The sequence below is a fragment of the Zeus faber genome (genome assembly GCF_960531495.2).
Source record: "Zeus faber genome assembly, chromosome: 15".
NCBI lineage: Eukaryota > Metazoa > Chordata > Actinopteri > Zeiformes > Zeidae > Zeus > Zeus faber.
Window position 1 is genome coordinate 8,996,188 of NC_137194.1, and position 119,469 is coordinate 9,115,656.

Sequence of the window (119,469 nt, forward strand, 5' to 3'; positions counted from 1 at the left end):
TTTATTTTGGGGGGGGTCCTCAACTAAACCCCGTATTTCTGGAAACGGGGTCTTCACGGCGCCGAGGCAGTGGGGCATGAATCATTCCGCGGCGTCAACTCGCCGGTCGGTCTGGGAGGCGCGTGTGCAACCTGTGGCGGAGCGGCGCTCCGGGGGTGGGAGGCTGACCGGATCCGAATCTGAATCCCGATCCCAACCGGATACGGATTTTTTGGATCAGATTGGGTCCCGCTGTCCTCTCCGCTAAACCACACGCCCCCCCTCTTGTCCCCCGCCCTGTTTGCTTTTTGTTTTTCTTCAGGTTCTCCGGGAGTCAACACTGCGGACACGTGCACTGTGCTTATCAGTACCGAGAGCATTACCACTGCATGGACCCCGAGTGCAACTACCAGGTGAGCTGTTTCCCCTCCCTCCCTCCCTCCCCCCGCGCACAACAATCTGTATCCCCGAGGCCTGAGTCCAGATTCCTTTTACGCCCTGCTCCGTGTCACAGTGAAAAACGAGATGGCTCGCGCGACTCGTACTACGTTCGGGGTTTTTTTTTTTTTTTTGTTTTTTTGTTTTTTTTTTCCCCCCGCAGCCTTAACAACCGAGGTTCATTGCCTCTGAACGTACGTCAGCCCAGGGGCTAGACCCGGCGCTCGTGTGCTACAGAGGCGCTGCTCCCTGCACGCCCGGGTTAGGCTCAGGATGTGTGCGTACATCATTCTCATCGATTGTCATCGAAACCCTCAAGCGAACGGCTCTACAGGCAAAACCCGTTCGGGGCTTTTTTCAGAGCAGGATCAGTGGGACGCGGCCCGTCGTTCGCAAAAATGTATTTAATGCGTCATCGGGCCGATACCCGCCAGGTCACACCCAGCAAAAGGTTTGCGAGGATGAAAATTCGACCGTGTGTCTCTTCGAGTTTGCCAAACAGGTTATGACTGTTGGCCCCGATTCAGTTCCGGCGCGGGTTATTTATTTATCTGTTTATTTGTTTATCTCGTGTAAGATGATTCCGGGAGCCGCTCCGTCTCTCTGACAACCGGCCTTTTATTAGAGGGGGGTTAATTTTAAATATGGTTGAAATATGGCTCCTTTCTGTACGTGCTTTTTTTTTTTTTTTTTTTTTTTTTTTTTTCTGGGGACATCTGCCACTGCTTGGGGCCTGCTTTTAATCCCCTTTCAGGTTATTAATCTTGTCCTGGTCCCAGGAGTTGTCATGTATGGCACAGGGAGGGGAAGAAACAGAAAGCAGATCATAATACGGGCCTTGTGTTTGCAATAGCATATGGTCTAAAAGAGTTAGACAAACACAGGCAGATTTGTCAAAGCCGTCGGAATATGCCCACGACCGGAGCTGTGTATAATATCAAGACAATTTTTTTAAATAAAATAAAGACATTTCCATTCTTTGTTTTCCTCCCGATTCTCTGAATTAAGGCGTCTTCGGCTCTAATCTTCCCTGTCTGCCACTGATCAGCAGAGATTACCACTCAATAAATATTGTCTGTGTGACGGAGAGTGTTACAGATCTCAGCTCTAATTTTCTCCCCCCATCCCCCCGAATCTCACTTTACAGCTTGATGAGAGGCGTTCTTGGAGGAATACAGAGGAAAATCGTTCCGTGTCATTACTTAGAACGTTAGTTCAGGTTATCACGGCAATTTCCACGCTCCAGCCCTGCGCTTCTCACTTCGCTCTGCGTTGCGTGAAAACCCACAGATATGCTTTTGAATCGCGGCTCTCCCTGGATGCCGGTAGCTTAAAGGAAGAAAAAAAAAAAAAAAAGATAGACTCGACGAGCGGCTCTTTCCAAGCGATAACTCATGAAACGTTACATGACACACACTAGTGGAATATTACCCCACCGCCCGCCTCCGGGCAATTGGCTGAGTACGGGCATTCTCCTTTCATGGGCTTGTACGCGAGAGAGTGTGTGCATCTTGCCACACTGGTGGGAATCCTAAAATAAATGTCGCAAGTGGCTCCCAACCTTCATCGCCACTCAACTGAAAATGAGATCTTTTTTCCCCAGTCAGCTCTCTCCGAGGCCTATTTTGGACGCGGCGGTGGATCGGATGTACCGCGACCGGGGCTCAACTTTTTTCGGCGCCTACTGCCGGCCACCAGCCGCTGTAGGGTTAGGGGACATCAACGCGGGACAATGACGGATCGTCCGGGGAGTTGCGGGGGTTAGCGCGTCCGTCGGTTCTTTTCTCAAACAGAAGTTCGCCCTCCCGCGAGTTTGGCCCTTGGACAAAAAAAAGAAGAAAAAAAAGAAATGACAAAAGTGGCATGTGAGGCCGAGGAGTGAGCGTTCGAGGAGGGGAAGCGGCGCAGCAAAATCCTTTATTTTTTTTTATTTTTTGCTTCCCGTTCTTGTGCGCTGGAAATTCACACGACACAAGGCAATTACCCTACTTCGCATAAGCAATTAGTTGTGTTTAAGAATGGATCTTTCTGATATATTTTTTCACTCGGCGAGGGTAAATATGTAGCGGGGAGCGGTGGAACTGTCTCATTGATTTGCTCGTCTCCTCTTTCAGTTTCCGTAACATCAGCTTAAGCCCAATTACAGCAGATTTGGTTGCCGTCGGTCTCCGCGGATCGACTTCTGTTTTTCCTTCCTGGGTCCTGTGTGCGGGAGCTTTTTTATTTTTTTCCACTCTTATAGGAGGGGGGTATCATAGCATATTCACTCATTATTACAGGCAAAGCCGGCCCCAAAAGCAAGCGTTAACGCTTTAATTAAAAATGGAATCATATCTCGGCGGGGGAATTGCAAGGGAAAACGTTTTTTTTTTTGTTGGGTTTTTTTTTTGGTTGGCTTGTTTGTTTATTTGTTTGTTTCTGTTGTCGCACGTCTGAAAAACCATCTGCATGGAACATCGTTTTTTTTCCAAAGCCAGAAACATCCCAAATTTGCACTTGCATGTCAAGTGATCCATCTTAATTAAAAAAGAAAGCAAGGAAGGAAGGACGGTTGGAATGATGGTGGTGGTAGCGGGGTGTGTACTGTATTCACTGTCTGGAAGCTTCTCCGGCGCTCAAGTCCCACTTCTCAGATAAGCCCCTGGCACGGCGTTCGGATAGGTCACAGCTTACTCCAGATATGCAAAGTAAATCGATAACCTCCAAAAAAAACGTCATCTTTAAAGACCAGTCGGGCCTCTCCATTGCAGCTCCACCCGCTACCTGCCAACTGGCTCCGTTTGCTGCAGCTGCTGCTTCCAGGGCCACGAGGCGACACACACACGCACGCACGCACACACACACACGCACACACACGGTCACACACAGTACCGACCTGTTGCCGTGCGTTTCATTGTCCCTTGCAGAGATTCACCAGCAAGCAGGATGTGATCAGGCACTACAACATGCACAAGAAGAGGGACAACTCGCTGCAGCACGGCTTCATGCGCTTCAGCCCCCTGGACGACTGCAGTGTCTACTACCACGGCTGCCACCTCAACGGGAAGAGCACCCACTACCACTGCATGCAGGTGGATTGACGAGCATCACACGCACACGCACGCGCACGCGCGCGCACACGCACACGCACACGCACACGCACACGCACACGCACACACGCACACACACACACACACACACACACACACACACACACACACACACACACACACACACGCATCACGTGTTACGCAGGTCTCAGAAATCAGGCTTTTGCTGAGTGACTTCAGTGTGGATTCCAGGCCCCAGAACACCAACTGGGATGCTCCGTAAAGTCTGCTGTAATCTCCAATCGTTCGCGTTGTCAGCCCCATCGATTTTTTTTTTTTTTTTTTCACATATTTTTGGTCAGGGGTTAGGTTGTGTTCCTGCACACCACCAATATCCGACAGAGTTATGGTTTGCGCAGATGACACCATTTAGGGGCAATAGAAGAGGGCAGGGAGTGGAACGGCGAAAGGCTGTCGCAGTACGGCGTGCGGAACATGCCCGAGGCCGCGCTGGCAACAACAAGACACGGACGGGCACTTAGATGGTTGAAAGTCACACAGTTTAACTACATCTATAAAAGGAAATTACGGTTCTACTACTTTTTCTATTAACCCCAAATTGCGTTTAAGAGAGCAGTTTGGCACATGGCGTTCGAAAGTAAATAAAAGAAAATGTAAGTGGAGGCGCACATGTGCAGCCGCTCTCGCCGTACCGCCACTTATTCCCTCTCTCGCTCCTTAATTGGCATGGATAAAATTCGGTTAGGTGTTTATATGAACTACACATTTTTCATCTTTTAGTACCAAGCGGCCAGTTGAAGATTATTTCCCCCTTCGGATTTGTTTAATTTTTGCGTCTGCTTATTTTCAAGGTGTCATTGTGCCGAGAGCTTTCTTACCCGCGGGCAGTAGCCCAGTGCAGGATGGCCCCAGAGATATTCTTCTTTAAACCCCTCTCAAGGCCTAATTGTTATTAAGACGTTTCAGACCTTGTTTTAACAGACCGTGAGAACCCGCAGATGTCGGCATCGGCACTTTTGATTTAAAGGGAAAAGAAACACAGAGGGGCATTTTCTTCATTGTTTGACTCAATATGGAGAAGTTGCCCCGTTTGTGCGGCTGAAAAGTGCCAGGGATGATATACAATTGCTGCTTTTAATTCAAACATTAGCTGGTTTTTCCTTCTGCTACCCTCCGAAGGCCCCCCCTGACGACCAGAACATTTTAAACTAAAGAACAGGACAATCATTGTCCCGTGGTTACTCACTGCCCCCTTTCTCTCTCTCTCTGCTTCCCCAAAGCCTTTAACTCGTTTTGAAGAAAGGGCAGGGTTACAGTGACTTGCGTGTCAACACCTGACTACACCTACACCTCTTATATAAGTCGGTTCCAACCACAGAGCGTAACCTTCATTGAAGAGCTTCCTCTCTTCACTTGTCTCAGTCACGTTTCCAAGGTTTGACTCATCAAACTTGAGGCTCGTAGCTTTGATGTTCCCAGAGCTGAAGCTCATAACCATGACCCAAAGGTTGAAAAACAGCGACCTCCATTTCTAGGCCGCCAACGGTAGTTTAACCACACTGAGAGCATTTCTCAGCACCACCTGACAGTTATCACAACCCTTGAAAGAGCTTGATTTTTTTTTTTCTTTTCTTTTCATAAAATGGCGTCTCTACACCAGACACCCAAACTAAAACTATCATGTCTGCTCTAGGGCCAGACATTTCATTTTCCAGTTACAAGGCACATCTCTGCTCTGCAGGTGGGCTGCAACAAGGTGTACACCAGCACATCTGACGTAATGACCCATGAAAACTTCCACAAGAAGAACGCCCAGCTGATCAATGACGGCTTCCAGAGGTTCCGGGCCACCGAGGATTGTGGGACAGTGGAGTGTCAGTTCTATGGGCAAAAGACCACCCACTTCCACTGCAGGTATGGAGGCACAATATGCAAATAGCGGTTTGAACACCATCATTACATTACCGGACGTCTCTGTGATACCGTAGAAACCCTTACCAATCGTCTAACCAATATATTTTGTTTTCCATGCCTTCCTTAGGCGCCCAGGCTGCACATTCACCTTCAAGAACAAGTGTGACATTGAGAAGCACAAGAGCTACCACATCAAGGACGATGCCTACGCCAAGGACGGCTTCAAGAAGTTCTACAAGTACGAGGAGTGCAAGTACGAGGGTTGCGTGTACAGCAAGGCCACCAACCACTTCCACTGCATCCGCTCGGGCTGCGGCTTCACCTTCACCTCCACCAGCCAGATGACGTCTCACAAGCGCAAGCACGAGCGCCGACACATCCGCTCCTCCGGGGTCATCGGGCTCTCCTCCGCCTTCATGCTGCCGAAGGAAGAGCAGGAAGAGTCGAGTAACGACGACCTGATGGACTTCTCGGCCATCAGCAGCAAGAACTCCAGCCTCAGCGCTTCACCCACCACCCAGCAGTCCACCACCTTGCCCCACCTGCTGGCCCCGCCCACCACGGCCATCTCCTCCTCCCCGTCCGGCCACACCCTGAAGCCCACGCCCTCGCCGCCCAACATGGGCCAGCGCATATCCAGCCTCCTGTCCCAGGCCCTGCCCAGCAACATGCCCGTGGCCCTGGCTCTAACCAACAGCGCCTTGGCCGCTTCCAACCCTTTCTTCCCCCTGATGCCGCGGCTGCCTCTGCAGCTCCCGCACTCGGCCGCCAGCCTGATCTCGGCCGTGTCTTCCGCCGCCCACTCCATGCCCACCGACACGGTGACCCAGGGCTGCTCCACAGCGGGCGCGGACGGAGCCATGGCGTCCACACCCACCTCCTTCGCCACCTCCCCCATCATGGAGAAGATCTCCGCTAGCAAAGGGCTGATATCGCCCATGATGGCCAGACTGGCGGCCGCTGCTCTCAAGCCCTCCCACAACTCAGACAGAGGTTGGTTCTTCCACATCACAAGGGTTATGAACTGCCCCGTTGAACCTAAAGGGATACTCCAGGTTGGGGGAAATTGGGTTTTTGTCCGTTCTGGACCAGGTCAATCACGCTAGCTGTGTGAGCACAGTGCAAGGCTGCAGAGGGGATCAGCCTAGCTCCAGTGAAATGAAGCTTCAAAAAAACAAAAAAAAACCTGGAGTATCTCTTTAAATGCAGTTGCTAAATTAACAAGTTGTCACCGCGGATGAGAGAAGCTGTTTTTTTGATGGAACGTTTTTATGGATCCAAGATTTTCAAAGTAATAATGGACGAGTTCATGTAAATCACATCCACATGTTAGAAGCCGCATCCTCCTTTTATATGCACTTACGGGCCATGTGCATGAGTGTGAGTGTGTGTGTGCGTGCGTGCGTGCGTGTGTGTGTGTGTGTTTGCTCGCTCTAGTGAAGCCCGAGCCCACAGAGTGCACCCGGAGGTCAGCGCTATCACTGTCCCACAGTGCAGAGCGAGCGAGGGAGAGAGAGAGAGCAAAACTGCCGCTTTCGGGCTTTGAGGGACATTCTGGAGGCAGGGTCCGCTGCTCTGGACTTGTTATTGTGGTGATCGTTTGTCAGATACCCATAATCCATTCGGAGATAAATGCGCTGACAGGGGAGAGTGGAGCCTGTAAAAGTCTCTTACTGTCCTCGGTGCGGGGGGCTCGGGGGGGTGGGTTTGAGCAGTACATGTTTCCTCATCATTGGTCTCTTATCTGAGCCTGCGCTCGTTCCGAGCAAATGGAGGGGGAATGAAATTAAGTTCAGAAATTGCGAGAACGAAAAATGTTGTTTTGTTTTCTGTTTTTTTTTTTTCTTTGCTCTCTCTCTCTCCTCCCTTCTGCTCTATGCAAACTGATATGAAAAACAGAAATCGCTCAGGCAGAAATGACTCAACGCACCAGAGCTGAGAAAGAGTCTCCTGTTTCAGTGAAACACACGGAGAGACAATCACAGCACACAGGCTCACACACACACACACACGCACACACACACCTGCCGGCGCACACACATACATTGGGATCTTCTCGAAATCCGCTCGTCAGCCGCAAACAGAGAATCCGCAGTTTCTGTCGAGCGACACACTTCACAAAAATATTACAGATAATTGGCTTGTCTGTGTTTATCACATTGCTCCGAGCAAACCATCCGAAAAATGAAACTGGAGTTCAGGTAATAAATTGATAATGCGCCGATGGGCGCTCTCCCCTCTCGCTCGGTAGCGGCAGGACGCTCGGCGCTAAGCCCAAGCAGGTGGGGTGCGGATTGTAAATTGGGCAAAGCGGGGGAGCATCTCCGGATGCCGGGGCTGGGGAGGATTACAGCGCCTGGTGGTGTTCCTGCAGAAGGACAGGCCCGGGGAGACAGACGGGGCAGCTGCTCCAGGGAGCGGCGCTGAGCCCGGGCTGTCAAGCTGAGCTCCACCTCTGGGCCTCCAGCAGGTACCCCAACCACTGGTAGGGCCCTGGTGGAGGTGGGGCCTCCGCAGATGGTGCCGCCGCCGCCGCCACCGCCTTCTCCTCACTCCTCCTCCTCCACCTCTCCCCACCGGCAGGGAGAGAGGGGTGGGGGGGCCGCATCCCTTCCCTCTGACGGGGAGCGCTTCTCTGGATTTTTTTTTTCTTCTTCCGTATTTGCTTTAAAGAAATGACGTCGGGGGCTAAAAGGGGGAGAGAGCACGTGGTTTCGTGCTTCTCTGTCGAAACGGTGTAAGGAGATCGTCAGGTGTTCTTTTTTGTTCTGAAGGGGGGCTGTGAAACTTTCACCCTGTTAGGATTAACTCATATTTTTTATTTATTCCTCTGGCTCTTTCTGCATTCAGTATTTTTTACAGCATTTCTTTTATTAGTTTTCCACCCTAATTCAACCCCCCACAAGTGGGGTTTTTTTCGCCCCCAGAGAGTGGAGCATCTGAAAGGTTTTACTAATTAGACACAGTACAAATGATCTTTACAAGCTCTATATCTTATCCAGAGTAATAACATGGTGCGACATTGTTCCTGGATAATTTCCAGAAAGACTCTGCTTTGAGTCAAACCCATTTGTTCTCCCTCTTAAGGAAGTGGGTAGAATAAATGATTGCGCCGTGCAGCGGCTCAACAGATGTCGGCAGCACATGTGTCTCCGAGCAGCGATTCCGATTCTCGGCCTTTTTTTTTTTCTTCCGTATCCTGGAGCCTCCTTCCAGGCCGTGGAGCCTCTCGGCCCGGACCTCCAGACCTGTCTATGCTAGTCGGCCGGTACGGCGGTGATACCGGGGGTATGAGGTCGTCTCGAAGATGCTTTTGTCCCGAGCCACGTTTTGTCGGTAGGAGCCAAACCAAATGTACGTCCCAGCCTCGGCCTTTTAAACCTTCTACACAAATACGTCACATCAGAGCTTTTTAGGAGTAAGAGGGGACGACGTTCCTCGTGAAACACAGGATTAACTATTAATCAGTTTGCCGGGGACCCCCAGGAACCTCTTGAAGGACCCCCGGGGGTCCGCATTGAGAACCTCAGGGGTAACGGCAGCCTGCCCCCGTCGTGCCTCCGTGGCGACCGCGCGTGGGGCCGTCCGGCGAGGGGCCGCTCTTGGCGCGACGAGCGACGTGATAGCCGATGACAAGGCGGGCATGTGTCTGGCCGCTTTATTTGGTGACAAAAGCCCAGTAAGCACCCGGTGACCTCCAGAAAGGCACGAAACTGCGTGACTTCCCCTTGCCTTAACCCCCCACTCCCCCCCCCACTCCTCCGCCATTGTCAGACTAAACCGACACTGACACTGACGCGTCGCCATCTTCCTTCGCTTTCAGCTGACAACGCCCAAGACCGCCTTTTCCGCTCCTGTTGGGCCTGATATGTCTCTGGGTCATCTTGTTTCAGCCACATCCCCCCTACGTAGGCTGGTCTGGGTCTGAACCTCCTCGGCGAGGGGGGGGGGGGGGGGGGGGGGGCTCGCCGGGCTCGCCAGGGCCAAGGGCGCACACTTGGTTGCCCGTGACCTTGTCTGTCACAATCCCTCAGCACCACCACCACCATCACCCCCGTTTCCCAAAAACAACAAATCCCGGCCACTGAACCAAACCAATCGCGGCCCGCTGATGCACTCGCGTATGAGAGGTTTGCGCCGGCAGTCCTCCACCCCTACCCACCCCCACCGCCCTTCCTGCCTCCACCTTTTTTTTTTTTATTTTTTTGTTTTATTAATAAAACACCACTTACTGTCTCCCAAAACCCCCAGCTTTCTCTCTACAGCCTCAGGGCAAATTAATATTTCAATCACTTGGGGATTGAGGTTTGGGGTCCTGGAGGGGGGCGGGGGGGTGGATTCACCTTCCTTCCAGCATTTACTTTACCCCCTCTCTCCCCCCTCCCCCCATTTATTTATTTAATTTAACCCGCTGAATACCTATTTGGTGTGGAATGCGATCAAGAGGTCACACTATTTGAACCGATCTGATTGGCTGTCAGCTCCAATCTGACCGACGTAAAAAAAAAAACCCAAACGCCGCTCTCTCCTCGTGGGCACGCTCAGTGGCACGAGCTGCCGTCCGTTGTCAGGCCAACGAGGAGCCGGGGAAGAAGGGGCCGGGGCGGAGGTGGGGGGGGCGGGGGACTGCCACTTTCCCTCAGCATTAGCATCTCACTTAATGACCAGTTACGAGGCGGCCCGGCAAATGAGTTGTGACAAGTGCTGCAGAAAAATGAGTTTTTTTCCCTCATATCTCCCACCGCTCAATCCCCATTTAAAAGGCCTGACGGCCTGACATAATTCCGCAATAATTATCACTCCAAGTATTTTATTTTTTTGGGGGGGGGGGGGGGACAGAAGTCAGATTGGATCTTGTCACGGGGTAATAACGCTGACCAACAATAACTTTGTTTTCTCCCCGTCGCCTGGGCTGGGTCCTCAGGGAGCGAGCAGCAGGCGTCCTCGGCGAGCCGGTTCAGTCTGGTTCAAGTGAAGCAGGAGCCGGCGGACGCCATGTCCGGGGCCTCGCAGGACTCCATGCAGGAGCACAGCCTGGACCTGAGCAAGAAGGACCACAGGTGCGCCGCCTAACTCAACCCAAATAGGACATTTTAGGATGCCTCGTATGGGGGATGACGGAGATATGAGATATTCATGCTGGAGAAATATTTGAGATTGTAATCGTCAAGGATGTGGAGGTTATGAGCATCGATGAGAACAACTTGAACCATCGATGAGGTTCGGAGAATGGCATTACTTTACTGAATTAGCGAATTGCGATTCCGACATTTAGTGAACCGAAAAATCGAAAAATCAATTATCCAACAAGGCAAACCCATGAAAACCCGTGGATGGAGCACACATTTTTGGGACGAATCCCGCTTTTTTCCGCGCCTGCGTTCCTGCGGCCATTCATTCCTCCGTCTTTGACATGCGCAGTGCGTACAACTGATATCTGAATTCGCCCGGTAATTAACACTTATTCTTTGGCGAGAAGGGGGTTTTGCACAAACCTTCAGCCGGGATCTGCACCCCCGACTCGTGGCGCTCGGATTTGCGGAGCAGGCGGCGTTTCTCCCCCTCATTATACATGCACACCTTGCGTGATAAATAGTAATATTTACTGTTCTCATGCAAATCTTGACTAAACATTGTTCATTTTCCTTGTTCCAGTAATGAATCAAACGGACACGCTGTACCGGGGAATACATCTCTTTTATCCTCGCTTATGAATAAGGTAAGATCCATCCATCAAACGCTTTTCATCCCAAGACAAATTAGCGGGCCGCGGAGGGGCCTGTTTGTTTTTTAATGTTTCACCGCTAATAAGATGAGTTTGTATCATTTAAATTTTCCAGCCATTTTTCATATGGTGTAATTTTCACCGCACCTCTCACAAATTAATATAATGAAGCAGGAGCTGGTTGCCTTGCCAGATATATAGAGTTGTTTGTTTTTTGATGAGCTCTTTCTAACTCGACATCCATCCCCCCCACCCGATCTCACTCTCCCTGTAAATATATATATATATATATATATATATATATAAATAAATATTTATTAATGGAGTTTGTAAATTATTTGATTAAAAAGTCAGAGGGGAGAAAAAGGGAAGCCATCAACGTCATCTTTTTTTTTTTTTGTTGACTAAGTCTTAACGTCAGTGGAGCTACATCTAAACGCCCGTGTGTTTTTGTGGAGATTAAAGTGGACATTGTGTTAATCATAGATCTTCTCTGGCTGATACAGATGTAGCGGGTGGTTTCCATTACCTTGATGATTTAATGACAGATCAGTCTGCGTGGGGTTTTATACTTTTTTTTTTTTTTTTTCCCTCTGGCTCGCCAGAGGGAGGAGGAGAGGAGGAGAGTCGCGCTCCCCCTCCCTCCCTCGCTCCTCGTCTGGGAGAAGTGTACGTTCATGAGTCACAGTCCACAAAGCAGCCGCTGAACCCTGACAGGAGGAGGGCTTGATGACCCATTGTCCTACAGCTCTGCCCGTCGTGTCAGCCTTTTGGGGTTGCGTTCCAAGCCACCACGTCACATCATAAAGGAGCGTGCCGCCGCTCCCGCAGGATGCTTTGGCACACATTTTTTGGCCTCCGCTCAAGCGAAATCACGGCTGTTTGTAAACCTGGCGAGAGAGCTATTTCGCTTCGGCCTTGCCAAATCCGTACCCGCCGGTGTGTGTGTGTGTGTGTGTGTGTGTATCGGTGTCTCGGCGCGGGCTTGTGTGCTCACAAATGTCTGGGTGCATGCACATGGTGCTTCATGGGCTGTGTATTGTGCAGATGTCGCAGGTGAATCCCGCCCTCTTTAACGCCATGAATCTGAAGACGGAGCCGGAGGGCGGCCAGGGCCCCGACACCTCGGAGGCAGCGCAGTATCTGAGCAGAGTCATGAAGAGGCCTCAGCCGGAGAAACCCGCTGAGATCTGGAGGACGTATCTTCGCAGGTACTAAACAGCGACGCGGCTCGAGTTAGTCGGGGCTCTTTAGCCGTTTGAAAAGGAAAATTGCCTCTGAGAAAATGCTGCCTAAATATTGTGAAAGGGATACACACTATGCTGAGGTGGAGGAGGATCTGGCATGTTGCTACAACAACCGTTTGCTGACACACAGGTTTATTTTTAGCAATCGTCCTCGCAAGATTTATCTGTGTATTCGAGCGGATCAGGCATCGCTTTCACCGTGTTTTACGACTCTCCGTTCAGGTTCGACACGGACGACTTCTGCGAGGCTCAGTGCGACTTCCTGCAGAAGGTGCACTTCCACTGCCTGGTGGAGGACTGTGGGGCGCTCTTCAGCACCGTGGACGGGGCCGTTAAACACGCCAAGTAAGCATCTGACTACTGCAAAATGGCCCTTATTTACCGCGTAAAAACTGGTACAACTCTATATCACACAGATGTAGGGTTCTATATTAAAGTTGGAAATCCATAAGATCATGTGCGTCGGCTGGATTGGACCACAAGTCCCAGAATTCCATTTAAAATGGCGACGTTCATCCATATCCACAAATAGCTACGTTTTTCAAATTCACCGGGGAGGCCTTTCAGTTCTTGCCTGTTTGCCAAAAGTATAAATTATGGAACGCTTTAAAAAATGTATACCACTAATTGCCACTTTAATCCAACACATAACTGAATATTTTCATTGTTTCTTTGTCGTCAGTTTCCACCTCAGAGCCACCCTGAAGGTGAAGTCAGAGCCCTCTTTCAACCAGGCCAAGGAATCGAGCGAAGGCGCCCCCCTGCAGCCGGCCGCGCCCGTCTCCATGGCCAACAACCCGTCCATGGACGTGGCCAACCTCACCTCCACCGGCGGCTACGGCTCCCCGCCCCCCTCCTTGCTGGCCTGGAAGCAGCTGACCGGCAGCATCGCTCAGATGCCGGCCTCCATGCCCAACCTGCCCGCTAACTCCGCTCTGGCCACCACCTCCCTGGAGAACGCCAAGCCGCAGGTCAAACCCGGCTTCCTGCAGTTCCAGGAGAAGTACGAGCGCCTTCCCACTCCTCCTAATTAAGACCCCGGCATGTTTTACTTTGTTTCCACCATAACCAAACTATGTGTCTCCTCCAGCGATCCCTGTTTGGCAACCGACTGTAAATACTCCAACAAGTTCCACTTCCATTGTCTGTTTGGGAACTGCAAGTACGTCTGCAAGACCTCCGGCAAGGCCGAGTCCCACTGCTTGGACCACATCAACCCCAACAACAACCTGGTCAACGTCCGAGACCAGTTTGCCTACTACTCCCTCCAGTGTCTGTGCCCCAACCAGGTGGGTGCCGTGGACGTTTTAAAGCCTCAGGAGTGGAATTACCCACTGTCACACCCCAGAGTTTTCTAAGCATGAAGTATGCTATCTATTAGAGCGGTATTTGAGGTTATTTGACTCAAGGCTTTTACAATCACTCCTCGCTGTCCTCCATCTCGGCTGAAAAAGACAGTCGACTCGCAGCTGTAATGCCTGTTTATATGTCAATGATGTCATTTTGACTGCCGCGTTCTCCCCTCAGAAAAGGCCAATTTAGCTGATATTACCCAATAAATCATTGTCAACCGCACAGTAAACAAGGCTGTCTGGAATAGGGCAAAAATCAGGGGAATGCTTTGCAAATGAAACCTAAATGGCAGCCCCCGCCTGCTCTCGCGGGGCTGTATTTGGAGAACCATTTAAATGAATTCATTAATGTGTCGAAAATCACCGCTCTCACAAAAGGGCCCCCCCGCCCGCTCCCCCCCCTCGCTGTCTGCAGCCGCCCCCTCCTTCCCAGCCTCCACCTCCTGAACTGAGCAGATCTTATTTGGCCTGTTCCTCCGGGACCAGGGTTTCACAAACAGATGGCGATGTGCAGACATGCTGGGAAAGAGAGCTGGGGGGTAGTTTGGTAGAACTAAGCAGAATATTAGATACCGTGTTGTTATTATTATTATTATTATTATTATTATTATTATTATTATTATTGATAATAATATTAATCCCCGGGGGGGAATTCAGGTCTGACAGCAGAAAAATTGTCAAGAAAGTGATACAAAAAAATATTATTATTATTATTATTATTATTATTATTATTATGCAGGAACCCTCACAGAAATAAAGCAGCCTCAGGGATGTGGGTATTCTTAGACCTGAAAACCCATTTTAATCAACTCATTTGGAATTCCCCCCCCGGGGATCAATACATTATTTTCTTATCTTATCTTATCTTATCTTCTCAGCACTGTGAGTTCAGGATGAGGGGCCACTACCACTGTCTGCGTCCCGGCTGCTTCTTCGTCACCAACATCACCACCAAGCTGCCCTGGCACGTCAAGAAGCACGAGAAGGCGGAGCGTCGTGCCGCCAACGGCTTCAAGTACTTCACCAAGAGGGAGGAGTGCGGCCGTCTGGGTGAGTGCTCCTCGCGCTGCGCCTCCTCCTCCTCCTCCTCCTCCTCCTCCTGCACCTCCCTCTGATCGCCGCAGATTGTCTGCCGTGGTGAGGAGACGTGCTCCAGAGCCCCTCGCCAGCGGAGCGCCTCCCGTGGCACGAAGCGCGCGTGGCTCGCACCTTTTGTTTTGATATTTTGCATATGGCGCCGTGGCTCCTCGCGCCCCGCCGCCACTCCCGGCTGCACTATATGAACAATAATGTAAAAAGGGGGCAATCATAACCGCGTTGTTGTCTTCCTCCTTTTGCCCCCGTCAGAAATTAGCAATTAGGTTTGTGTTTGTTAATTATCCGGCTTGTCTGGTTGAGCCTGTTTATGTTGTGAAGCTGCGCCTCACAGCCACCATCACAGAAATGAATTAAGTGATCTTTTTTTTTTTTTTTTTTTTTCCCAGGCAGTTACACAGAACCCGCACACAAAGCAAACAAAAACAGGCCCTAAACAGCTGTTTTTTGTCCCCAGCCTGATCTGCCAGCTGTATTGTTTAGGCCGTGGAAAAAAAAAAGCAGAAAGGATTACCACCGCCGGCTCTCCAGTCATAAAGAATTGATGGGTCGCCAGTATCCATGGCAGCAACATCAAACTGAGCGTGGCGGCTGATGTTACCTGGTTTCCGCCTCACAAAGGGCCCTGCGTGTGCCAGGGGTTACTGTTATTTGCTCAACTTCGCGTGTTTAAAACATTGTGTACAAAAGGTATTTGATGACACGGACGTGTTGTGCCCTTCGCTGGGTGCCATGGTTACTGACATGCTTGCACCTGCCCAGCATGCTACGCTTTCAATTATTCCTGCCTGTTTTTATATAATGGTATTTGATTAACCGGCAAAAAAACATTCATTTAATTTGAAATCATAAAGCAATTAGAGCTACAGCGGCCTAAACATGAGAAAAGAGCGAAAGATTATAAAAACAGACAGCTATACCATAGAGAGGAGTGGGGGGGATATGACAATGTGGAGATTTTGAAAAATGAATTTAATATGGTAATAATTATATATTTGCTTTGGTTTGCAGGGGTGTGTGCATTATTGGACCCATGGAAAATGAGAATTTATTTATGTAAATTCCTAATTGAATAAAGCATGTCAGTGTAATAAAAGAGCTCCACAGGTTTGTCCGCAGCAGCCCAGACTGGCTCAGTGTGACACTGGAGGGATCTAATATTCTCCGCACCGCGCACGTACGCTCCCAAACGCCAGGAAACCCGATCCGTCCTTTGTCCCGGCCGTGTCCACATGTCACCGGCCAACCGCAGCTTTCTTTCACCTCCGCACACATAATAACACTGTTTCCACCGGGAAGGGGGAGAGATCAATCCGACGTGCGACGGCGAAATGAGCGGTTCCATTCCTTTGTGACAACAGGATTCAACGCAGGGCTGGGGCACAGGGACAAATATGTTGATATTAAATATCAACATAATTTTGGACAAATACCTCGATATTGATATGTTATTCTGGGGATGAAGATATTTCATATGCTTTCATAAAAAGTATTTGCAAAGCAAGACATTTTTATTTTATTTTGAATATTTAAAAACATTATACAGGTTGATGCATTCATAATAACAGTCTATGGGTTCTTTAACGACAACTTATGCTAAATGTGTGAATTGCAAAGTGAACTATCACAGCAATGACAAGGTTCTAAGTGGCTTTAAACAACAATTGCTGTTGTGCTAGTTTTTTGTTTGACAATGTATGTCTATAGATTCTGGATATTTTTCTTATTAAACATGGGGCAGTCATGGGGCTCCTCCTCCGATTATCTGATTAAAGGAACCTCAGCGGTGACGTGGATGGAAAGTTCAGGACTCGAACCTGTGACAGCAGCGTCTGACCCGGTCACACCACGCCGGGTTCTCACTGCTCGGTGATGATCTTCACTGGCACTACTGAAGATAACCTCACAAACGTGTCCACCTTGCAGGCTGACGCTCTGCTCATCTTGATCATACTACTCAATAACCTTTCCACTCCAATCAGGAACTCAACAACAACAACAACAACAACAACTTTGGTTGGATGTTTGGAAATCTGGATTCAAAACCATGATTCAGTGCTCACAATGCACCAGCTTACTGTACCACACCGAGCCGAACCCCAGGCTGTTCTCAGGAAACTTCTGTGTAATCAAGTTTGAGTTTCTCCCCCAAAACACTATGGAGAGCTACATGTAGATGCAGGAGCGCCAATAAATATTTTGCCAAAAGAGGTTCCAGCGGGTTCCCAGCAAAATGATTCAGAGTTAAAATGATTATTCTGGACCCCAGAGAATCTGATCAAATGGGGTCTGTGGCATATGGATGTACATACTGTATGTATGTACGTATGTATGTAAGTATGTATTTATATACTGTATGTATCAATGTATGTATCAGGCAAAAAAAGAAGACAGCCCTATCGTTAATGAATCGTTAAACTCTGTAGACATGCATTATCAAACAAAAAAAATTGAATTGTTGTCCAAAGCCATATGTTTTTGTTCAATAATAATAATAATAATAATAATAATAATCATTTTAATCTTTGAGCACCTGCCCCTTCTAAGATCTGCACACGCAGCAGTACTTCAACATGGGTTTTTTTTATTTCGTATTTTAACCCTCCATTCCGCTCTGTTCCAGGCTGCAAGTACAACCAACTGAACAGCCACTTCCACTGCATCAGGGAGGGCTGCCAGTTCTCCTTTCTCCTCAAGCACCAGATGACCTCGCACGCCCGCAAGCACATGAGGAGGATGCTGGGAAAGAACTTCGACCGGGTTCCGTCCCAGGTACCAACACGCGGCTCACATCCTGTCGCTTTAAAAGAGGCCGGTGACCTCAAACTGGCTGAAAAGTTTTCGTGAAACCCAGAAAACAGGTTTTGACTTTAGTACACAAAGACCAGTTCCTTGCACGCCCTATTACTGGTTATTTAAAGTGTTAACTGTTAGAGTGCCATCCCCAAAGTACACTTCCTCCCTCTCTTTATGTCACCTTGTCTTTCCTTTAAAAGAAAAAATATATATATATATCTATATATATATATAGATATTTATATTCTGTAGACAGACAGACAGTTGAGAGGTAGATAAACATACAGACCAATAGATAGACAGATAAGTGGTAGACAGATAAATAGATGAGAGGTAGACAGACAGATGCAGTTATGTTTCGATTGTGGATGAACTTGCTTGAGGAAACCTTTGTGTCCTCATGCCATAACTGCGACAGAATGTACAGAATGTAGATGTGTGAATGGTCTGCAGCGTTATTTGCATGTTAATTCTTGAGGAATGTTGGTCTTTTAGAGCTTAAATATCTTGGTCTTCTCCCAGCTGCCCACACTTTAATGGCATGTGGAACAGGCATGCTTGCATTTTTTTCTCTCCAGACGACATTTACCTGTACTGTATACTATATATATATATAAATATGTATGCACACAATATTGTATATATATATATTTATACACAAAATATTATATATATATATATATATATATATATATATATATATATATATATATATATATACATACATAGACACACACACACGCACACATACATATACATACATACATACATATAAATATACATATATACATACTGTAAATATTTACGTACATATATACATATTTATATATATATATACATTTATACATATACATAAATATATAACTTACATGACATCTGCCGTTCTAGGTGATGTCCCTCGACCAGAGGGCCGACGACATGCAGCAGGTCTCGGGACCCAGCATGAACTCCAGCTTCTCCGGGGTGATGGACGAGACCGACGACTACATGGACTACATGGGCGGAGGAGGAAGCCCCCTGGGACTCTCCTCAGAGTCCTCCAACCAGGACCGCAGCTGTGCCAGCACCCCCGTGGGCAATGAGGGCTCCCCAGCAGGTGAGTGTGTAACCGGGTCTAGTCCTGATTATGCCATGAAATAGTCCTTGAAATGTGTTCAGGAGGATGGGACTTTAATTCTAAGAATCTATTGTGGAAGCAAAACATGATTTTTTTTTCCCCTGATCATACCTCATAGAGCCATACCATTTCAGAGAGTTTCCGATATTTTTTGATCCGGCGCACAACTGAGTAAAATATTACAATAAATATTATTGTGCATAACACTAATGCTAGATCGCACATCACAGTGCACTCCTCTGTTTGGGGTCCTGAACTGCCTTTTCACATGTCCCGGTCATTCCGTCATTTCATTAATAAACAGAATATTTTTAGTATATTTCCTTTTGTCCGTGTATGGCAGCCTCACTTTAAAAAGAAAAGTCTGTTTGCAGCACGTGAGCATCTTGCTCTTTAAATCAAAGGGCTGAAATCTTTCTGTCTCTAGACTTGAAGACGCACATGCTTCTCTGCTTTTTGATTATTTTTTAGTTTTTTCCAAAACTGAGCCCGCCACCACTCGTATGGTTTCACATTTCTCCATTTGTTGCCGATATGACGCACTACTCTCATTGTTGTTGCTTCGGCTGGTGTTTGGGTTACTTGTCTTAGGCTTAATTTTGTATCATTCTCTTATCTTTTCCCTTTTTACCCCCCATCCCTGTGTGTGTGTGTGTGTGTGTGTGTGTGTGTGTGTGTGTGTGTGTGTGTGTGTGTGTGTGTGTGTGTGTGTGTGTGTGTGTGTGTGTGTGCATTTCTCTGTGTGTATGTGTGTGTGTGTGTGTGTATTATCTGGTGTCTCCAGTCACCACCTCTGCTCCCTCCACCCCCGCTGACACTCCTGCTCCCCAAAACGCTCCTCCTCCTGCTCTGCAGCCTGGCCTCCAGGCCCCATCCCTCCCTCCCGCTCTCCTCCGCCCTCCTCTTCCCTCACTCCCATACCTCCTGTCTCCATCCTGTCTGTCATACTCTCTGCTCAGCACCTCTCTGGGAGCCACTAGGAGTGTTGTCATGCCAACCAACACACCAGCTTTCAGCCCCATCATTGCCACTCCGTCTCCGGTTAAAAATGACGTCCCTATAGTGCAGGATGCTGCAGGTACTTATCTCCCGCACAAAACCAACACTGCAGCTGTCACTTTCAATTGAGTCCGGTGCAGAATTCAAGTGTGTGATTCTGTCTCTCTCTGCACCGACGACTGTGGAAAGACGAGCGAGTGAAAGTGACTCAGCATGCAAAACATGACAAAACACACACAGAAAGGTCAAAGTGAAGTGCATGCCTACTCGGAGGGTAGGCATGCACATCAAAGAAACCCAAATCTTGCCGCTTAAGGGGGAAATGCATCCGTCTTACCTGGCGTCCGATCGCATTTAAGGTTTTTGTGTTGTGTTTAATTAGTGTCTACTTTAAGGAACCGGTCAGTAAAGCACCTGCGGTCAAGAGCCCCGGGCCTTGTTTAGCGTCCATTAGCGGGGCCGCGTCGGCGTCCTCTCGCCTTAATCACGCCTCAAATTTTATCGAGGCTCGCCGCCGCGCAAAACGGGGATCACATCATTAGCGGCGACCCCGGGGCGCCGCGCGAGGTGGGCGCCCTCGTAAAACAACACGGAGATAAGAGGGCCGGTTAAGACCCGCAGCTCCGCCTCTGTTCGGAGGCCGCAGACACCCTGTAAAAGTGTCATGTTCCTTTTAGCGGAAAAGTCAATCACTTACACCCGCCTCCTCACACACACACACACACACACACACACACACACACACACACACACACACACACACACCCACCACCGCTCTGTAATCAACGTAGGATTTAGGAATTAAACAAATAAAACATTCTGGGGCTCTGTGTGCTTACTCAGCTGAAAGCCTCTTCTGGTTGAGTAAGACCACACATCCCAGTTCCAGACACTCGCCGCGTGAACTGCTGGTGTTGAGTGGCTTCTGTGCCGTGATTGATTCGTTTTTTTGGTTGTTTTTTTTTTCATGTTTTCTTCCTCTCTTCAGGCAACACCATCTCCATCCCTACGGCCACCGGCGCCAAGAAGCGCTTCTGGATCATCGAGGACATGTCCCCATTCGGCAAGCGGCGCAAGACGGCCTCGTCGCGTAAGATGCTGGACGAGGGCATGATGCTGGAGGGCTTCCGCCGCTACGACCTGTACGAGAACTGCAAGGACCTGAGCTGCCAGTTCTCGCTGAAGGTCACCCACTACCACTGCACGCGCGAGAACTGCGGCTACAAGTTCTGCGGCCGCACCCACATGTACAAGCACGCGCAGCACCACGACCGCGTGGACAACCTGGTCCTGGACGACTTCAAGCGCTTCAAGTCCTCACTCAGCTGCAACTTCCCGGACTGCCAGTTCTCAGGCAACAGCACCCACTTCCACTGCCTGCGCTGCGGCTTCCGCTGCACGGACAGCACCAAGGTGACCGCCCACCGCAAGCACCACGGCAAGCAAGACGTGATCAGCGCCGCCGGCTTCTGCCAGTTCAGCTCCAGCGTGGACTGCGAGGTCGCCGACTGCAAGTACAAGCTCAAGTGCTCGCACTTCCACTGCACCTTCCCAGAGTGCAAGCACACCGTGGTGGGCATGTCGCAGATGGACTCTCACAAGCGCAAGCACGAGAAGCAGGAGCGCGGCGAGCTGCCGTCCGTGTCTCCCCACCAGGAGGGGCCGCACCACCTGGGCGTAGGAGGCATGTCGGGGGTCCCGCCCGCTTCCATGGGTCTTCCTTCTCCCGCGGCCGGCAGCCTCCACGGGAACCCTAACAACACCACCACCTCCATGTTCTACCCGCTGGGCGGCATGGCGTCCGACTACGGCAACGCGTACCAGCCCTCCTCCGTCAGCCTGGACTCCTCCCTCAACCTGTGCACCGACACCGGCAGCTCCCTCTTCTTCCTTAAGAACGCGGTTGGCCTCGGCCTGGGCGACTCGGTGGACCTCACTAAGAAGATGCACCGCGACGTGGCCATGGCCACCAGCCCCGCCCCTGCGCCCCGGCTGGGCCTGGTGCCGCTGGCTCCTCGGGACGACCGCACGGGGACGTTTGGCGACGCCGAGGACGACCTCTCTGCCGAGGAGGGGCCCAACGCGGAGGAGGAGGACGACGAGGACGACGACGACGACGACGAGGAGCTCAACACTGACTCGTACGAAGATTCGATGCCCGAGCCCGACGGCGAGAAGGACAATGGCGAGAGTTTTGACGCTTCCGTGAACCACACTGACGCTTCCCGGCTGGAAAAGCAGGAGAACGACCCCTAAAGCTCCAGGACGGAGAGAAATGAAACATGCGAACTATGAACAAACTGAAACGATGTGGCCTCAAGATGAAAACCACCACAGCAACGAAAAAAAAAAAGTACAACGTGGAACCATGACGGCCCAAAAATGATTTAATATGATGTTTACAAGATGACCAACATTATTAATTCAATTATGCATTAAAAAAAAATGAATGGAGACGCAAAGAATTAGGCCCACTTTTAAACACGGGCAGCAATGTATACATTTTACTACTACATCAGTCTTTTTGTGTGCGTGCATGTTTGACTTTAATTTATTTTACTCTTTTTGTTTTCACTTTTTTGTGTGTGGAAAAAAAATATTAACAAAAACAAAAACAAATCTCTCTATATAACTATATATGTAAGTGTGTATGTGTGTGTGTGGACGTTAATATACAAAAGGAAGTCGCAAGTCGCAGTCGACACGAACTGCCACGCCCCAGTTCGCTAAATTTGAAAAGGGAAGTAAATCACTGAGGTGGGAAACAGAATGTGCTGAAATATATTATTATTATTATTATTATTCTGATCCATTGAGAATGAGGGTTTACACTGCATTGGCACAGGCCCGTCTCTCTCCCGTTTTTTTGTTTTTGTTTTTTTTCTTTACGACGTGGAACTTCCTGACCAGTGGCTGAGCTTCTCCCAAAGTCCGGCTTTTCTAACAACCTCCCCCACACCCACCACCACCACCACCACCACCACCTCCCTTTTCCTCCAGCTCCACCCGTGGAGGAATCGGGTGTGTGTATGGATCGTGCACTTTTTACATTAGCTGACGATTACGGCGACGACGATAAGACGCTGAAACATATTTAATTACAGATATTTTTGTTACCGTTTGCATTGCTGCATATTCATATTAATTTCGTTATATGTCGGGGCTTTGGGTCGGAAGCATATCGTTATTTTTTCTTTTTGTTGTTGTTGTTTTTTTTTTAAGGCGGGCGCGGTCGTGCGCCCCTCCCCTTGGGGTCAGAACGAGCAGAGGAAGCGATCACTCAGATGCAGGGCGAGGGAGTGTGTTTAAATTGTACAGACCGAAAAAAAAATGATGTCTCAGCGGCATTTTTGTTTTTCCATTCACTATGGCTGTGGTTGAAGCTCCTGTAACAGTTTTTATTTAATATTTATGTGACCTTCCAATGAAAAAAAAAAAAAAAAAAAGATTTTTTTTTTTTTAGGGTGTTATTGCACTTTTTAGGTTCATTTTTACCTTCTGAAAGAAAAAAATATGACATTTATCTTTTAACAGGGAATTTGCTTTAAGATGTTGTTTTAGTTTTACTTTTTGCTTTGATGCACAAATAGATGTTAGTGTGACGAAGAACTGTCATTCTGTGATTTATTTAAAAGACTGGTTTTCATTTTACTTCTGTGATTGGACGGTTTTTAAAACGCGAACAGGTGGGCTTTGCCGGAGCTGTGGCAGCGCCCTCACGAGAGAAACACTAAAACAAACTGTGATTCAGACAAATCCTTGAAAAGATCGAGGCAACGCTCAGATACTGTAGTCCTAAATTACAAAATGGTCAAATCCACCCTTTGGTATCGAACGACCGAATGTGTAAGACGGAGGAACGGGCGATGCGATGATCTCCTGAACTCGGCATTGGAAAAGAATCATCGTCCTCTAGGGAATAATGTGTATAGATGATATTCCTCCAGATACTGTTTTGAGAAAAAAAAAAAAGAAAAAAAAAGGTTGTACAGTATTTTCCTCTGTAAAAAAAAAAAACAAACAAAAAAAATATATGATCAAAATGCTCTTTGATGAACAGCTTCCTTTAAAAAGAAAACCGTAAAAAAGGAGAAATGAATAATAAAAAGTTAAAAAATTGAAATAGCCTCACCATAGTTTGCTTGTGTGTGACCTTTGTATTTAAATATATAATTTAAATAAAAAAATAAATAAAAAAACGAAAGAAAATCCTGGACGGGTCCCGATCCTGCAGCATGAATTTGGCAGTTCCACAAATTCCTTAAATACTTTTCCAACAAGGTCGAAGCTCATACTAAATTTACGCTGATTTGAATTTATTCACGGATGTTTCCTGATTTATTTAACGACTTGGTTTATTCATATTTTGTTTGTCATTTTGTGTGCGCGTGCTTTTTATCATTAATTAAAATTCTTGGTTTATATTTAGTGTGCTGTGGTAAGCGTGCTGTGGGCATGCCTGGCGTCGTCTCCCCGGACTCGCTTGCAAGGCACTGCAACAATCTGTTTTGTTTCACGATACGTTGTTGGTATAGCGCTCGGCCCGGGAGACGCCGTGCACTTGAACACTGTTTATCCCTGTGTGTGTGTGTGCGCGTGCGTGCGTGTGTGTGTGTGTGTGTGTGTGAGAGAGGGAGCGAGAGAGAGAGAGACAGAGAGAGAGAGTGTATGTGTGTGTGTGTGTGTGTGTGTGTAAAAAAAAAAATAGCAGGATTTGTAAAAAGTTGAAATAAAGAAATTCTAATTATTATAACGACACAGATGTAGTGCTTAGTAGTGCTTTAGGAGGAGGAGGACTGGTGTGGTTCACAGCGGTGGTGTCTCTCTCTCTCCCTCACACTGCTGAAAGAAGGGTGTGTGTGTGTGTGTGTGTGTGTGTGTGTGTGTGTGTGTGTGTGTGTGTGTGTGTGTGTGTATGTGTGTGTGTGTCTGGTTTCTTTCACTCAGAGAGACACACACAGCACTGTAATCACACCGACCTCGTACTATTACAACTGTTCCGGCCAATCTGAGCCGTTCGGGGGGCTTCAATTTCATAATTCACATCCCCCTCCTCCGCCCTCCTCCTCCCCCCTCCTCCGCCCTCCTCCTCCCCCCCGGTCCCCGATTAAGTGTTTTTCTTCCCGAGTTTGATGCAAATCATCAGAGGAACCAACAATATTTATTGTTTTCCGGGGGCTTGGAGCCGCGACCGGGGCCTGCCGCCGCCGCTAACAAGATGGCTCCCGTTTCACATCCAATAGTAACAGAAGACTTTTTCACCCCCCCCCCCCCCCCCGACTTGATTCCTCCTCGCACCGCCTCAGTGTCACCCAGCGGCCACCTCCCCCCGCCCCACCTCCTCCACCCACAGTCTACAGCTGCTCCTGTCCTTCCTCCTCCTGATTCTTCCCTTCCTTGTGATGTTTCTTTAAATAAAATAAATAAATAAATAAATAGGGGGGAAAAAAAAAAAAAAAGACGGGTGAAGGCATCACCATCTGTCAGCCAGCTGGCATCCTGTATATAATCTAGCAGGGGGAAAAAAAAAATAAATAAAAAAAAGAATAAACATGGAAAATTATATTACACAAAAACCAGACGGAAGCGACCTCCAAATCCTGCATAGGCTGCTGCTGAAACGACAGATTGTTTTGCCGTTTTAATTAAGGGAGGAAAATGATGGTAAAGAAGAGTGGAGGGGAAATATAAAGAGAGATGTGGACGCACACGTGAACCTCTGTTGTCTTTTGGATTTTTGTTTGTAAGATATTGCACTTAATGGACTAAAAGCCATCTTTACGTTGGGAAATTAGAACATTTTCTATGAAAACTCGACCGTCAAGCGAAAAATTTGAAAAAAAAAAAAAAAATTCTCCACTTCCTTGCATTAGGGTTAGCTGTTAGAACAACTGTACATATTGCGTCTTTCCACTGGGATACAGTGCTGTTCATCTGTACTGTGCTATATTTATGTTTCCCCTTTGTCCCTGCATGTTAAATGCAAAAAGAAATAACAAATAAAATAAAAAATAAAAAAGGATTTGAGCTTTTTACTTAATGAAATAAAAACATACTTAGTAAAAAAAAAAAAACAAACAACAAAAAAACCTGTTTGGGCGCTGATGTCTTTTGAGGTCCCACGACCCCAACCGTGGCTGTACAAGTGTCGCATGCGAAACTTTCTTCACGCTCCTTACTAAACTGTTGAATGAAACCCCCACCACCACCACCACCACCACCACCACCACCGCCACCGCCACCACCACCACCGCCGCCGCCGCCCCAACACGCAAGCAAGTGTGTGTGCGCACACGCCAGCGCGGGCGTCCCGGGTTGACATGCCAAGAACAGGTTGTGTGTGTGTGCGTGTGTGTGTGCGTGTGGGGGAACAATCGGGCCTGGGAACACACAAACACACACACACACGACAGGTGTGTGCTGCATATGTGGTCGCATGACGCCTATAAGGCAGATTAGGGCCCAAACAGATGAAGCGCTGCTTAATGGCAGCATTTATTGAGTTCACAAAGCGAGGGAGGAAGGGAGGGAGCGGGGAGGGAGGGGTGGGAAGAACGGAGAGAAAGCAGGTGGCCGGTGACGGTGGGCGCGGAGGGATGAAGATGCATGCTGCACGGCCCCCCCCCCCCCCCCGGTCCAGGGAGGGCGGCGGCCGCCCGGGGATTTATGGACGCCGCGCCGGCCGCCCGACACTGACCGCGCCGCCCGGGCCGCCACGGGGGCCGGCGGCGAGACGACACGGAGCGAGCGGACGGAGGGAAGGGGAGGAGGAGGAGGAGGAGGAGGAAGAAGAAAGGGGAGGAAAAAAAGGGAGCGACGGAGGCGGCGACGGCGATAGCATCGCGGGCGGGCGCGTCCGGCCCCTCGGCTCGGGCCGCACGTCGCGGGGATGAAGCATTTCCCTCCTCTTTGCGATAGATCTCCATTTGTCTATTTCTGCATGCGTACGGGGGGGGGGCTTATTTTGGAAAGACCTTGGTCACACGGCGAAAGGAGAAAGGAGAAAAAAGGAAAAGGCGGCTTTGCCATTGGTAGCAGCTGTTGCCACTGAGACACCCCTGAGGAAAGGCGGAATTGGACACACATTCAGCCAATTTAGCATTAACCAGACCTTATTGCAGCGACACGCAGCTCGGCCTCATGCGGCTCCGTCTGCACCCAAACATTGGGTTTCAGTGGAACCTCGGGTAATTAGCGTGAGATTACGGTTCACCATACAGGGCGAGGACGCATTGTGGTCTTGTTTTACCGGGGAGCATTGTTGCACACGCTGTGGTCTTAAAATAAAAAAAGTCGGCCAACAGGGGGTGGCGGGGTGGGGGGGGGTAGATTTCCCGTGCCGCAAGCTCACGGTCGGGACCTCGTGAAGCCCGTTTTTTTCCACTGATATAATCGGTGTCAAAGTGGTGGGCCGTAGGAAAGACTGAGGAACTGGAAGGAGACGGCAGCGTCACAGCCATCAAACACAAAAAGCCGCGACGCTGAGCCTTTGATTGTTTTCCACATAGAAATGTAACCACAGCAAAACATGGAGAGAGAGAGAAAGAGAGAAAAAAAGTTGTTTAAATTCTACCTAGCAACCGTTGCTTGAAAGGATATTGACTTTAACCTTAACCTGATGATTTAATCTATTCATAAATCCAATGTTATTTTCGGGGGTTTCACGGCGCTCAGCCGCTCCGAACGCTCGGTCGTTCTGAATGAGACGGGGTTTTTTTTGTGTTTTTTTTGTTTTGTTTTTTCGGGGCCACACCTGCGCTTTCTGCTTCCAGTCCGGTTGCATTTTTCCATAAACACACTTGACGTTCTCCGGGGGAGGCGTGTAAATCTCTCGAATATTTTTATTCGCGGTGATGTACGGGAAAGATAACAAGGCGTTCTTTGCAAGTAATTGCTGGAAAATTCCTCCAGTTTTTAAGAACAGTCTGGGCGTTTTTTCTTTCGCCGAACCAGTCGGACCGGAAAGGATCCGGGGGTTGAGTTCATAACGAACAAAATTGTGCATGAGGACATTTTGATGTGCAGTTCCTCCGTGTTTCCAAATGATATTCTCTGATATTATCCTACAGAGCATTTTACTCTTCGTGTGGAGGGAGTGCCTTCCATTTTATATATATTTTTTTCCACAGCTCAGGGTTCACAGCATCATGCTGCCAACGCAAAAGGGATGAATCCAGGTCAGATGGTTGAAGGACGCTTCCTGCTCAGCACGCCGCCCACAAAACCTCAGCCTCGTGCGCACGCCGCTTGTCCCTCGCGCCGACTTGAGCTGTTTAATCGTCATTAAATCGGGTGGCAAAGTGCAGGTCGCGCATTGCTGTGAGCCCGCACCGAGCCGGAGGTGAAATTTTATTTGCCGAACATGCCGCCGCCGCCGCCGCCTTCTCCTCCTCACCGACACGCAAACAGAATCCAACAGAAAGACCAGAGTCCAGGCCCTATAAACAGATTCTGAAAAGTGAGACGCCTGTCAACTGAGCTACATAAATGTTTGCAGAGAAATACCAAACATTGTGTTCTATTTGTTTTACTTTGCCTCAAGTTCGCCCGTCGCCGAAGATCCCCCCCCCCCACCCCCCCCACCCACCCCACCCCTCCTCCACCCCCGCTGGAGGCGACTCCGCGTACTGAACCGACCAGAAAGGAGCGCATTAAATGGTCGCCACACCTTGGCGCGGGGCCACGCAGCCATTACACCTCAAGTAGTTTGCTTTAAAAATGAGAGCAGAGGTCTGCGGCGCGCAGCACCCGCGGCCCCATCGCTCACTCGCTCCTTTCCAAAAGCGGAGAGAAAAAGCCCGGAGAAGCCCGGAAGCCGGAGTAATACGCTCGTTTCAGTCGGATTGCCGCGCTGCGGCTCCAACTCCGCGGCGAGCCCGGACCGCTCCTTTCTTGGCAAACGGCGGGGCTCTTAAGTGCTAAGCTGTAAATTTGCTTAATTTGACGCGAGTCCAAGGGGAATGGGATCATTTTGTTCCAGGGAAAAAACCCGGCAGATTGGCTGACAATAAGCGGGAAGGGTCCAACATGGTGTTTCTGCGGCGCGATGATCGCTGGAACATGGGACAGGCTGTAAAAGCTCTGGCAGCCGCCTCCAGCGTGTTACGGGGATACTCTTAAAAAAAAAAAACTTTTTTTTTTTAAAGAACCAGATACTGTACGTGCGATCCCAGGCAACCAAACACACGGTTTTCTCCTGACGTACCGCGACATATTTGGACCGAAAACATCGACTCGGCTTCACGAATACTAATTCGCTTTGACCTATGACAATATCCGTGCGGAGCCGAAACAACCGCCTGTCTAATAAACCGGCTTCAGGACGAGCGTACCTCTGCTTTTATTTGCTATCGCTAAGCTCGGAATTGGGCGGATATTCCCAGTTGTCCCCTGAAAGAACACGAGACAAAACCGTGTTCAAATGTAAATCATAGGATCCCGAGTCCTTGACGGCGCGCCGGCTCCGCAGAGAGGGGGAGAGCGGGCGCGCTCGGCGGGTAAAGTTGAACTCTGAGGAGAAATTTAAAAATACTCATGTTGAAGTCGTAATCGCTCGTTCGGGGGGGAAATTGAGCGGTTTCCTATTCTGCCTGCTGTATTTATACCGTTCGCCCGGATGATGAAAGCGGTAACATTCGGCCGGGTTTTCCTTCTCAATCTCAAATGTCACCCATCCCCGTGGCTGCGATGAGAGGCTTTTAAAAATACCGGTTCCAGCTGTGCCCCCCCTCCATAAAACAGAGCTGCACAACAGGTGGGCATGACGCGAGCGCTTATCTCCCACCTTATGGTTTGTTGATAACAGCCCCTGCGCGCCGCTCGCTCAAAACGCGAGTCATTTAATATGGAATACGTAAGCAATGTGACATTCGTCGCGCGGAAGACGCAAGGTTGGGAAGATTCCGCTGCTGCTAATAATAGCGAATGTCCAACATTCACTTTGGGGCTTCTGTTACTGGAGGAATTCGGAGAGTACCGCGATGCCTCCAAAACAAGACATTGGGCGTCCAGCGAGGGATTTTGGGCTTATTTGTTTTCTACCCTCTCTCCTTCTTGCCAAAGGGCATGAAATTGTGGATTGTATTTCGCCCTGACAATCCATGCCAATTTCGGAGCGCAAGGTCGTCCACTACACGGCCCCCCCCCCCCCCCACCCGCGCTAACGCACAGACTGTCCTTTTACACCCGGCAGGGCGCACGCCGGGCATGTGGTGCTGTTTCATGGCTAGTTTGGGCTTCCAGGAAGTCCAACGGCAACGGCTTTTAAAAGGAAGTGATTCAGCAACTATGAGCGGCTGTGATCTGTAGGCTGGTCTTGACTTAGTCAGGCAGAGGATAAAAGGGTAAGAACTGGCGAAGATACAAATCAAGAGATTTCGGTTTCGGTAGTTCGCCGACGCTACTCTCTCGATTCCCTCGATCAATTTCAAAGTTCCCCCGATCGCCCGGGCTGACGCCCACTGATCCAGAAATAAGGTTTTACGTTTAAAAAAAAACAACAAAAAAAAACCGTCAAGAGTGTTCCTTCCACCCGAGGCCCGTCCCGCGGCGCTGGCGCTGTCAGAGCCGATCTGAGGAAAACCCGTCACGCCGCGACGCCCCCGTCTTCCCCTCGGCCTCTTCCTTTGTCTCTCGTCCGGCCTTCTATCCGCTCCTCCTCCGCTCCTCCTCCACCCCTCCTCCTCCACCCCTCCTCTCCAGCCCGCCTAGCCGCCGGCGCGCTTCAGGTGCTCGGCGGTCAGACCCCGTGATCGCTCCCGTTCGCGGCAGCGCTGGGCGAGCGCCGCACCTGTTGCCCTGCATCGCCTGCAGCCTGGTCCCTCAGCGGGACGGTGTCACGCTCCGTCCCCCCCCCGCCCACCCGCAGCCCGGCCGCCGCCGCCGCCGCGGGAAAAGCGCTTTCCCCCCACCCCCCGTCACTTTTCGTGTTCTCACGCCATCCAGGATCATGATGGTGCATTGCACTGCTGCCTCATGGCAAGAAGGTCCTGGGTTCGATTCCTGCCTGGGGGGCGCAGTTGGCAGCGTGCTCTGGGCGGGTTATCTCCCAATTAGGGGCCTTTCTGGGTGGAGTTTGCATGTTCTCCCCGTGCCCACATGGGGTTTCCTCCACCTAACGTCAAGTAAGGACCCCCGCCAAAGACATGCACACATCATCGTGTGACCAGCGATGGACATTTGGAACCAGGTCCCCGAGCGCGTCGTCAAACGCTGCCCAATGCTGTCCAAAGTGTGTGTGTGTGTGTGTGTGTGTGTGTGTGTGATGAGTCAAGATTCTTCTTCTTCTAACTGTTCATTACCGGGGCCCCGCTAATAAATACCGCCCCCGCCATGAAAGACGCTTTGTGGGTCTCGGTGCTTGAAAGCCGGTTCTCTATCCTGACTGGGGAAAAAAACAAACAAGCCCCCCGCGGGGGCGTGAGAGGCCGCGAAACGTGATAGCGCTTGATCGTCCAGACTTTACAGAACAAGCCACGACAAAGTGCTTTATGACTTCGCGGGGGCCCGTTAGGGCCCCGAGGGCGAGGGCCTCTTTGGGGGGGGGGGGGGGGCCCTGTTTTTTTTTTGTTTTTTTTCTGTTTTGTTTTTTCCCGCCCCACGCGGGGGAAGACGGCGCAGCTGAACCGCTGATCAGTGAGACGGATACCGATACTGGCTTTTGGACGCCGTGAGAGTTTCTCTCGCGCTTTCGGTGCGGAATACTAGAGACGCGAGAGTCGGAGCGCCACGGGGTAAAAGCAGAGCGGCCGAGCCAGTGAGAGCTTTCTGGGCCGCACCGCAGTGGAAGCTACAGCTCATTTCAGCTTTTTTGTCATGTAGAGGTTTTGGCTGTGTACGTCTGGCTATATTGTGTAACTCTCTTCTTATGAGTCAACGCCTAGACTTTGTTGCTGTGCGCCGAACAGGCGGAAAAACAAAAAAAAAAAAAAAAAAGGCGACTTTGATTTGAATACTTTAAACAGATTCGGCTCCATAGTGACCAAAGACCCAAAGCAAATAACGTTATTACCATTCACATAAAAGCTGATTCTATCTATATAAACAGATTTAATGGGAAACCTACTTTAATGTGCATTTATGACTCCCATCTCCGGACCGTTCGAGCAGCACAGCGCCCAAAACGCGGCGATTTGAATGAGGCGTTGGTGCGACCTGGAAAACGGCGATAACATCGGTCCGAGAGGCAGATTTCCCTCGGAGTAAAAAGATATTTCCAGAGGGGGAGACCAAAGAGCGTGTCACACATCAATTCTAACATCAAAGTATTCCCATTCCGCCCACTCGGCGCTGCGCACCACATGCGCCTTATCTGACGGGGAAGAGGAAGGAGAGGCTCCATCTTGCCCCGCTGCGCGGCCCGTGACCTTTTCCCCATGCAAAGCGCTTTGTGCCTCTCATGGTGGACCTCTGCTGCTTCCCGGCTCGGTTTCCACCCTACTCATCAACATTTCGACAATTTGTTTGATGGTTTTTCACATTTTCACATCGATGATATGGCGATTGGGAGGGAATTCGGACGGACAGAAAGTAAGTGATATCTGTTGTTCCTCCGGAAGAGAGGAACAAGGTGGAGCGCACGCTCTACTTCCCTCCCTCTGTGCCTCCACCCTGCTCTACCTCCCTATAACCCTCCCTTAATCGACCCCCCTTTACTCTACTCTCCCTGTACTCTTTGGCAAATGAATGGGGGAATCCACAATGGAAATAGAGGATTGGATGCACTGTATAATCATTATACGATGGACATTTTTGTCCATTTAGAGTATCTAGCACTATAAAAAGAAAGATGGCCCAGGATCAGCCTTGAAAGGAAGAATAGAGAGCTCAAGGACTTTAACCAGTTGAGAATGTGTGTGTGTGTGTGTGTGTCGGGGTAAGCGGGGCCGTGGTAGCCCTCTCGCTGGCTGCCATGGGCTAACAACCCTTGCATTGATCCGAGGAGACACTCAGCTCTCTAACCTGCTGAGTGCTCAGTTCCAGCGAACAATAGAGTTCAGAGCGCGTCGATACACCATCCTATTGAGTGCTTGTTTAGCAGCAAGATTGATGAGGTTAAGGCCAAACCGGGAAGCCAAACAGTGTCAAAACCAAAGTGTTGCCGCGGACAAACAGTCTCTCCATGCAGGTCGCTGGGAGAACTGGTTGCTCTCCACTGGTGTGGCTGAGTAAACGCACCTCACCAATTCTCCCAATCTTTACCTACCAGTGTACTATCAATTTAAATATATAGAAAAGTACATCATACCTAACTTCTCCTCAATGATTCAATCCTACACCCACTATGACTACAGCCCCGCTGATACCCAATCCTTTTAAATACTCTTGATAGCAAAAACTTGATTAGAAACAAAAGAGAGAGCACGGTGGCAGCGTTCCCTGAGAGATGGAGATGAAGATGGTGGATGGCGACAGATGAGGTCTTTCTGGGCAGGAATGCAGCGCAAATCCCACAAGACATTAAATGATGTACAAGTGCATTTATTACAGTAGGCCTCCATAAATCTAAGGTTGGCCTGAACTCCAGGGAGAGGTTAATGGATTACAAAAGGGATGTGGTATCGAACCTCAGAGAAGTTTATACACCTCATCAATATGTGAAGCGCTATTGATCATTCCAACCTTGACAAATTAAATTCATAAACTTGATAATGCATTGGAATATTCAGTCTGGCCGGCCGCTGCCGCAGGAAAAATGGCCGTTTTTCGGTAGCGCACTACCGAGGATCAGAGTTTGTCCATTGATGGGATGATTCTATTGATAACTTAAAATACAAAATGAAATAAAATAAATAAACAAATGACACTGAAAAAGGGATTAAACCCCAGTAAAGCAAGCCAAACCATGTATGTTGTGTAATGTAATGTAACATATGTATTGTTGTAACTGTATGGGATAGAAACTAATCCATTTTCAAATGTCATGTTTCGCTATTTCCACAATGATATGAGTCACTTTAGATGTATTTATATACTGCAGTCTCCTGTCTCCCACCCCTCCATATGCGGTGATATTCAATCTATATCAATATATCAAAAGCATCGTTTGTTCACATGATCAAGACCTGCGAATCCCCAAATGGTCCTGAAGCTTTGTCTACATGCTATACCTCTGTGACATTTATGTCATTATACCAGAATTACAATGAAGCTAACCCTGTGCTAATTCTCCGTCTGTGGAGTGCACCAACGGGAACTAAGTGGTCGCCGGGGTCTGTGACGATTTTCTGTTCATTGTTTTTAAGAAGAAGTGAGAGTCGAGTCGAATCCAAGTCCTTGTGGTAAATCAAATTTATTACAAGTATGTACATTTCTCGCCGACGTCACATTTCCGGTTCACGTACGAAGCTGGGTTCTAATCGGGGTACAGAAAGGACGAGTGCGGGGAAAACCGCATCACAGCAGACGAGAGGCGGGAGTGAAACGGCCTGACTCCAGTTCACCAAAACCCTGACCATCGCATGGAAACCTCACTTCCCGTCAAAAACGGGATCCAAAAGCAGCAAACAAAATCAACTCCATTTACAGTAATGTCCTAAACGTTAATTGTGTAATCGTATTTCAGTGATGTTTAACCTGCGTTATTTACTGTGTTACTGTTGCGTTGTGTCGTGAGATGGAAGATGGAAGCGTCACCGCAAGAGAGCCGATAGCCTCGTTTCCCCAACCAATGCCCTTGCTTCCTGTCTGCTGAACAGTGACTGAGTAATTCAATAGGGAGTGCACTCATTTGTTACTTTCGGGTTCAATCATTGGGTATTTTCTTTTTCTTACGTTCTGCCCCAGCCACAAACACTCTGAGCCAAACCTGCCATTAAAAACAAAAAAAAAAAAAAAAAAAGAATAAAAGAGAAAAAAAGAAAAAGAGAAAAAGATGAGTTGTAAACTTGCACGGCATCCCTCATTTCTTTTCTTACCGCGGTTTAATTACAAAATATCCGGGCCGTTTTGCGCAAAGATTACTCACGGTGGGAAGCCCCACATAATTTGGACCGGAGGGTTTGTCACGGAATATAATATAACGCAACAGGGCTTTCGGTATTAGATTTCCGCTTTTAGCCTCCTTGACATTTCAAGCGGCATGAACTAATACATCTGTTATTTGTTGATTATTTGATTATTAACATACTTCACAAACCAAATCAGCAGCCCTGCTGGAGACGCAGACGCAGCTGAGCAGACAGACCGGGCCTCCCTCGCACAGCCGCTCAACTCGGCTCCAAGAGAAAGAAGGAAAAAAAAAAAAAAAAAAAAAAAAAAAAAAAAAAAAAAAAGGGAGGGTGGGTGGGGGTGGCGGTGGTGGGGGTGGGGGAGGAGGTGGTGTGGGCGAGGGATGCAGAGGAGGTCCCCTCCTTCCAGCGTGTGAGCCCTCCCTGACACCGGAGTGGAACAAAGCCCGTCATCACGTTCTAATCTCGAATTTCAGAGCTTTTTATTTCACCCAAATGCCACTCTGCCGGCCTTGTGAATTATTGACAGGCTGACACCGATGTGAAAGGACACATAAAAGAGGCTGAAAGCTGCGGCCCTGGAGGAGCCCGTCCCCTCCTATTGCGGCTGGGGGGGAGGGGGGGGGGGGGGGGGGGGGGGCGGGCGGCGGAGTTCAGCCCGTACTTTGGGACTGGATTGCAGCAGCGCGACTCCCGACGCCGGAACACGCGCTGCCCGGTGCGGTCAGAACAAGGACACCGGGCGCGTCGGCTGATTAACGTCACGCAAAACCAACCGGTGGCGGCGAGAGCCCTGCGAGCAGGCGGCGAGCTGCACACGGGCCCCGTCAGGTAATTTGGTGTTGACTATTGCTTGTCATCTCTCACCCCGGTTGAAACTTCACGTGGCCTCACCTGCCCGGGCATGCGGCCATTTCGTTTGCATGATGAAAGGTAAATTGAGGTAAGCCGCGTGTCAACGAGGGCGCCGCGCATCCATTATTTTTTTTTTTTGTCCGTTTCGCCTCTTCCACCATCCCTGCTGTGTCCGCATTTTTCCTCAAGATTAAGATGTGATGGGAAGAATCGAGGGATACAGTGATGATTGGTGCCACCCTTCCCACAAAAAAAAAAAAGAGAGAAAAAAAAAAAGGCGACACTTAAACACAGACGGATAAAGGCTGCAGAGGGAAACAAAGCCCTCGGTGGAGACGGGGACGAGGTGTTTGAGCTGCGCCCTAATCCACTTCATTCTCGTTGCTGGCCCCCTCGGGTCTCCGCAGCTTGTCCACCGGCTCGTTGATCTGTCCGTCGCCGCCTCGACGATCCAAGGTCTGCATGTTCAGACGTTCTACCCCACCCTCCTCCTCCTCCTCCTCCTCATCGTCCTCCTCCTGCTGCTCCTCCTCCCCCTGCACCTCCATGCGGACCTGGTCCTTCAGATCCAGGGCTAGCGGGACGCCCAGTCCCACCGCGCCCGTGTCGCCATTGACGGCCAGAGCCCCGTCAGGCCCGCCGAGTGCGTCCTGGGGACTGTGGCGGCCATCTTTGATGGGGGAGGAGTTGACCGACTCATTGCTGACGGGGGAGATGTCACTGCTGCTGTTGGTGTGGTTGACCGAAGACGGGCCGGAGACGGACGTGGTTTTGAGGGGGATCTGCCACGCTGGGATTGTGGGGACAGAGGGGGTGGCAGGAAACTGCCTCCTGCGTTGGACAGAGGAAGAACAAATCTGATGCCAAACCGAAAGGAAACGACCACGCTGGGGGTGTCAAGACAAAGGCTGTGTCCCGAAGGCCTGAGGAGTTACCGCTATAGCTCCGGCTGCAGGTGCTTTCGTTCGGACTGTCCCGCTTGGGCAGTAGACGGGAGCAGCGGCTAAAACCAGTTAGAAGCCAAAGCAGCTTCTGCAGAGGAAACATCGGAGTTTCCTACCAGGAAGTGTGTTACATTTTTTCCCCAGTTATGTCTGAACTCATCCCCAGAACGAAATGAATGAGGAATGACAATGTCATTCTCAGCACCGTAATCCCACATATATAACATTAATCTTAAGCCCCTTTCCCACATGGTTCCCGGTAAATTACTGGGATAACCTTTCTGGCACCGCAATTGATTTTCACTATTCACACAAGCAGCTACATTCACAAACATTTCCGCCTTGCGCCTTTTCACGCATGCCTTTAAATCTCGGCATCGATGGGGAAAAGGACAGTCCGTTGCAGCGTCGATGCGATCGTTTGGACAATCTGTTGGCACTGGACGTACAATCTAAGCCGGTGCCGTTTTTTGTTTTTTCCTGGCTCCTCTACTTCGCGTTCTTGTTCCGGCAATGTTACCGCTTCCATTCACAACACAGCCCTACCGGCATTTTCCCAGAATTGTGACTAGGTCTTGAGGTGGAAAACGTACTTCCCAGAATATCGACCCCTGCTCCTATTCATAAATGGGAACGCTCCCGGAACATTGCCAGGAAAGACTGCATGTGTGAAAGTGGTTGAAGCGGTCTCAGCTCAACGCTGCATGCTTCCTATCACTCATTTCCTCTAGGCAGCAGCAATGACTTCAGGCCTTCGAGACACATCCAGAATTGAGATGGTAAATCTGCCGTGTTTGGAGCAGCACGTGTAACCTCTTAGGAATGAATAAATAATAAATTTGATTGAAAAAAAATAAATAAATAAAAAATAAAAATTTTAAAACCTGAACTTCCTTAAAATAACAGATCATTGAAAGTCAATCAAAGTGTGAAACCACTTTCACAGGGAAATTATCAGCCAGAATTCAGCATATCACAATGGAAAAAAACCCCCAACATGGCTTTTTTTAACAGAGGGATTTAAAAGAAAGCACACTCTTAGCGCTTGCGTAGGCTTTAGTATGCAAACAAAGAATCGAGTGTAATTCTCATTATTACAGAAGAGAAAATAGCCTTTTCACCCAATTATCCAGATGTTTGTCACACCTGGTAAAGATGGTCTGAGATTCTTTATATATATATATATATATATATATATAAATAAATAAAGCATCGGTTGTAGCTTTTAAGATTAAAAAAAAGAAAGCTACATCTTAAATGCAGTAGACAAAAAGATGAAAAAAGAAAAAGAAAAACGTTTAAGCCAACTTGCATCATTTGAAAAGAAGGACAAGTTTGATACCAGATGGTGATTTTGCGTCTTTTAATTTGTGATTAACCTTTTGCAAACAAGGCCATTGTAATAAACAGAGGGAAAGTCAGGAAAACAAAACACGAAAGCTTATTACTGATTTTGATGTATTCGGTAAACAGCAGCATCCCCAACCTGACGGTTGCGAGGTGATTTTCATCTTCGTCAGTTTTCTGATGTAAAGCATTACTTGAAGCTTCATTAGCAGCAGTGATACATAATCATGCATGCTAATGACTGGTAAAATCAAGGTCTGCATTTAAAAACTAGTGACAGCCTGTGCCTGACATCACTGTGAATCTTGGCACTTTATGCATTTTAACCAGCTGGCATTTAACTGCACCAAAGGCAGCTAGGAATGTATGTGGAAAAGAATGTGACATCTCTCCAACTTGTCGTTTTGGAGTTCCTCTCAAAATCAAACATCACAATTGTTTTGATGAAAGAAAACTTTGATATCTGTAATCTGACGATATTTGAGCAATGTGGATATTATGACCAAGCAGGTAGAGTAGAGGCATCGCATCTTGCCAAGAATTTGTTTTTAACGAGACCTTGAAAATGTTTAACCTTGAGCGACTTAACAACTTCCTAAACCTGACTCGGAATTTTGTCAGTCCAATCGGATTCGCCTGTTCCATGCGAATATGCGAGAATTGGGCGAGGGAGGCAGGGCGCCATCCCGAGTGGGGCGATTGGGACTGTTATTGGAATGCACACTGACTGACAAACAAAAAAAAAAAAAAAAAAAAAGCAACTGCTTGACTTGAAGAATCTCAGTCGACTGACTCATGATTCTACTGATCAACTTTCAGGGGGGAGCCCTATTAAAAAAATCAAAAATTGATCTTAAAAAAAAAAAAAAAAAAAAAAAAGAAATAAAATAAAAAAAATCGGAAAAAATGTCTAAAATGCCCCAAATTACTGGATTTTGACTTTAACGGCCCATATCGATGTCAAATTGTGTTTTAGCCTGTTTACTTGTCAGCAAACACATATTACGTCACTGACAATCTTCCTGATTATAGCTAAAATTTTTCGATTTTTTCAATTTTGGTCAATTCATGGTGAGAATCTTACCTCCTGTTCCCGCTGACTATTACGGTAACAAATATTTTTGTCAAAGTTTTACTTAATTTTGCTGTATTTGTAAATTCCATGTTAAGACAATGGCTTCGCAATCCCCTCCAGCTTTTGAAATTATTGGAATTTGGAATACATAAACACATTAATAATTCTCAAATAACTGTTTGGGCTAAGACTTTAAGTGGGTGATGTTTAAAAAGAAATGCACTTTAACGTGAGGTATATTTCTAAATGGTGTCCTTCCTCCTGGCATCGATATCAGGACATGGAGATTTCCTCTTTTGCAGAGTCTCAAATGTTCAGGGATATAATCAGCAGATAAATAGTCATCATCTATTGCAAATGAAGAGGAGGATTACATCCTACAGTATAACCACCAGAATACAGAACCATTCCATGTTGTCATGCAAAGCTGTGGCGAGTGTGTGTGTGTGTGTGTGTGTGTGTGTGTGTGTGTGTGTGTGTGTGTGTTTAGTGTGCTACCTGCTGAGCAGTAGACCCTTCAAAGAGGCGATTTCAGCCTTCAAGTCCCCAACGGTCTGAGTGTCCAGGATGCGGTTGGTCGAGGAAGACGACTGGAAGATGAAATAAAGTGAGAAGGAACATAAGCTGCTGTTATACTGAATGCTCAAAGGCAAACAGAGACACAAACCTGCACATTTACAAACACACACACACACATCAATCTTCAATTCAGATAGCATGTCAGCACAAAGTCATGGTTGTGTTTTCTAACTTATTTCAACTTGTATACTATGTTTACTTGCTGCCATAGGGAAATAAAGAGAACAATATATAAAAAAAGGGGGGAAAAGAATGGGCCGCAGGCTTCAAGGTAAACAAATATAGCATATGCAAATGTGCAAAGCCACACGCTGTTGTGTAGTCAAGTTATCCATCACCATATAACAACTTCCCAGCCGCCTGCCTGCGAGCCTCCTGGGCGACCAGCGCTGACAGAGAGGAAGACAAACAGTCGCACTGCGGCCATATTTACAGTATGCATCGCTCAGAACGGACAGTCGGGGTGAATCATCCCCTTTTTACATAGTTTTCCATACTACCTAGGAAAGATTAGAATAGGTCAGTAGCCTCCTATTGAACAATGGGAGCATTCACAACGGCAGACCAAAGCTTGGCAGTTTGTTTTGCTCTTTTTTGTCTTTTATCAAAGGTGTGGGTTATCAGACAGGGACTGAGGGAGCATAAATTGCTATAGGGATCCGCGGATAATTGTGGCATCCTGTTAAATATTTGAATGGCAAATTGCTCTCAAAAATCTCTCTCTGCGCGGCCTTTTTTCTCCCCAAGGTAGGGAAACGCAGTCATTTGCCGGAGGAAAACACAAACTGAAGTCGTTTTTGAAATAAAGAGGCTGGAACACGGCAACACGGCACGTGAACTGAGGAGAATAAGAAAAAAAAAATAATAATCCACATTATTTGCCATAATCCCTCCGAGCTCCTGAGAACAAAAGACGAGAGTTCCACACAACAATTACTCCTGGCACTTCAAATCAAAAACAAACAAACAAACAAACAAATGATTCACCCAGCATCCTCCTGCAGCGGCTGGTGCTCTAGATCAGGGGTTCTCAACGTTGGGTCTGGGGACTCCCGAGGGTCCTTTGAGAGGTTCCAGGGGTCCCCAGCAAAATGATCAATAGATCATTGACTATTCAATAGATCATTGACCATAGATCACCAATTCATTAGCATTTCATTCATACGACCTTAGCACCATTAGATTACAGACCACTGTTATCTCCTTAACTATAGAATAGACCGGTAAGGAAGTTTGCAGAAAAATCATATCTAACAATAAAAATCTTCTCAGATTGGACTCGCAGAGACAGATTCTATCAAATGGGGCCCGGGGGTCCTAACGCGTATCAAATTGAGGATCCTCGATGTGAAAAAAAGGTTGGAAACCACTTCACTTGGTGTAGATGACTCACTCAGTGTTATTCCTGGAGAGAACCAGACTGAAGCTGGACAGATGGGACGGGAGGGGGGGGATTGGGTATGAGGGGGAAAAGTGGGATAAAAGAAAAACTAAAAACTGTAATTAAGGCGCTCCTGGCTCAACAGAGGCGGCTTGTTAGGAAGCGTGGACCCCCCATCGAGGGGAGAGGGATAACGTGGATTCCTTCGCTTGTAATTAAATCTAAAGAGAAATTAATTGAATCACATCTGAAAGGGATCAGACTCATTTGTAGCGGAGGGAGGGAGGCAGAGGAAAAGTGAGGAGAGAGTGTAAGTGAGGAGAGGCGGGCGGCGGCTTATCGGCGCCTAAACCTGGATGATAAGGAGCCGTGTTTTAGCGGAGGCCAGGTGAAGACACTCTTATTACAGCCTTCACCTCATTAGGACCATCTTAATCCCACACCTCCCCAAGGCATCTGCATAATAAGGCTGGAAACGGCTTCTCTCTCCCTTTACCGCTGGAGGAGGGAAAGAAAAGAAAAAACGACTGGTCTACAGAACGAGTTTAAAGGAAGGTGTACGTTGTACACTGCTCCAGACAAAGTGAACGTTTCATCTGGACATAGTATTTGCGTCATGTTTATGTGCGTGCAATTGACCAATTCAAATTTATAACTTGTTTCCATATTTTGGTGGCTTTTGACCGTCTTTACAAATGAGAAAAATTCAGTGAGTTAATGAAGTCAGATCATTTTAAAATGTAAACAAGCTCTCGACAGTCCTGCTTACTGGGGTGATAGTGCTGCAACTAATATGTCTTGGGTGGTTGCCTGGGTGACGCAGGGGTCAGCCCCTTTCTTCTGCTTAACTAAGTGCTTCCAAAGGAAAAAAAAATAAAAATAAATATATATATATTATATATATATATATATATATATATATACATACACATACATACATACGACAAGCACACACAGAAAGAACATCAGCTTTAGCAGCACCCAAGGATAGGCGAGCGCTAAATGAAGATAAATGCCTGTGGACCATTAGCAACAAGATAAGATCTCTAACAAGGCTTGTTTAAGAGTGTCTGAAGGCAAATTAATTCACAGTTACTCCACCGGCAGACAGTGTGTTTTCGTGTAATGCATGTATATTTATGATAGAATTAGTTTCAACGGGAAATCCCCAGAGGAGCATTTTTGAGTGGAAACACTGGTACAGTGCAATTGATTTTACTCTATTTATGCACTTTCCCACTGGCAGTTCGTCTTGTACAAGCAAAGAGGCGGTTTCTAATCTTCTATGTGCATCCACTAATGAAGAGAACTATCAGTGAGTTGCAACGGCGGGGCAAACACTGTTAACTGGCAGATTTGTAATGATAATGGAAAATAAATAAACTGACTGTTTAACATTGGGGAGGAATCAGCCTTAGGCCACTTCATCCTTGGACCAGGCGTTTAATAGCAGTGGTAAGAGGCAACAGCATGATAATTCTGTTAAAGATATATATGAATATATAAACATTGAAAAATAGGAAGCATTGCCATTGGTCCTGGAGTTTTCCAAGGTGGCAATTTGTAATGCCTGCATGTTTGGTCTGTGTGTGTGTGTGTGTGTGTGTGTGTGTGTGTGTGTGTGCGCATGTGTCGGTCTGTCTAAACGCGCTGCAATAATGAGGTCCCCAGTTTGGGGACAGAAGTCGCACGCTGCAACTCAGCGGTTTCCCAACTATGAAAAATGTTTACATAGTAGCTGAGGAAAGAGCGGCCTCCATGTGTTTCGGGTTAAAGACACATTTCCTCGCTGAGAGGTGTAATTGCCAAACACGGCGACTTTGAGCAGGGCGGTGTGGCAAAACCCAAAAGCCGCTAACGGTGAATAAGTAGTGAGGCGAATCCAACATGTGTTTCTGATCACACGGCAAGGAGCTGAAAACAATTTCCCAATTTCTCCCATGGCCCGAGACAACTAAGGGCCTTATTCAGACTCGCGGTGGAAAATTTAAGATCGACACCATAGCTATAAAGCAGGGTTTATGATTTGTTTAATGGGTGTTTTGAAGTGAAATATACTTTTTATACAGTACCACTGTCCAACAAGGCACTCATGGCAAATGAAGTAGACACGTTTTAATCCAATCTGTGTTTTGGCGATGACAAATGAAAAGAAAAACATCCCTCATTCCGCTGTGGCTCGGAGGTTTCTCATTGTTTAAAGTGGGGGCTGGTCCTTCGGCGCAACGGCGGCCGCACAGAGTTTCTCTTTCAAGTCGGCGCGAGTTAAATTAGAGCGCTGCTCGTGACAATGCCGTAGCGCTGATGTGGGCCCACACACTCCCTCAGCTCCATGTCAGGAAACCGTGTGGGAGAAAAAGAGCTTAAAACGCCACAAAGTGAGCTATGAATTGAACCTTTTTGATGAACCTCATCCAAGGAGGGGGGGGGGGGGATTCACATTTCTCCTCTTTGCTGGTGCCAAAGCAGATGTGTTCGCATATGTTTGTCCGCGATTTCCAGATGCTACAGTGAAACACCCACGTGCTTAACAAGCTGTGGACATAAAACATTATCTAAGATTGTCTCTTTTCCAAAGGCACTTTTTCCGGGGGCCCGTGGATCAGACGGAAATTTACAACCGGCGTCATAAAAGGAGCGCGTCATTTCATTCTTGCACTAAAGTTTGAAGTTTTTGAAGTGTCCCATTTAACAAACACTTACTCAATGCAGCACACCTTACAGTTAAAATCCCCCACAGATTATCAACATCGACCGTAAAAATCAAGGCAAAGAAAAGTGGCGTTATGTTTGAAAGATTACGGTCCTCATACTTTCTCGCAGACAGTTTGATCATGATTAATAATTCCGTCCAATACTAGTTCAATATAAGTCATTGTAGCGCAGGTACTTTTAGTACACAGAGGATGGAGGAGTCTCTAAAATGTAATAGATTTAACTGTAAATCTTACCTTTTACAATGCCCTAATTTCACACTTTCATTTTTTTCCTCGGTGCCTCAACTGAGAGAAGCTTGACTAGTTTAACATCAAATCACATCTCGTCCCTTTTGACTTTCGGACACTGCATGACGGGGGAAAAAAAAAAAACCTCCAGGAAACGGGAGCTCCATTAATCACAAGGCCTCGCGTGTCGGAATTCTTTTGCGTTTTGTGCGGCCGACAGCACCGGCAACAACGTTCGGCAACTTCAGAATCTCCCCAGGGCAGTTTGGTCCTCTCCGGTGACCGCTGGCCTTCTCCACAACCCCAAGTCGTGAGTGGAAGTTTTGATCAAACCTAGATTGTTCCCTTTTTGGTGACCAAGAAATGCCACGTCACCGGGCAGACCGTGACCTGAACGGCGTTGAGGCGGTCGTTACCTCTGATGTTGTCAGCTCCTGGGACAGCTCCTGGATTTTCTGCTGCTGCTGGACCAGGAGCTCCTGGACTGTGGCCATTGTCTGCTGAAGCTGGTTGACTGTGAACACACACACACACACACACACACACACACACACACACACACACACACACACACACACACACACACACACACACACACACACACACACACACACACACACACACACACACACACACACACACTATTTGTATTTTCTTTTTTTTTTCTCGTGTCCTTTTTATTATAAACTGAGCAGGATTGAAAGGAAGGCCTTGTCTCGGATTTGCAATCAAAGCTAATAACGAGTAACTTAAGTCCTCGCTTCTTGGTCATGGAGGGATTGGGCGGGTGGGCTACCTCTGTGCAGTGGATGGAGATATTAATCTCAAGTGTCTGAACTTAAATCAAATAACAGTCTCTAACCTTCCATTATCCGCCCAGACACTGCCTTCTAATGCATCTTAAATCCTCAAACGATCAACAAAGGAAAAAACAAGGCTCTCATTTGGGAGGAGGCTGCCAGACAAAATGTCCCCCCTAATCCCAATAAATATTGCTCTTTTTCCATTGACTTTGAAGATTGAATTAGTTCAAGTGTTGGTGTTGGAAGAGGGTGTATGATTTCAAATAACACCGGGCACAGTTTGTTGCCCCGTGCTTCTAGCCACCCGTGTATTACCAAACAATGCATTAAGTTTCCCCGAGCTGATTATATTACAGAAAACCAATAAACATACATATAAATCATGGCCGTGTAAAGTGTTAAATCAAGCCTAATGGGATTAACATCAACAGATATTGTGGCGGTTCACTGCTGAGGTTGTCAGACCAATGGTTAAAAGCTTGCCTACGCTACTGTCAACTGGACAGGATGTAAAGAGGCCTGCGCCAACATTAGCTCAAGGCAGGACAAAGGGAAGATCCTGCTTCGGGGAGTGCAAAACAGCACAGAGATAGTATTTCATTTTTCAAAAGATGTAAGATCTTGTAGTGACACCTGTGTTTAAGTGGGCGGAACGGTTCCAATATGGGTGTGGTGCTGAAATGTTTGATCCTTTCACGGTTGCAGAATCTTCTGGAATAATGAGCTTGGGCGTGAATTGTTGGTTTGACCGAAATAACAGCGCGGCGGAGACCTGCTCACGAGACCATCGCTCCGTGCCTCCACGCGCACTAACCTTTTTTTTGGGGGGATTTGTAAAAGGTGGCAGTTAAAGTCAAGGAAACTGGCCAAACAGTGTTTAAAAAGGTGTTAGTGGCCAGTTGTGCATGCTACACCAGGAGCTGCCCCACTTAGTCTTTATGGATGCCTCCCCTGCACCGCATCTCAGCGTTTCCAGATGTGTAGGACAATTTGCCAGACAGTATTACTGTACTACCAAAAACTGTTTTAAACCCGTTTGGACGAGACTGTTTGCTGTCCAACTCGTTTTGAGGATTTTGCAACGTCAAGGCACTCGGCAGAAACACAGAACTTCTTCCCCTCAGCTATCACAGATATTATGAAAGCAGGGCAAGAATGAGGTCAATGACTTTGGCCATGCATGAATCAGAGGAAGAGTTTGTAGCAGTGGTTATTGTGTGTGTGTGTGTGTGTGTGCATGCGTGCGTGCGTGCGTGCGTGCGTGCGTGCGTGAGAGAGAGTTCTGTCTGAGACGAGCAGACTTGTGAGGCTCGCAGATGCTGTGAGGAGGTCCCACATTGTGTATTCAGTAAATTATTCAGTAAATACTTCCATATAATGTACACTACATATGTCCAAGCCTGTCTCTGCCTTTAATGGCCAGCTGGTCACCAATATGGCTCCCACTGACAAAGAGTGCCCAAACAGCCGCACAATTCCATTACAGCCTGTGCCGTGCTGAAGTGCTTCCAAGATCCATTCATTAATTGTCTCTGTGAAGTTGTAGGGAAATCATAATGGGAGTCAAGGCCCCGAGTCTGGTGCTGGGGCTGCTGAGAGAGACTAATGCAGTCCCCATTCAAAGGGATTCATCACTCCATTGCGTCCGGCACTAGAGAAATACATGAACTTTAACAAAAGGGGGTTCAAGCAATTGGCAGCAGCCAGGCAGTTGGTCGCTATTACTCAGTGAGTGGAGGGGGGGGGGGGTAGAGAGATAGAGAGAGAGCGAAAGAGAGAGAGAGAGACACAGAGACACAGAGGGACAGACAGTGAGAGAAAGAGAGAGAGAAAGGGAGAGAGGGAGAGAAAAGAAGAGGAGAAACTCCATTGGTGTAATTGCAACCCCTCTTCCTCACTGTTAACTACAACAGTCATTAACTACAATAGCAGCTTGGCTACTGTAGTCACAGCAAAGTAGTTCTCAACGCTGGCTAAAGCAGGGACCCTGGCTTTCCGATTCGATTCCGACCGATTCGGTTCACGACAGGACCGGGGAGGGGGGCTCCAAGTGTGCGATCTTCAGAACCAGAGCGGGAGTGAAAATTGGTAGCAGGATAGCCGGCAGAAATGTGTTTGCATGGCCAGGCCAAAATGACCATGAAAGAGCTTAGATTTGTTAATCAGATTTGGTGCAGAGCAGGCTGCACGCAACCACTGCACCGGCCTCGCCCTTACTCCACAACACAATAGCACGGCTGCGATAGGATCGAGTGATAGCGACGACATTTTCATCTTTGCCGACAACGATGCAATCCAGAGGAACCGGCCGGTCTGCTGCTTCGTGTACAGCTCAAAGTTGTGACTCGCTTTAATGGGGCACTGTATGGAAAATAACCATGGCCATAACAATGGGTGCTTTGTATGGTTTAAGTTGGGTATATATTTGTCCTTGTTCCACCTTCACCTCCGCCCAACCAACACAGTTTGATTACCGTTAAGAATAATAATTATTGTGATTGACAATTAGTATTGAAAAAGAAGAGTTTTACTGTACTCCGTATCAGAGAACGGATACCCGAGCTGAACTTCGCTTCTGACTAACGAGACCAAACTTCCCCCGGCGTCTCCCTTCTCCCCACCTCCCACCATGTTTAATTACATTGACGAAGAGCAAGGAATGCATCTCTCTCCTTCCTCCCCTCCCTCCTCCCTCTATTGCATCCCCCTCTCTCCCCCCTCCCTTCGCTCCGTCTGACAGCCAGGTTGAGATTCCTCACCTGTCCGACATGGGAGCCGCACCTGTCAGTGCACACTTAATCACAGCGGGCCCAATGCTGAGCCCAGACGCCTCGCGCACAGGCGCGCGCACACACACACACACACACACACACACACACACACACACACACACACACACACACACACACACACACACACACACACACACACACACACACACACACACACACACACACACCACTGGAAAATTAAAATGAACTTTCTCGCCACCGATGGGGAGGTGAGTGGATGGTGGTAGTGGTGGCAGCGTTGGTTGCGAGTGGGGTTTGAGGTTGGCACACGCAGAGAGGGATGGATGAGGGTGGGGTGGGGGGGTGGGGGTGATGGGGGGAGGGGGGTGATTGGGGGGGGGGGGGGGTTGTCATTTCCCAACCCCTCATTAATATTCTGAGGTTAAGAGCTTTTCAGCGAAACGTAATTAATTGAGCCCGAGCCTGACAGTAAACAAGCAATTTCAAATTAAAGCGAAATGACAGCGGCGTCATTTGTTAAAAAACGTGCCGGGGCCCCCCTCGATTTTGGCGACAGATAAATGAAGGAAAATGTTAAGGAGGGAGAAAGTGATGAAGATATTAATCTTCACCTGTCTGTGTCAGCGTGCCACTCATCGCCGCGATGTTGCTCTCCATCCTCTGCAGATGCTTCTTGTCCTCGTGCCGACTCATGATGAGGGGAAGGATGTATTTCTGCAATTAAAAGAGGGACACGTCATTACGGTTCGGGGCGACAGAAAAAGGACAGAGCGAAGAGGATGAGGAGGAGGAGGAGGAAGGACGGAGTGCCGGCTTGGTTGCGGAGGGTCAAAGGCATTGTCTTATTGGACCGGGGCCCTCCATTGTCTAAACTGTCTGATAATGTGCACGCATTGTTATAGCTTCTGAGCAGCGAGAATGGATGTGTGCACACTGCGTAACAGCGTGAGAAAAAGAACAAACGCAAATGAGAAGCAGCAAAATGGGCCCATCGTTAACAGAATGACAAACATGATTTCGATCACAATGAAAACGACCCCCTTCCAAAAGCTGAATTAATGTCATTATCCAACGGCCTTTTGCAATTGAATGAACCCAACTCCATCAAGCAGTGCGTACGTATCACAGCCAAACGAGGACGCTTGTTATCTGGTGTGTTTTCCAGATGTGCCGTCTGAGAGCGTTTGAGTGAATCCTGTCCATGTGTTCGTGTGGCGCTGAGCTCAGCAAACGACCACGAGCAAACTCCACTCAAATCACAAACAGATGCATTTTAGGGCAAAAAAAAAAAAAAAAAAAAAAAAAAAAGTCATCAGTGTCAACATTTACAACAGCTAGTTTGGACCTCGCTGCCGCCCCGGACCAGCCCGTGATTTTCCTCCAACGCAGGTGGCGTCTGGCGCACACCTGAGTGCAAGTAATAAACACTTTTTAGAGAAAAAGATTAAATGAGTGTCAACACGTAGTAATTAATAAGCGGGCTGCTGGGAGCGCAGTGTTTACAAGGCGCTCCATAGCATAAATAAAGTATGGGCAGAAGCCTGGGCATATGGTGCGACTGCCGCTGCGCTCTAGTGACATGACAGCAGCCTGCGCTGTCCCGCCGAGGGATCCCACCTCCCAGGAAACCAGCGGCTGGCTCGTCCTGCTGCTGCAAGAGCCAGCGGACTGGAGCCATGGAGACTGTGGCTGTGTGAGGTAGACGGAGCGATGGATTGAGGGAGGAAGAGGAAGAAGGAAAGTTGACAAGACCTCTTGAAGAAAAATTGAGTTTTAGCCGGTTTACTAGTCAGCACGCATTTTACATTACACCCCTGACCATTTCCTGATGATTGCAGTTCACATTTTAGTATTTTTAACATTGTCTCTATTTGAAAAGTTACATAACTTTACTGTACTTTGTGTTTGTTAATCCCAATAAATACATTTAGATTGACCGCAAAATTGAATTAGGATTTTGTTTTAGAATAGGGGTAGGGGAAAATAGGCATATACACACACACACACACACACACAGGGTTCCAAATTATTATGCAAATTGGACTTCAGTGTCATAAACATTAAATCTTTTGTTTTTCAATTAAACTCATGGATGGTATTGTGTCTCAGGGCTCTTTGGATCACTGAAATCAATCTCAGACACCTGTGATAATTAGTTTGCCAGGTGAGCCCAATTAAAGGAAAACTACTTAAGAAGGACGTTCCACATTATTAAGCAGCCACAGGTTTCAAGCAATATGGGAAAGAAAAAGGTTCTCTGCTGCCGAAAAGCCTCAAATAGTGCAATGCCTTGGACAAGGTATGAAAACATTCGATATTTCACAAAAACTTAAGCGTGATCATCGTACTGTGAAGAGATTTGTGGCTGATTCAGAGCACAGACGGGTTCGTGCAGATAAAGGCATAATGAGAAAGGTTTCTGCCAGACGAATTCATGGGATTAAGAGAGCAGCTGCTAAAATGCCATTACAAAGCAGCAAACAGGTATTTGAAACTGCTGGTGCCTCTGGAGTCCCGCGAACCTCAAGGTGTAGGATCCTCCAGAGGCTTGCAGTTGTGCATAAACCTACTTTTGGGCCACCCCTAAGCAATGCTCACAAGCAGAAACGGTTGCAGTGGGCACAGAAATACATGAAGACACATTTTCAAACAGTCTTGTTTACTGATGAGTGCTGTGCAACCCTGGATGGTGCAGATGGATGGAGTAGTGGATGGTTGGTGGATGGCCACCATGTCCCTACAAGGCTGCGACGTCAGCAAGGAGGGGGCGGAGTCATGTTTTGGGCCGGAATCATGGGGAGAGAGCTGGTAGGCCCCTTTAGGGTCCCTGGAGGTGTGAAAATGACCTCGGCAAAGTATATAGAGTTTCTGACTGACCACTTTCTTCCATGGTACAAAAAGAAGAACCCTGCCTTCCGTTAGCAAAATCATCTTCATGCATGACAATGCACCATCTCATGCTGCAAAGAATACCTCTGTGTCATTGGCTGCTATGGGCATAAAAGGAGAGAAACTCATGGTGTGGCCCCCATCCTCCCCTGACCTCAACCCTACTGAGAACCTTTGGAGCATCCTCAAGCAAAAGATCTATGAGGGTGGGAGGCAGTTGGCATCAAAACAGCAGCTCTGGGAGGTTATTCTGACATCCTGCAAAGAAATTCAAGCAGAAGTTCTCCAAAAACTCACAAGTTCAATGGATGCAAGAATTGTGAAGGTGATATCGAAGAAGGCTCCTATGTTAACATGTAACTTGGCCTGTTAAGATGTTTTTGATTGAAATAGCTTTTGATTTCAGTAAATATGACCTCCTAATGCTGCAAATTTAACAAATGACCATTTTCAGTTCTTTACAACCTATAAAATGTTTTGAAACTCTGTAATAATAATTTGGAACACTGTATTTTGAGTTTTTTTATTTTTAAATGTTATCATTGGGGGGTTTGTTCAATAACATTTGAATTATACCCTAATGGTTGATGAAAATCAGAGAAAAATATAATTTGCATAATAATTTTGATTAAAAAAAATAAAAAATTATATATATATATATATATATATATATATATATATATATATATATATATATATATATATATATATATATATACAGACACGTATTTAGTTGTCTGAAATGACAAAACAATAACACCATTACTTTGAAGATGAAAATTAGGTAACCTTGACAAACATATCGTTCAAATCTTCCAAAACTCAAAAATAGAGACCAAATTAAAAACAGCCTAAAGACTCAGTCCTTTATGGAAGGAAGAAATCTTCAGGGTTTGCATATGATGTACATCTTGTGTATGTGAGCAGAGGCCACGCTGCGTACAGGCCACGCTGCGTACAGGCCACGCTGCGTACAGGCCACGCTGCGTACAGGCATGTGGTGCACGGCACACGCACACACCCACGCAAACACACATCCCGAGTGAATTTGTCATACAGGGAAAAGAGCTACTGCAGGAACCCTCGTCCTCCTCTAAAAATCAAAGTAATGGCTTCCACATGCCACTCAGGGCCCGACTAACAACCGCTGTGGGATTAATGGCACTCTGGGACAAGAGGCCTCGCAGGCTCATGTTCCAGAACTGCGAAGCTCAATAAAATAAGGGTGATTATTTTTAGACAGTTGAATATCAAAAGATGGTTATGTGCTGCGTTAGCAACTTTATATAAAAAATAAAATAAAATCTGAAAATAAATGTCCAATAGGAGGAGGTAGCGGGAAAGGAAATTAGGAGGTTGTGAGGTTGCTAAATGAGCTCATGCTCTGATGTAAAGCAGAGAGGCTTTAACAACTCGACCAGAGGCATGTTGCACAGAGGCGCCTTTTACTCCAGCGCCATAACTCATCGTGCACTGATGCAGTCCCAAAGCCCAAATATATGGATGGAATATCAGCGGTTGACTGTACTGACAGATTTAACCTCACGCTGTGCGTCATCTATCAGTATTTTAGGGGATAATGAAAACCGTATTAGAGTGAAGTCACAAGCGGGACGGTACGTTCGCTTCAGCAACCTACCTTGTACAGATGATGCAGCCCAAAGGCCATGCCCACCATGAGGACTGTGAGAGCACCGTAGTCCCTCCATCTGTAGCCTGCTGGACCTGGACAAGAACCAGAGTGCTTGGCAAAACATTTAAGGTGAAAAGGGAACATTAATGAATTATGTGAAGCAGTGAAAGATGTGTTCAGCTTTGTACTATATTGTATATGCTGTTGACATGTGTTCTACACGTGCAATTTCTGTGAAATCGGCATTACTGTGAGTCCAAAACCTCTTTTCCCCTAAGGGAGCAATAAAGGTGTATTGCATGGTAATTATTGTTCTAAACAGAAAGAACAGTAAACTTATCGTCAATGAGGTGGATTTACTTCTATTACAAGGCAGCAAGGGTAGAGGCTTCCTCACTGAAAGAATAAAGACCCCAAAAAAAAGGTTTTGCCTCGTCTGCCACACACCTCTTTGAAAACAATGCATTTCTTCATCATTGTGTGACATTTGCAATTCCGCATGAACAAACATCACTTCCTGCTCTTCCAGAAAGAGCACTTTTGTCATCTGCTTATTTTAAATTGGGACCAGGCAGGATGTAAATATATAAACCTTCAAAAACCAGAAGGGTCAGAAAAGTGAGTGCGTGTGTGTTTGTGTGAGCGTGTGAGAGAGAGTGTGTGTGTGTGTGTGTGTGTGTGTGTGTGTGTGTGTGTGCGCGTGTGTGTGTGTGCGTGTGTGTGTGTGTCTGCGTATGAAAGTGTGTGTTTGTTTTGAAATATTGATTGTCGTTGAGTGACAGTAAAGTGCGTCATTGTGTGAGCTGTCAGCTGGGTGGGCCAACTGTCTTTCACGAGAAATTTCCAGACATAAGAGAACCATTCAAGGGAAAATGTCACTAAACAACAAAAGGCTCTGTGAAGGAAACATGAGAGTTTTTCCTTCCTATTTTCCTTGGTCGAGCCCAAATGAATTAGAAATTATGATGGATTACTAGGACACTGGAGTGTACCGCTGATATTCTATTACAGCTCTAATTTCACATCACAAGTTATGTGATAGATATGTTTACTGGCTCAAAGGAAGTACAGTGGATTGATTTTGTGCCCTGACACTTGTATGATATGACATGCAAATTAAATGAGGAGACCAGGCATCGGAGTTGGTCTATACAGAACACTTTCCAAGGTGCATGCAATACGGTTTTCCACGCTCAAGGGCATGTTCCAACACGCTGGTGCATTTGGGGATGAACCCACCACCTTTTCTATTGAAAATTCTAAATCACTCCCCGCAGTCCATATGGTAACCACATAAATTTGTGTCTTCATCAACATTACGGCCGCGATGGATTGTCGCCTATCCCAGAATGCTGTGCATTTGAAAGGCCTTGGAGTCCTTGGGATGGGCGCTTGACCCTGAATGAGCCTCTCCGCATCACTGGGGGTCTTCGCTTGCTCTCTTCCCCCTTTCACAACCCTCCATTCTTCCAATCTTTCCATTTTTTCCCCTCTCTGCCATCTTCCCTTTTTTATTTGGTCACTTAAGGCGTGGAGCTGTGGTCTCCATCCCCCGTTTTTCCAATCTCCTCTCAAATTTATTGGGTTCAGTGGAGGCCTTCCTGTCCTTCCGCCACGTGGAAATAGAGATCAGAGTATCCATTACTCCGACAGAGATGGATGCGGGTCCCCGTGCGCCGTCCCCATAACAAGGACATCAAAGGGAGGTAGCCCCCTCTTTTCGGCGTGACCCCCTGTACAAGACTACCCGCTCTCACCTCATTATGCAGCTCCCTTATAGCCGTTTTGATATAAAACCCCCACTATGGACGGAGAGCTGCGAGTCTCCCTAACTACATGGCCATCCCATCAACATCACTTTCATTACAAAACATGAGATGCCGTGGGAGTCAAGGACAGTGTGGTAATAAATGAGGGTGGAATACATCTGGAATCATTGTCATACGGGTTAAGCATTATGCAGACTTCATTCTGCATTGGTAAATCAGTGGACAGCGCTCATAACCTGCTGAGGTAATAAAGATAGGGGTTGAGGTGTGGGGTCTTGCCGGGGTGAACCCTTGAAACGGAATGGCAGGGGCGATTTCACAAGATTGCTCCAAGACAATGTCCCTTTCCCAGTATGGTAGTAGGGTTTTGGTGAATTTGGTACAGTCATATTAATAAACACGCAGCTGCTTGTAGAAGTAGTGGTAATATTTGGACATGGAATCAGTTTCTAAAATGAAAAAACATAAAATACCTCAAAAAATGCTCCCCCCCCCCCTTTGGGATAAAAAAAATAAAATAAAAAATCGAAATTACAAATCCATCTAACATCTAAGCAGCCATAAACCTACGGATGTGATGTATCTTAACAGACATCAAAGAGGAGACCATGGTTTGTGAAGGAGTGGACTCACTGTGTGGTCCTGGGACTAGCAGGGGGCCGTGGAGTGGCTGTGTGGGCCCCACGGGGCTCAGCGCCAGGACCTCTTCTGTGCTGCCAGAGCGCTGGATGGCCAGCTCTACCTCCTCATCAGTCAGACCTGGAATCAGGAGACAAACCACAAGGACAGTCACCGGGTGGCCACGTGTCACAGGAAATGAATAAAAAAATAAATAAAATAAACACTCCTAAATATGACCAAAGTGCTCACAAATCTTCAACATCAAACATACGGAAACTGAGAACAAATAAAGGGAAAAGAACCAATCTTGCTTTCCTCACACTTTTAGTTTTTATCTTTTAATGGATCGATTCACAATTTATTCTCAAAAAATTTTCTTGATGCCCATTCGAAGTAGATTGTGTGGAAATTTCATATGATGAAATAGGAAACTCTGCAAAGCAAATTAAACTGTCACCTAAGACTAAGAAAATAAGAGTCTGTCCACTTCTCCAGTTAAATTTCCCAGGTGATTTCATACACCCCAGACAGAGAAAATGCATTATTTTAATTTCTTCATTGTGATGTAAATGTATTACATAATTTTGCAAATGCCAATATAATTTAATCTTCAGATCTTTTTAATGATTTTAGTGATGATTAAATTGCAAAGAGCTCCCCGATGGAGAATCAGAGGAGAGCTGATAAAAAAAAAATCCAATATGAACATCTCCTTTTGTGGGAAGAAAGGATTTTATTTCAGACGCCATATGCTGCCATTGCTACAGGTCTCATCTTTTAATGGGCATCATAATCTAACCAAAAAATAATATTTACAACTGCAACAGAAAAAAAAAGCAAAAACAATAAAAAATTAAAAAAAGCTGTGAACAAATAATCGGGTTTGAGGTGCGGCTTCCTTATCAAAATACATAATATATTTGTTTGGAATGAACCTGTCCAATGGACTTGGTTACTGATAAGTGTAGCATACGTTCCATCGAAACAACAGCACAGTTTATATTTCAAGTCTATGAATTATCCTGTGAAGCTCAAGAGGCCCTCATGAACTGCCATTTTACCATCACTTTCCCAGTCCATTTCCCTGAGTGCGTTTCCTGGGTTTGCCTGCCTCCTGACAGAAAATCCCCTTTTGCCGAGAGAGCCTTTTACTTGGACGGTTCCCCAGGGACTGAGAATTCTATACATGCTCAATAAGGGCTTCCTCCATCCTTTTAGACACGCGGAGAGCCAGTTGCAAGGGACCAGTCCAGTTGTTTTGAATGACAGCTCCTAGTTTGATAATGGAGAAACGGCACCGCCATGTTCTGATATGGTTGGTGTAACAGCTGAACGGTCTTCAATAAGCCCGCGTGGCCTGTTGATAATACAACTTATCGACTCCTGTGACAGAAATAACTGACCAGATGTAGGAACAAGTACTGTTAATAAAAACGATGAATACCATTTCAAGCCTTGCATAAAAACACCAAGCAAAAACAAAAATACTTTATTCCCAAGGTTTGGAATTTGGCAGATGTGAGTCAATAAAATCAAGTGTGGAAAAAAAACCCAACAACAATCGTCACCTTTGACAATCAGAATTTTTTTTCACAGTTTCCCACATAGCTTTTGCCAAGAGAAGGTCCCTTCCATCACCTGCCTAAATGCTCCAAGGATATCAAATGGCCATGAAAACTGTTGAATAATTGAAGGCAAACATTGGCCAGCCTGTCGTCTACGGCAGGTTCTGAGTGCCAGGAAGTGGCGAGCACCATGTGCTGAGCTTGTGCAGTCAGGCTGCACTGTCCAATAAGCAATAATGTGTCCCTGGACTCCTGATTCATCTGACCACAGCAGACTACACGGTGGCAGACTATTGAGTGAGACATGCAAGATCTCCATTTCACCAAACGGGAAGAAATAAAAAATGTGTTTCCGTAGTCTAGGGGACAGTTTTCTCCTGTTCACCTTGAAATGTTTGCGCTTTTCTGAAATCAACTCTGGGCTAGTTTGAGCCTAATGTATGTACATTTTAATCGATATTCCCTTTATTTAATGTTGTTTGTGCAACATAATGAAAGAGCTTTGCACCTCGCATCAAAATAAAATACATGGAAATTCATAAAGCCAGTTTTCTTGTCAAATTATAGCTTACTCAGCTATGGTGTATGCTCTGATCTGTTTATTGTTGGGGGGTGGTAAGACAACAACAAATGAAAGACCCCTCAGATCCATTTATGAAAGAAAAGAGAACAAGGTGAAATTGAGTTTTACATATAAAAGGCAAAGAACACAAAAAGGGATCATGAAATTTTTTACTGGTTCCCGAACCTGTGGAATGACCCCTGGACCCCCATATCCGGATCGAACTGTGAGGAGATGAATTTTTTAAGACATAAATTACACCTAATGACGACACCGTAAAAAAGAACAATAATGGAAAGCTATTCTGTATTTCATTATACTGTATTATTTTGTGCACCTGATACACACAGTGCCTGTTTATGAGTCACAGTATTAGCAGATGCTCAGCCAAAGCATTTGCTTTGACCTTGCCATTCTCATTGGGGCATGAAATTACGGTGCTGGCACCTCGATATTACAGCTATAAATACTGTAAACTGCATATCTGGGCAACGTTTTCTATTGTCTTTCAACATAAACCTGATCGGTATTTATTTAAAGGAAAACCCATTGCTCGTCACATTATTTACGGCTCCATTTTCACAGGCCCCTATTCTCTGGGCACTTTTTAAGGGCAAAGAGGCAGCACAGCTCTTAGATAAAATCCATTTCTCTGATTCTGGCAGTTTTGAACTTTATGGGTCAAGACCCAGGCCAGAGAGCCAATTATAAAAATTGCTTACTAAAATATTTTGGGCGGTAAAAGGTGAATGCCTTTTTTCCATTGCCGTCCGACGTCTGAATTATGTAGTTGCCCTTGACTGAAAATTACTTACATTTTGAATATCATATTTAAAAAGAAAATGCAAGTCAGGGGTCATAAACAGATGGAGGTCAATGGGTTATTGAAAAGTGGAGTGCAACTTCAAGCTGCTTCTCATGCTTCATGGGCACGGGAGTTTCTACATGTCGTTTGCTGCGGGGCTACAGCTGCTTGACTATGGCATGCCCTAAATAATGACCACCTTCATAGAGTATTCATTTATGTATTAAAAAAGAGGACTCTGCTCTCATTTCCCTTCTTTATCGCCTTGTACTGATGACAAAGTAGGCAAGGCCTAGGCTAGGTGGCGCCGTGGAGTAATTTATAACCACATCAATCCCTTTACCTTCTACACAGGCCTTGGTCATTGTCATTTTTGTCCGAGAGGTGAGTCACATAACCCCACTTGCAAACAGCATCCTATTAATATCTGGGATGATGAACCTTATCCTTCCCCTTACCTTCAAACCAGGTATGGTAATATACAGATAGTCTACCTGTGTTCCCCATGACCCTTGATCACTGTCCCTCCACTCAGGGAGAAAGCTATTAGCATTATTTATTTAAGTCAATAACAACTGGGACACGGTGATGGGGAGAAAAAAAAGGAAATAAGTCAAAGCATCATATATGTCTGGCTGACATAGAATCTACTGTACACATTTTTCATACTGACCCTTCCTGTAATGCTGAATGCATTTGGACTCGCTGTACTTTTCCAGATAAATTGAACACAGCTCAGCAATGCCAATGCATCCCTGTGAATAATGTCAGCTTTGGGGCCAAGGTCAGAGTGTCAAGTTGAAAGATGGAGGATGTTGTTCAGTATGTCCTGAAAATAAATGTATTTTTTTGGTAATTATGTGTGCAATTGCTAATTGTCTAGACTGGATTGCAGTACCAAAATGACACCCAATGCTCTTTGGATGTCACATCTGTTAATTGCAGAGGATGTAGCTGGCCCAATTCTCTAGATGAGGCTGGAATACATTACACGTCACTCAAACACACAAAAAAAATGACTTTATCTTGGCAAAGGAGAGGTAAAACAAATTGCTTTAAGATGGCATTGGCAAGTAACACATTTTAAATGGAAGTCATTTTCATACTCCATGAAGTAGCTCTACTGTGAACGCCACAAAAAAAGAAAACGTCTTGGTCTTGATTTACATTGTGTTTAAAGTGACAAAGTTTCGCTGTTTATCAGTTTATTCATATTATTCAAGAAGGACACAAGGAGGGCAGCTTGTATAATATTAATATTGGAGTGCATAATTGCCAATTCATGGCACGAAATTGACAGTTGCAGGAAAACAGAAAATTACATTTTTCAATGAATATTGAAATAAATCAGACTATTAGGCTCTCGTCCGAAAAAAAGCAGATGTAACCCGAGAGGAATCCCTCAGTGCAGATTAGGGGCACAAATATGCAGGGAAATAATATGCACAGGCGAGATTATTGTGTAAAGATTCTGCAACATGCAATCAAAGTGGGCCCTATTTTCCCCTTCATCAGCTGGCCAGGGTAAGTACTGGCAGCACGAGGAATCCAATTTAAATTCCACTCTACCGGGAGATGGTATTGTTTCATTTTATGTGTGCTTTGACATTTCTGGCTGTTAATATAGAGTAAAATACAGAAGTATTTACATAAATATGACATTAAACTGTATTAGAAATTAAAACTGACATATTTGCCGTGGTGGAAACCGCGGAGGGGTGATTGAGTTTCGGGGTCAAAAGGTTGAGAGGACGATGTGGTAGGCTGGGTACACAGGGCGGAATGAAACCTTCATTTCTATTCGACTGTCACCATGTCCATCACGGCAGCTGCCTGTACTAGAAAAGGATGACAAGAAATGAACCCCCCCCCCCCCCCCCAAAAAAAAGGAGCCCTATCACCAATCATAGCATATACAGCTATATTGGAGTGGAAAACTGAGCTCTTGGAGGAAAATGTTTCAATTAGTTAGAAAAGTGAACCTTGACTTGGAATTATGCATTGTTCTTGTGATTATTCTACAGGAGTCCAAACTAATGCAAAGTGTGCTGTTAAATAAATATTGTAGTTCTGAGCTATATTACCTGCTTACTTACTGTTACATACCTGCAATACTATAGCTTGTTTATGTTTGCATCTGTATGCCTAAAATTAGCTTTAATCTGGATATGCCTAGAAGGGTATGGAGGTCTGTAAGAAAACCTCAAATAAAGAATGGACAATTTTGTTTTTCATTTCTCCGTGAAAGAATATCGTGAAAAGGATACGTCAGCATCAATGACATTAGTTCCCCCCGCCCCACCCTTCAACTGGCACAATTCACTTAAAAAGTGACACAGCTTGGGACATAATTGCATTGTTCAAGGTGCTGCTGACACAGGGAAGTTTTCTGTATCATGCATATTTACATAACTCAGTTGCCAACAAAATAATAATAATAATAATAATAATAATAATAATAACAATAAGTCTGGGACAGCGTAATTAACCTGGGAGTCTAGAATTAAAGAAATATAAGACACTTTATTTAAATTTGCAGTAAAAAAAAAAAAAAATTCGACCACAACACTATATCAACCCCAGTTAACCAAGCACTATCAGTATAAAAGTAAAGGCAGAAAGAGGCAGATTCTCCTTTCAGGTATAGCACTGTGCATATGTACAATACTAGTCATTAATCACTCGAAGGAAAGTGAGGCAGGCAAGGCCAAGGCAAACATATTTTATGTTGTAGAGTTTACTACTCTGTTTTCCCCCCATCTTTATGTCTTTATGTCCCCTCCTTCCCAACCACGCATTTATGCAAATCTTGACTTTTTGTTTAGATCTCCACCGAAGCCGAGCTTTCAAAATAAATGCGAGTCGGAGAGTAATGCACTCTTATTTCCTCGACTCAAAGTGGATTAAGGAAGAACTGTTTTGCGAATGCAAAGGCGAACAGAGGCAAAAGTGAGAGGAAAAAAACAAAAAAAAAAAAAAAAAAAAAAAAAAAAAAAAAAAAACACGAATGCTAGTATGACGTCAGTTGGTATTGATGAGCGCCTTATTGAATTTGAGATAACCTGCAGCGGATTATGAACATGCCTTAGTTGTCAATAATGAGACGCAAAGACAGGGAAATTTCCAGAGATATCAAGAGTCATTAGAGACAAATGAGATGTGTGGAGCAGCAGCCGGCAACCATAGATTTGGCTTCAGGTTTCGCTCCCCAGTCATGGAGCTTTTAGGCTCACTTTTCACTGTTTGGCTTCTCTAATGATAGAGGCAAGGTCCCTCAGCTCTGCCGATGTATTAGCAAGGCTGCCACCATCACGGAATTCTAGTTGGCGATTAATTGTCATAAAATTCATTGCGATTAATAATTTAATTGTGTTTTTAGTTTGTTTAATTCCATTATCATAATATAAGAGTATGGTCGTTTATTATTATAATAATTATTATTATGAATAATAATAATATAACGACAACAACAACAATAAATGTAGCTGCAATGCACAGGGTCCATGTTAGCAGCGTTAATCACAAATTTTCCAAATTCCCATGGAACGCAGCATCAGTTCAAACACATTTTCTGAGTTCCCATGGAACGCAGCATTTCTTCCGACCAACACAAGTTAATATTTTCCCCCCAGAGCTGCACATATATAAGAAATTGAATCCTGATGTCACAAAGCGTCCCGCTCCGCCACCCCAGCTGGCTCTACCGCCACAGCCAACGCTGCCAAAGTTCGGCTACTTCCGGTAGATTGGCAACGGTTTTTCACAAATTCCTGCTCCAAATATAGATCGATGTGGATCAGATGTGGACCAAAAAATATCTTAGCTGCTCCGAATCCAACAACACTTAATTCATGTCCGTGTGTTCGGCAGGTTGCTGTGCGCCAGAAACTTTCAGCCGGAAAAATGCCATGGAGAAAAATAACAATAAAATCTGAACAAAAACAATAGTAGGTTCCAGCCCTGTGGGCTGGACATCTAATAATACACATCCACTTTATGAAGGGGACATTTAACATAAGGATTGGGGTCGACGGTTAATTTGATGAAATGAATTCAAACTTTGCATTCTATCCATCGCAACATTTTTTAAGTAACCTTAAAATATCTCTTGAATTCAGATAAAAAATTATTGTAGAATCTAAGGATTTGACAAAATTATTGTGATTACCTCAAATAATTATGATCACGCAAGTATATAATAATTGAGATAGCTCTATGTATTAGTCCTTTAAATTGCAGAAGTATATTGCAAAGAACTCAACGAAAAGCACCCAGGCCTAGAAGGACTAGTGCAAAAGTAAAGCTACACACCCTTATAGTCTCTTCCATTGAAAGGAATAAATAGAAAAAAAAAAAGAAAGATAAAACAGCATCAATGCAATTTTACTCAGATTTAAAGATGCAAATAAATTAAAATTCTATACTGCTTTGACATAAATGTGCTTTGAAAGTGATAAAGCTGTTGGTAACATCATTTAATCAAACAATATTCTGGTACGTATGCATATACAGTATGTATGTATGTTTGAAATCACTTCAGTCCATTGCAGAGAAACTGATGAGCCAGCAACTCCCTGCTTACTAACCTTGCAATGTCAGGCCTCAAATTTACGATATTGGTTAAATTAAATAAAAGGTTTCAAATGCTGGAAGGTAATATTGATAATTCCATCGAAAATGCAGAGGGGTTTTGTCAATATTAATTTTCCTGAGCCCAAAAGCACATCCAAACTACTGGGTCATTTATTCACAGGACCTCAATCATGCACTTTGCAACCAAATCGACCTCTATCCAACCCCTAGGGGCAAAACACTAAGGCTATGACCTCTGACCCCAAATGACTAGGCTCCTAAAAAAAAAAAGCCATCGGGTGTGCACCACAGGCGGAACTCCATTTAATATCTGCATTTCATCACTGTACAACAGAATTCTGTAGCATACAATTTAAGCAAATCAATGTTTAATTTGTTACCTTACTGAAAGAAGGAAAAAATGTTTTTAAGCTCACCTTTTTTCTTCAAGAAGGCTCTTCGAGTGGCCAGCGGACTCTGGCGTACTTTTGGGTTGTGCAGAAACTTCACAGCAGTGGCAATCTGCAAAGAGATAAATGTACTTTAATTCCTCGCAATAAGTAAACGTGAGAGGAAGATTCAGCCACAACATTCAGCAATGAGTACGACGACCACCTGACCACTTTCCAGCTAAATCTGGGGAATGACCAAATCAGCAGTTGTAAAATTAGCCCATCATGAGTGCTGGACAAATGGAGGATGGAGCTTAATTTGCTATTACCCTCTTAAAGACAAACTTTCAGTCTTAAGTGCGCGGGGGAAGAAAATCTATACTTAATGCAGAGGTGATCATTTGTATCTAATAACTTCAGAATCTGAGGCTGAAAACTTCTGTAATTCTTCCAGTTAAAAACCTGCCGTGATCAAATCAGCCGGGCTGAACGTTGTAATGACTGGAGACGTTAATGCACCAGAACGTTAGACGGCATCAGAACATCGGTAGTTTTAAGTGCACGGCGTTCATCGATTCTATTATGTTTTCCTTCGAGATGCACCTTCATTTTCCGGCCTGGTATGCATTTCCAAGAATAGGGAGAAGGGGGGGAGAAAAAAAAAAAAAAAAAATCCTCCTCAAATAATATTAAAACATAAATTTGGAGGGTGCGCCGTGAAGTGGCGCCTTTCAAAATGGATAAACATGAAAAAACATGGAGAAGGGGTAACACACAAGACGGGTAGGCTTGAGATGACTTATTATCGCACCTGTGGTCCTTGTGATTCCATTGGAAAAGTCATCCCTCTAATAGATTGAAAGGTTTTGATTACTCTTCTTTCTTTTAGTGTTGAAAGATACAAAGTGATTGAGCGCACTGCTGGTGGTAATCTGCTTTGGGTAATGCATTGCATACACTATGAACGCGTTTCAATTTGAAACAAATACATCTGAAACTTGCTTCTTCACGACTCCCCACCACCACCCGTTCCCTTTTTGGTTCTGAGAGGGTCTCAAAATGTGAAAGTTTAGCACAGAATTACTTGTGTTTGGAGCACTGCTATAAGAAATAGTATTTTGCTACTTCAAATTATGCTAGTCCCCCCCACCCCGCCCCGCCCCAAGAGATGCCTCCACAAATTTAGAACACAAATCTCCTGTGTCACCGAGACATTACCACGACCTTTGATGTACATGAGGGTTGCGCAAGGGGGCTGGAATGTCCTGGACCGCTATATGCAGAGGGCCTATTAAAGCCAGTCAGCCAGAACCTTCATTGTGACAAGCAGATTAAACCATTTGCATGGTGAACCCCCATTTGATGTTCTGGGCCAACAGATACTGCAAAAACATTGGAAAAATATCCCTTTGATAAGAGGGTAATATCAATTCTGCTTCCAGAATGGCTTTCACAGCTTGACTGAGGGAGGTGACCCTCCAAGTTAAGTTGTGGTAGTGCAACGGCAGTGATCAGTGGATAATAAAACATTTTTTTTTTTATTCAAAACAATGGAATTGTCAGCTAATGGAACCATGCTGTAAGTCATTTGAAGAGTAAATAATATTATAGAGGATGAATTTGCCAAACTACCGCCCCTTGTTTACATTCCCTTCAATTTTCAATGCTATATATTGACAAAAAACTGTGCCAACGTTAATAAGCACAAGTACGACATCTTAATAAAGACCACAGCTAGCTCAGCGGCAAACTAATAAGGCAAATATCCATTTGGTTAAAATTGTAATGGTATCTTCTGGGAGAGGAAAAGTGCACTTCTTAGCAGATGACATAGATGCTCTGCACAAGTTCCAGCCAGACATCTCAATCAATTATAACCACATTGCACAGATTTCAGTCTTGTCTTGTTATTGACTTATAGATAATCATAGTTATAGTGTTGGGTAGCACATTGTTGGGCTTTTAGGGGGTGAGCTGTATCCCTAGTACAAAGCACTTGGTTGATCAGTAGAAATACCAACTAAAATTAAAATGATGGGTGTTTCCTGCTTTTTGGGATACCAGTAAATGAGTTTGGTAAGCACAGCAATTATCTTTTGTAATGTCTCTTGTAAAGCTAGGACTGCTAATGCACCAGAGTGCTCCATGTTAAGACCGATAATCTTTACAAACCGAATAACCAATAAAGTGTCAGGTAAAGCCGAAAAAGAGGCGAAAACTCAATCAGAGAAAGAGATAACATTAACCAACACACTTAAAGAGAGGGAAGTTGATGAGCGGACAAGATTACAGCAATGTTATTAAGTTTCAATCGGACAAGACTTAACAATGCACTTGGCTCAAAATTCCAATTGGGATTTTTTTTTTTACCTTGACTTGTGAGAAATGAGCAGGAAATCGTATTATGTTCGAACCACAGGGTTGGACGCTTAAGGGAATTCATGTAACAAATCGTGTGTTTTTGCACTTGAAACATAGATACATATATTTACACACACATACATACATACATATACACACACACATATATACAAACATATACTGTGTGTGTGTGTGTATATATATATATATATATATATATATATATATATACACACACACACACACACACACACACACACACACACACACACACACACACACACACACACACACACACACACACACACACACACACACACACACACACACACACACACACACACACACACACACACACACACACACGCGTAGGGTTTTTTTTGCATTTGATGAAATACTACAATTTAATAATAATGACAAATGAGAACACTAATGTTACTGTCTGCATTGCCTCCGTTTGCTTAAGTAGATCTGTGCTCTGTCTGCAGTGCACTTATTTTGAATAAAAATTGTATCAACTCAATGAATGTCCACAGGTAAACAAAAAACTAAACTCTGTAAAAAAAATAAAATAAATAAAAAATAAATAATAATAAACTGTGTCATATTAAAGTCTGGTTGGGAAATTGAAAAAGTCTCCTTGTTAAAGAAGTGCAGGATTTATTATTTACAAGTCAAGTATTTCCAGAAAAACATCCAGTTTTTCCCAATTAAGTCCCACAGCAACGGAAAGCAACAAGGAGATGTGCATGAAGTGTTTTGGGACACACGGTTTGTTTTGTAATGGGACAGTGCCTTAACTCATTTGTGTTTGAAAGTTTTGTTCCATACAAGTAAGTAACACACGAAAATAAATATATCTAAAATAAAAACACAGGAAAATCTGCACGGGAACCTGTGAGGCATGCACGATGCAACACTGTTCAATTCTCTGATTTAGGTTTACGTTTTGCCTCTAATGCGAAGTATTTCCAAACAGCACTCCTGCGGTTTTCTTTGTTAACCAAAACTGGTTGCGGAGGCTCTGCACTTGCCACCTTTAATGAGCTAACACCATAACAAACCAGAGCGAATGAGACGAGTGACGAGAATAAGACAGCATTGTGAGTGAGCGAGTGAGAGGGGGTGCTGCTATGTGGGCCCTGCAGTGGTGTGTGTCGCTGTGGGAGAGAAAAGCAAGAGCAAAAAAGCGCAGCTGCTACCAGTTTATTGGTAGTGCGGAAAATGAGTATTGAAACCGTTTCAAATATTCAGAATCTATATGAATAGAAAAATCGATATTTTTGACAACACTAGTCTTCATGTTTTGTTTATCGGCCTCATGAGCGCAGGCATCGGCCGATGCCCATTATCTCAAAATGCAAAATATCGGCCGACCGATTAATTGGTAGACCACTAATCTGGATACACTTATAGCATCTGTGGAGAATTTTGAATGTCCAACATAGTCTTGCAGGTAAGCAATAGTTCATTAAAATTGTCGTAAAAATCGACAAAACTCGCATTACTGTAGGGCAATGAGTCGATATATAGGTCCAAGTCAATGTGTGTTAGTAATAAATTAATTACCTGCCCTGGTGGATGACGGAGAATTTTAAGATTAAACTGAGGCTTGCTTGTCTTTATTTTATTGTATAGAAGTTAATTCAATAGATTTAAATACTCTAAGTAGTCTAATCCAAATCATCTCATCCAATGAAAAGATACGTGTGTCTCTTCATTTGTCTACAATAATGAAAACAATCAGAGAGGTTAGACCGAGAATCCGAGGAGGGGAGCAACTACGGTTGGGCCAAAAGGAAATCATTAGCAAGTATAGGATTTAGTATCTGTGTGAATCAATTTATTCCAACTTGCCCTGGCCTGTACATTTGTGCACACTACCCCTGAAATAATAACAGGCTGAAAGTCATGAGGAGAAATTGTGTAAGCGTGGTCTCAAAATTCACCCCATTACAAAAGGTTTGCAGTTCTAAAAGAGAGGAAACGAGATAGAGAAAATATATATAGCTTTATATTTATTAGGGGCTTCACCATCAGGGACAGCAGTGTTAATGCCTTAACCCAATACTTTTGTCATACCAGAAACCTTCCAGAAGGAAATTAGGTTTTAATGTGATTACTGTATTTCCTTTAGCCGACTTACTCTACGTCATGTGGTCAACAGTGTTTTTTAATCTTTTTAAAAGAGCAGCTTTAAATTCCCTTCTAATTGTAACATCTTTCCCGGCTTAATGTGACCTCTATCAGAGGAGGGGCGGCCTCTTGGGAGCAGCAATGAGGAATTAGTGACCCTGACTGACACTAGGGAGTGAGGTGTAGACCCCACATTCAACTACACTTCACTTCCACACCAAGCCAAATACTGGAGCCCACGCAGAAGACAAGGAGAACCATGGAAGCGGCAGTGACATGACAAGATGCACTGCTGGCTTCTTGCTCCATCTTGTCTGTAAAGTTATGATTTTAAAGCAGGAACTCAACATAACTTGCAAATTTGAACCGAAACCCAACTACCTTAACATTAGCAAAATCATATACAGAGTTACTGCTCAAATGTAGGGGTTGTTTTGCTGATAATGACAAACTATAAGTTTAAACCTTCCCACTTTTACATCTGGCAAAATGATCAAGACGTGCTGTACAGAGGGTTGGTTTTCTGAGCCCCATAATCCCCAAATGTGGTTAATCTTTATTGAGTGGACCTAATTTCTGAAATTAAAGGTCGCAGTGAGCGTTTCGATGGATAAAAACGGGTCATGGAAAACTTCATTGACGTTTGCTGAGCAAAGGTTTAAAAATAACCAACAGTGCCACATCGGTGACAGTTTTCTAAGGAGTAGGGGTTTGCAATCTGAAACCAAGTTCTTTTAAAACCATCCGATGTACAGACCAAATCTTATTTAGTATAATTTTTCCTATTAGACATTCATATTTTTTTTGCTGAAATGTGAGTGACGTATGTGGGGACAGATTGAACAGGGACTGTGATGTGAGAACTATTTGTGTTAGAGAACATTCTAGACTTGCCATACATATAGTGTAGGGGTCGACTGATATTTTTTTTCAGGGTCAATACCAATACCGATTGTTAGTAATCAAGGAGACCAATACCCGATATGTGACCCACCGCAGATTTTAGGTACTTTTGGTGCCGTTTGACTTTTTTCATTTGAGAGTGGAGAATCAGAGCTTCAAAACAAGGTGTCAGTTGTGAGAATCAAGCAAACATTTTATGGCTTGTTAAAAACGAGGGTGTGGCAAAATGTGTTTCTGAGATAATCACCCTCAAAGTTTTCCCAACACTTGGTGACGTCAGCTTGACTTCTTCGTTGGTATACGCCATTTAGATAATAATGTCTGTGTGTGTGTGTGTGTGTGTGTGTAAAATAAGTAATATTTAAAGGTTGAACTCTATCAAAACGGTTTCACATTGTGACTTCACATCACATGGAATATGGAGGAATGAACTTCACCTGGACGGTCACTTTAAGGGAAACGATCAATCGGCGTTGTTCAGCGCTGTTCAGCGTCTCGGTAAGTGAACCGTGTTTCCCCATGTATTCTAACGGGAATATTTAACTCCATGGTTTAACATTTATCTACTATTTATAAATCAAACTCGGCTTTGAAAATACGTTGAGATAAAAATAATACAATCTGGAAAAATCGCATTTTCCTTCTAGAAAGGTTTTTTCAATTTATTTGGCGGCTCGTGGTGATTTTAGAAATGCTCGACAATGCGGGTTTTGCTGCTGTGCGTCACAAATTTGGGTCAGATATACATTTGCAGGAAAAATTAACTTTTTGTGTCAAAATTTACAGTAACAAACTCAAACACAAAACATCCTTAATATGCCTTTAAACATATGTCTGTGGTGTGGAATTACTTTAAGACGGAGTGCAAAAGCAACACAGTGGAATGCAATATGCAACCTGAGTGTTTTGAGGGGTGGCGGAGTCGTTGGAACTTGCATGATGGCACCATTCATGGATTATTACAACATTTGGCATCTGCTACCATGCCGCGACGGAATGACATACATACAGTAAGGTGAGGCATATCCATCCACCTTTAGACTGCTTGGGGGCCAACTCTAATTTTAAGACGGCGTTCCAAAGCAAAACAGTGAAAAACAACATCAGGCCCCCCCCCCCCCCACAATAAAAGCGGGTAGCTCCATTTACTGCCTTTTTTAGGCAACTTCCGTTTTTTTCCAATTCCGATCATCCAATCTCTTATCAGTTGTTTTAATATTTTTTAACAGATAAAGTAAAACAAATTAAGAGCAGAATTAACATTGCTTCATTTTCTGCGCATTACGCATGGAGGGAGGGTAATCGGGGAGAGAGTCACAGAGAAAGTGTCCCCATTACGCACGGGATCTCTCCATACGTACTTGTTTCATTCCATAAGGAAAAATTAAATAACCTACATCAAAAACAAAAACACACCGTTTCGGTGCACCGATCGTGGGCATCCCATCGCTGGGGTGTGCATCGTCTGTACTGTCGAAGAGGGAGACAGGTGCGCAAAATGCGCCCACCCGTTATTCTTACCCTTGTCTCAGCCCTGCATCTCCCTTTGCGTTCCTTTCCCACGTCTCTCCCACAAACACAGATTACAGTGTTGATTGGCTATTTTCATGTGACGTATAACCAATCCGATAATGCTGCGGGCGGGACATTGATCCAGAGTACAAGCAAAAACCTTTCAGAAAGAGGTAGCTGCATCAGAGCTAGGGGTGGTGGTGCGGATTGATCCGCTGAAACGACTATCCGTGACGGATGTCGTGTTTTGTCTGATTCGGATTGTCGTCCGATCATTTTGAGTTTATATCCGTGATCGGAGAAATAATAGTCTCATTGGGTATCGCTGCTGTACGCCAATGACAAATACATCGCGTGATCTGATCTGATCTGATTATTCACGACATGTCTTTAAGCAGCTGCAACATAGGGTGACGTACCGTAAGAGAATACACGTGGTAACCTGTAGCGGTGCACAGCGCGTCAACATATGCAGCGCGAGCATTTCGAGGGGTGGCGGAGTCATTGGAACTTGCATGATGGCACCATTCATGGATAATTACCACATTTGGCGTATGCTACCATGCCGCAATCGCGACATAGATGAGGTGAAGTACTGCCTTTTTAGGCAACTTCTGGTTAGGTTTAGGCAACTTCTGATTCCGACCATCCGAACACGACTTTTGGGTTAAATTTTATGGATTCGAATTAGATTACGACTATCATGTGATGGGCCCACCCCTCATCAGAGCCAGAGGAGCTGATTTTATGTATTTGATTGGTAATCATATCAGACAAAATAACAATTACGATGATTGGAAAAATGATGAATATCGGATCAGGCCGGGCCAATAATCAGTTGACCCCTAATACAATACATACATATAGCCATCTACTAAGGTAACAAATAAGAGGAGAGGAGGCTAAAAGCTATCCAAATCATACTGATATGACCTGTGCTGACATTGCACTAATATTTACGCTGTTCTTGATTTGTCAACTCACGATTTCAACTGTATAAACTTATGTCAATTACTGTTTAACATACAAAGAAAAGATGTATGCTTGTACTAAATGTGTGCTCAGTTTTAAGCTTCGGGGTAAAGTGCACTAAGTATTTTTTTCACCGAATTTTTGTTTTCAATAAGAAGAACCCAGAAGTGTTTTTACGCCCCAGTGTACAAAGGCTAGTTCCTTGTATGCCATTGTATTAAGTCAGTGATTAAACCCCGATCTTAACATACATCAGAGGCAATGAACAGACCTCCAGGTTTACTGCCTCAAAAGCAATATCAGAGTAAATCACTCTTAAAAGAATGAACAAGTTGTACCAAGGTAAAAATCTTCTGACTCCACTGGGATGTAAAACTAAAGCGAAGCATATGGTATCTAACCAATTTAAAAATGGACAGTAAGATATGAACTGACATTGCCCTATGTGCGAATGTCAGGCGCGCTTGCCTCGGGCTTTGGCTTGCTAAACTACTGAGACAGATGACTATTTGGATAAGGACATTCCCACAGGGGCCCCGAGAGCCCCGATGACTAAAGACTAGCGCCGCTGTCAGTGACACCTCACTTTCACTCACTTTGACCAAAAAGACTGCACCGTACAGCCCACAAATTCCTTTTAATTCAGGTAAAAGGGCTAAACCAGGAGGCTGGGGCCGCTTTGAGAGATAAGGGTCATCATAGATTAAACTGTGGCACTTTAGCAGCAGGGGGGCAGCCGCGGTGGAGCACAACAAACTACTCAGCCACCACAAAACATTCCGGACCCTTCTCAGCTGCAATCCAGTAATGGATACTTCCTTGGCTCCTCGATTGGTCAAAATGTTTTCATACAATAATTTAATTCAGAAACACTTTTACAAAGCAGGAGTAATCAATTTTAATTAGTTGATTTTTTTTTCATTCGCATAAAATTTAATGTACTGCCATCGATCTCCTTTGTTCTTTAATGCAGTGCCTCTTTCCTGTAATTCGAAGCTTTTCTATTTTTTTTTTTTCTTTTACAGTCAATGATGACATTCTGTGACAAGCAGCTCCATGTGCATTTCAGTGCGAGGAATGAGCGCTACGAGACAGCTGAAATGCAGCCTAAAATCAGTCGAACCTGAAAAAAAAAAAAGGATTAAGTATAACTTTTCATCCAAAATATATAAACGGTGCAAATCTTTAAAATTGCCGAAAGAAAAAAACCAAAAACAGATTCACTACATTTTTAAAAAGGAATATACAGAATAGGGAGCATAACACTATACATATAATAAATAAAGAATATAACTATATATAAAAAAAAAACTACATTTCAATTTTGAAGAACAATAAATATAAAGTGATGAAGCCAATTAAGGTACAGACATAGAAAATAAAATATATATTTGATCTGTTTAGTGTCCAGAGTAACAAGATTAAAAAAATGTCCATCTATGTGAGCAATATGAGCGCTCAGCCACCGTAAAACAGTTTATATTCATTCGTTCTTTTAAAGGGCGTTATGTGGATTAAACTGAAACAAACAGCCGACCATGGTCTCAGCGACATGTCAACAAACAGAGGAGCATACTTTAAAACGGCCACTGCTCAGTATCTTGCCCTTCATATCATTAAGGCACCCGAGCCTTTCACATCCAATTAGCTGATTGAGGCAAAGTGCAAGGGGCACCATTCGCCAACAACATGGAGCTTGTGTCCAAGCAACACACCACTAAGAGTTGTATTGTGATGGCAGACGAAGAGCGGCCCCCGTCACAAGGAACTTACTCTGACAAGCCTATCCCTCTCAGTTAACCGTTATTCCACAATACTCCATGCAAAAGCATCCTCCCATCCAACAAACATACACTCATTGAGCACTTTATTAGGAACACTATACTAATACTGGGTAGAGCCTCCCTTTGCTCTCAAAACAGCCTCATGTCTTCTTGGCATGGATTCCACAACATGTTGGAAACGTTCCTTTGAGATTCTGCTGCATGTTGACATGATTGCGTCGCGCAATTCCCGCAGATTTGTCAGCTGCACATTCATGCTGCAACTCTCCCGTTCTATCACCTCCCAAAGGTGTTATGTTGGATTCAGATCGGGTGACTGGGAAGGCCACTGAAGAACATGGAACTTATTGTCATGTTCATGAAACCAGTTTGAGATGACTTTTGCTTTGGGACATGGTGCATAATCATGCTGGAAGTAGCCATGGAGAAGGGTAAATTGTGGCCATGAAGGGATGGTCAGCAACCATATTCAAATAGGCTGTGCCATTCAAGCAATGATTGATTGGTATTAACGGGCCCAAAGTGTGCCATGAAAATATTCCCCACACCATTACACCACCGCCACCAGCCTGGACTGTTGACACAAAGCAGGTTGGGTCTGTGGATTCATGCTGCTGGCGCCAAATTCTGTCGCTACCATCTGTGTGCCTCAGCAGAAATCAAGATTCATCACACCAAGCCATGTTTTTCCAGTCTTTAACTGTCCAGTTTTGGTGAGCCTGTGCCCACTGCAGCCTCAGCTTTCTGTTCTTGGCTGACAGAAGTAGTGTGGTTATCTGAATTACCGTGGCCTTTCCGTTAGCTCGAACCGGTCTGGCCATTCTTCGTTGACTTCTCTCATCAGGAAGGCGTTCTGTTTTTCACACCATTCTGAGTAAACTTTAGGGACTGTTGTGCGTGAAAGTCCCAGGAGATCATATACTCAAATCAGCCCGTCTGACACCAACAATCATGCCACAGTCAAAAACACAGATCATATTTCTTCCCCATTCTGATGGTTGATGTGAACATTAACTGAAGCTGCTGACCCGTATCCACATGACTGTATACATTGCACTGCTGCCACAAAATTGGCTGATTAGATAACTGCATGAATAAGTAGGTGTATGGGTGTTCCTGATATAGTGCTCAGTGAGTGTACACCCGAACCGAGACGCTCACATGCACAAAGCCAACTTAGAGGGAATCACTGCGATAGGCAATTGAAGAAAGCGGGAAACTGGGACGATAAATGCACTAAGTTGGCATCAGCTTGCAAGGGAAGTTGTCCCCGCCTGCCAAGACGGCTAATAGGGCAACAATGGAGAGGCCAGCGACAATAGAGAGAGGTGTCCTTCTATTGATCAAAAGAATTCCTTCTTAACTGCATGGTGACACTGGATGACAAGATGCCCACAAAGACATGCTAGACAGATTGTGACATTCCACTGACATTATAATCTTGCGTAAACCCCTCTCCAGTCAATAGACTGAATGCGCTAATCATGAGTCTTGGATCAACAATTTCATGGTCTTCAAAAGGGGGATAGGAATTGGTGGCATGACCCTCCACACGGAGTGAGACCCTGCTTCCCTCAGAAAGTGCCATGGAGGGAGGAGGATAAAGTGGCTAGTGGGAGTCATGGGCCAAGCCAGGGAAGATTAACATCGCCATCTACTGGTCAGAATGGTACAAGGCCGCAGAGGAGGCTGGTAGCTACACGGGCACCCTGTCTTTCACAGAGACCTGTCAAAAACATTTAGGCACAGTTGCCAAGACAATGAGCCACACATCTCGGGCAGCGTACAAGTCCATACTGAACTCACCACCAAATGAAGGGGGGGAAACTCAAGGCAGCGGACCTTTCTTTGGTTTTGGCAAGAGAAAGCAGGCAAAGTCTGCTCCGGATCAGACTAAGTGACAGAGAAGAATCTTGGCAAAACATCCATTTTCTGGAGGCCTGCTACCAGTGTGTCTCTAACCTTAAGCATAAGGTCAAGACACCGACCCTGTGGTGGTGATGACAGCATGACAGAGTAGTTAAAAAAGAAAATCACAAGCAGTAGTTGTGTTTCTTTTCCTTTAACCTAATTGAATGCACTACTTACTTGGCAGTTGGGACATTTTAAATGTGTCACTTATGAAGTCTGAACAACAGGATAGTGTGAAATGCAAGACAAATGTGTACAACAATGTATTGATAACACACCCATCCATCTAAGTATAAATCGGGCTGTCCTTAACAAGAAGTTCAGCCAAATATTTCAGGTTTTGCAACATTCTGGTTCAATGAACATACTAATTGTAAATAACGTCTGCCGTCGGCAAGAGCAATGGTGGTGCCATACAACAATTTCCATTGCAGGCGTATAAATCGTTCCTATCGTTTACACGTAATTATCATATCTTAACCGTCATCTTCAAACAAATTGCCACCCAGTATTAAAGCATGTGACTCATAACTGTGTCACACATGTACTGTACATATACAAACATTGTTAGTAATTATAGTTAAATTCTAGGCTGTACAATCTCAGTCAATTTTAAGAAGGATTATAACCTTCAACAACACTTATATAACTATAAAATCTGTACGATTTTAACAGTGTATGTGGCACAGGTGGACAGCGCACATACTTACAGTCTCATGCCTGTGCAACAATCAAAGGCCCGGAGCAAAGTTCAGCCGGTGAACTCGACAACGCATGGGAACATGGTTGGGGTTTTTTACTGGGTGAGGAGAGCAGGCGTCCAGCAGTGAGCCACTATAATGTCACACAGGGTGGCGTGTTACAGCAAAAGGGGCTGAGTTGGCAAGCCACTCAGCAGCAGACACACACCTGTTCTGACATTTTCTGTCGACCTTGACACAGAAAACACATGACAATGCCACTCTCTGCATTTCAAAAAGCACAGTGCTTCTGACGAGGCCCCTTCACGTCCCCTTTTTCTTGGCCCCCTGATACCTAAAACCACTTTCCATGGAATGGCTGTGAGGAAATGTGTGACGTACTCCTGTCATAACTGCTCTCCCGTCAACACTATTATAACCCGCCATTTTATTATAATGCCCTATAATTGAGAACCCCCTAAATATAAATAACGGGCCAAAAAGGGAGCCAACGGAAGAGGACATGTAAACAGAAATCGAGCACAAAGGCACAATTAGGACATTCGCTCTGGCCTCTGGATTGCAGGCCACCGATGTGAGCTTGTTATTAGATGTAAATGAATAAATAAAACCTCAAATTCTAGAACACAATTCCCGTTGAACAGAAATATACGGAAAGTCTTGAAAAGTTTTGTTCCCAGGCAAGTTCCACATGAACCAACTATTCAATCATCCACATACCATTTTAATAAAATGAGCAGGCTAAAGAGAGGTGCCTAGAGAGCTACAAACAAACACAAATCTTCACAGCCAATCACTCCATTACCAAGAAAACAACTTTGGCACCCATGCAAGAGGCGGGAGCCAGTCCAGGTGTTGGATAATTGTCGGCTGTGCCAGTGGCTTGAGCAATGGCTGCTTTTTATTGTGCCAGCCTCTGTTTCACTGCTGGTCTACACTTGTGCCACACCTTAATGATAGCTGTTAAAGCCGCTCTTTCTGCTGAGGACCGCTCGTAGACACAAAGAACTATTGGCAAGGGGTTCAGTGTGGATGAAGAGCTAGACGTGCTATTAACCTCCCTGCCCGGTGCAGCTCAGCCTTTAACCTTAGGCGACAGGATCTAGTTTAAAAAAAAAAAAAAGTTGGGGAAAAAAGAACAAAACATATTTTAAGACCTGGAACGTATCGTAAAAAAAGCAAGTCTGTGCATTGCCTGTCGAGTGTGGAATATTACAAAAAGAAAAGAAAAAACAGAGCAGATAGGAAAACAACTTGCCAGAAACGCCTCAAGTGCACACACCTTGAGTAACAGGTGAGGATGACATCATTCTGACAAGAAGAGGCAGAAAGGCACGAAAGGCTCAACTTTTCAAATTCCAGTGTTCCACGGTGGGTTTGCCTAGACACTACTGGATCACTCACCCAATATCTGAAGCTAATTACGGTACAGCATTTTGGCTTGAGTACTCCATTTAGTAGGCTTGAAGATGAATGATCTCAGTTGCTATGTTCTCAGTCAGGGCCTATGGAGTAACCCTGCTATCTCCAGTTTTTTCCAGATTCCCCAGATAAGGCCACAATCTCAGGGCGCCACACACAGAGAAACTCTGAAATCCCATTAGCGCTTTGCTTTCATTATTTTTCATCAAACCCCAAAAACTGACACATATTAATTAATATCCATTACCATTTTTTTCACCCCTCTCCCAGACAAGAGTTTGGGGGGAGGGAGGGGAGAAGCAATTAGCTTAACAAAATAATCAAAAAAATGTTTCAGAAATCCCTGATAAATGTCCTGTGAGGTCCCATCTAAATGTAAGAAGTGTAATACATTCTTGCTGTCATATTCCATTAAACTGCTATTACGGTCTTGATAGAACTATTAGTCACTACATTATTAATAACATTAATGTATTTACATTTTTGGTGTACAAGCCTGCTTTCATGCAATAATTTATGAACCAGACTCCAGATATGCTATAATGTTCCCCATCTAGGCTCTTTTGTGTTTATTATTGATTGTGAAAACAGTCAGATTTCCAAGTTGAATCCCCGCACCCTAGTCCTAATGTATTGGAGTGGGTTGTTTGCATTAAAGGACTGAAATAAAGTGCATTTACATCTGAAGCATAACTTCATAATTTACATTCCAACATTTATTAGAGGTGACAAACGAGCGTTTGGTCCACTCATGCTTTTCCACAATGCAGCACTCATTCAATCCATATAAATTACAGCTGGGGTAGTGAGTGCAAGTGCAAATTATTTTATTATATTTATGCATGTACGACTCTATAGGGGATTACAAGCACAAACAGGGAGTTACTAGATTACGCCGCCCGAAGTTAATGAAGAAGCCTTGAAGAAATATTGAACAATGGGTTTTGCCAATTAAATTTCAACACGCAGTTACTGTCTAAATGCCAGTCCAGGTTTGCAGCACACAAGGTAAAAAATCTCTTAAAATAAACACATCATTCTGAAAGTTAAGTAATAACAGACCAATGGATTGAGCACATCAACTGCCAAAGAGATGGAATAAAAGCTTTGAGTTAAATAATTATAATAATACAAAATAAACAGTTAAATACTATGTACAGAGGTCTACATTTTTGGCAGAACGACATTGACAAAATCAAAAATCAAAAGAATTGCCACCTCAATATCGACAATACCGATATTATTTTGGAGATGACTATTGGTGCTATCATAAAATGTTTACACAGAATAAATATTTGAGAAACAATCATTACTAATGTAAATCCACATTGACCAAGCAGGTAGAGGCGTTGATTAGAACAGTCTACAAAGTTCAGAAAATAGCAGTATTTTACTGTAACCTATATCACAATATTATGATATAGGACACAATATTATAATGGTAAACTCCCAGACATCACCTGGTGTCATTACAGGGACACGAGGTTGGCTACAATTACTTTTCTGAAAATGTCAAAAAAAAACAACTGAATAAAATTTAGAAATTAATTAAAAAATGAATAAATGAGTTGTGAGAAAAGATAATGTGGCATTAGCTGATGGACTTTAAGGAGAGTCGGTAGCTCTGAGAAAAAGCACAGGTGCACGCCCCCGGTGCATGTCACAGCCCTGGTTAGAGGGACGGAGAGGAAAAAAAAAACAAAAAAAAAAACAAAAAAACACAAAGAGGGCGATAGAAGACAGCAGGCTTTCAATCAAATTCCTGTTCATTAAAATCAGAGGACATCGCAAAAATGAGAAAGATGCTGACAAATCAAAGGGTCTCAGTACCTGAATTACCATAGTCATTTACTTATTAAAGCCAGGATGCTTTCTGTCAATCAAGCACCGTCACATTCCCCATTTGCGGCGGAAAGCCAGTGTAATTGCTTCTCATACTAATCAACACAACTTGTGTAATTACGCCTTGAAAGTGACATTGGAGGCCAAGAGCGATGTGAGCGGTCTTGACAGCGGAGACATCTCAGATTCATCGAGAGATTTCCAGTCTCACAGCGAGGAGGAGACAAGGCGCTCTCAGAGCAAGTTACTCATTCGAGCAGTTTACATACATACGCACAACACAAAGAAAGGACGATAGATCACGCCAGAGTATAATAACAAAGCAGAGTGGTGAGTAAAAAAGGAAGCCCGGCTCAAGAAGTTTTCTTTCCCAAGTATATTGAGCCAAAATGACTACGCTGTAATTAAGCCGGTGTCGTATTTCTATAATTTTTGTTGAGTAAACATATTATGACAGTTCACTAAATTATGGGAGAATAGGAAATTACAGCTTTGTTGCCATGCCGTTCACATAAATGTACTCGCCGGGACTAAAATCCCCGCGAATAAAATCCCGGGTATTCATTAAAGCTCATTGAATTTTGTGTAATCACAGACTTCAAATATGTCACCAAAATGAACTCTGCTCAAAAGCAGCGGAGACATTCTTCTCGGCATTAGAAAAGTCGATCCAAAACCAAATTCCCAGGCCGCATCTGTCACCAGTCACACTGTGGTTGAGCCAGAGAGGTCAGGGCGGGGTCACGCGACTAGGGCACATAAACGAGGCCTCAACATGGAACCCATTATCCACATTATAAGGACTGTAGCTACTTTGTGCACATACTACAGGAAACTCCGAAGCCAAGGAAAAGTTGATTAAGTGATTTTTAATCTTTCTAAGAGGGGAGATAAAAGTGTTCTTATTAGAAGGGGGAAAAAAAACAAAAAAACAAAACCTAAAACTCCCTCAAAGCGGTTGGCAAAGTAGATAGGGTCCGGCTCAGCACATGAGGCAGAGACCACAAAATAATAAAATATTGGGTTGGAGTCATCTATGCTCATCACTTTCAAAGAGTTGGGTGGAACCGTGAGGGGGAGTAGAAAAAAAAAAAAAAAAAAAAAAAAAAAAGTCACCAACATCAAAAAGAAGTCAACTGACATTTCTTGCATGTGAGGGGAAGAAAAGCACAATGTTTTCATCTGCAAAGAGAAATGAAGACGTGAGATTTATGGCTCATAAAGAAACTTCAAAAGAGCAGAAAAATAAAAAAAATGAAAAAAATAAAAAAATACTTGTCTGCGTCATGGCACACTCATGACCTCAAAGGTTTGCACAAGGAACCAAACCGTACCAGAGCCGTTTTGTGACTGTGCATTCTAGAGAAACCCCCCCCCCCCCCCCCCCCAAAAAAAAACAAGAGAATTTACTGCGAGAGAAAACGGCGGCTTTTACAGGAAAAAGAAAAAAGAAAAACGTGTGAATCACCCTCCATGCGCTCAACTCTAATGAGTCAAAAAGTGTGACCTGCACTTAAACAAGAAGTCAAAGCCAGAAGCTGTAAACTCATTTTCCCCACCCAAGCCAGGCGGCGGCAGCAGGACCGGGAAGATGTGCTCTGAGCACGCACGATAAATCTGACGTGAAATCATAATCATAAAAGCAATTAGCTGACCCTGCGCCACTCGTCCTTGGACATGACAGTGAGAATTCATACGGAGTCCTCCAAGGAGGCTGCTGCGCCGGGGTAGGGCACCAGGAGGGAAAAGTGCAACACAGCAACAATAAAATGGAGGGTTAGTTTCTGTATCATTAAGCACAGAAACAAACACGAGGCGTGATGCACGTCGAGGGTCACAGCGAGGGAAGCTTCTGCGCCTTCAAAAGAGGAAGAAAAAAATAAAAACGGAAGAAAAAAAAGAAAGGGGGGGGGGGGGGGAGGGCTTGTGGTGGACTGAATTAAAAAAAGATGTACCGGCCTTCTTTGCGAAAGTGTGTGTGTGTGTGTGTGCGCGTGCGTGCGTGCGTGCGTGCATGCGTGCGTGCGTGCGTGCGTGCGTGCGTGCGTGCGTGCGTGCGTGCGTACGTGCGTACGTGCGTACGTGCGAGGGGGGGCTTGTAATTTGAATACCTTAAAGCGGAAATAGACAACAATTGTTGCTTTTACTTTTCATTATGAAGGAATGAATGCACAGTTACGCGCAGGGCTTTTTTTGTTACAATAAATACATCCACAATAAAAACAGAGATAAAAAACAAAGAAATAAAAATCAACACTTTTATTATTGGTTTTGTTTGGAGAAACGGGGAACGGGGATGCACAGCGGACGGCGCGGGGACAAAAAAAAACAAAAAAAAAAAAAAAAAAACGGAAAAACGCAGGAAAATCCAGAGGGGAAAAATTGGAGTGTTGACAGCTTCGCATTTCTTCCGACACGAAAGTTGGCACTGGGGAAAACGTACGGTAAAGCGATCCGGTTGTCTTCGCGACAGCGGCGCAAACAATAATACCGCTCGGAAACGCGAGGGGGAGGGGGGCCGCAAAGTTGTATATTGCCCCTTTAAAGCTGGGGTTCCCAACGCCCTTCAAGATTGCCGAGGGGTCCGAAGGAAATTATTGGTGAATAAACTCCACCACGGTTTAATTTACAAGACATCAGCACCATCAGAGAATGTAATGAGTAATTTGAGTCTAGTTTCAGTATAGTTATAGATTATAGTATAGTTATTTCCCCAACTACAGTATAGACACCATGTCATATCAAACAATGAAGATCTTCTCAGATTGGGCTCCTCGAGACAAAAACCCTATCAAATTGCGTCCGCGGTCTAATTGTGTATCAAATTGAGGGTCGTTGAGACGGAAAAGGTCGAGAACCGCTGCCTTAAAGCGCATACACCGGACATCATAATTACATTTTGTCCACGTGACGCAAGAGTGAAAAGGCGGCACTCATTTGGCAGATTCCCACCGCGGCACAAAGCACATATGCTGGTAGAGAAGCAGACTACCTGGTTCCACGGGGCGTTTACAATATTTACAGTGAACCCTGCGGGGAAAAAGGATGTCTTCGCCCTGAGGTAGCAGGCGGCCAGACTTCCCCCTGCAAAGGAAAGGGTTACAACCTGAGACCTCTCCCTTTCTCTTCCACACACACACACACACACACACACATACCTAACGCACACACACATTCACAAAGGAACATAAAGACACTTAAACGCGTTTGCGCACACACCCACACGTCTCTCGCCATCAGTCGCTACCTATGGTCCCTACCCAGTAATTACAGCAAGGCCGAAGTAGTGGCTGCCACCTAGTGACCGTCTTTTCCAATAATCATGAAATATCTTCACGGTTCATGCCCCCTCTCGGACTATAACTCTCCTTTACTGCAGGCGGCTCCAATAAAGGATTACAATTACAATTAAAGTAATGAGCAAAGAGGAGGAAAAAAAGGAAAATCTGAGGGAAGGTTCCCCTGACTAACTAAATGGCAGTTGAGTTTCTTGACAGAATGGAGTTGCCCTACCAGACTCATTACCGACTACCGTTTCTTCTTCTGCCCCAATAATTAATTTGAGGCGTGTTGAAACCAGGAGTCCTCAGAAATTAAAATAATGGTTTTAAAAGTGATGAATGGAAAATGAATTTAAATATGAATATCAAATCAGACAGAATGACTTTCTCTGTTATTTTTGTTCAATGACAGTGAAAAGGTCGCGGCGGAGGGAAGGGGAAAAAAAAAAAAGTTCAAATTAATAAATTGCCTCTGGTTCTTTGTGTTTTCAATTGTGCAAATGACACAATCACGAGTACTTGAAAGTACGAAAGCCACAGAGCATCCCATCAGAGCGCATTAGTGTAAAAAAGTCGGCGCTTTCCACAAATACATGTTCCATTGGGGAGGTATCAAAGGACCTGACTTCATACATAAAAATCACTGTGTAGAGCTGCCAAGGGAACCTTCTTAACTTCACAATGACACTATCGAATTACATTCGCCTTACACCCACTCACATCAAGTCAAAAAGAAAGAAAAAAGAAAGAAAAGTTTTCCAAGCGGCCATATGAGTAACATCGGTCCACCTGGGGCCCATGGGACTTAAAGCCAACAGCCTTTAGGGATGGAGGGGTTGAGAACAAAAAGATAAAGACTGACTCTGGGAGGGCTAGGAGCAGTGACACAAGACCCCACTGGCTGCATTGTTACAGTTGGCATGACCACAACCAATAAGCCAAGACACACACACACACACACACACACACACACGGGGGTGTTACCATTCCAGACTCCTGAACCCTACACTCCGCTCCCCCTCAACCCCCTCTCCCCCATCCAGAGTGCTATGGCAGTCGCAGGGGCTACGGAAATTCAGAGACTGCTGAGCCAAAACAGATCACTTCAAAGCGCCTTATTTAACGCTTGCTAAATTTTTCATCACAGTCGCTTAATATCCTGGGGAAGGGGGGCTTTTGAAGTTGCTGCGAGACCGGGGATGTTCTTCTTACAACTCCTTCCACCCCCCCACCCCCCCTCCCATCACCTCCCTCGGCTCCACCCCCGCCTCCCCGACCCTAAATACACAACAAATGCAGTCTACAGCACGCCCATTCATACAGACTGGGGCGTGCGCATCACAATGGTGACCCTCGCCCCGCTACACCACTGGCACAAACCTCCCCATCTTTAAATCCTTAAATAGAAACACATGCTTCTTCTTTTTCCCCCCCTCTCCTACCCAGGGGGCAAACATATCTTAATGCTCTGAAATTCAAGGGTCGGCTTAATTTTGCCAGTGGTGCTCGAAAGGATTGCAATCCTGTTTGGCGTCTCGCCTGTTAGCCAGTTGCACACACCCATAGGCACAACACACAGCAACCCCTTGAAAAACACACACACACACACACACACACACACACACACACACACACACACACACACACACACACACACACACACACACACACACACACACACACACACACACACACACACACACACACACTTTGATTTCAATACAAAGGGTCACGATTAGATTCAATATCAATTCATTGCGATATTGATGGGACGGCTCCCGACACAAATCTTTATTGATATACTGACTTTTATTTTTTTACTTAATGAAAATTGCCACCAACTTTTCAGTGCACCATCTGAGGTGCATGACAAAAAAATTATTTCATGGAACCAACTGAAATAAAGAAATCCATTCAATTAAATTCAGATGTGACATTTGTGATCATTTGAAGTGGTGGTATTAAATTTAAGCAGAAAATGGTCGTCTCACTCGAAAACAAACTCAGAAATGAAAACAATAGAATTAAATCAAGATTCAAGATTCAAGATTTTTATTTGTCATATACATATACATACTTCCATACATATATGCAGTGATATGCATATATCATGTTTGTTTCTTGTGTTTTAAAACCAGCTTTAAAATATTTTTTCCCCCCATTATAAATATGATTACAGCCACCATGTTGGAATGGAAGCAAGGAAGTGGGGGCTGGAAGAGGCTTGTCTGAGGTGGAGGATCTTCCACGAGGAGGGAGAGCACTGACTAACTAGCCAGCCACCAGCCACGGAGCAGCGGGGGTAATGGAGATGGCAGCAATGAGCAGCGGGGGAGGAGAGAAGGAGAGATGGAGGGATGGAGGAGAGACAGAGACCGGGCGAGAGAGGCAAGACGACACAAAGAGGAGCCCTAGAGGCAACACCACTGACGGGTTTACCAGTCAAGCCTGGAGCACACTCTCATACCATCGGACACGCACACTCACACACACACACAAACGCACAACCCAGATTCTACATTTGTGTATCTGCAGGTCTAAAGCTGCCTCTCTTGCCCCAAAGGAGGCAGAGACGGTGGCACTGACCCCAAACAGGGGGGCCCTCGTGCCACGGAGGAAAGTCCACGCCACGCGCTGGGCCAGGCCTGCTGATCAGGGCAAGGTGAGTCAGAACCTGTTAACATGACTGGTGTCCCCGGCCTGACACCAAGACGCCTCCGACAAACGCATGCGCGCACACACACACACACACACACACACACACACACACACACACACACACACACACACACACACACACACACACACACACACACACACAACCACACACACAACCACACACACAACCACACACACACACACACACACTCTCCTCCCACCAACCCCTGCCAGCAGTGCCTTTCCTCTCATCCAGATAAAATGCTTTCAGACACAAATTTCAATTATTCACCTCATCCAAATAATGCCATGTGACAAGAATTATCCCTACTGTAATAATCCACTTAACTGGGAAAGAGCAGCTCATCAAAAAGAGAAAGGAGAAATAAAGGGGGGGGGGGTATGTGGAGAGTGTGTGTGGGGGTTGGGGGGGTGTCTTGTCAGCCAGTCTCGAATCAGGACCTTCATAACAAGAATTTCTTCCCTTTTTGGAGGAGGCAGTCTTGAAGCGCACTGGGATGATGAAATTGAAGTAAATTGAAAGAAAGCCTGGGAGAATGCTCCCACAATCAATAACCCTAGGATTAAATTAGCCTTGGCATGAGGGGATGATGGGGGGAGGATGAAGAGTGAATGGCAGCAAATGACATTGAGACATGTAGGCTGAATAATGCAGCTCCTTTGTAATCCGGGTCCACGCAAGCAGGACGAACATACCTGTAGTATATTCCACTGGGTCGTGGTTAACAGTCACTGTCACCACTTAAATACCCCACCCTGTGTTCTATATTGTTCGTATTAATGCTAAATACCTGGCAATAATCCGTTTTTTTTTGTGGTTTGATGAGAATTTTGTGCTGCTACTTTTACATGCAAATGAAATGGTACATACTGTATCATCATTATAATCCAAATGGATTATATAGAAATGATACATTTAAAACCTATTTAAATATATTTGTATTAAAAATATATAAATCAAATATAAATGAACAAAAAAAAAATATATATATAGGAAGAAAAATAGTCTAAGAAGTATGAAAACATGAATTAGGAAAAAAAAGTACTTAATAACTTCCCTATTATACATACACACATTTATTTTGATTTTACTTATGCCAATTTGACTCAGTACGTCTCAAACAGACACACATCACTGTCTCTATCATTTTAAAAACACAAACTATTGACTCAAAGTCCTACTTGTTGAAGTCTACTTATTGAAGTAGAGCAGGTTTGAATTTCAAAAGTATTGTGGGTGAAGCCTTACCAGAGCTTCTCTTGGAGCAGCCATGGTGTCATCTCCGGGTGGAAGGGCAGACTGAAATGACAACCCAAGAATTGTGTAAGTGTGCCATCTACTGGAGGGCTGCATGCTGAGCAGGCCTAGTTCTTGTTGATACAGCCTTGCAACAAAGAATGAAAATAATCCAAGGTTTACTTTAATTTAGCACAGAAAACTTCAGGCTGTCTTTTAAAGTTAATGGTTAACGCGCAAATGGAATGTTGCATTTACTGCAGAATGCGTTTGAAAGACAGTCCCTCCGGTTTTAATCAATTATAAGATTTGAGTTTTTTTCAAATTTGATGATATCTACTACTTATAATAAGGGACCAATACCACTTTATTGATAACCAGTTTTAGTTCAATAGAACATAATGATTGGCATATAATCCATTTTTGCCATTAAAAATGGAGAAAAACAAAACATGCTTCAAACATTTTTTTCATGAAAATCCAATACATTTTCTTTAATATTTAACATATCTGAAATGGGTGTAGCATTGTATTAGTTTTGCTTTTACTATTGTATTATAACTGGACATTGGCCAAAACAGATACCACTTTCTGTACACAATTAGTTCAAATCCTTTCAGAGGTGTTTGAAATAACTTCCCTACTTGGCTTCCATATCTGCAACATGATTTCATTTACATTTACATTTAGTCATTTAGCAGACGCTTTTATCCAAAGCGACTTACAATTGTTCAAACACCGACGGACGCAGCCATCAGGAGCAATTAGGGGTTAATTGTCTTGCTCAAGGACACTACAGCATGCTAGCAGGAGGAGCCTGGGATCGAACCAGCAACCTTTAGATCACTAGACCACCAGCTCTACCTCCTGAGCTACCATCCCCATTTCCACACTAATACTAAAGAAAGCAGCCAAGGCTTCAGAAACAGTACTTAGAAGAAAAAAAATGTATGCGTCATTGTTGCATCTCCTCTTGAAGCGGAATTTGTTTTTACTTTCCTGTGCAACCCTGAATTCTGCACGGCAGCGTCCTACCAGACACCAAATTTTAAAACAGAGAATTGAGAGGTTTAAAAGAGCTTAATATAAATACCTAGATGATCAGTCTGCTTCTTTTTATTTTTTTATTTTTTTACCTGTCAGTGTCAATAGAGATGCGAAAAACAGGATCTTGTTTGAATGGACTGTCCCACGTTATCATTTTAAACTTCTTTGCATCTTAGATACACATTTTTATTGAGAGTTGACTTTAGTAGGCAAAGGAAACGTCCACTATTGGGTGCTGGTATTGAAGACAATGTTGGGACTCAAAACACTATGTAGTTCAGAGTCTATAGTTTTTATTACAAAACGAGAAAGTGCAGGCCAGGGTTTAAGCAGCACTGTCTGTGTAAGATTCTCTGGTGCCTCAAGATGTTAGCAGGGTGAGTCAACCTGAATACCATAAATTGGCGCTCTCTACAAGGGTATGAGGTGAATGAGTCCAGTCAGAACATGTTTACTGTTTGGTACCACTCCAATGTACTTTAGTGGGAGTTCAGGATGAATGTAGAATATGTACAACTATGTTTTAGTGGGTGTTCACTATTAACATTTATAATGTTTATAGTTCATTTGAATTATTTTGGTTTTATCAGTGAATCTCTGCATACGGAACACTTGCATGTTGGCACTAAGTAAAAGGAAAGATAAATCGAGGAATTTATTTCAATTTAAGGTTGTTTACTCCCCATGTAAACAGCAAGAGGCACAGCACCAGAGGATCTTACACAGTACTCCTTCAAAATTATATGAATAAAAATGTACTGTCTCCACTGTTGGTGGGTAGCACTCAAAGATCCTAACACATTTTTTGATAAATTGCAAAAGAAAGTCCGAGTACGAGATCCTTAAATCTGAAAAAATATAGTGCAATTGGTGGTGATATCTGCCATGACCGTTTTAAGAGACTTATGGATATGTGTCACCTCTGACACATATCCACAAACTCTGGGCAGCTAGTCTTTAAGGTGACGTTGCCATTATACTTAAAGAATAAATATAATAAAATAACCCGCGTCTTCAGATCAACCGCTATCACTATCGATGAAGCGAGTTAGCAGACGACCTGCATACGAAACCTTAGCGCATAAAGCTGAGTTTGGTGAAGCGTTGACGCCATGTGTTTGCTGTCAGGCCAGTACTGTGCAAACACACACCCCGACAACCTGACAGGAGGTTTGTCCTGGGTTTAGCAAAGACTGGCCTTGTATTAAAGCCAGATAATGGAACAAGCCTTCACTCAGTTCGTTAGCTTGTTGGTTTTGTCCTAAGTTAACAAACCAATGCGCCGGGCCATGCATCACAAGCCCGGCCCTGCAGTCTGTCTGTAGCACAGTGTCAACTTTTAAACAGCTAGCCCGCTATTTTTTAGCAAGGGAGCTAACCTCTACCTCCCCTAGTTCCTAGGACCTCTGCGTTGTTTCGTAGGAAATAGGCAGAAGTTTATTATCTTTTATTTTTTTTAACAACATCATCTACTTTCGTACATTCATTAAATATCACAACTGCGTGAAATATACCTGTGTCGGCGGCTCAGGCTGATCAGTGGATGCCATCTTCCTGGAAGAGTGCGGGCGGTCGAGTGGATCGCGATCGATTGCTTTTGCCTTAAAAGGAACGTAAAACAAATAAGAATAAAAGACGGGATTTTTATTTTATCTTTTATTATTATTTTTATTTTTTAAATGAAAAACAGTGGCCGTTTGAGTTTTAAATTGGGAATTTCAAGTCAAACCAAACAACTCGTTGTATCAACACCACGCGTCTTACGTTGTATTTGTTTTGTTTGTATTACGATACGGCGAGGCCGGCTACAACAACACTACATTTCCCATGGTGCAATACTCACCAGGAATCGTTGAAGGCGCGGGGCGCTGTCACTCCACTCGTCTCTATTTGTCATTTGTTCTGCTCTCCGCGTAAACTAAAAAAAAAAAAAAAAATGACAGAAATGAGACCCTGTAAAATATGTGATTTCACACGGCAAAAATCGTACGGACTGGTGGTCTCTTCTCTAGATCAGCTGAAGACAAAAGGTGAGTTTCACAACGAAGGGGGAGCTCTTCGCTAGTTGGTTAGCGTGGGATGAGCGACGCTACCCGGCGCCGCCGCCGCCGCTGATGAGCTCAGATCGGTCCGTTGGTAAAAGATGTTTATTTTAGAACAAGTCACGTCGGACTGTCAGGAGCCGCCGGACCGGCTTGTATGTTTGTTTATGCAAAATGGTAGCGGTAGCGGCACCGGGCGACACTTGAAACAAAAGGAGACGGTGCTTTTGAGGTCGTGGCTCCTAAACGCTCTCCTGCTGGACGTGAGATCTGTGGACACTGTGAACACCTTTAAAAAGCAGCTTAAGACCCATTGGTTTAAACTTGCCCTTGTGTAATTTGTCTGTTTATGTTTTTACTACGTTTGTATGTATCTTTGTATGTATGTTTATGGCAACGTCCCCTGTGAAGAACTTTGTGACGTCCCTGCTCTCGTCTAGCCTCTCTACAAGCCGTTCTAGCGTAACGTAAGTCACGACCCAAGTCACCAAAGGTACTAGTGACTTACGTTACACTGGAACGGCTTGTATGTTTGTTTATACAAAATAGAGTAGTAGCATCCAATTTACAGCTTCAAAATGCACATACTTGTTCAATTAAGGGGATAGTTTATTATCCTTACGAGTAACAAGCTGGTAATACTACTAATAATACTTGAGACGTTCTTGTGCCCCTGAGCACTTTTTTTCCCGTCGTGTTGCAACTTGTGTGAACAAAACCGGATCTGCTCTCCTGCACATTCCTAGGATACCTGTCAGCAGCAGCAGGCGTGGCCTTCAGGCACCTTCACTTTCACCACTGGAGTTTAACTTTGTACCTCTTTTGGATCAATATATTGATCTGTTTATATTTCATCAATTATCGATGATAGTCTCCTGCTTCGTGGAAGACCACGCAAAATAAAGGACACCAGGAGGAAGATTCCTAAGTAACTTTCCACTTGCAATTTGTGCTTTTCTGAAGTATTTTCTGTCTCTGCTTTCTGCTTTCCGCATAGGTTGTGGGTTTCTTGGCTTTGGTCCTGCCTCCCCGGTGTCTGTTGTCCTGGAAGATGACGGAACGATAGTTGAAGACGACTCTTACTTTTTATGTTTACCCTCAAACACAAAGTTCATGCTCTTGCATGAAAAGGAGACATGGTCTCCTGTTCGTAGAGGTCAGCTTTCCAACGACATTAAATTATTTGCCTGGACTTGGGATTTAATTCAGCCATTGTGGTGGAACTATTTGTGCTACTTCTGCTAATCATACAGTTCAACTTCCTCTTGCAGTTGATGGTGGTACAGCCTGGATGGCCAGAGAATCTATGTTGCTGGACACTGATACTGTGGACAGCAACTACGTATTGGAGCCATGGTGGATCCTGGCCCAGCAGCTGAAACAAGACCTGGCTAGCATCATTATAATGTCAGAGGCAGACCTGCAGGTACCTGGCTCAGTTTCTGGTGGTACCCAATGTATTAAAAATCAAAATACTAGAGTTGTATATAGTTGTTTATAACTCTTGTACCTCTTGGCGTTCCAGACCCTAGTGGATGTTCCTTGCCCTCAGCTGGCCTTTGCAATGGGCTTCCGGGAGAAGAAGGTTCAGAGCCTCCAGGAGACACTACAAAATGTATTGGACCGCAGGGAGGAGGAGAGGCAGTCTAAGGAGCTGCTCCAACTCTACCTTAAGGCTGTGGATCGAGAAGACGGACAACAGGAACAGTCTGTGCAGCCCAGCCTGGAAGGTGGGGTTCGGGGAGGCATTGGTCTGTCAGTGGACAATTGGAATTGGTCTAATTGGGGATTGTTAAACATGATCATGTATCAGCGAACTGGCCTGGATGCATTGCATACTTTGTTTGCTTAGTCATTTAGACCTCTTAGTGGGAGAATTTTTCCGTCCACCAAAAGTCCTAAAAGGGTATCTGCAACGAGACTGTTCCAGATTATTCATTCTGATTAATGTCAGCAAATTATTCACGATCATTCATTCTTCCATCACATGGCCATGCAGGCCCCTTTGTGGTATCATGTAGTTCCTGGTCAGCATTTTTGATTTGCATCTCAATGACCTCTTCAACTCCTAATTACTTGGAATCTGCCGGTCATAATATACTTGCACCCAAGATCATACAATACATTTCAATGTGGCTTTGATTTAAATTAGCCTTATGGTTCTGTTGATCATTTTCCTGTTTGCGTCAGGGTCTTGGGTCTCTGGCTTTGGGTCTCACATTGCTTTTTGACATTTAAAAGTTTCACCTTTTGCATGATAAAATTGGCACCACCATTTTTACCCAATAAGAGTTGTATGTCAGTCTTTTTGCCACTAGGTGGCACTATTGTTAGTATTTACATCAAATTATGCAGTACTATCTCATAGGAATAGGGAATGAGCTTTTTATTTATTTATTTTGTCTTCTTCCATTTCAGGGGCTGGTGATGTTGATATGCCAGACGGGTTAGAAGTGGACTCTGCATCTGGTTTCATGACCAGGACCCTGATGGTCCTCAAGGGCAAAACAAGCCCTGAGACTAGGCTCTCTGCTGAGGAGCTTCAGGTACTGACACTGAAAATGAAACATGGCTAGTTGAGCTGAACGCTGCCGTGCAAGTCTTACAAACCACATCATACTGTGTGTGGCGCATGCAGGGGCAGAGCGAAGGTAGCAACTCAAAGATTACGTTTGTCATTTTGACATGACATATAAATGACATGTTATTTAGCAGTGGTGCTCTACCTAAAGCAGCCTACTGTATAATAAGTAATACAGTGGTACCTCGACTTACGACTGTAATTTGTTCTATAAGAACGGTCGTATGTTAAAACAGTCGTATGTCGAAGTAATTTTTCACATATGAATTATGAAATCATGAAGGGTGAAAATAAACAAGACACAGCACAAACACAGTAAATATGAAAAAAAAAATATCGATAAGCCACAGACTATGTGTACACACGATGTAGGTTGCCCGCTGATTGACTGCTGATTGGCCGCCAACTTGCCAACTCCAAATTTCCACGGTCGTATCTTGGAGCAGTCGGTCGCAAGTCGATACAAATTTTTGCGACTATCGCTACTCGTATCTGGGATTAGTCGTAAATAGATTGCAGTCGGAAGTCGAGGTACCACTGTACTACACCAGTTGTACACATGTACATACTGAACATCACAGTCATATATGTTTAGATTTGCATATAAAGAAGCACAGGTTCTCTCAGGGGAAACCTCTCCAACATTCCTGTTCATCTCCAGATGGTGGTGACGAAGGGGGTGTCGGCCATGGAGCAGGTTTTGGGCTGGGACAGGGACCGAACGTCCACTCTGCTGGAGGCCTGTGAAGCTCAGCTGTGCGAGCGGCTTCAGCAGGTTCAGGCCGCCCACTCGCTCAGCAGCCTCGCCCAGCCGGATGTCAGCCAGTCGCCAGACGAGGAGAAGGCTGAGGGCAGCCAAGAAACACAACGCAAGCCCAGCAAGTAGTCCAACGCTTTACATGGTTTAAGACTGACGAAAAAAGAATGCATACAGTATATCAGTACGTATCAGGAGAATGGGATTCAAACCTAAGCGTGGACTTAATGCTGATGCCACTAAGCAAACCTGTCGGATACATCATTCAGAAGAACGGTGCGTGGACGATGGTGATTTGCACAGTTGTATGCGTAGTACGGAAACGTGCATATTGACATCAGCTGATCAGCTAAATGATCCTTCTTGCTTGCCTAGAAACCATCCTACGTATGAGTAGTATTCCAGGACAACCCTCTCATCCTCGTGGCTTTTCGACAGCTACCCATACTGTGTATCACGATACAGTAAAGAAAAATTCTTCAATCTTGCAAAAGTCTCACTATTTAAAAGGCTCGGCTGACAAAACCCTGGCCTTGACCATGTTTACGACAGCTCCAAAACTTTCCAATAATTTGCTCCTCTTGAGTTGTCATCATCTAATGTGTCCAAGAAGCCCTGGCACTCACAGCGCTGGATGGCGTTTCACTTCTTGAAAGGTTGTTGAGAAAAGACAAACAACAGGCAATATTAGACTGACAGTGCCAATTTCTTGCCAAAATAAATATGCCATCGCTTCCTACCAGAAATGTTGACATGTTTGTATGGATCGCATCACTCGGGTACATTAGACAGTATAATGAATAAGGCTCTGAAAACGTATATTGTGGGGGGGGGGGGTGTTAATTTAAAGCTTGTTCCGTGCATGATGTGATGCCAACCTGTCCCTGGGGTTGTGATATGAGACTGTGGACATTGTGTATGTCCATGTGACTTGTGGATCTTATACTAGAATGCCTTGGATCAATTAATTGTACGAGCTGGTGTTCTGAACAGAGGGAGTCAGATCCTCATACAAGAGCATTGTGCTGGATTTAAATATCAGGTCATGTCATCAATCCAGTGTCTTGATATTTTTATACTTATGAGTATTTCATTTGTTAGGGTGACATGTAAAGCCAGCCGTTGTTGTATTTGGAAATTACTGGTAAAGTCCCATTCTGTTACTTGCTGGATGGGCCTGGATTTTAGGTTTCCCAAATGTCTAAACACATTCTTCACTCCTTTTTTTGGTACGTCCATGACAAACGAGTACTTTGTTATTGTCTACAATTATTTTTATACACACATCCAAGTTTCTATTGCTATGCAATCTATGTGAAGAGTATTTTGATTAAATACACTAAATTTCCTCTACTGCGCCTTTTTATTTTCTTTTCCCCTCATGAATGAATATTGAATTTCCGCAAGCTGGGCCCAAGAGCTTACGAGCACAGATAGACGAGCCTTGTCTAATAGCGAGGCCCAGAGTTTGACAGCACAGCCCCTCGTCCTTACGCTGCCATAAACATTAGTAGGAGATGGTTATGTTCAGAAAGTCTAGTAAAACCTATACCCTGTATTTGTCACTGTTCAAATCAACCTTTTTATTTATTTTATATACAGTCACTTTACTCTCTTGTACAAGTAGCATTGGCAGCGGGCCTCATGCCGCCTCTGGATGTGTCCCTCCAGTTAGGTAATGGGTTTCATGTTGTGCGTGATTCCTGTGGATTTACACGAGCTTCTCCCTGACTGGCGAGTAAATTGGAGGGGAGTGGTTTACATGTTACTATGGGATGTGTGAGCGCATCTTGAAAGATTTCATGTGGATTGCTACAAGCAGTGTTATATCCACGCTTTAAATAATGCTTTAAATCTGTAGCCATCTGCCCTGTGGAGGCAATGCCCAAATCTGATGTTACTGAATGGGATAACATGGTCCTGTAATAACGACAAAGAAAACATGTTTAATGAAGGTTGCCTTGTTTTGTTCGGTTGTAAGTTCCAGTGTACTGCTGTGGGTCAGTAGATAACTACCAGAGACCTGGCCTTCAAACTACAAAGTACTAATGTGCTCGTGGGGGGGGGGAGCTTTTCTTTGTGGTGCATGAAAGCTGGTATTTTAACACCGAACCACTTTTGAGTAGCTCACGATGCACAAATCAATGATATAACACTGTGTAAGAGGTTTAGCTCCGTCTGAAACGTGCGTACAGCTACATTCATGACTTTTCCTCCCACCTCAAGGTCACACATTTTGAAGTGAGTGCAAAACTATCAAAAGGAGAGGCATTTTTTGTGGGAATGAAGAACTTCCGTAATGACTGTTTTGATAGAGAAGTTGCTTGGGGAGCAAGCTGCATAATGTATGAAGGTTAAACAACTACAGCTCACCCGCTTCTTACTCAGGAGGCAAACATGCACAGTTGATTTGACTTTTAACACTATTTTAGTAAATACATTTGATATTCCTCCCCAGCACATTAGAATGCAGCGGCTGTCTTTTTATTTGGCCGGCTCAGACGGACGCAATAATTGTTTGCGTTTGGTTTAGAGTTTGGATTTTTCTTTGGAGTCAAAGTGTTCGCTGGGTGAAAATGTTGCCAAAGCTTTGCTTTTTCAGTCACAACATGTACATTTAATTCATCGTTTTATTGAATAACAGTGGTTGAATGCATATTAAATGCCATGTCCCAATACATACATGCCTACCAATATATCAGACTTATTTCTTTGTGTTTGTCTTTCTGCAAATTACCTGTTGGGTAAACCTTGTTGTTTTTTTTTGCTTTTTTTATAGGTAGATCAAAAATGATTTCTTATTAAGAAAGTAATGATTTAAGTTTTCGGTAATGTAGCCAGGCTGCCAAAATGGAATAAACAAGCTACCAAGTAATACTGAGTGATGATTTAGTCAGATCTGGTGCTGGTGTACTTGATCTTCCAGCCCTTGTTTTTGCCAGTCGAGTCAGACCTGAACTTTACGTGCACCAGGTAACTTCCAGTGTCGATCGGACCCGGTGCTGATGATCCACAGAAGGGGCCGTACTCTTGTCCTGCTGTTGAAATCTTTATAAAGGGGGCGGGGGAACACAAACATAGACCAGGGATGTCAACTCTGACTTATATGTGGCTCAAGGCTTAAATATGCTAGAAACGGCCTGGCCATATATCCTGTAGGACAAGCTACAATTACATGCTGCCTCCACGGGCATGCTGAAGAATACATTGCTCACTCAGTGGCCGTGGCCACGCTGATCGGTCTGCGGCGCTGAAGCCACGTGACCCACCTTCAAGGTATCGTATGGACAGGGCACATCTGGGTGGCTTTCTACATCAAAGGGCTCCTCGAAGTGGAGGATCAGCCTGTAGCCCTGCGGCAGACGGATGCTGTGGTCACATTGGCTCATGGGAGGGTAGGGACTCGGGTAGGCTGGGCTGGTCAGCCCCCCAGACAGCGTGGTCAGTACCTGGCTCTCACATGGCACTACACAGAGCACACACAAGCACAATGTATTCACCCTTTTTATCTATCTCTAATTGCGTCTGTATATATACAAGGATTAAAAGAAGGGAAAGATTAATTTCCTCCCCTTTTGCCCATTTTTTATTTTCCTCCACCCTATGATTACCCAATGAATTCATCACCCCGCCCTCGATATATATATATACTGTATATAGATGCATAGATAAATAGGTGTGTGTGTGTGTGTGTGTGTGTGTGTGTGTGTGTGTGTGTGTGTGTGTGTGTGTAAAAATAAATAAAGTTTCCCCCTCTCCCATATTTTTAGTCAATTAAGACACTTTCCGGCATTATATATATGATTGAAACCATTTGGGCCAGATTATCACACAGATGTTACAGACAACAACAAATGAATATTGCAAGGAGGCTGAGTTGCCGTAATTCATATAATTAGAGAAATGTGAAGGCAGGTAATCGTTTGTGCCCGTTCATCACATGATTTGTTTTGTTACTCTTTCTCTTCGAGCAAAGGATAACATTAAGGAACATCCTGGCTGGTAACTGTGATTGATCACTTGGCATCAGGGCGCTATTAATGCCACAAACAGGTTTAAATTTTTGACTGCCTTTTTTTTGTTTTGTTTTGGGTTTTTTTTTTTGGTTTTGGTTTTTTCCTCGGGGAGGGACGGTCATTAACCTTGTCCTTCGCCCGTAGGCAGAGATACCTCGCTCTGTGCATCACTATGTCTCACGGTCTGAAACGAGTGAGCCGACCCTGTCAGCGTCAGATTGAAATCCCTTTCCAAAACACTTTGTCCGCCTGGTTCCAGTCTGGATATTGTGTCAGGATATGTACGACATTGACATGATGATGATTATTTAAAGACCCTGGACGATTAAAAAGCTATTTGCTTTATGAAGGTTAAAAAAGGAGGGAAAAAAAAAAAGACCAATTTAATATGAATCCATCATTAAAATGTGTCGCGAGAGGCAGCAAACCTGGAGGACTCTCCTTGATACTCGGTGACTGGTAGTTGCTTACTCACTGATTACCACCGCGTCGTGAGAGCGAGGCCGCCTCGATTCCTGGAAATGTCCTTGACTCACATCGCCTTACCGGTGCAGGACTTTCCGTTGTCATGGAGAAAGTATCCCCGCCTACAAGTGCAGTAAAATCCACCGATGTAGTTGTGGCAAAAATGATCGCACACAGACTCCCCGTCCGCCACCTTCACACACTCATTGACGTCTGTGAATGGGAGAGAGACCGAGAGGAGCTTAAATACAATTAAAAAAAAAAATAATAATAATAATAATAAAATACTTCAATAAATAAAAATATACAGTATGTTTGATACAGGTATGATATGTTTTCCAGCCCTCGGGTCTTCTAGGGTTAAAACAAATTTGTGTGTGGTGTGTGTACATGTTGGTCATAAAACCCATTGTAGTTTTATTGTACAGGGGGGTCACACAATACCAACATCGTTTCAAAATGTTTATTTGCCTTCAGGCGGCGGCGACGCCCTTCCACGTCACCTTCGGAGGCGTAAAACGCTTGGAAGCCGGTGAATCGCCCCTCATTGGAGTAGTCGCTTTTAAACACCACCGTCATACGGTTCCCCGCCGACAGGATGACGGCGTTCCCCGGGGCAGTGCCCTCCTTCTCCCCTTCGCCGCAGAACCGCATGGTCTCGTTGCCCTCCGCCAACACCTGAGGTGACAAGGTCAAAGGTCAAGCCGCCGCTCCAGCGCCGCGAGCGGCTTTGGAGGGTCTGCCCCTTTTGTTGGTCTTGCTGTCTTGTGGCAGCTGCCGGTGACGGTACCTGGATGTAGTCGTACTCGCACCGCTGCGAGGGCTCCACGCTGAAGTGTGTGAAGTAGAGCTTGACCCTGTGGCCGTCCTGGACGCTGATGTTCCACGCCACGCGCTGGTCGTCGGGGTACGGAGCGGGGAAGTTTGGGGACGTGAAGCTCCCGTACAACCCCGTCACGTCCACGCTGTGAGACCCGCGCAGGAGGAGGAGGAGGAGGAGGAGGAGGAGGAGGAGCCAGAGGACAGAGAGACGTGACGCCCTGCCAGGGGTGAGATTATGAGGCGGGGAAGCAAACACGGTTTCCAGGACGTGCGTTCACGAAGGAGCGAGGTGACGGAGCCCTACCTGCTCATCTCTGCTTCGGAGGAGCCGCCGTTTGTGAACCCTGTGTTTCGTAGCGCGTGGGTGGGAGCGGCAACCCTCCACCCGCTGTGAACTGAGGGTCAATGACCTCAGCGTCCAGGCCAAAATGACCAAAACAAGACGGACGATCCATTTATCCTCGCTTGTATATATATTTTTTATGTTTTTGCAGCTTAAAATGTATACCTCAGTTTCTCAAGTTTAAAATGAGGAAACTTATAAAATATAGATGTTAACAATTCAAGCGTCTATTTTTTTATACAATATATAATTCTGAAAATTTTCATTAAATTAAGGCAATTTTTCTAAGTAATGACTTATTTCTTTCAGTGGTCCCCATATAAAAAAAAAAAAGACATCAACCGAAAATATCATGACACAAAAATATACATATTATAACATTAAATAATACTGTTTTATAAGCTTTTGAGTTGTGTTTTTATTATTTTGTTACTTTGAATACAATCAGCAATGTAAAAGATCATATAATTCATATATGTTTGACCAAATGGAATTGTCATGAATGGAATACAAATCAATAATAACCTAAATAATAATATAAAATAATAATAATTATATATAATAATAAACCTAATAAGCTAATAGGATATGAATAAGATGTTGGATAAAGATGTATACATCAGTATAGGGCTGGACAATAATTGGATGTAATCATATTTATCATCTGACAGTATACTGCATCATAAAATATAGATAAATGATGAAAAGGTGTTGAGCTGATGAACCCCCAGTCACTTTTAATGGCAGATCTGAACCCCCAATGAATTCTAATGAATGAAATAAACTCCGTCCTCCACATTGCTGCACATGGTCGGTGGAGAGCAAAACCGAGACTAAGTTAACGCCGTGAACGTCGTGACGTGTATTGATGAGCGGCTCCCAAAGTAGGACACACCTATCACACGTATCACACATCAGTGCCCCTGTGAAAACGCGTCTTGTCCATTTTGACAGTGACGCTGATCAAACCAGATGCAAAGGGGCTAATTATTTCTGACCCCACCGCGGTAATTGCCCGGTGGTGTGGCGTTTCATTAAAGACTAAAAGAAAAAAAAAAAAGAAAAATCAACAAACATTTTTTCCCCATCTATTATTTTATTTATTTTTTTTATTTTGTGCATTTAATAAAAACACAGGTGGATGATGAAAGTTTGCATTAGCGGGGTCAAAAATAATTTGAAAGCCATCTGTACTGTGGCAATTACTATTAACACCAGACTTTATTGTAAAGGAACAATGAATAGGGTTCAATGAAATGACCTACTACGGATATTTAGCAGCGACAGGGTGTTTCAACAGCCGACAAATGACGATAAGTAGGTTGATAATAAGCACCCCCATTCACCTCCAGCACTACAGAGCTAACGGCCGATGTTTGAGTGAATTACAATAATTATCCACACAAACGTCAGCGGTAATTTCGCTGACCAAACGCCTGTGCTCCTCTGGAATGGTGCGATGACCTGGCGCTCCTCCTCCGAGGACGCTGGCCCCTGCACCGACAACCAGACGACCAAACGCTCACCCCCCCCCCCCCCCCCCCCCTCCCGGCGCCTAATTGTGCCACCGCTCACTTGGTGCTTGACCACGTTGCATAAACAATGATTTCGATATATTTCCGGACTTTTTCCAGCGGTAATAAGGATAGGAGGGGAAAAAAAAAAAAAACGGCAAAATCTGCCCCACGCCTGGTGCTCTAAGATTGCTGGACTTTTGGTTTGTTAAGCCCGTGCGCTCGGTTGGTGAGGAATTACTTTGGTGTCGTCGGGTACACAAACCTTTTGCAGTCCGCCCATTGTGTGATTTAAATAATATTAAGCACCATATTATGTGTATGAATACCGGGGCTCTTTGCTGCGACCCTCAGATGCGTCCCTTTCCTTTGATCATCCTCGAGATGTCTCTGCGAACCTGGGCGGAAGGGGCCTGTGGCCAAACCTGAATAGATTCCCCGTGATTGGTTCAAAGTGCACGGCCGAGGGAGAAAAACAAACCTTGAGGTCCAAGCCGCGGAACTCAGACGCAACAGGAATAACGACGTCCTCGGCGCTGACAACTTCCAAAACCGCCACGGGGGGCGGGGAAGAGAAGTTTGTAGCCGCCCTGGGCAGCAACGGAGGAGCTGGAGCGACGGGGGCCCCGGCCGCTGACTGTGATTATTCACCTTTCGCGAGGATGACCCGAAATCCGCCACCGCGACAGGACGCCGCGGCTTGAGGACGCGTTTGGCGGTGGTGTCCCAGCCAAAGCTGCGAAATTGAACCCCGTTGGAAATCTGTGGATTCAAAGTGGGAATCCATACGATCATTTTGTTCAAAGAAATATACAGTATGATATTTGACTGTTGGTGACGGGGTCCACCGTGCCCACCAAGTGAGAGGCGAGCAAAAAAGAAACGAAAAAAAATAATACATCCCCACTTCCTCAAAAAATCAAACTTTAGAAAAAAAGAAAGGCACCGTCTTGGAGGTGTTCTGGGAAAAGTTCTGGGACTTGTAGTGTTGTCCACCAACGTCTGCACTTTAAGGTTTGCTGTTCTCAGACACAACCACCCAAATTGGCGGCGCTGAACAGGGCAAATGGGGGAATAGCAATGGGGAACGCTGCGTGATACGGTCACACATGATGAGGTATTGTGTGTAGATTGGTTAAAAATAAAACCAAATTCAATACCTCACAAATTGAGGTTGCGACTGTGAATGTGGTGAATGGTTCTGAATACTTCCTAAATGCACCGGAAACCTTCCCCACGAACAATTTTCGTGAAAATGAAATTGAATACAATGGATTATGCGATCAACACCCATGCCAACACACACACACACACACACACACACACTCACACGCCTTTCCCAAATGAGGAACAGCTATTTCCCCATCATTCTGTCATTCTGTCATTTCTAAAGGTTTAATTATCACTCAATGATGAATTCATTCACTGTTTTCAACCATAAGCTGAATATTCACCTTTCAGGAAGTACTAGTATTTTATTTCTGTTTCCTGCAGTCACACTTCTTTTGTCTCTAATATAAATTTACAAAAAATATATATAAAAAAAACTCGAAACACTCTATCTGCCATAATTATTGTAAGCACATGTATGTGTGCGTGTGTGTGTGTGTGTGTGTGTATACATATCTATATACAGTATGTATGTATTTATATATGTAGTGGATCTGATTACTGCTCCAAAGTTGTCATGTTAGAAATGATCTTGTAATGCAATGTGAGAATTTAAGGTATCTTTTTTCCAGTTGCATTTCACATTCATATATTTTTTATAAGTCTGAATATGTACAAATAAGTGAAATTAGAAGTTAAATATGTTAAAAAAAAATATTATTATTATCTGAGATTAGGAAATTTGCAAATATATGCCTTTGAACAATTTGATTTAAGATGAGTCTTAAAAATTGAATTAAAAGTATAAAAATAAAAAAAGCCTTTGAGTTGTGTTTGTATTATATTGTTACTTTGAATGGATGTATGAATCATCATCATGAATCAATGAAATACAATTCAAGAAGAGCTGAGACGCCATCGCATACAAATACGATGAATGACAAACATGAATAAAGACGCAAAAGATTGATATACCGCTATTGGGCTGGACATGTTACATGTTATCACGCTTCACCTCTCAGTATACTGTATCTTCAAGATATCAGCATACCATGTCATGAATCAAGTCGAGATGAATGATGAAAGGACGTCCTGCGCTCTAATTTCTGTCACTCAATGAGTGTCATTTTTGGTAATATGCAAGAAAAGGATAAAGGTGCTAAACCTATAGACAACCTGAGTGACATCTGTTAAAACGGTCGGACAGGTTTCACCAATGATTAGTCAGACATTTTAGTTCCAGGCCCGTGGTGCATGGTTCCTAACAGCCACCCGGCGTCGAGTTGCGCGGTTACGAAACAGCAGAGACCAGACCTTGACACTGTCACTTGCAGTGTTTGGTTGGAGGGGTAGGGGGGTAAATAAATAGAAAAAACACTGAAAAAAACCCTTTCTATTTTTCTATAGAGTGGGGAGGCTTCCCCTCGCTATTGAAATACATATGTCAGGGCCGTGCCGTTTAAATCTACAACAGAGTCCATATAATTGCCTTCCCTCCGTGCTGATCTTTCACTTTTTTGAAGAACGCATCACGCATCACACATCACACACGTGAAATGACATTTATTCAGTTGTGAGGCTGTTCAATGTGTCACACGCTCCGCTAATGACTCCTCCGTCTGTGGAAAGCACTGATCCAGAACTTTTGAGGCCCGTGTTGTCAAGGCGCTGTCTGCCAGCTTTGGACGAGTGACGCAGGAGTCGCGAACGATTCGGTCGGGGCCAACAAATCTTTGAAGATGACTCGGGAGTCGGGTCCGACAAGGGCGAGTCGCACCGGCTGAACTGAGGCGAAGAGAAAAGCTGAAGTCATTTTGGCATAATTCATATTGAATGCGGCTGATTTACACTTTGCATTCCACCCAGATAAAGGTTTTTGACTCTTGAGTTCAATGATTGTCGTCGTGAATTCCACCCACGACTCTGAGCCGAACGAGCCGGAGCTTCCGACTCGTTACACCGACTGAACTTTTACTCGTCGCTCTCGAAGAGATTTTGTCAGATCGGATGATTCGCTGCCGTTCCAAGCCGACTTCTTGGACGACGACACATGTCTCTGACTGGGGATTTATGTTGAGCCATAAACAACCGATCTGGAGCTGTTCGAGAGGTTCAATAGTGTCCCTCTAGGAGTGACTGATTCACTAAGGTATTAGGAGTCAAATACAGCGAGAGTGAAATTAGGCGGAATTGGGACTGACTCATCCCAGTTGGACCTTTAATTGGGCTGAGTTTACCAGAGGGGCCCATTACTTTTTTCATACCTCATCTTTGCCTATTTGATTACTTTTTGCTTCCATCAAGAAAAATAAATTATTATTATCATGGGGTTTTTTTCCCTCAGACTCTATATACCATGACAATCCACAAAAATCACCAAATTCAATGTGAAACATCGACAAAAATACAGAAAATCTGACCGGGGGAATATGTCCAAAATGTACTCTATACTTGCTCATTTTGATTTCGATTTTGTTTTATTTAAATTGTGATAGTTGACAGAGATACAGACGGACAGAAACCGTCAGAATTAATAAAGAGTTTTTATTATCAAAATCTGTAAGGTTCCAACTCACTTGCTTGACTTTGTAAAAATCAACGGCATTTCCTGCATAATTTAAGGATAGAAGCCTCTCATCCTGCACACCAGATAAAAACTAGAAGGGATTTGGGCCGGATTTGGCCTTTTTTTTTCAAGCTTTCGTGATTCTTCAAAAGTCAAAAAACAGCTCTAGTCCGCTGTGGTTTTTACAAACAGCTGCTGTGACTGTAGCGTCTCTGTGAAATGATGAATGGTTCATTCAGTTGGATAATAACATGTAAAAATCATGTTCAGGCTTTACATTTCTGTATTTCAAACGTCAAATACCATACATGTTACTTTTATGTGAATAGAATGGACATTACCAAAAAAAAACAAGATATTGTACCTGACATCAAAACTAATTTAAACATCTTACTACTGGAGATAACTGACATTTTTAGTATATAATTATTGTTGATTGTAGAATAATTGTTTTATTATTGTTATTATTATTATTATTATTATTATTATTAATATTATTATTATTATTATTTTATTATTATTATCATTATTATTATTATTATTATTATTATTATTATTATTATTATTATTATTATTATTGTTGTTGTTATTATTAGTAAAATTAGATTTATTTATTTTATATATGATATTCAGAGTTGCCTTTTGCCTCAACCAAGACAGCAAGACAACTAGATAGATATAATTACGAGATATAATTGCTCGAAATTTGAATTCTGGAAGATTAAAATGGGTTGTACCTCCCCGCCCTGAAAGTACCATACATGATCTATATCCATAGTGTCGTCAAAATGCTGGCATAGAGGTGGTCGATTTTTGCAAATGCCTTTGAAAAGCTTGTTCTTCCCTTGCCTGAAATTTGAAAGCCACTCCCCCACTTCTCCCCCTTTTTTTCTCGCACGAAAAAACAAACAAACAACCTCTCCGCACATGACTGACCTCGGCCATGGACAAAGAGCTCAAGTTGCACATGCGTCATCGCACACCGAGCACCGTGTCACCGCGCGCGCGACCTGCTCATCAGCCGGGGTTTTAATGAGGAACCCGTCCCGGAAGCGCGGTAAACAGCCGGCGAATGTGCACCGGCCGCGGAGCTCAGGCCGCTCTTGATTTCGGCCCGATCAAACCCCGGAGCGCGGCCCTGGCGCCGCGGCTCTCTGTCGCGAGCCATAATGAAGTGCTTCCTCATACGACGTCAGGCCGCCATTAGTGCCGGGAGCAGGGAGCCGGAGTGGGAGATCAATGGAGACGGACGACGGCACAACAGCAACACGACGTTCTCGGGTCATAAAGAAAACACAATGATGGAGAGAGAGAGAGAGAGAGAGGGAGAGAGAGAGAGAGAGAGGGAGAGAGAGGGAGAAAGAGAGAGAGAGGGAGAGAGAGAGAGAGAGAGAGAGGGAGGGAGAGATGCTCGAATCGATGCGTGAGATCAAATTGAAGACGGCCAGAGAGCTTTTTTTTTTTTTTACTTTCCGCCGACCCCGCCTCGGACTCGCGCGCCACCGTCTCCGTCAACGCGCGACATCCCTGGAAAGAAACGGTGGACGTCGAACAGTCGTCGAGGGAGGGTGGTTTACCCGTCGCCATGGCACCATCTCCATGTCTCCACGTCTCCACCCACACCCGTTGGCCCTCCCTCGTTCCCGTCTGCAGTGGAACCCCGGCAGCCTCCCCCCGCTCCCCGACCACCACTCACCACCCACATGCTGCAGCCTAAAGTGTAATTAGGGACTTGGATAAGTGGCAATGTGTCACTTGATTTGAATAGCCAGGAACAATGTCGACTTAATCCACAGCAATTTGCTTCTAAACACCAGAGTTATGCAAGGAGGATGCCATGTAGACTGACAAAACGACAAGTTATACAACAAAAATATGTATATGGAAATGGAAATATTTAGATCTAACTGTCCACCGCGTTATTCCCCGTCTGTTGATGAAATGAATTCCTCGCGTCCTCGCCATCTCTCGGCGCCATCAACTCGTTCTCAGAAATGTATCAACAATCCAAAAGCGTTTTATTTTCCTTCCCCCGGGCGCACGGGAACCAGAGGAAAAGGTCCGTGATGACTTTGCCCACAGAAATTGCCACGTCTCCCTTTGTTTTCACAGCCGCGGAATTGACTTGAGTCGGGCCCCGGGGCCAGATGTTCAGGAGGAAGGTGAGTGGAATGGAGCGAGTGCATCCAGCACTCGGAGGACATTAGCATTTCTTTGTTCTACGGTGTACTCGTCATTGTTCCAGATAATGTTCCCATTAAGCTTCGCATTGTTCTCGTCAATCCGGGTGAGTGATGAGTGGAAGGTATAAAAATAAAGGAAAACAGCAAATTGATTTATTATCAAACTTTTTCCACTTTTCAGCCATAAAGTTGGTCAAGTCCAGGATTTTTTTTTAACCATAGAGCGTACTTTACACCGAATGTGTATCCGCATCCGACAACCGGATCGTCTCCCCTAGTGGCTGTCGGAGGAACTGCGTCCGAAAATGGGAGAGCACGTTTTTTCCAGTACATCAACTCGAGCAACAACTCAGCTGGACATTTACCATGTTCCATGAAGAGTTAAGTCGAGAGTTAACGAACGTTAATGTTAATAACGTCATTATTTTATACAGTGACTTACAGTATTTACTTTGTTTTAAGCCCAGTTCCATTAAAACCGACGTCACTGCCGGTAGTACTGTCAGACTGAAACTTGTCGCATTGCAAAAATGTACACCGATCACACACAACATGAAAACCATCTGCCTAATATTGTGTAGCTCCCCCTTGTGCTGCCAGAACAGCTCCGACCGGTCAAGGCATGCACTCCACAAGACCTCTAAAGGTGTCCTGTGGTATCGGGCACCAGGACACCTTGAACTCTTTGTCATGTTCCTCAAACCATTCCTGAACAAATTTTGTAGGACACATTATCCTGCTGAAAGAGGCAACTGCCATCAGGGAATACCGTTGTCATGACGGGTTATACTTGGTCTGCAACAATGTTTAGGAAGGTGGTACGTGTCAAAGTATCATCCACATGAATGCCAGGACCCAAGGTTTCCCAGCAGAACATTGCCCAGCGCATCACGCTGCCTCCGTCGGCTTGCCTTCTTCCCATAGTGCATCCTGGTGCCATCTCTTCCCTAGGAAAACTACGAACACGAACCCCACCATCCACATGATGTAAAATAAAGTGTGATTCATCAGACCAGGCAATCTTCTTCCATTGCTCTATGGTCCATAGATGCCCATTGTAGGCGCCCACATGCCCATTATCGGCGCTTTCGGCAGTGGACAGGGGTCAGCATGGGCGCTCTAACTGGTCCGCGGCTACACAGCCCCATACGCAGCAAACTTCCCTGCACTGTGTGTTCTGACACCTTTCTATCATAGCAGCATTAACTTTTTCAGCAATTTGAGGCACAGTAGCTCTTCTGTGGGATCGGACCAGACAGTCTACACTTCGCTCCCCACGTGCATCTATGAGTCCATGATTGTCCATGACCCTGTCGCCGGTTCACTGGTTGTCCTTCCTTGGACGACTTTTGGTAGGTACTAACCACTGCATACAGGGAATATCCCACAATACCTGTCGTTTTGGAGATGCTCTGACCCAGTCGTGTAGCCATCCCAATTTGGCCCTTGTCAAAGTCGCTCAGATCCTTATGCTTGCCTTTCTTTCCTGCTTCCAACACATACTTCGAAATCTGACTGTTCACTTGCTGCCTCATACATCCCACCCCTTGATAGGTGCCATTGGAACAAGATGATCAATGTTATTCACTTCACCTGTCAGTGGTTTTAATTTTGTGGCTGATCGGTACATTTTATTTGTTTCTGGGTCAACGTCTGAAGCAGTAAAATACTGGTGTTGATCCCTAAAGTGAAGAAGCAGCCCTCCATGGAACAAGGTTTTTGATATGAACCACGGAAGTTTCCCTCATTTGGATCCACATGAATTATTGAGATGACTGAAATACATGGATACCGGTCGAATTGCTGCTTGGCTGAATCGAGCTTTGAGTAAAAGTTCCACGCACCGTGGAAGGGGTGGGGGCGGCTGTGAGATTCCATTATAGCCAACCAGCTGCACCTTTTAGTGCCGATGCTAATGAGGAAAAAAATGCCTCCTGATGAATCAATGTTGAGCCCCTTTGTGTTGAATTTCGTTCCTGACGTCAGACGGCCATTACTCTTTCGATTTAGCCCTGAATGCCTCTTTTTTTTTCTTTTTCAGGGATAACAAATTCGGTCATTTCCTCCGCCGCTTCAGCCAGGCCACAGCTTTTGGAAATTCGGCGGTAAAACAGCCGCTGACACCGGGTCTGGAGAACAATGATGAGAAATGGCACACAGGTGCCGCACTTAGCAGCACATCATTCCCTTCATTACGCTGCTCACTCCTTCGTTACCATCCAAACTGCTCCGTGTGGCAGCAGCAAGAGCGACTATTTACATCAAAAGAAAGCCAACTTCATCTATTTGTCCTGGTATGGAACATACCGTGGATCATTTTGAACCTAAAGTTAAAATAATCCTCAACTATTTATTAAACACAAATATTTAAATTATATAAAAATGTCATTAATATTATTTAGTATGATTTGACATGATTTCATATATGATACCATACATTTATATCAAATCATAATTTTTTATTCATTTAAATAATTGTATCCACACATAAATAAACCAGAAAAATAATCCAAAAATAAACAATCAACAACACAAATTTGTATTGTTGATATACTGTATATTTATATACTATAATATATAAATATATATTGTATTATTAATATACAGTATGACATAATATATATGATATATATATGATATATATATTTATATATATAATATATTCTATTAAATATATACTGTATATGTGTGTGTGTGTATATATATACAGTATATATATATATACACCTAATGATAAACAATAAACAAAAAAACAAACCTAAAATAAACAAGAAACAAGGAAGATTAACAAAGACACAATAAATAAATATATGTATATATTTATTTATTTGTTGTAAGATCTTCACAGGCCTGTAAGTGGATGAGATTAGCTGTGATGCGACCAACAAAATGTTGTAATTAAATTTGAATTTGCTTTGGACAAGAGCGTCTGATCAGTGACGTGACGTAACATAATTGAATGTAGAAAATCTACGCTGAAACACCCAGCTACACATTCTAATCAGTGAAATGCCTACATAATTGATATGAAGTTACGTAATAATGCTGAGCGACGATGACTCAAATGGGAGGAAGATTAATTGGGGTTCGTTTCTAGTGAAATCGATTAAACATTTCCGGGTCCGTTAGTCCGGAGAGAAATGACAGTGGGCCTGAATGCTGCGTATGGATTTCCAATACGACAACACACAGCTCCCTCCTTGACTACAGTCGGGACTTCGCCACGGCACTATCCAACACCTCCCGCCCCGCCCCAAAAAACAAGAACGACCCACCATTAGTGTCAAGCTTTATGTTGCATTGACATTTAGGCTCTTGACGCTTCTCATCAGTTCAAGCATTTAACGCAGGGAGATTCCGTGTTGTTGAGAACAACCGCCATTAGGTACGCCGACAGCCCACAAGGGCCCCATTGTCGCCAAAAATCTCGGAAAGGCCGCGACTCCAATTTCTGGGAGAAATAGCATTACTTGAGATTCTATCAGCTGCTGTGGTAACACATCCATTACAGGTACAAAGTGACGAGGCGAAGCAAGGCCATTTCTGCAGCTAATCACAGGGTAGACGGTGATCGGGGTAGCTGCACATGGTCTGGTGCATATGGACGGAGGCTCCTCGTCCTCTCCTCTCTCTTCCCTCCCTCCATCCATCCATCCATCCATCCATCCATCCAGCTATCCACACAATCAACTGGAGAGGGCCTAAGTCAAAGGTCGCCACACATTCGAAAACCAACTCTAATGAACTGGCTGAGGGTTTATTGGAGAGTAACTGTAGATGTACGCAGGGCTTTTCATTTCAGTAAAATGTACAAATACCCTGACACAAAAAGACCCTCGTACAAGTGAAAATACCACATCCACATTTCTACTCAGGTAAAAGTATAAAGTATTGTACTTGCTCCTAAATGGACATACAGTATTGAAAATAAAAGTACATGTCTTCTCCAGTGTCCTGATGTAACAGAGTCTGTAATAATGGGCCCTAAAGTGCTACTGTGTGTGTTTCAGTATGATAGTTTTGGATTATTTTGGTCCTTTTAAATGAAAGAATGTGTTTTGGGAGATTTATTTAAATAGTCAAACTAAATTATTTATCAACCCCTTGTGTCTGTTTGCTGTCTTCAAAAAGGCTTCAAATGAATTTTATGTCACATGTCACTTATGTCAAATATCCCAAAGAAGGTGATGGAGCAATCAGAAGTTGGGGCAAAAAAAAAAAAATCATCTGAATCGTTGTATTCTTTCTTCAGAGGAAATAATTAAGGCTGACCTTCAAAACACTGCCTATACAGGTAATACGATGGTGTCATTTATATCGAGAATGCAATCCCGCCACTCATCTATGGCTATGGCTCATCTACGGAGGCTGCTAATCCTGGTACAAGGTTAAAAACGTCGCTGCGTTGTGTTTACACTGGCACTATCAACCATTCCATCTCCGTGAAGAGGCAGCATCCAGGATTAAAAAAGGTCACTATAGCGACCGGTGGCAGCGGCCGCCTCGTCCATTCCTCGCGCTGATGACGGCTCATTTTGTGAGCCCTGACTGCGCTCGCAGCGAGCTGAGGGCCTATTATGATATGCTTTTAGCTCTGGAGGCGCTAGACAAATAATCAGTCCACAAGCCATCAGGCATCATTAGGCCCTGGTGGGGGGAGGGAGGGGGGAGGGTCTGCAGTCCCCCTGGAGCTCCTGAGCGAAACACTTTGGGACACGTACAGAATACAGGACATCACACACACGTTTGGCCACTCTGAGTGGGTTGGCTTACCTGGCTCTTGGTAAATGGGGTTTCACTCGGGGTCTAACCCTAAATCTGGAGGTTCCTCGTACACTGGTGTACCCATAAGCCCCGCAACCCTGGGTGCCCATGAGACACACCTTAGCATTTCTTCCTCATGGTTCCCCTTGTGCCCCTTGAAGTTGGAGGGGGCCCCTGCCTCATTTGACAACAATCAGCCTACTGCGTTCTGAATGGCCCCGCGTGCTCCATGAATGTGAAACTAAATGTATATAGACAGATGGATAGATAGATAGACAGACAGATAGACAGACAGACAGACAGACAGACAGACAGACAGATAGATAGATAGATAGATAGATAGATAGATAGATAGATAGATAGATAGATAGATAGATAGATAGATAGATAGATAGATAGATAGATAGATAGATAGATAGATAGATAGATAGATAGATAGATAGATAGATGGATGGATGGACGGACAAACTTATGCTTTTCCTTATTTTCTGTCATATATACAATATGTTACGATGTTGGATGTTCCTATTAGACGTGCATAAAGTGTGAAATAATGAAGTAAACTAATGACAAAGTAATGACTGTGAACAAAACACTCGGGCTTCCGACCGCTCTGGCTGCATTTGTTCGGCGACGTGGAGCCAGGCAATCCGAAATGTCACAGCCCGACAAATTGAGCAGGACTGACGGAGATGAATAGGGCCGCCGCCAGCGCTGGGTTAATAAAGTACAATATACAGAGAAGCCTCCCTCTGCCTCCAAATGTGGACCTCGAAAAAGTGGCTAGGGTGTTTACTTTGTGTTTGTGGCAGGCGAGAGGGGCGTGGCCAAGCCCCGGTCTGCGGGCGGCAGCGCTGGCTTCTTCCCGCCGCGGCGCAGCTGTACCGGTTCCGCCGAATCAGCCTCATTTGGCGCTGATTGGCCGGACCCGGCCGGGAGAGTTTTCCCACGTGCTGCTTTGTCTTGCAGTTGGGATGGCGTGGCGCAGGACACGGAAACGCCCGGCGGATCGGCCGGCGGCCGCTGAAGAAGCAGAGGCACTGACATTTCCTTTTCTTTTCCGTTCACGTTTTTGCCAGTGGGCCTTTTTGATTATTAATAAAGTCCACGCCATGTCGGCGCCCCACGCTGCCAGAAAGTCTCTGCCTCCCTCCCTGAACCCGTACCTGTGGGTAGAGACTCGCACAGTGTTATTGGGTCATTGAAATAATTTCAATTGAGCTGTATGTTTTTAAATGAGAGCGTGGATTTTATTATTTGCTCTTGGTGCAAAAAAGAAATGGAGAGTGACACTCACTGTTAGTCCGCCTGTCAGTTCACACTTTCCCCCGAAAACCGCAGCTCTACAATTAGGTGTAAACTCCACCTCTCATTTCCGATCAGCTCCACAGCGTTGGATCAACGGACATGAGCCGTGGCTGCGTTTCGCCTCCGCCGGAAAGGAAATGAGCTTTGGGATCGAACTATGAGACACGGGAATCGACAAAGAAATTCAATTGTAAGATGTCCAAATTACAGCATCTCTGTTATAACTTCATTGAACATTCCGGGTTGATCTTACTTTCTACAGAAACTGGAATACACACGACGATGTGTCTAAAATGTGTGTCAAATGATATTACCGTAAACCGCCGCATTCCTTTCCTATTACAATTTTTTTACTAAAATTCTATATGATAATGGATAGAATAATAATTAAAGACGGCAAAAAAATTTGAAATGGCATTTTGGAGATTGTCCTGAAAGAAGTGATTCTGAGCGTTGCCATGATAACTGAGACCGTTTCCCATTTTCCAAGCGCTAAAGTTAGGAGTTTTTTTCCCTTACAGGATATATAATCGCATTTTACATCTGAGATTGTGCCGTGAGGTTCCTGAATATATGCCAGTTTTCCTGAGTGAAAGCTGGTGTAAAGTGGAGGACAACACAACAGAAACACCTGAAACACGTATAATCATGGAGCCAAGTCCTGTCCTTCAAGAAGAAAAGCCTCCAGTCTCCCGGAGGAGGAAGGAGGTGGAGATGGCCGAGCGCCTGGACGCGGCGAGTGGCGCTGGAGGCGGCGCATCAGACTTTCACTTTTTTGTCCGTGGGTCAGGGGTCAGGGTTCGGGGCTCACAACACCAGGTTATGGGTCTTGGCGCTCCGGCCTTGGTGTTCGGTGGTTTCGTAACGGAAGGCTTTTGTGAAGCTCACAACCTGCGGTGTTTGTTCAGACAAGGTCACAGGGCCCACAGAGGCGCCGATGCAGTTGTGATATAACGTTTGAGTTTGCGTCTGTGCTTTTATGCCATTCATCCATCATGCTGTCAAGTGTTTGGCTACCTCCGCTGGTGAGGTTTGACTTGCGTCCACTGAACCTTTTTGCTGTCGTGACTATTATCTGCTACGGGATTATTCTCTACGACACCGCTGTGGAAATTTCTACAGCACACTTCTGAATTCATACTAATGTAGCCAAGCGTGAGACAAATCCTAAGTCCAAGCCGAAGTTTATTTTAGACGCTTGCAAGCATCGGAAACACGCCGCTCTCCAAAGGCGTTGCGGCTTAGTGCTTCAGTTCAACTGAGTTTTCGTACGGTGTTCTTCGGTGCTCCTAGACGAGATGACCTTGAGCGGCTGGACCCTCTCGGTTGAAGACGGATTCCTCGCGGTTGAAGACGGATTCCTCGCGGTTGAAGACGGATTCCTCGCGGTTGACCTGAAATTAGGTGGTCTTGGTACACAGGCAGTATTTTCCCATGAACACAAAGCTCAGTACGTTTCCATTTGCAGCATGTTAAAGTAATAATACATGACCTTTCACGGTCAAGCGAGAATACAACAGGGGGCCTAAGTTTTATTGATGATGGCAATACGGCTGGCTATTCCAAAGCCAAATTTGGAGGTTTGCCATCACTTTACCCCCCTTTGGTCATATCATTGACCATAAAACACATCAATATAGTCAATAAAACATTTGGTAATATCCTGTAGCATCCCTTATGAACCATTTCAATAATCACCATAGTTGTGTCATCCGTGTGCAACGCTGTGGCAGCTTCACCTACCACACACCACCACCCAAGTGGTAGTGTTCAGGGGCCTCCAGCACAGAGACACAGAAGGCAGGGTTGTAGACACCAGTTTACTGTAGAGAGATTGGAATTAACCCGGGGGCAGATAGACATGTGTCATGACAAGGGCTCCTCTCCTGAGTGAGTGTGGGGATGCGGGTTTTACCTGTTGCTCATTACACCGACCAACAAGCAACAGGTATGCAGCCACCCCAATTATCTAGATCCAGCACAGGTGTGGCTGCTCAAACCACACCATCCCCACATTACAAACGCGTTAACGGGAACCACTTAATTCATTGTTTTATCATCATCATCATCATCATCATCATCATCATCACTGGCATATGGGTCACCTGGGATCCATTCTGGAAACAGGGTAGAGGTCGGGATTAGACAGGCTCATTAAATAATTCTGCAATTTTGTGACCAATCCACCTGCAATTTGGGCACCAACCCTTTGGCCAGTTCCATTCGGAGCCGTGTTGGTTGGTTCACGTTGCTTTTCAAAAAGGTACATGGAGAAGTGGCAACCGTCAGAGCTCTTTTAAAGCCGGCACAGATTGTGCTAAAGCAGTCCGCCTACTGCCAGGAAGTGTTGCCTCGACAGAAGCCCAGTTTCCCACAGTCGGGCCGTCTAAGACTAAGACTAGAACGAGGACCTTTTCCCCATCTCTCCTTGGCACTCTCTTGGTGTTCGTTGATTCGTGTTGCTTTTTAAAACGTACAAACGCTACCTGCGAGAGCTCTTTTACAGCCGACGCATATTCCGCCAATTGGCAAACAACCGACTATGTCTCTCTACCGCAGCCGTAGTTGTGATTGAGCGACTTCAAAGTTGGACTCCTATTTAAAGCGATGTTTTACATTATTGTTACGTGTCGGTTGTACAACCACGAGGCCGCCGAGGACATGATGCTTCTCGGAGCCCTATTTTGCCACGGTCGCGTCCTCCCGAAATTCACATCCGCTTTTCATGCGCGTCCCAACGCCTCACTCGCGCTCGCTCGCACGCGCGCTCTGGCTTTGAAGTCGGCGACCGAAGCTATTACTTTTTTTTTTTCCCCTAAAAAACACCGGCTCGCGTAAAAAGTCACATTTGAATTTGAATTATACAGTTAGGCCGCGGCGCTCCTCTCCCCCTCCTTCAGATCAAAAGGAAAGCCAATAAAAGTGCTTTAGTTGCAGGCGTCGTCGGCTTTGAAGTTAGGGCCGAGCGCTCATTTGAGCTCAGGGGGACGGGGCGATGAGCGGACGCCACCCTCGCCGCAAACCGCACCGCATCCCGTTCCAGCCGCTAAATCTCCACAGAGGTCCGCGTCGAAAATGTTTTTTTTTTTTTTTTTCCCCGCCTCTAAACGAGTTTAATCTGCCCGCCGTCGCCCCGCCTCGACGGCCCCTCCACGGAGGCCGCCAGCGCGCCCGGTCCGACGCCGCCCTGCGAGTACGCGAGCGAGAGTGGGAGATATTTCGTGATGAACTATAATCAAATCAGCGGGACCGGGCGGAACCCTGCCCATCTGGGCCGTGCAAAGCCTGTAATTACAGGGATCGCAAAATGTGAGTTTTGGAATTCATCGGAAGTGAGACTCGTCGCCCGCGGGGGTGATTTCTCCTTGTTCTTCATGGGGTGGCGGCCGCGGCGATAGACCATCGGGGGGAAATAAAAAGGGATTTTCATCTCAAATCCATTTCATCTCATCTCAAGGTGTCCGTGGCGGAACCCAATGGCAATTTGTGAGTTACTACAGACACAATCATCTCTATTCATCCCGGCAAAGGAAACGAAGACGTTGGGGTTTTTTTTGGGGGGGGGGGGGGGGGGGGTTTGGTCTCCTCAGTCACGAGCGTGACTGAGGAGACTTTTAACTTCATGGCTCCCATAAGCGGTCTCCCCCCACCTCCCACCTCCCACCGCCGGCCTTTAATGGATTTCTTACTATTTTCGAGAGGGGGGGTCTGGCCGCCCACGCTGTTCAGGTTGTTTATGAGATGAGGTCTGAGGCGGTGGAGAACCTCGGCGTTGCCTGCATTTTCTCAGGGATTCACCTCCGTCGTAGCTTCGCCTCTCTCCATTTCGGGGCGATTCGCGACTCGGGTGATTTGATTCGCGCCGATCTGATTTGTTGATTTTTTTTCAGTTAGCGTAAAGGCATCCATGTTCGTGACCGCGTGGGGACTGTCAGCGGAATAAGATTCACACATAAGGACAAGGCATCTCACACACGGTATTTTGATCATGAAAATTTAAAAAAGTGTCTTTTCACAAGCGATTCATTGATTTCCCGGTTCAGTTTGAGGTCGGCGTGTGACTGGTTCGCTTCACTGAGCCAAAGGTCCCAATACAGAGGTTAATCACACACATTTTGAATCACTTTATATTGCACGTGCATTGTCCGTGATACTTTTAATGAATCCATATAATTAACTGGACCATTCTCTGTGTGAAATATGACGTCCCACTGACAGCGGCTCGTTGATCATTTCGGATTGAACTCCCGACGCTTTCATTAGATCGAGCGTCGCTCGGCTCCGAGTGCTGAAGTTATGCATCGCCAAAATTGCTAATTATTGATCCGGCCAATGCCGCAGGCCATTCTTACATAATTGAACCTTGCATCTGATCAACATTTTTAAAAGAATCTGAATTTTTTTTTCGACAGACGCGTGTGAAAAAACGAAATTTGCGTCCGTTTTTTTTCTTGCTGTTTCATGTCGCCGGCTTCGCTGGTCGACAGTGAAATAACCGCTGATGTGACGCGGTCCGAGGCGCTAGCGATCGCCCCGGCAGCGCGTCGAAGTGTCCTTGAGCAAGGCGCTGAACCCCTGGTCTCCGAAAATATCAGGGAATAGTATTATATAGAATGATGATAAGGAGTGTGTCAAACTCTCCCTCAGAAGCTTACGCAGAGTGAGGGGAAACCGGTTGCTGGAATCACGTGGAACATTCACATCTACACCTCAAAATGAACAGCAGCAGGGGGGGGGCTGACCCCGAAGGTTTTTAATGTAGATGATATTTCCTCCGTTTAATTTCACCCTGCAGCGTAATACTGCTATGTAAATAAGAGCGATAGATGGTTGAATCAGGTAACTTCACTCAGGGGACACAGCATAGATTGCAGCAGTGAGCCCTCCATGTGGAAAGCAGAATGGGTTCAATATGAAGAAATTGTTCCGATTTTGTTCATTTCACCAAGTACATTTTCACATACACGGGAATTTTTCATGGCAGAAGCAGTCTGAAAAAAAATGAACAAGAATAGCCAACTTTTCAAAATAAATGCCCAGGTATTGCACGGGAAAAGTTACTGTAGGTTACAAAAGCAGTAGCTGGGGCTATTGGCAGTATAGATGTTTTGGTCGCGTTGCGTATTCTGTATATTTTATATATTTTACTATTCTTGTTTTGCCTTTTTCAGCTTTGTGTATATTTGGCAAAATGTATTAATTTGTATTGTTTATTTTCTTTTTGATTCCATTTTATTTTATTATTAGTCGTATTTTATTTCTTTTTCTTTTTCTTCCCCAGACTTTCTTTGTGTAATGCTAATTGTCTGTTGACACGCACCAATAATCAGCATGAGTTCCTTGTGCATGTAAATGCCCCTAAAATATTTCTGATAAGATAAAGATAAAATATAAATACAGGTGAATATACTATACAGATGAATAAATATGAATACAATGCTACAGAGATGGATAGCAATGAGGGAGTAGGTACAAGATAATACTATGTTATTGCTAAATTACAGCAGGGAAAGGAGCACGGACTGGATGGAAATGATAAAAGCAGAGGCGGAGATGAACTGCTTTTAAAATGTGAGGGGAGTCATGTCCCCTTCCCGCAGAATGCCACTGTCCATGAATAGTAAACTTCCAGATTTGACATCAGTGTGAGTCATGTGGAGGGGGCAACAGGCTGTGGATTTTTCTTGCCACTTTAAAGGGTGCACCCAAATATTCATGCGAACATAGTGTGTGTGTGTGTGTGTGTGTGTGTGTGTGTGTGTGTGTGTAGTATCACGTGCATTTAGTTTTGTTTTCTTCCTGCAAAGTTGAATGGTCTGTGCTAATTAACCGATGCTTCTCCCTCAAACTATGAATAAATTAGGACAAATGCCTGAAACCCAGGGAAATAAATCTCAAACGAAATTGGCTCAAATGAATCAAATTCATTGACATTTGCGGTGATTCACGCAGTGACTAACATTCACAGGAGAGGAAATGTGTAACAAAAGCAAACGACCCCCATCACCATCGCCAACATCATATTCATGCTTTATTTTTGGACCCTAAAATAATAAATAGTTACATCATAAATACATACATTGTATACGGAAAAATAAATCAGCAATATTTAAAAAACAAAAAAAGAGACGAACTGTGCATCAGTGAAGTCCGTTGGAGTCCGTAGATGAACATCAGTAGATCTGAGCTCTGCTACAGTTTATGTGGAACTGATGAATGGGGGGGGGGGGGGGGGGGGGGGTTTACAGGCTACAGAGGGAGGTTTATTGGGGGGGTGGGGGCGGGGGGGGCGCGGGGGGGGTTGTGTTAGCAGGAGGTGAAGGTCTTCCAGAAGAAGTTTTTACAGGGCGCCTTGCGGTCGCGCTGTGGCAGCGATAGCCTGTTGTAGGCGGCCCGCTCCTCCAGCCGGGACTCCAGGGGCCGGGTCTCCAGGGGCTCCTCCAGGTCCAGGGGCGACGACTCCCCCGGCAGCAGGTTGGAGTCCAGGGCCCCGTCCAGCAGGCTCGACACCAGCTTCAGGATCAGCTCCTTACGCTCTTTACTCAGCTCCTGAGCCGGGGAACACAGAGAGGGAGAGCGGTGATTATTAAAGAACTGACGACATTGACTTGGTCCGGAGACATAATAAGGATATGGATTATTATGAACGACAATATTGGGAAACTAAATGGCTTTAAATTAAATTTCCTATTACAGAAAAAAAAAAAAAAGTATTTAACTGTTAGCTGGACATGTGACAAAAATATTGAGAAATATTGAAATAAAATGTCCTATTCTTAAAAAAAAAAATATTAACTGACTTAATATGGATCTAGATGAAACATAAGAATGGACACAAAACTACAGTGTGACGCTAAAATGCTTGAAAGAAAATCTTCAATAAAATCAAAAAAACAACAACCATGTCTTTTACATTGACTTTGGAGTGAATTTGGAGACACGTGGCAAAAATATTCAGAAAATAAAATGTTTGAAAAAAAAATATATATATATATGATTTCTAATCAATGCACTTGTTCTAACCAATCCCACCAGAGGTCATTAGGGTTTAAGCAATAATTTCAAACGCAAGATTTAAACTTTCCTAATAAAAACAATATATTTTTGTCGGAACTCAGTTGTCCGCCATTGAATTTGGAAAATCACAATTATCACTGAACTGCGTTCGAAATCTGAATGAAAGCATCAGAATACACAAATGCCATTGACGCTTCTAACGTGAATTCTCCACGTCACCCTAAACAAACTGGAACCCGACAAAGACAATTCTCTCTCTCTCTCTCTCTCTCTCTCTCTTCCTTCTCTTTCTGCTCACCCTGTTTGCGTGGAGAGCCGTCCTGTCCTCCGCAGAAAGCACGGCGGCCGCCCTGACGCTGAACAGGACCCCCATGAGCGCCGACAAGACCACCAGGAGCTGCATGCTGTGGCAGGAGAGTGGGGGACGCGCCGGCGGAGGAGAAGATGGAGGCAGGCGGGAGAGGAGAGGAGGATGGCTGGATGGATGAGTGGGTGGGTGTTGAAGAGAGAGAGAGGGAGGGAGAGAGAGAGAGCGAGAGAGAGAGAGGGAGAGAGAGAGAGAGAGAGAGCCTCAACCTTCCGACTGGTCGGGGTTCCGGAGGAGACTGGCTGGGAAAAGTTGCTTCTCTGTCCTCGATTTGGGAAACCCACTGTAGTTTCTCCTGCTCTCCCCCCAGTCCCCCAGTCCTTTATAGCCCTCACCCCCGCCTGCCACTGACGTAGAGCCTGGTGGGTGTAGGAAGGAGGGTGGAGGTGTGGGATGTCTGTGTGTGTGTGTGTGTGTGTGTGTGTGTGTGTGTGTGTGTGTGTGTGTGTGTGTGTGTGTGTGTGTGTGTGGACTCGTTTGGGGAGGAGGATGGGGGGCGGTATGGAGGTATGGAGGGATGGAGGTATGGAGGGGTGGAGGGGCGGAGGGGTCAGGGCAAAACAAATGAAGTAATTCGCCAGATGGATGGAGGGGCGGTGCAGTGTGGGAACAAAGGCGACGGCTGCCGCGGGATTCTACATCACGGGGCTAAAAGCGTTTCTGACAAACTCCATATCGAACTGAGGCGTAGATGAGCGGTGGTCACGGTGTGGAACGGTGGTGGTGGTGGGTGGTCTGACTGCTGAACTCGCCTGCTGTCGACCGCCTGTGGTGGACCTCCGTTGTTGATCACGATGTTGTGGACGACCATCTTGTTGACATCCGTTGTTGGTCGCCTGTTGTCGACCGCCTGTTGTTGACCGCTCTTTGTTGACCGCCTGTTGTTGACCGCCTGTTGTTGACCGCCGGCTGTTCTTGACGGCTGTGGTTGACTGCCAGTTGTTGACCGCCTGCTGTGATTTGCCTGTCGTTGACCGCTTGTTGTTGACTGTGATGTTGTGAACTGCCCGTTGTTGACTGCTTGTTTTTGACTGTGATGTTGTGAACTGCCTGTTGTTGACTGCTTGTTTTTGACTGTGATGTTGTGAACTGCCTGTTGTTGACCACCTGTGGTGGACCTCTGTTGTTGATCACGATGTTGTGGACGACAATGTTGTTGACATCTGTTGTTGGTCGCCTGTTGTCGACCGCCTGTTGTTAACCGCTCTTTGTTGACTGCCCTTTGTTGACCACCTGTTGTTGACCGCCGGCTGTTCTTGACGGCTATAGTTGACTGCCAGTTGTTGACCGCCTGCTGTGGTTTGCCTGTTGTTGACCACTTGTTGTTGACTGTGATGTTGTGAACTGCCCGTTGTTGAGCGCCTGTTGTGGGCCGGCTGTTATGGGCCGCGTGTCCGGACCTCGCCGTCCCTCCGCCCCTCACGCCTGCGGATTGCAATCGAACGGTCTGACGCCCAGAGCGTCTGGCAGGCTGTTCTTCGGGGAGAGTGAGAGTGTTGAGGCCCCGTCGCTCGCGGCTCCCAGAGTAAATCATAGACACGGACACAGAGAAATTAGCAGTTTAACGACCGGGAAACAGCATCCTGTGTTTTCCATCCACGTTGCCAGTTTGGCTGTTAAAATACATTCTACTGGGAAGAGGTCCCGGGCGCGGTTCACCGCGCCGCCTCGGTGGC

The 119,469-nt window shown here is 45.0% G+C and overlaps 5 protein-coding genes across 7 annotated transcripts in view; 2 read left to right on the top strand and 3 right to left on the bottom strand.

Moving 5' to 3' along the window:
* casz1 (castor zinc finger 1) overlaps window positions 1-24,834 on the top strand; it is a 202,941-nt gene extending 178,107 nt beyond the window's left edge. For 2 of the 3 annotated variants that reach the window (XM_080014895.1, XM_080014894.1), the window contains 15 exons: window positions 302-392; window positions 3,324-3,488; window positions 5,161-5,381; window positions 5,509-6,374; window positions 10,306-10,441; window positions 11,037-11,100; window positions 12,154-12,317; window positions 12,576-12,698; window positions 13,036-13,356; window positions 13,444-13,642; window positions 14,584-14,755; window positions 17,424-17,572; window positions 18,485-18,692; window positions 19,498-19,791; window positions 20,701-24,834. In XM_080014895.1, the coding sequence (XP_079871021.1) occupies window positions 302-392; window positions 3,324-3,488; window positions 5,161-5,381; window positions 5,509-6,374; window positions 10,306-10,441; window positions 11,037-11,100; window positions 12,154-12,317; window positions 12,576-12,698; window positions 13,036-13,356; window positions 13,444-13,642; window positions 14,584-14,755; window positions 17,424-17,572; window positions 18,485-18,692; window positions 19,498-19,791; window positions 20,701-21,968 (4,441 nt within the window). In that variant the 3' untranslated portion in view covers window positions 21,969-24,834. The remainder of the gene's footprint in view (window positions 1-301; window positions 393-3,323; window positions 3,489-5,160; window positions 5,382-5,508; window positions 6,375-10,305; window positions 10,442-11,036; window positions 11,101-12,153; window positions 12,318-12,575; window positions 12,699-13,035; window positions 13,357-13,443; window positions 13,643-14,583; window positions 14,756-17,423; window positions 17,573-18,484; window positions 18,693-19,497; window positions 19,792-20,700) is intronic. The other variant, XM_080014896.1, reaches the window with a different exon arrangement.
* An 11,043-nt stretch (window positions 24,835-35,877) lies between these two features.
* Window positions 35,878-87,534, bottom strand: pex14 (peroxisomal biogenesis factor 14; the record flags this gene model as incomplete). Its single annotated transcript, XM_080015465.1, has 9 exons — window positions 87,453-87,534; window positions 84,904-84,954; window positions 62,196-62,280; window positions 54,267-54,392; window positions 51,871-51,956; window positions 47,954-48,056; window positions 44,203-44,300; window positions 39,380-39,471; window positions 35,878-36,346 (listed from the first exon to the last, which is right to left on the bottom strand). Exons 1-9 carry the CDS (start codon window positions 87,486-87,488, stop codon window positions 35,878-35,880), a joined length of 1,146 nt encoding a protein of 381 aa, XP_079871591.1. The 5' UTR covers window positions 87,489-87,534.
* Window positions 87,535-87,852: 318 nt separating this feature from the next.
* dffa (DNA fragmentation factor, alpha polypeptide) lies at window positions 87,853-93,961 on the top strand. The gene is made up of 6 exons (XM_080016034.1): window positions 87,853-87,968; window positions 88,978-89,136; window positions 89,252-89,406; window positions 89,506-89,710; window positions 90,399-90,526; window positions 91,223-93,961. Exons 1-6 carry the CDS (start codon window positions 87,875-87,877, stop codon window positions 91,445-91,447), a joined length of 966 nt encoding a protein of 321 aa, XP_079872160.1. The 5' UTR covers window positions 87,853-87,874; the 3' UTR covers window positions 91,448-93,961.
* Window positions 93,962-94,207: 246 nt separating this feature from the next.
* masp2 (MBL associated serine protease 2) lies at window positions 94,208-96,933 on the bottom strand (the record flags this gene model as incomplete). Its single annotated transcript, XM_080014569.1, has 6 exons — window positions 94,208-94,366; window positions 94,588-94,784; window positions 95,881-96,012; window positions 96,303-96,477; window positions 96,590-96,764; window positions 96,926-96,933. The coding sequence occupies 6 exons, from the start codon at window positions 96,931-96,933 to the stop codon at window positions 94,208-94,210; spliced, it is 846 nt and encodes a 281-aa protein (XP_079870695.1).
* Window positions 96,934-116,715: 19,782 nt separating this feature from the next.
* On the bottom strand, window positions 116,716-117,829 carry sst6.1 (somatostatin family member 6.1; the record flags this gene model as incomplete). The annotated part of the gene is made up of 2 exons (XM_080015987.1): window positions 116,716-116,958; window positions 117,725-117,829. The coding sequence occupies 2 exons, from the start codon at window positions 117,827-117,829 to the stop codon at window positions 116,716-116,718; spliced, it is 348 nt and encodes a 115-aa protein (XP_079872113.1).
* Window positions 117,830-119,469: the final 1,640 nt, after the last annotated feature.

Bases quoted from the DNA above. Each gene is read 5' to 3' on its own strand.
- dffa (XM_080016034.1), top strand. From the start codon at position 87,875: ATGACAGAAATGAGACCCTGTAAAATATGTGATTTCACACGGCAAAAA. The intron at 89,407-89,505 runs GTACCTGGCTCA...TTGGCGTTCCAG, and splicing joins TGTCAGAGGCAGACCTGCAG to ACCCTAGTGGATGTTCCTTG. The intron at 90,527-91,222 runs GTACTGACACTG...GTTCATCTCCAG, and splicing joins TCTCTGCTGAGGAGCTTCAG to ATGGTGGTGACGAAGGGGGT.